This window comes from Cherax quadricarinatus, unplaced genomic scaffold, assembly GCF_038502225.1.
Source record: "Cherax quadricarinatus isolate ZL_2023a unplaced genomic scaffold, ASM3850222v1 Contig732, whole genome shotgun sequence".
In the NCBI taxonomy this organism is placed as follows: Eukaryota; Metazoa; Arthropoda; class Malacostraca; order Decapoda; family Parastacidae; genus Cherax; species Cherax quadricarinatus.
This window is the reverse complement of record NW_027195758.1, coordinates 1-137,649: the sequence shown is the minus strand read 5'-3', so window position 1 is coordinate 137,649 and position 137,649 is coordinate 1. Positions and strand designations below refer to the sequence as shown.

The 137,649-nt window shown below is 43.1% G+C and overlaps 1 protein-coding gene across 1 annotated transcript; it reads right to left on the bottom strand.

Annotated features, from left to right (window-relative positions):
- Positions 1–65,926: 65,926 nt before the first annotated feature.
- On the bottom strand, positions 65,927–133,804 carry LOC138851472 (cytochrome P450 4c3-like). Its single transcript, XM_070080635.1, has 6 exons — positions 133,664–133,804; positions 122,298–122,379; positions 121,915–122,018; positions 66,834–66,924; positions 66,383–66,568; positions 65,927–66,009 (listed from the first exon to the last, which is right to left on the bottom strand). Exons 1-6 carry the CDS (start codon positions 133,802–133,804, stop codon positions 65,927–65,929), a joined length of 687 nt encoding a protein of 228 aa, XP_069936736.1.
- Between the last annotated feature and the right edge of the window lie 3,845 nt (positions 133,805–137,649).

The window sequence follows — 137,649 nt, the reverse complement described above, 5'->3', positions numbered from 1 at the left end:
GAAAGTCAGTGCGTCATCGAGGACTGTCTAACTTATTTCCATTGGGGTCCTTAATCTTGTCCCCCAGGATGCGACCCACACCAGTCGACTAACACCCAGGTACCTATTTGCTGCTAGGTGAACAGGACAACAAGTGTAAGGAAACGTGTCGAAATGTTTCCACCCGCCGGGAATCGAACCCGGGCCCTCCGTGTGTGAAGCGGGAGCTTTAGCCACCAGGCCACCGGGCCACACAATGTTACAGTTAACCAACAATAAGAGAGGAAACTCTATACCATCTGTCTGAATAATACAAACATTACCATGATGTCACTTTCATTTATGAATTAGTAATGAATCCTTTACAAAAGCATTTGTAATTATTTTGGTTAGCTAAAAATTCCACCGCTGTTGAAACTACGACTTTTATTAACAATATTTAATGAAGTTTTGTAGTGACCCGAAAATAATCAAACTCGCACATAATGTCTAAATTGCAATAATAAAACACAATGGAACATTTTTTTAATTTTAAAAATATATTACTGCATCTCAACAGTGTTCACTATATTACTGCATCACTACAGTGTTCACTATATTACTGCATCACAAGAGTGTTCACTATATTACTGCATCACTACAGTGTTCACTATATTACTGCATCACTACAGTGTTCACTATATTACTGCATCACTACAGTGTTCACTATATTACTGCATCACTACAGTGTTCACTATATTACTGCATCACTACAGTGTTCACTATATTACTGCACCACTACAGTGTTCACTATATTACTGCATCACTACAGTGTTCACTATATTACTCCATCACAACAGTGTTCACTATATTACTGCATCACTACAGTGTTCACTATATCACTGCATCACTACAGTGTTCACTATATTACTGCATCACAACAGTGTTCACTATATTACTGCATAACAACAGTGTTCACTATATTACTCCATGACAACAGTGTTCACTATATTACTGCATCACAACAGTGTTCACTATATTACTGCATCACAACAGTGTTCACTATATTACTGCATTACAACAGTGTTCACTATATTACTCCATCACAAGAGTGTTCACTATATTACTCCATCACAACAGTGTTCACTATATTACTGCATCACTACAGTGTTCACTATATTACTGCATCACTACAGTGTTCACTATATTACTCCATCACAACAGTGTTCACTATATTACTGCATCACTACAGTGTTCACTATATTACTCCATCACAACAGTGTTCACTATATTACTGCATCACAACAGTGTTCACTATATTACTCCACAACAGTGTTCACTATATTACTGCACCACTACAGTGTTTACTATATTACTACATCACAACAGTGTTCACTATATTACTGCATCACAATAGTGTTCACTATATTTCTGCATCACTACAGTGTTCACTATATTTCTGCATCACAACAGTGTTCACTATATAGCTGCATCACTACAGTGTTCATTATACTACTGCAACACACCACAATGATCACTATTCTGTCATATAACCAGTGTCCACTGTGCTCATTCATAACTATAGTGTTCAAAATACAAGCACTGTGTTGTAAAGTAAAAGGACGCATGTGCAACTAATGTGATATTTTATTGTGGCAATGTTTCACTCTTCAGGAGCTTTGTCACGCCGTTACAAACAGAGCTTCTGGAGAGCGAAACGTTGTCATATTAAAATGTCACATTAGCTGCACTTGTGTCCTTTACTTTACATATTATCGGTAATTTTACCAACATTTATAAAAGCAATGTGTTCACTATGATTTCACATTACCACAGAGCTCATTATGCGATAATCTTAGTGTTCAATGTGCTATTATATAACAATAGTGTTCACTATACTGTGACGTAACCACAATGTTCAGTATACCATGACATAACCACAATGTTCAGTATACCATGACTGTTGTGGAAACATCTAATACATTCTCAGTGCTACCCGACGAATGTGAGTCGACTACTGGGAACGTCACGACGAACGACACCAAGGAAGGTTGTTGTTGTTGTTGGGGATAGCCAAGTTAAGTATATGGATAGGGCGTTCTGCTTGAAGGACAGGAGTAGGAGACAGAGGGTTTGCTTTCCTGGGGCTGGGATGGAGGATATTGTTAGCCGTCTGGATGCCATCATGAGAGGTAATGGGAGCAATCCTATTATCTGTCTCAGTGCGGGAGGCGACGATGTTGGCAGACGTAGGAGTGAAGACCTGATTAGCAGGTATAGGTCAGCAATAGAAATAATTAGGAGGAAGGGTGGGAACCCTGTCATATGTGGTATTTTGCCAAGGAGAGGAGTTGGAAATGAATGGTTGTCCAGGGCAATTGGTGTCAATTGCTGGCTGGACAAATACTGTAAGGAAAATGCGGTAACATTCATTGACAACTGGGACCTCTTCTATGGCAGAAATACATGTATGCCAGGGATGGGGTTCACTTATCTAGGTCTGGGGTGGTAGCACTGGGAACGGCAGTGGAGGGAGCTGTTAGGACTTTAAACTAGGAATAGTTAGTGGTATGGGTTTTGGTAGAAAAACAGTGAAGTCCCAGTGTAGTAATATTATGAGTTCTAGGGGAACTAGTAATAAGCAGAACGAGGTAGATATTGAAAAGCCAGTGACACTGGGTGATAAGGACAGTAATAGGTTTAGTAGAAAAACAGAAATGAGCAGGAAGGGTAAAGAGAAAGGAGAGTCTTTCAATGTTTATTATGCTAATAGCCGTAGTGCTAGGAATAAGATGGACGAGTTGAGATTAGTTGCTAGTGCAGGTAACATTGATGTATTTGCCTTAACTGAGACGTGATTTAATTAAAAAAGTCGGGACATGCCTGCGGAATGTCACATTCATGGTTTTAAATTGTTCCAAGTAGATAGAAGTATCGGGAAGGGGGGTGGGGTGGCATTGCATGTCCGAGACCGCTTAAACTGTTGCATAAAAACGGGTATTAAGTCTGAAGTAACATATACAGAGTCTGTTTGGATAGAATTTTCAGAGGGGCATGAAAAATTAATTTTAGGTGTGATATACCGTCCCCCAAATTTAGATAGGGACCAGGGGAGATTACTATGGGAGGAAATTGTTAGGGCCACAAGGCACGATAATGTAGTAATTCTAGGAGACTTTAACTTTAGTAATATTGATTGGAATTTCTTGACTGAGAATTTAGAATCATACGACTTCTTAGAAGTAGTTCAGGATTGTGTTTTGAAGCAGTTTGTGACAGAACCTATAAGGGGAAATAACCTGCTTGACTTAGTTCTGGCAAACAATGAATCCCTTGTTAATAATTTAGAAATTTCAGAGGAACTTGGTGCTAGCGACCACAAATCAATTACATTTAGCATTGAATGGAAGTACGATAGTAGCAATAACTCAGTAACAGTCCCAGATTTTCGCTTAGCAGATTACGATGGGCTTAGAGAACACTTATCATCTGTTGACTGGGGTAACGAAGTGAGCAATCAATATGACAGTTTTCTGAACACTATACATGCTGCTCAAAGAACGTTTATCCCGTATAAAGAAATTAGATCAAATAGAAATGACCCAAAATGGATGAATAATAGGCTGAAATATCTACTAGGGAATAAGAAAGGAATTTATAGGCGTATCAAAAGAGGTGAGGGTCATCTTATGAATCAGTATATTGACATTAAGGGGGACATTAAAAAGGGGATAAGAAAAGCTAAAAGGGACCATGAAATTAAAGTGGCTAGGGATTCTATAACTAACCCAAAAAGTTTTTTCCAGGTCTATACAACAAAAGTTAGAGATAAGATAGGTCCCCTTAAAAATAACTATGGGCATCTTACTGACAAAGAGAATGAAATGTGCTCGATTTTAAATAATTATTTTCTCTCGGTTTTTACACAGGAAGACACTAACAATAATCCAGTAATTAATTTTTATAGCGGGCTAGGAGAAGATAAATTATGTAACATCACAGTCACTAGCGAAATGGTTGTGAAGCAGATAGACTGAAGCAAAATAAGTCGCCGGGTCCTGATGAGGTTTTTTCAAGGGTTCTTAAGGAATGCAAAATGGAACTCTGTGAACCATTAACTAATATTTTTAATTTATCTCTTCAAACAGGTGTAGTGTCTGATATGTGAAAGATGGCTAATGTAATTCCTATTTTTAAAACTGGGGACAAGTCGTTACCGTCAAATTACCGCCCAATAAGCCTGACCTCAATTGTAGGTAAATTACTAGAGTCAATTATAACTGAGATTATAAGAAGCCATCTCGATAAGCATAGCTTGATTAATGATACTCAGCATGGATTCACAAGAGGCCGGTCTTGTCTAACTAATTTATTAACTTTCTTCAGTAAAGCTTTTGAGGCTGTTGACCACGATAAAGAATTTGATGTTATTTACTTAGATTTTAGTAAGGCTTTTGATAGAGTTCCGCACCATAGACTGTTAAAGAAAGTGGTATCTCATGGCATTGGGGGAAAAGTGCTCTCGTGGATCGAGTCATGGCTCAGACAGGAAGCAGAGAGTGTCCATAAATGGGGTTAAATCCGAGTGGGGATCTGTAACAAGTGGCGTTCCACAGGGATCAGTCTTGGGCCCGTTGTTGTTTATAATATATATCAATGATCTTGATGAGGGAATTAGTAGTGATATGAGCAAATTCGCCGATGACACAAAGATAGGTAGGATAAGTGATTCAAACGTAGATGTTATTGAACTTCAGGAGGATTTAAACAAACTCTATTCTTGGTCAGAAAAGTGGCAGATGCAGTTCAATGTAGATAAATGCAAGGTTCTGAAGCTCGGGAGTGTCTATAACCCTAGCGCTTATAAGTTAAATGATGTAGAACTTAGTCATACAGATTGCGAAAAGGACTTGGGGTTATGGTGAGCAGCAACCTTAAACCAAGACAGCAATGCCTAAGCGTACATAATAAGGCAAATAGATTACTGGGATTTATATCAAGAAGTGTAAGCAACAGAAGTCCAGAGGTCATACTGCAGCTTTATACATCATTAGTAAGACCTCACCTAGATTATGCAGCTCAATTCTGGTCTCCATGTTACAGAATGGACATAAATTTGTTAGAAAACATTCAGCGTAGGATGACTAAATTAATACACAGCATTAGAAATCTTCCTTATGAAGAAAGATTGAAGACTCTTAAGTTACATTCACTTGTTAGACGAAGAATGAGTTGAGACCTGATCGAAGTGTATAAGTGGAAGATAAGTATTAATAAAGGGGATATTAATAAGGATATCTCTCCAAGAGAGAACCCGCAGTAATGGATTTAAATTAGATAAGTTTAGATTTAGAAAGGACATAGGAAAGTATTGGTTTGGAAATAGGGTAGTTGATGAGTGGAAGTCTACCTAGTTGGGTTATTGAGGTTAGGACTTTGGGTAGTTTCAAATTTAGGTTGGATAAGTACATGAGTGGCAAGGGTTGGATTTGAGTGGGACTTGCACATCAGAGCTTATTTCTTGGGTGGCATTGAAAATTATGTGTACGAAAGGTATATAATACCGACAAGATGAGAGTAAGACACATGTGCAACATCTGGGTATCTTTATTGTAGACGTTTCGCCATCCAGTGGCTTTATCAATACAAATTCCAGGACATAACTTGAAGACAGTAGAACTATGTACAGAAGATGAGGTAATCAGTCCCTCAACCTAGGAGTAGGTGCGAACAGCACCATAGTCGTGGAGATTCTGAAGCAGAAGAAAGAATCCTGGCGCTTATATAGTAACGTCAGGTGAAGCAGACGAGGGCAAATTCACTGGTGGGCGGGATTCCCCAGTGGAAGTAGGTCCTTCCCAAAGAGATGGGTTAGTTGTAGTAGTAGTAGTTGTCGTAGTTGTGAAGGTTATGTACATGTCCTCAGAATTAAGATTCCATGATGTTGCAGTGTCTGACAAGTTGTGTACGAAAGGTATATAATACCGACAAGATGAGAGTAAGACACATGTGCAACATCTGGGTATCTTTATTGTAGACGTTTCGCCATCCAGTGGCTTTATTCACACCTACGACTACTACTACAACTAACCCATCTCTTTGGGAAGGACCTACTTCCACTGGGGAATCCCGCCCACCAGTGAATTTGCCCTCGTCTGCTTCACCTGACGTTACTATATAAGCGCCAGGATTCTTTCTTCTGCTTCAGAATCTCCACGACTATGGTGCTGTTCGCACCTACTCCTAGGTTGAGGGACTGATTACCACATCTTCTGTACATAGTTCTACTGTCTTCAAGTTATGTCCTGGAATTTGTATTGATAAAGCCACTGGATGGCGAAACGTCTACAATAAAGATACCCAGATGTTGCACATGTGTCTTACTCTCAACATTGAAAATTATGTTGGGCAAATGTTTTGTTAGTGGGATGAATTGTAAAGGAGCTGTGTAAGAATGGTATATAATACCGACAAGATGAAATTAAGGCACATGTGCAACACCTGGGTATCTTTATTGTAGACGTTTCGCCAACCAGTGGCTTTATCAATACAAATTCTAGGACATAACTTGAAGACAGTAGGACTATATACAGAAGATGAGGTAATCAGTCCCTCAACCTAGGAGTAGGTGCGAAGAGCACCGCAGTCGTGGAGATTCTGAAGCAGAAGCAAGGAGCCTGGCGTTTATATAGTAACGTCAGGTGTAGCAGACGAGGGCATAGTCACTGGTAAGCGGGATTCCCCAGTGGAAGTAGGTCCTTCCCAAAGAGATGGGTTAGTTGTAGAGGTAGTTGACGTAGCCGAGAAGGTTATGTACATGTCCTCAGAATCAAGATTCCATGATGTTGCAGTGTCTGACAAGTTGTGTAAGAATGGTATATGATTACCTCATCTTCTGTATATAGTCCTACTGTCTTCAAGTTATGTCCTAGAATTTGTATTGATAAAGCCACTGCTTGGCGAAACGTCTACAATAAAGATACCCAGGTGTTGCACATGTGTCTTAATTTCATGTAAAGGAGCTGCCTAGTATGGGCCAACAGGCCTGCTGCAGTGTTCCTCCTTTCTTATGTTCTTATGTTCTATAACCACAATGTTCAGTATTCCATGATATAACCACAATGTTCAGTATACCATGACATAACCACAGTGTTTAGTATACCTTGACATATGTAAAGCAAAAGGACACAAGCGCAAATAATGTGACATTATTGTAGCAACGTTTCACTCTCCAGGAGCTTTGTCAAGTCGTTACAAACAGTACATGGACACAGAGGGTATATATAGGCTCAGAGTGAGGTGCAATACTAGTGGTAGTAGTAGTAGTAGTAGTAGTGATATAAGTTGTAGTAGTAGTAGTGGTAGTAATACATTATGGTAGAACAATTAACTCGCACATGAGTAAAAGGATATAAAAGCTATTACTTGGGTAACATAAAAATAGGTTAGACAGATATAGACTGAATAGAGAAGGCCTGTTTCAGTGTTCATTCTCTGTAATGTGCTTTGTGTAGTATTAACAGGAGAGACTATGTGATGGCAGGGTTTACTGTTTTCAGGAGGATTCTTGCTAAGACTTCAGAGATGGTGAAGCTGCCTTTATGTTGTTTAATTGTATTCGAAACAGCGATTAGTGCTGATTCAAGGCACTTGCGTCTGCGGAAATTAGTTTCTTTGATCACTAATTGGTCGTCCATGAATTTCATGAGATGATTGGTAGAATTTCGGTGTTGTACACAGGCGTTGTTCAAGTTATCGTTCCTAGATGCGTAAATGTGTTCATTGAGGCGGGTGTCGAGGCTTCTTGCTGTTTCAACTACATAAATCTTGTCGCAGCCTCCACAGGGTATAGTGTAAACCCCTTCATTGACTGGTTCGTGGTGCCTTGATTTTGTCCTGGTTAGAGCCTTTATTGAAGTGCTGGAAGCGATGGCGACTCTGGTGTTAGCTTGTGAAAGTACTTCAGAAACGTTCAGTGCAACCTGGCTATTGGGAAGAATTATAACTTTGTTGTGAGTGGTTTTGGTGCGTGGAGAATTAATGATCTGAACAGCTTTTTTCTTGCAGTCTTTGATGAAAAAGAATGGAAAATGTAACTCTTTGAATGTTTTGTGAATGTATGTACATTCCTCATCAAGAAACTCAGGACTACAAATTCGGTATGCTCTTAGGAAAAACCCGATGATGATGCCTCTTTTGGTCTTAGTATCTTGACTGGAATAGAAGTGTGTGAAATCATTTTTATTGGTAGGTTTCCGATAAACTTGAAATCTTAGGGATCACCTTCTCGGCCAGGCAATCTTAAGATTGACCAACACACTGCTGAGCATATTCTCAACACAGTCACCACAGCCAACCTTCAACAGAAGATCAAACTAAATCGCAAACTTCACTACCTCTGCACTAACAGTCGATGGAAGGAAATGGGACGGGAATCCCTGATAAACAACCTATCGTCACACACCTTAACTGACTACGAGAAACAAGCACTGAGGCTGGGACTCAAATTTACCACCAACATACGCAAACCTAACTATCAACTCAACCTAGTTACCAGGAACCATAGACACAGTGACAGCAACTTCCAGAACGGTTATATACAGGGTATTCTCACTGCAGCTTCATGTGAACCTTCCTCTTCTAATCTTCCTAGACGATATATCACTGCCCTTAAGGACCTCGCCAATGACTCCAACATTATCGTCGCCACCGCCGACAAAAGAGGTGGAGTCGTCATACTCAACACCAGTGACTACAACACTAAAATGATGGACCTCTTGAGTGATCAGTCTACATGCGAACCCATCAGCACTCAACAGTGGGAGACACTCAACAAAGATTTTCTATACAAAACCAGACATATACTCAAACGCACTAGAGAAGGGAAGAAACTTCTGTACTTGTTACCCAGCAACCCTAAACCAGCACACATGTATGGTTTACCCAAGACCCATAAACATAATATTCCTCTCAGACCAATCACGTCATGTATAGGCAGCGCACCACACAAACTAGCCGGAATTATTGCCAAACATCTTTCATGCCTTCTGGGGACCATCAGCCCCTCTCATCTTAAACATTCAGGCGACCTTCTCAACCGCATCCGAAACCTCTCCATCCGTAACAAGAAACTAAACAGTTTGGACGTGACTTCCCTCTTCACAAAAGTACCTACCACAAAAGCCATCGAGGTTCAACCAGGACCTTAATCTTCCTCTACCTCCCGGAGATTTTGTTGACTTGATTGAACTCTGTGTTAATTTCAACTGTTTTTTCATTCAATAACAGGCTCTACAAACAAACCTACGGCATGGGAATGGGGGTCCCCCATCAGTGCCGTCCTAGCCAACTTGTACATGGAACACCTAGAGTCCGAACTCATCGCAAACATCATCTCTTCAAGCGTCACTTGGTTACGTTACGTGGACGACGTCCTCATATTAACTTCCAAATGTTTTGATGTACGGAATCTTCAGGCAAGGCTCAACGCAGTTGAACCGGCGATCCAGTTTACACTAGAAGAAGAGTCCAATGACAAGCTACCTTTCCTCGACGTCCTCATTTACAAAATAGACAACAACCTAAGATTTCAAGTTTATCAGAAACCTACCAATAAAAATGATGTCACACACTTCTATTCCAATCAACATACTAAGACCAAAAGAGGCATTATCGTCGGGTTTTTCCTAAGAGCATACCGAATTTGTAGTCCTGAGTTTCTTGAGGAGGAATGTACATACATTCACCAAACCTTCACTGAGTTACATTTTCCTTCCTTTTTCATCAAAGACTGCAAGAAAAAAGCTCTTCAGATCATTAATTCTCCACGCACCAACACCACTCCCAACAATGTTATAATTCTTCCCAATAGCCAGGTTGCACTGAACGTTTCTAAAGTACTTTCACAAGCTAACACCAGAGTCGCCATCGCTTCCAGCACTTCAATAAAGGCTCTAACCAGGACAAAATCAAAGCACCACGAACCAGTCAATGAAGGGGTTTACAGTATACCCTGTGGAGGCTGCGACAAGATTTATGTAGGTGTAACAGTAAGAAACCTCGACACTCGTCTCAATTAACATATTTACGCATGTACGAACGATAACTTGAACAACGCCTGTGTACAACACCGAAATTCCACCAATCATCTCATGAAATTAAGAGACGCCCAATTAGTGATCAAAGAAACTAATTTCCGCAGACGCAAGTGCCTTGAATCAGCACTGATCTCTGTTTCGAATACAATTAAACAAAACAAAGGCAGCTTCACCATCTCTGAAGTCTTAGCAAGAATCCTCCTGAAAACAGTAAACCCTGCCATCACATAGTCTCTCCTGTTAATACTACATAAAGCGCAATACAGAGAATGAACACTGAAACAGGCCTTCTCTATTCAGTCTATATTTGTCTAACCTATTTTTATGTTACCCAAGTAATAGCTTTTATATCCTTTTACTCATGTGCGAGTTAATTGTTCTACCATATTGTATTACTGCTACTATTACAACTTATATCACTACTACTACTACTACTACTACTACCACTAGTATTGCACCTCACTCTGAGCCTATATATACCCTCTGTGTCCATGTACTGTTTGTAACGGCTTGACAAAGCTCCTGGAGAGCGAAACATTGCCCCAATGAAATGTCACATTACATCACATGACATAACCACAATGTTCAGTATACTTTGACATAACCACAATGGTCAGTATACAATGACATAACCACAATGTTCAGTATACCATAACATAACCACAATGTTCAGTATACCATAACATAACCACAATGTTCAGTATACCATGACGCATCATCCCCTCAGTATACCATGACATAGCCACAATGTTCGGTACACCATGACGCATCATCCCCCCATTCCCTCCTACAGGGAGGGAAGAAAAACACAGGTGGGGTGTGCTGAACATCGTGTTTACCATATACCCCTCATTCCCTCCTACAGGGAGGGAAGAAAAACACAGGTGGGGTGGGCAGAACATCGTGTATACCATAACATAACCACAATGGGTGTGCTGAACATCGTGTATACCATAACATAACCACAATGTTCAGTATACCATGACATAGCCACAATGTTCAGTATACCATGATGCGTCATCCCGACATGACAATACTGGTGGTAAAAAATACTCGGTCTCTCTCTTGCAGGAACAAGGCACAGAACACAGAATAAAAACATATATATATACATATGGACATGGAAAAAAAAACTTCCTACAGGGAGGGAAGAAAAATACAGGTGGGGTGTGCTGAACTTCGTGGCCATAGGCAGAGTCGAGGGGCATCACTGCAAACCTTCCTGCGTCTGGACAGATACTGCAACATAGGAGACATTGCTGTGGCTGGTTACGTAATGGGGTACGGTCTCCTCTAGAACGGTGAAGCAATCATCGTAGAAGTCACTGCAGGTTTAACTCAACCTGGGGCATGGCATGCTGGTGCCCTCAAGTGAGACTTAGTCAAAACTCGGCAACTGGGCAGGACTTCTGGCAAGCGACTCAGGAGGACACTTCTCGACTGATACTGTCACTGGGCTCTCACTGCCGGCGAGCGTGGAGTGAGTCGTGGATCGAGTCATGGCAGAGACGACTGGGCAAAATATCTGGGAGTCGTAACGTCATGCACCAGACTGCAGCGAGCGAGCTAACACTCAAAGTGACATCATCTTCGTGCAGGAGCTAACTGAAGCTATGACAGGAGGCTGACACAGCACCTGCTGACAGGGCTTAAACTGCGGCTTGATGAGTGTCATTCTCTCAGCAGTTGGAGTTATAGCAGAGGTTAGTCTAAGTGTCCCCAGACTTGTTTCTCTACATATAACTGCACTCTGAAGGTCTGGAGGTGAAGTGAAACAAATCTCGATGGGAATCGTAGCAGGTACGATTCTGCAGAACATCTATGAGCGACGAGCATAAGAGCTTTCTGTACAAGGGGCTCATACACTCAGGGCTGACTAATACCAGCTGTCAAACGAGCTGGTCACACCGGGTGACAATAACACAGTGGTGCTACACATTGGTCTGGGCTCAAGACCACACTGGACATACGGAAAACTTTACACACACCCATGGAACACGCTGTACAACATGGCTTAAACTAGCAAATGATGCTTTTCTGTGCACAAAATTAACACTAAGCCATACACTAACATGTTAGAACACTGACTGAGAGGAATTAATTAACACACGACATATCTTCTCTCAATCTTCTCGACAATACTGACATAATTACTGAAACACTCGATGTGACATCATGTGATGTCAGGCGTGATGTCACAAGGGGACGTCAGCAGCACTGTGACGTCAGTAGACGTCTCGAGGTGACGTCTGGCAGACATCGTGACATCTTGAAGTTGGGCAGCAGCAGACCACAGCATGTGGCCTTGGACGTCTGGCTCTGTAACTCACGTGGCTCATAGGTCCATGTGGCTTCGTCCACACCCCACGTGGCGTCTGGATCCACATGGTGTCACTGATCCACATAGCTTCGAGTGGCCTCGGGCACTCGGGTACACAGCTTTTGCAATGAATTCACATGGAAAACAGCAGAAAACACAGCAGAAGGAGTTAGCATATACTGGTGGAATGTGGTGGTAGGCGGGTGAGGCAGGAACACGGCCACTTCCTCTTCTCCCACCCACAAACACGTGGAGAAATTCTCACTGGACGCAGAAATCACCATAAAACTCACCTCTGGCTTGCTGAAATAGCTGTGCTGAGCTGAACAACAACAGAACATACAAGTGACGCTGAACACGTGACTTGAGAAACAGCATGGGATGCCACTTACAATTCTCGAAGAAATTCAGCAAATTTCGGCTAGATCCTGCTAGTACCTGTGTCCGGATGCTGAAACGTGCAGACACGAAATCAGGATAACTCGTTGAGAGATGGATGTTTCTTGTGTAGGGTGAAGTGAAGATGACTTTATACCTCTTCCTTCCTCTCTCCGGGCAAACACAATTGCTGCAACCACCGTTTCCTCCAATGTGAAACAAAATTATTTGGTGATGCTGCAGCGGAGCAGGGTTCAATGAAAAGTGGTTCCAGGACACTTCTTTTAACTGTATGTTAAGTCCCCATGGCCTGGGAAGGCCATGGCCGTGAGAAGATAGGAGTCAAATAAAGTAAAAAGCCTCCAAAGATGTTTATCATTGAACCCCACTCCGCTGCAGCATCACCAAATAAACTGGTTATAAATGGTGTAAGCGGTGGTCGCAGCGGTTGTGCTTGCCGGGGAAAGGAAGTCATCTTCACTTCATCACCCTACACAAGATATATTCGTCTCTCAACGAGTTATCCTGATGTCGTGTCTGCACATTTCAGCATCCAGACACAGGTACAAGCAGGATCTAGCCGAAATTTGCCGAATTTTTTCGAGAATTGTCCCAGTGACCCCACTCTACAGCGTCCCATGCTGTTTCTCAAGTCACGTGTTCAGCGTCACTTTTATGTTCTGCTGTTGTTGTTCAGCTCAGCACAGCTATTTTAGCAAGCCAGAGGTGAGTTTTGTGGTGATTTCTGCATCCAGTGTGCGTATCTCCATATTTGTGGGAGAAGAGGAGGAAGTGGCCGGGTTCCTGCCTCACTCACACCTAACCAGCCTACCACCATATTCCACCACTATGTGCTCACTCCCTCTGCTGTGTTGTCTGCTGTTTTCCATGTGAATTCATTGCCAGAGCTGTATATCCAAGTGCCCGAGGCCACTCAAAGCTATGTGGATCAGCATGCCATGTAGATCACGATGCCACGCGGATTCTGACCCCATGTGGGGTGTGGTCGAAGCCACATGGACCTATGAGCCACTCGAGTTACAAAGCCAGACATCCCAGGCCACATGCTGTGATCTGCTGCTGCTCGACTTCATGACATCACGATGTCTGCCTGACGTCATCTCGAGACGTCTGCTGACGTCACAGTGCTGCTGACGTCACCTCGCGACGCCACGCCTGACATCACATAATGTCACATCGAGTGTTTCAGTAATTATATCAGTATTGTCGAGAAGATTGAAAGAAGATATGTCATATGTAAATTAATTCCTATTGGTCAGTGTTCTGACATGTTAATGTATGGCTTAGTGTCAATTTTGTGCACGGAAAAGCATCATTTGTTAGTTTAAGCCATGTTGTACAGCATGTACAGTGGGTGTGTGTAAAGTTTTCTGTGTGTCCAGTGTGGTCTTCAGCCCAGACCAGTGTGTAGCACCACTGTAGCTCAAATGTCTTCGGAGTCTTGTTAAGTCGTTGTGGGTACACAGGCTTGTGTGTTGTGCACATGGCCCAGGAGGCCATCCTACGAGAGAGGACACTTCTTGACTGAGTGATGGGTGTCACAAGAGTGAGAGCGTGTCAAGGGCAGGCAGGCTGGCATGCCCACGGAGAGGCCTGGCTGCAGAGGGCAGCATCTTAGTGCCACGAAATATGAACTAAGCTGGCAGACAGCATGGGCTGTCTGTGCAGACAGTACAGGCTGTCTACATAAGCTCGGCCACCTACTGCGCATCGTCCCGACGTGACAATACTGGTGGTAAAAGAAACTCGGTCTCTCTCTCGTAGGAACAGGGCACAGAACACAAAATAAAAGCATATATATACATATGGACATGAAAAGAAAACTTCCTACAGGGAGAGAAGAAAAAAACATGTGGGGTGTGCTAAACATCGTGGTCACAGGCAGTGAATGTCGAAGGGCATCACTGCACACCTTCCTGCGTCTGGAGAGATACTGCAACACGGGAGACGTTGCTGCGGCTGAGCTGTGACGTAACAGGTTATGGTCTCCTCTGGAACGGTGAAGCAGTCATCGCAGGAGTCGCTGCAGGTTTTCACTCAACATGTGGCACGACATGCTGGTGCCCTCGAGTGAGGCGTCGACAAAACTCGGCAACTGGGCAGGACTTCTGGCAAGCAACTCAGGAGGACACTTCTCGACTGGTACTGTCGCTGGGCTGTCACTGCCGGCGAGCGTGGAGCGAGTTGTGGAGCGAGTCGTGGCAGAGACGACTGGGCGATACATCTGGGAGTTGTAACATCATTCACCAGACTGCAGTGAGCGAGCTAGCAGTCAAAGTGACATCATCTTTGTGCAGGTTGCTCACTGAAGCTTGTGACAAGAGGCTGACAGCGCCTGCCGACTGGGCTTAAACTGCGGCTTGACAAGTGTCATTCTCTCGGCAGTTGGAGTTATAGCAGAGGTTAGTCTAAGCATCCCCAGACTTGTTTCTCTACATATAACTGCACTCTGAAGGTCTGGAGGTGAAGTGAAACAAATCTCGATGGGAATCGTAGCAGGTACGATTCTGCAGAACATCTATGAGCAACGAGCATAAGAGCTTTCTGTACAAAGGCTCGGGGCTCAGAGCTGACTGATGATAACTGTCAAACGTACTGGTCACACGGGTGACTTATCACAGTAGTGCTACTCAGGTCTGGCTCAGACCTCACTGGACACACGGAACACACACCCGCAGTACATGCGGTACACTAACTTGTGAGAACACTGATTGAGAGGAATTAACACACGACATATAACTTCTCTCAATCTTCTCGACAATACTGAAGTAATTACTAGAAACACTCGATGTCACATCATGTGATGTCGGCATAATGTCGCGAGGTGACGTCAGCAGCACTGTGACGTCAGCAGACATCGTGACGTCATGAAGTCGGGCAGCATCGTCGGTGACGTCAATGTCATGCAGGCAGCAGACCACAGCATGAGGCCTGGGACATCTGGCTCGGTAACTCACGTGGTTTGTAGATCCACGTGACATCTCCCACATCCAACGTGGCGTCGTGATCCATGTGATGTCGTGATCTATGTGGCATGCTGATCCACGTAGCTTCGAGTGGCCTTGGGCACTCGGATACACAGCTCTGGCAATGAATCACACGAAAAACAGCAGAAAACACAGCAGAGGGAGTGGGCAGTGGTGAATGGTGTATGGTAGCCTGGTGAGGTGTGAGAGTACAGCAGGGCGAGGCAAGGAACGGCCACTTCCTCCTCTCCCACAAACATGTGGAGAAACTCACACTGGATGCAGAAATCACCACAAAACTCACCTCTGCTGAAACAGCTGTCCTGAGCTGAACAACAACAGCAACATACAAGTGATGTAGGAACACGTGACTTGAGAAATAGCATGGGACGCTGTAGCGTGGGGTCGCTGGAAAGCCACTTACAATTCTCAAAGAAATTCGGCAAATTTCGGCTGGGTCCTGCTTGTACCTGTGTCTGGATGCTCAAACGTGCAGACATGGCATCAGGATAACTCGTTGAGAGACTGATGCTTCTTGCTTGGGGTGATGAAGTGAAGATGACTTCATACCTTCCTTCCTCTCTCCGGGCAAACAACTGCTGCCCCCACCGCTGCCACCATTTATAATGAGTTTAATTGGTAGAGCTGAAAGCGGGTGGTTCAATGATAAATGTCTTCGGAGGCTTCTTACTTTATTGTTAAGTCGTGGTGGATACACAGGCTTGTGTGTTGTGCCCATGACCCTGGAGGCCATCCCACGAGAGAGGACACTTCTTGACTGAGTGATGGGTGTCGCCAGAGTGAGAGCGTGGCAAGGGCAGGCAGGCTGGTGTGCACCACCGAGAGGCCTGGCTACAGAGGGCAGCATCTTAGTGCCGCGAAATGTGAACTAAGCTGGCAGACAGCATGGACTGTCTGTGCAGACAGTACAGACTGTCTACATAGTCAGCCCTGAGTGTATGAGCCCCTTGTACAGAAATCTCTTATGTTCATTGCTCATAGATGTTTTGCAGAATCGTACCTTCTACAATTCGCATTGAGGTTTGTTTCGCTTCACCTCCAGACCTTCAGAGTGCAGTTATATGTAGAGAAACAAGTCTGGGGATGCTTAGACTAACCTCTGCTATGACTCCAACTGTCGAGAGAATGACACTCGTCAAGCCGCAGTTAGCCCTGTCGGCAGGCGCTGTGTCAGCCTTGTGTCACAAGCTTCAGTGAATTCCTGCACAAAGATGATGTCACTTTGACTGCTAGCTCGCTCACTGCGGTCTGGTGTACGGTGTTACGACTCCCAGATGTTTCGCCGAGTCGTCTCTGCCATGACTCACTTCATGCTCGCCAGCAGTGACAGCCCAGCGACAGTACCAGCCGAGAAGTGTCCTCCTGAGTCGCTTGCCAGAAGTGCTGCCCAGTTGCTGAGTTTTGACGACGCCTCACTCGACGGCACCAGCATGTCGTGCCCCAGGTTGAGTGAAACCTGCAGTGACTCCTACGATGTCTGCTTCACCGTTCTAGAGGAGACCGTACCCCATTACGTAACAGCTCAGCCGCAGCGATATCTCCTGTGTTGCAGTATCTGTCCAGACGCAGGAAGGCGTGCAGTGATGCCCATCGATGCTCACTGCCTTTGACCACAATGTTCAGCACACCCCACATGTTTTTTCTTCCCTCCCTGTAGGAAGCTTTTTTTTCCATGTCCATATGTATATACATGTTTTTATTTTGTGTTCTGTGCTCTGTTCCTGCGAGAGAGAGACCGATTTTCTTTTACCACAAGTATCGTCGCGTCGGGACGACGCGAGGTAGGTGGCCGAGCAAATGTAGACAGCCTGTACTGTCTGCACAGACAGCCTATGCTGTTTGCCAGCTTAGTTCATATTTTGCGGCACTCAGGTGCTGCCCTCTCTAGGCCTACCCAGGTCAGTGGGACGCTGGTCCCACTCACACTCTCTCAGCGGCCTAGACTCAGAAAACAAGCTTACTCCTCTCTCCCTCGTGGGCATGGCCCTCCCGGGCCATGGGCACAAATACACAAGCCTGTGTACCCATCACAACTTTGCAAATAAAGCAAGAAGCCTCTGAAGACGTATCATTTACTCACCGCTACCAGAAACACCAAATAATTTTGTTTCACAAAAGTTATAGAAAGTGATAGAAAGAGAAAGTGATAGAATGGGAGTGTAAAAGGGACAGTGAGAAGGGGAAAGAGAGGGAGGGAAGAGAGAGCGAGAAAGGTGGAAGATAGGGAGGAAGAGAGAGAAAGCAATAGAAAGAGAAAGTGGTAGAATGGGAGGTGCGAGTGTAAAAGGGAGAGGGATAGGGAGAGGGAGAGAGAGAGAGAGAGAGAGAGAGAGAGAGAGACAGACAGAGAGAGAGAGAGGAAGTGATAGGATGGGAGTTGGGAGTGTAAGAGAGAGGGGGAGAGGGAAGGAGGGGAATAGAGTGACCCCTTAAACACTAAGGACCTAAAATGGGTGTGTGCGTGTGTTGGTTGTAGTAGTTAAGTGTTGAGCGCCCAGAAATAGACCCCTTCACTTCTATGTATTAAAAATACATAGTGTTTGTGTGTGTGTATGTGTGTGTGTAGAAGCCATCGCTTCTAGCACTTCAATAAAGGATATAACCAGGACAAAATCCAAGCACCACGAACCAGTCAATGCAGGAGTTTACACTATACCCTGTGGAGGCTGTGACAAGATTTACGTAGGTGAAACAGCCAGAAACTTCGACACCCGCCTCAATGAACACCTTTACGCATGTAGGAACGATAACCTGAACAACGCCTGTGTACAACACCGAAATTCCACCAATCATCTCATGAAATTCAGAGACACCCAATTAGTGATCAAAGAAACTAATTTCCGCAGACGCAAGTGCCTCGAATCAGCACTGATCGCTGTTTCGAATACAATTAAACAAAACAACGGCAGCTTCACCATCTCCGAAGTCTTAGCAAGAATCCTCCTGAAAACAGTAAACCCTGCCATCACATAGTCTCTCCTGTTATACTACACAAAGCACAGAGAGTGAACACTGAAACAAGCTGCCTCATTCCAGTTTATATTTGTCCAACCTATTTTTATGTTACCCAAGTGTTGCAACCCCTGAATGGGTTACAATGATTATTATGTATATATGTAATGTATATTATCTTTTCATTTAATTTTATATTGCTTATATTTGCGATAATAGCTAAATCGTAAATGTATGACTTTATATTATTATTTGACTGTTATATTGTTATTTAGCTTATGTTGTTAGGATGTATATAAAATGTGCTCAGTTAGTCTTGATTGTCAAACTACTGTAATTATCGCTTGTCGCTCGTTATACTGCCGGCTTCTGAGCTGCAGTTGTCCACGTAGCTATCACGTGATCGAGGGGGGGGTGTCCTCACCTCTAGTGAAGTAGTCAGTCTGCTGGAGACTCGCTTGCTGGTTGGACAGATTGTCTGTCTCATTATTCTTGTTAGTTCTGTAGAACTTTGTTCACAGAACATTGTAAAGACTTTGTGATTTTCGACGTTGTACTGAGGTTGTGTGTCACATAGACACTCTGAACATCTCAGGTCCCGAGCTATAGCTTCTGACCTAATTTTGTACTGGTTCCTGTGTATTGTCACAGTCACAGTTTTACCTATGCTGAATTTAGATTCAGTATTATGGGAGTTTTGTGGAGGATCTGCTGATGGTCCCTACTTAGTGTCGTTATATTATTTCCCAGTTCCTGATTCTGTGTCGCTGTCGCTTGATATTGCATTGCTATTGGGCTTAACATTCTTTGTTGTTCAAGCAGACTGTTCGGGTTGCCAGTCGGTCAAGAAGTTAGTTTATTTGAGGACTTTGTCAGTCACTTGTTTAAGTCTTATTCGAGTCTTGAGACATGGCTAACTACTTAAGAGCACTTACACGCATACACACACTTGTACATATTTGTAATATCTTATTAAATGTTAAGGTACCTGACGGTACTTAAGAATTATAAATGTGATATGTGCTTTTAGCACAATAATATTGAACTCGAGAGATTGATTTTATTTTGATTGCTGTAATTAATTTAATTTTATAATATACCTCTAGACAACTTATAGACTTAATAAATTTATTAAATTTTAATTTTCTCTAGTTAGTAGCCTACCAGTTGTAATCCTAAAGCACTGTTGAACCATACTGAATTTTAATGGATAATTGGACAAGGATACTGACTACTTGTTACGAAAACCCAGTAACAGGCTGGATGCTAGAAGGGCAGTCCTTTCTAGTATTCACTGGAGATCTCTAAGCTTTTAGAAACGCGTTTTTTGTAACACCAAGTAATAGCTTTTATATCCTTTTACTCATGTACGAATTAATTGCTTTACCATATTGTATTACTTTTGTCACTACTACTACTACTACTACTACTACTACCACTAGTGAACATCGAAATTGTACCTCACTAGTATTCACCTCACTCTGAGCCTTTATATACCCTCTGTGTCCATGTATTGTTTGTAATGGCTTGATAAAGCTCCTGGAGAGCGAAACGTTGCACAATAAATGTCACATTAGTTGCACTTGTGTCCTTTTACTTTACAAATTGGCGGTTCCGACGACCGAAACATGATTAGTGGTCTCAATTCATAAGAGGAAGTGTTCTAACTGTTCCCGGCACATATTCTGGGACATAATTGGGTGGAAACAACGGAAATTAGGAAATTAGTGAACGACGCGACGAAGCCATGACGAACGAGTTCATTGGGAAGAATACCCGACTATTCAATCGACACTCATCGGACTCAGATCTTAATGGATCAACCGCTAATGTGTGTAAATTATTGGAACACTAAGTTTTGTGAATTATAGTGAAATCAGTGATAATAACACTAAGTTAAGGGAATGTGTGAAGTGAACGAGTCACCATTCTCCGAGTGAGCACATGTAAAACGTCCAGCCCTATTCCTAGGAACACGGAGTTTTACGGAGTCTCGTCTCCTAAATCAGAACAACCCAAGTGATAACATTTTCCTGTCGGAAGAAGAATCACATCAATTTGGCAGGACGTCTAAATCAGAATAGGGAATAAAGGAAGTCAAGGAATGTTGCCTCCTCGCGCACAGTTAAGTAAACCTTATTATATAAGAATAACTGGCTAGTTAGGTGTTATAATAGGACAGGTACTGTGTGCATTACAAAGATCTCCAGTGCCACCGATAATCGGGTAAGTGGTGGTCTTATTATGTTGACACGTGCAACCCCATCCCCCCTTTTCTAATCGGTCCATTTGATACATACAGTCCACAACTAATTTTTAACGCCATGCCTACTGATGTTATCCAACCTTAATCTATAATGCTGGTCTAGGAGAGATGTATTTAAGATGTGTGAGGTCGAAGGGGCTGCTTGCAGCGACCAGGAGTGGTTTAAGTTTTCTCACAAGTCTACACGGGGTAAGTACTGTAAACAATATACGGTTGTCACCTCCCAATGAGATTATTTGTATGAATGTAAGGACGAAGTTCATACAGGTAATCCTTAAAATTTTCCCATAAGACTATGACACCTTAAAAATTATTTCATATGCCTAAAAAAGATAATATTAGGAGGATTATTTGGGCAATACTAACGTAAAGAAACCGTCAGTCACCATTTACTCACAAAAAAAATTAAAATCAAATTATATAAGGTTCATTTAGAACCAGTGAGGAATAAGGCCCTATTATCAAATATCAGTTTAAAAAACAAGCCAGAGAGTATTGTACGTAGATACAGGGGATAGTAAGTCTAGGAGTTCTTGTTCCAGTGGTAATTTTGCATAACTGGGGAATATAACCTCTGAGAAAATATGGTGTAAGATTGCTTGTAGAGCAGTGCGGAATATGACTCTTAGTAAATATTTCTTAAATAAACAAATCAGGTAAAAAAGGAACTAGAAATCATTAAAGTTTTGCGTAATGTGGTGAGGGAGGAATATATAGTGAAGGGTAGGTGGAGGTGGGAGGGTTGTTGAGTGGTGAGGGAGGAATATATAGTGAAGGGTAGGTGGAGGTGGGAGGGTTGTTGAGTGGTGAGGGAGGAATATATAGTGAAGGGTAGGTGGAGGTGGGAGGGTTGTTGAGTGGTGAGGGAGGAATATATAGTGAAGGGTAGGTGGAGGTGGGAGGGTTGTTGAGTGGTGAGGGAGGAATATATAGTGAAGGGTAGGTGGAGGTGGGAGGGTTGTTGAGTGGTGAGGGAGGAATATATAGTGAAGGGAAGGTGGAGGTGGGAGGGTTGTTGAGTGGTGAGGGAGGAATATATAGTGAAGGGAAGGTGGAGGTGGGAGGGTTGTTGAGTGGTGAGGGAGGAATATATAGTGAAGGGTAGGTGGAGGTGGGAGGGTTGTTGAGTGGAGAGGGAGGAATATATAGTGAAGGGTAGGTGGAGGTGGGAGTGTTGTTGAGTGGTGAGGGAGGAATATATAGTGAAGGGTAGGTGGAGGTGGGAGGGTTGTTGAGTGGTGAGGGAGGAATATATAGTGAAGGGTAGGTGGAGGTGGGAGGGTTGTTGAGTGGTGAGGGAGGAATATATAGTGAAGGGAAGGTGGAGGTGGGAGGGTTGTTGAGTGGTGAGGGAGGAATATATAGTGAAGGGAAGGTGGAGGTGGGAGGGTTGTTGAGTGGTGAGGGAGGAATATATAGTGAAGGGAAGGTGGAGGTGGGAGGGTTGTTGAGTGGTGAGGGAGGAATATATAGTGAAGGGTAGGTGGGGGTGGGAGGGTTGTTGAGTGGAGAGGGAGGAATATATAGTGAAGGGTAGGTGGAGGTGGGAGTGTTGTTGAGTGGTGAGGGAGGAATATATAGTGAAGGGTAGGTGGAGGTGGGAGGGTTGTTGAGTGGTGAGGGAGGAATATATAGTGAAGGGTAGGTGGAGGTGAGAGTGTTGTTGAGTGGTGAGGGAGGAATACATAGTGAAGGGTAGGTGGAGGTGGGAGTGTTGTTGAGTGGTGAGGGAAGAATACATAGTGAAGGGTGGGTGGAGGTGGGAGTGTTGTTGAGTGGTGAGGGAAGAATATATAGTGAAGGGTAGGTGGAGGTGGGAGTGTTGTTGAGTGGTGAGGGAAGAATACATAGTGAAGGGTGGGTGGAGGTGGGAGTGTTGTTGAGTGGTGAGGGAAGAATATATAGTGAAGGGTAGGTGGAGGTGGGAGTGTTGTTGAGTGGTGAGGGAAGAATACATAGTGAAGGGTGGGTGGAGGTGGGAGTGTTGTTGAGTGGTGAGGGAGGAATACATAGTGAAGGGTAGGTGGAGGTGGGAGTGTTGTTGAGTGGTGAGGGAAGAATATATAGTGAAGGGTAGGTGGAGGTGGGAGTGTTGTTGAGTGGTGAGGGAGGAATATATAGTGAAGGGTAGGTGGAGGTGGGAGTGTTGTTGAGTGGTGAGGGAGGAATACATAGTGAAGGGTAGGTGGAGGTGGGAGTGTTGTTGAGTGGTGAGGGAAGAATATATAGTGAAGGGTAGGTGGAGGTGGGAGTGTTGTTGAGTGGTGAGGGGGGAATATATAGTTAAGGGTAGATGGAGATGGGAGTGTTGTTGAGTGGTGACGGAGGAATATATAGTGAAGGGTAGGTGGAGATGGGAGTGTTGTTGATTGGTGAGGGGGGAATATATAGTGAAGGGTAGATGGAGGTGGGAGTGTTGAGTGGTGAGGGAGGAATATATAGCGAAGGGTAGGTGGAGGTGGGAGTGTTGTTGAGTGGTGAGGGGGGAATATATAGTGAAGGGTAGATGGAGGTGGGAGTGTTGTTGAGTGGTGAGGGAGGAATATATAGTGAAGGGTAGGTGTGGAGGTGGGAGTGTTGTTGAGTGGTGAGGGAGGAATATATAGTGAAGGGTAGGTGGAGGTGGGAGTGTTGTTGAGTGGTGAGGGAGGAATATATAGTGAAGGGTAGGTGGAGGTGAGAGTGTTGTTGAGTGGTGAGGGAGGAATATACAGTGAAGGGTAGGTGGAGGTGGGAGGGTTGATTGGTGAGAGAGGAATATAGAGTGAAGGGTAGGTGGAGGTGGGAGTGTTGTTGAGTGGTGAGGGAGGAATATACAGTGAAGGGTAGGTAGAGGTGGAAGTGTTTTTGAGTGGTGAGGGAGGAATATACAGTGAAGGGTAGGTGGAGGTGGGAGTGTTGTTGAGTGGTAAGGGAGGAATATAGAGTGAAGGGTAGGTGGAGGTGGGAGTGTTGTTGAGTGGTGAGGGAGGAATATATAGTGAAGAGTAGGTGGAGGTGGGAGTGTTGTTGAGTGGTGAGGGAGGAATATACAGTGAAGGGTAGGTGGAGGTGGGAGTGTTGTTGAGTGGTGAGGGAGGAATATAGAGTGAAGGGTAGGTGGAGGTGGGAGTGTTGTTGAGTGGTGAGGGAAGAATATATAGTGAAGGGTAGGTGAAGGTGGGAGTGTTGTTGAGTGGTGAGGGAGGAATATATAGTGAAGGGTTGGTGGATGTGGGAGGGTTGTTGAGTGGTGAGGGAAGAATATACAGTGAAGGGTAGGTGGAGGTGGGAGTGTTGTTGAGTGGTGAGGGAGGAATATATAGTGAAGGGTGGGTGGAGGTGGGAGTGTTTTTGAGTGGTGAGGGAGGAATATATAGTGAAGGGAAGATGGAGGTGGGAGTGTTGTTGAGTGGTGAGGGAGGAATATATAGTGAAGGGTAGGTGTGGAGGTGGGAGTGTTGTTGAGTGGTGAGGGAGGAATATATAGTGAAGGGTAGGTGGAGGTGGGAGTGTTGTTGAGTGGTGAGGGAGGAATACATAGTGAAGGGTAGGTGGAGGTGGGAGTGTTGTTGAGTGGTGAGGGAGGAATATATAGTGAAGGGTAGGTGGAGGTGGGAGTGTTGTTGAGTGGTGAGGGAGGAATATACAGTGAAGGGTAGGTGGAGGTGGGAGGGTTGAGTGGTGAGAGAGGAATATAGAGTGAAGGGTAGGTGGAGGAGGGAGTGTTGTTGAGTGGTGAGGGAGGAATATACAGTGAATGGTAGGTGGAGGTGGGAGTGTTTTTGAGTGGTGAGGGAGGAATATACAGTGAAGGGTAGGTGGAGGTGGGAGTGTTGTTGAGTGGTGAGGGAGGAATATACAGTGAAGGGTAGGTGGAGGTGGGAGTGTTTTTGAGTGGTGAGGGAGGAATATAGAGTGAAGGGTAGGTGGAGGTGGGAGTGTTGTTGAGTGGTGAGGGAAGAATATATAGTGAAGGGTAGGTGGAGGTGGGAGTGTTCCTGAGTGGTGAGGGAGGAATATATAGTGAAGGGTTGGTGGAGGTGGGAGTGTTGTTGAGTGGTGAGGGAGGAATATATAGTGAAGGGTTGGTGGAGGTGGGAGGGTTGTTGAGTGGTGAGGGAGGAATATACAGTGAAGGGTAGGTGGAGGTGGGAGTGTTGTTGGGTGGTGAGGGAGGAATATATAGTGTAGGGTTGGTGGAGGTGGGAGGGTTGTTGAGTGGTGAGGGAGGAATATACAGTGAAGGGTAGGTGGAGGTGGGAGTGTTGTTGAGTGGTGAGGGAGGAATATATAGTGAAGGGTGGGTGGAGGTGGGAGTGTTTTTGCGTGGTGAGGGAGGAATATATAGTGAAGGGAAGATGGAGGTGGGAGTGTTGAGTGGTGAGGGAGGAATATACAGTGAAGGGTAGATGGAGGTGGGAATGTTGTTGAGTGATGAGGGAGGAATATATAGTGAAGGGTGGGTGGAGGTGGGAGTGTTGTTGAGTGGTGAGGGAGGAATATACAGTGAAGGGTAGGTGGAGGTGGGAGTGTTGTTGAGTGGTGAGGGAGGAATATACAGTGAAGGGTAGGTGGAGGTGGGAGTGTTGTTGAGTGGTGAGGGAGGAATATATAGTGAAGGGTAGGTGGAGGTGGGAGTGTTGTTGAGTGGTGAGGGAGGAATATACAGTGAAGGGTAGGTGGAGGTGGGAGGGTTGAGTGGTGAGGGAGGAATATACAGTGAAGGGTAGGTGGAGGTGGAAGTGTTGTTGAGTGGTGAGGGAGGAATATACAGTGAAGGGTAAATATAGGTGGGAGTGTTGTTGAGTGGTGAGGGAGGAATATACAGTGAAGGGTAGGTGGAGGTGGAAGTGTTGTTGAGTGGTGAGGGAGGAATATACAGTGAAGGGTAAATATAGGTGGGAGTGTTGTTGAGTGGTGAGGGAGGAATATACAGTGAAGGGTAGGTGGAGGTGGAAGTGTTGTTGAGTGGTGAGGGAGGAATATACAGTGAAGGGTAAATATAGGTGGGAGTGTTGTTGAGTGGTGAGGTAGGAATATACAGTGAAGGGTAGGTGGAGGTGGGAGTGTTGAGTGGTGAGGGAGGAATATATAGTGAAGGGTAGGTGGAGGTGGGAGTGTTGTTGAGTGGTGAGGGAGGAATATATAGTGAAGGGTGGGTGTAGGTGGGAGTGTTGTTGAGTGGTGAGGGAGGAATATATAGTGAAGGGTAGGTGGAGGTGGGAGTGTTGTTGAGTGGTGAGGGAGGAATATATAGTGAAGGGTGGGTGGAGGTGGGAGTGTTGTTGAGTGGTGAGGGAGGAATATATAGTGAATTGTAGGTGGAGGTGTGAGTGTTGTTGAGTGGTGAGGGAGGAATATATAGTGAAGGGTAGGTGGAGGTGGGAGTGTTGTTGAGTGGTGAGGGAGGAATATATAGTGAAGGGTAGGTGGAGGTGGGAGTGTTGTTGAGTGGTGAGGGAGGAATATATAGTGAAGGGTAGGTGGAGGTGGGAGGGTTGTTGAGTGGTGAGGGAGGAATATATAGTGAAGGGTAGGTGGAGGTGGGAGTGTTGTTGAGTGGTGAGGGAGGAATATATAGTGAAGGGTAGGTGGAGGTGGGAGTGTTGTTGAGTGGTGAGGGAGGAATATATAGTGAATATATAGCAAGAACCCCAACCATCTAGATACATATCAGTTACACAATCCAGGGCAACACGGGTTTAGAGCAGGTCGCTCCTGCCTGTCCCAGTTACTAGACCACTATGGATGTTGTAGAGGATCAAATAAATGCATATATTGTATACACAGACTTTGCAAAAGCTTTCGACAGGTGTGGCCATGGTGTTATAGAGCACAAAATGCGTGTTAAAGGAATAACAGGAAAAGTTGGTAGATGGATCTATAACTTTCTGAAAAATAGAACACAAAGAGTAACAGTAAACAGAGTAAAATCTGAGACAACTACAGTGAAAAGCTCTGTTCCACAAATCACAGAACTCTCTCCCACTCTGTTTCTCATTCTCATATTTGACATAAAGATGTAAGCTATAGCTCCGTGTCTTCATTTGCGGATGACACCAGGACTGCCATGAGAGTACTCTAACTACCCCCTCCAAGGCAGGCGAAATTGCTGACCTTATGAGTGTACAAAGAACTTTCACAGCAATCATATGTACGATAAGGCACCTAAATTACTGCGAAAGCTTGAAGTCCAATGATCTGTATTCCCTGGAGCGCAAGCGAGAAAGATTAATGATAATATACACTCAGAAAAATCCTAGAGGGATTAGTACCATACACACGAAAATCACTTAATATGAAAGCAAAAGACTCGGCAGGAGATGCAACATTTCCACAATGAAAAGCAGGGGTGCCACGAGAGCACTGAGAGACAATACAATAAGTGTTAGGGGCCCAAAACTGTTCAGCTGCCTCCTAGCATACATAAGGGGGATTACCAAGAGACCCAAGGCTGTCTTCAAGAAGACACTGGACAGGCACCTAAAGTCAGTACCTGACCAACCGGGCTGTGGTTCGGACGTAAGTTTCCGTGCAACGAGCAATAACAGCCTGGTCGATCAGACACTGATTCACCACGAGGCCTGGTCTCAGACCGATTCGCGGGGGCGATGACCCCCGAAACCCTCTCCAGGTAAACCCCAGGTAAGGGTAGGTGGAGGTGGGAGTGCTGTTGAGTGGTGAGGAATATATAGTGAAGGGTAGGTGGAGGTGGGCAGGTTGTTGAGTGGTGAGGGAGGAATATATAGTGAAGGGTGGGTGGAGGTGGAAGGGTTGTTGAGTGGTGAGGGAGGAATATATAGTGAAGGGTAGGTGGAGGTGGGAGAGTTGTTGAGTGGTGAGAGAGGAATATATAGTGAAGGGTAGGTGGAGGTGGGAGGGTTGTTGAGTGGTGAGAGAGGAATATATAGTGAAGGGTAGGTGGAGGTGGGAGGGTTGTTGAGTGGTGAGGGAGGAATATACAGTGAAGGGTAGGTTGAGGTGGGAGTGTTGTTGAGTTGTGAGGGAGGAATATATAGTGAAGGGTAGGTGGAGGTGTTAGTGTTGTTGAGTGGTGAGGGAGGAATATATAGTGAAGGGTAGGTGGAGGTGGATGGGTTGTTGAGTGGTGAGGGAGGAATATATAGTGAAGGGTGGGTGGAGGTGGGAGGGTTGTTGAGTGGTGAGGGAGGAATATATAGTGAAGGGTAGGTGGAGGTGGGAGGGTTGTTGAGTGGTAAAAGAGGAGTATATAGTGAAGGGTAGGTGGAGGTTGGAGTGTTGTCGAGTGGTGAGGGAGGAATATATAGTGAAAAGTAGGTGGAGGTGGGAGGGTTGTTGAGTGGTGACATGAAGACTGGTCATGAGTGTTGGGAGTGGAGGCTGTGTGGATGTTCGCAGAGGAGACTGGATGGATGTTGGGAGTGGAGGAAGGGTGGGTGTTTGTTGTTTAGGCTGGGTGGATGTTAGGGGTGGATGCTGGGTGGAGTGAAGGCTGGCTGGATGTTGGAAGCGAAGACTGGGTGGATGTTGGAAGTGGAGGTTGGGTGGATGATGGGGGTAGATGATGAGACTCTAGGCTGGGTGGATATTGGCAGTGGAGGCTGGGTGGGTGTTGGAAGTTGAGGCTGGGTGGATGTTGACGATGGAGGCTGGGTGGATGTTGGTGGTGGAGGCTAGGTGGACGCTGGGCGTGGAGGTTGGGTGGATGTTGGGAGTGGAGACTGGGTGGATGTTGGGAGTGGAGGCTGGGTGGATGTTGGGAGTGGAGGCTGGGTGGATGTTGGGAGTGGAGGGTGGGTGGATGTTGGCAGTGGAGGCCGGGTGGATGTTGGCAGTGGAGGCTGGGTGGATGTTGGGAATGGATTCTGAGTGGATGTTACTGGTGGATGCTTGGTGGATGTTGGGAGTGGAGGCCGTTTGAATGTTGGGGGTGGAGGCTGGGTGGATGTTGTGAGTGGAGGCTGGTTGGAGGTTGGGGGTGGAAGCTGGGTGGATGTTGGGAGTAGAGGCTGGGTGGGTGTTGGGGGTGTAGGGTGGGTGGATGTTGGGAGTGGAGGCTGGGTGGATGTTGGGAGTGGAGGCTGGGCGGATGTTGGAAGTGGAGGCTGGGTGGATGTTGTGGGTGGAAGCTGGGTGGATTTTGAGAGTACAGGCTGGGTGGGTGTTGGGGGTGTAGTGTGAGTGGGTATTGGGAGTGGAGTCTAGGTGGATGTTGGGAGTGAAGGCTGGGTGGATGTTGGGGTGGAGGCTGGGTGGATGTTGGGGTGGAGGCTGGGTGGAAGAGGACAGGTGGTTAGGTTAGGGACACTGGGTTAGTGCCGGAATACTGGGATTTTGCCAGGACACTGGGTTAGTGGCGGGATACTGGGTTAGTGCCAGGACACTGGGTTAGTGCCAGGACACTGGGTTAGAGCAGTTACACTGGGTTTGTACCTGGACACTGGGTTAGTGCCGGGACACTGGGTTAGCGCCGGGACACTGGGTTAGACCACGAAGGGACGCACTAGTTAATGAAATTGCAAATATCGAACTTCAGCTGAAGGAATCTTACAGGAGACAAAAATCATAGAACTAAAAGCCATAAAGGAAACTGAAAAAAAAAAAATCTAAGGGAAAATCAACACTCAGTATTGGGCCCCTGCTTCGGCGGGATGGGATATACACAGATGACAGCCAAGAAATGAGTGAGGTACTAATGTCCCAATATAACTCAATGTTCAGCAAGCCGCTGCCCAGACTAAGGGTCGACAATCCAAATGAATTCTTTATGAACGAAACCCAAAATTTAGTCATCTCAAAAATCTCGGATATTATCCTAACTCCACAAGACTTTAAAAAGGCAATAAATGATATGCCTATGCACTCTGCCCTAGGCCCAGACTCATGGAACTCCGTGCTCATCAAGAACTGCAAGAAGCCCTTATCGCGTGCCTTCGGCATTTTATGGAGAGGGAACATGGACACGGGTCATCCAACACACACTAAAAAGAACAGACATAGCCCCACTCCCAAAGGTGACAGTAAAGCAATTGCAAAGAACTACAGACCGATAGTACTAACATCCAGTATCATAAAAATCTTTGAGAGGGTTCTAAGAAGCAAGATCCCCAACCACTTAGATACCCATCAGTTACACAACCCAAGGCAACACGATTTTAGAGCAAATCACTCCTGCCTGTCCAAGCTACTGGACCACTATAACAAGGTCCTGAATGCTGTTGAGGATAAACAAAATACAGATGTATACACAGACTTTGCAGAAGCTTTCGACAAGTGTGACCATGGTGTTATAACACACAAAATGCGTGGTAAAAGATGGCATATGGATCAATATCTTCCAGCCACGGTGAAAAATTCTCTTCCACAAAGCACAGTACTCGCTCCCATTCTATTCCTTATCCTCATTTCTGACATAGACAGAGATGTAAGACATAGCTCCATGTTTTCCTTTGCAGATGACACCCGAATTGCCATGACAGCGTCCTGCATCGAAGACAACGAAAGACTCCAAGCAGACGTCAACCAAATCTTCGAATGAGCCTCACAAAACAATATGAAGTACAACGAGGAGAAATTTCAACTACTCAGATATGGGAAACTGGATGAATTCAAAAATGTATCAGGGTATACGACGAATTCTAACCATACAGTAGAGAGAGAAAGTAATATGAAGGATCTGGGAGTGATAATGTCAGAGGATCTCGCCTTCAAAGACCGCAACAATGTATCTACCTCATTTGCTAGGAAAATGATAGAATGGATAATGAGAACCTTCAAAACTAGGGACGTCAAGCCCATGATGATTCTCTTCAAATCGCTTGTACTCTTGGCTGGAATACTGCTGTACATTAACTGCCCCCTTCAAGGCTGGCCACATTGCAGACCTGGAGAGTGTACAAAGAAGTTTCATGGCACACATAAGTACGATAAGGCATCTAAATTACTGGGAACGGCTGAAGGTCCTTGACCTGTATTCCCTGGAACGCAGGCGAGAGAGATACATGATAATATGCACTTGGAAGGTTCTGGAGTGAGTGGTACCAAACCTGCACACGAAAATCACTCCCTATGAAAGCAAAAGACTCGGCAGGAGATACAACATTTCCCCGATGAAAAGCAGGAGCTCCACTAGTACATTGAGAGGCAACAGAATAAGTGTTCGGGGCCCAAGACTGTTCAACTGCCTCCCAGCATACATAAGGGGGATTACCAATAGACCCCTGGCTGTCTTTAAGAAGGCACTGGACAGGCACCTAAAGTCAGTACCTGATCAGCCGGGTTGTGGTTGTCGTACGTCAGCTTGCGTGCGGCCAGCAGTAACAGCCTAGTTGATCAGACCCAAATTCACCATGAGGCCTGGTCTTAGACCGAGCCGCGGGGGTGTTAACCCCTGAAACCTTTTCCAGGTAAACTCCAGGTAGTGCTGGGACACTGGGTTAGTGCCTGGACACTGGGTTAATGCCTGGACACTGGGTTAGTGCCGGTGCACTGGGTTAGTGCCGGTGCACTGGGTTAGTATTTGGACACGGGATTAGCGCTGGGACACTGGGTGGGAGGGAAAGAATGCAGGTCTTTATCCATGAAATTGATGCAGGGGTGGCGTGTATTGATCCATGGAATTTGATCAGGGGTAACAGTGTTGAGGGTTTGGTTGTAGATGTTAACCTTACCATTCATCACATTCTCCCGAGCACAGTCCTATCACTCTGGCACCCGATTACACTGGTAACCGACTAATCTGGTACCCGATCACTATGGTGCTCGATCACAATGGTACCGATCGATCACCATAGTACCGGATTAGTATATTACCCGATCACTCTGCCACCGATCACTCTGGTTCTCGGTCAATATGCTACCCGATCATTATAGTACCCGATCACTCTGGCACCCGATCACCCTGGCACCCGATCACTCTGGTACCCGATCACTCTGGTACCCGATCACTCTGGTACCTGATCACTATGGAACCCGAACTCTCTGGCACACGACCACTCTGGTACCCGTCATTCTAGCATCTCATCACCCTGGTATGCCATCACTCTGGCATCTGATCACTCTGGCATCCGATCACTCTGGTACCCAGTCACCCTTGCACCTGATCTCTCTGGCACCCAGTCATTTTGGTTCCCGATTACTCTGTCACCCGATCACTCTGGTACCCAATCACTCTGGCACCCGATCATTCTGGCATTCAATGACTACGGCACCCGATAACTTTGGAACCTGATCGCTCTGGTACCCAATCACTCTGGCACCCGATCATTCTGGCATTCGATGACTTTGGTTCCCAATAACTCTGGCACCTGATCACTTTGGTACTCGATCACTTTAGCACCCGACAACTCTGGTAACCGATCGCTCTTCGGCCCAGTCATTCCAACATATGATCACTCTGGCACCTGATCACTGTGGCATGTGATCACTCTGACATATGTGATCACTCTGATATATGTGATTACTGACTTATATGATCACTTTGATACATGTGATCTCTCTGACATATGTGATCACCCTGACATATGTGGTCACCCTGACATATGTGATCACTATGACTAATGTGATCACTTTGACATATGTGATCACTCTGGCATATGTGATCACTATGATTTATGTGATCACTCTGACATATGTGATCACCCCGACATATGTGATCACTATGACTAATGTGATCACTCTGACATATGTGATCACTCTGGCATATGTGATCACTATGACTTATGTGATCACTCTGACATATGTGATCACCCCGACATATGTGATCACTCTGACATATGTGATCACCCCAACATATGTGATCACCCCGACATATGCGATCACTCTGACATATGTGATCACTATGACTCATGTGATCACTCTGACATATGTGATCACTATGACTTATGTGATCACTCTGACATATGTGATCACTCTGACATATGTGATCACTCTGACATATGTGATCACTCTGACATATGTGATCACTCTGACATATGTGATCACTCTGACATATGTGATCACTATGACTTATGTGATCACTCTGACATATGTGATCACTCTGACATATGTGATCACTCTGACATATGTGATCACTCTGACATATGTGATCACTATGACTTATGTGATCACTCTGACATATGTGATCACTCTGACATATGTGATCACTCTGACATATGTGATCACTATGACTTATGTGATCACTCTGACATATGTGATCACTCTGACATATGTGATCACTCTGACATATGTGATCACTCTGACATATGTGATCACACTGACATATGTGATCACTCTGACATATGTGATCACTACGACTTATGTGATCACTCTGACATATGTGATCACTCTGACATATGTGATCACTATGACTTATGTGATCACTCTGACATATGTGATCACTCTGACATATGTGATCACTCTGAGATATGTGATCACTCTGACATATGTGATCACTCTGACATATGTGATCACACTGACATATGTGATCACTCTGACATATGTGATCACTCTGACATATGTGATCACTCTGACATATGTGATCACTCTGACATATGTGATCACTCTGACATATGTGATCACTATGACTTATGTGATCACTCTGACATATGTGATCACTCTGACATATGTGATCACTCTGACATATGTGATCACTCTGACATATGTGATCACTCTGACATATGTGATCACTCTGACATATGTGATCACTCTGACATATGTGATCACTCTGACATATGTGATCACTCTGACATATGTGATCACTCTGACATATGTGATCACTCTGACATATGTGATCACTCTGGGACAATATACAGAGTGCTGATGAAGTAATACATTAAACTGATGTTTTGCAATAGTTTTAGTGGATACTGCATTGATGTAGATGTATACTGAACATTGTGGTTATATCAAGGTATACTGAACATTGTGGTTATGTCATGGTATACTGAACATTGTTGTTATGTCATGGTATACAGAACATTGTTGTTATGTCATGGTATAGTGAACATTGTGGTTATGTCATGGTATACTGAACATTGTGGTTATGTCATGGTATTCTGAACATTGTGGTTATGTTATGGTATACTGAACATTGTTGTTATGTCATGGTATACTGAACATTGTGGTTATGTCATGGTATGTAATAATGTTGGTAGAATTACCGACGATATGTAAAGTAAAAGGACACAAGTGAGAAAGTTAGGATAGTGGTCAGTTGTCTTATCTGTGATTATGCCTGATTTTAATTGGGATATTGTGTTTGTCCAGATGTGGTCTAGTAAGGAGATACTAGTCTCCCAGATTCTTGTAGCTGCTCAGTGTTTGTGAATTCAGTTACTTGTGGGTCATGGTCATGTTGGAACTTTATATTGAAGTCGCCTGTGATAATCAGATGGTGTTTGCTCATATGTTTCTCATTTATCATGCTTCTTAATTTTTCATTAAATATATAAATATTGGACTGAGGTACTCTGTAGGTTGTTCCAACTGTTAGAGGTTTTGTAAGGTCTTTGGATTTAAATTGAGCTATAACATATTCTCCATGTTCATCCCTTGTGTAAGCTTTGTTTATACATTCAAGTTTATCATTGTAATATATAGCTGTTCCACCTCCTTGTTGGTCTGGCCTACAGTTGTGTATGGCTGTGTAGCCAGGGATGGCATAGATATCTGTACCACCAGGCTTTAACCAGGCTTCAGTGAGAGTAATGATAGACATACATTTACTAAGAGGTTGATATCAGGATCAATGTTTGTAATCATAAATTTAAAGTTTGATTCTGGATGTTTAACTTAAGAATAATGTAAGATGCTTAACTTATGAATAAAGTAAGATTAAGAATGTCTAATTGGCAGAGTGAAGTTGATTGTTGGGGTAGTTGACTTGCATACTCTGACAAGTATTACGTTATTATTATACTGCAGTTTGTGATATCTGAAATTACAATTGGCAGTTAAATGTGCTTGAAGGCAATGACTATAGTAATTGATTTTACAAAAAAAACAGACTAGTGGTACATATATATGGGGACTGATATATTTTAAACGAGTTATGGTAAATTAAAAAAAAAAGTAGAAATAAAAGGGAGCTAGTTAAATTTTTTTATGGTACAATTATGAGGATATAATATTGCACTGGTCAAACCATACCACGGGCGGGATAGAACCCGCGGTCAGAGAGTCTCAAAACTCCAGACCTTCGCGTTAGCCACTGGACCAGCTAGCCACAATAAGAGTCGTCCAACTAGGTATATTTCTACACCATGGGAAGGTTAGCACAGGCACCACTGTGGCTAGCTGGTCCAGTGGCTAACGCGACGGTCTGGAGTTTTGAGACTCTCTGACCGCGGGTTCAATCCCGCCGGTGGTATGGTTTGTTTGCAATCGTGTCATTACGATTTCGTGAGTCACACTGCACTGGTGGTTGGTTAGTTTAATTTATAATGGTACAATTATTAGGGTGTGAATTATTATTATTATTATTAAAGATTAGTCGGTATTCTCCCGGCCCGGGCCTTTTCCAAGTGGTGGCCCGGCCTTGGCTCCCTCTTTAGGGAGTGTCTGAGACCTAAGTCTCCCATGGGAGGAGGCACAAGTACCTCCTCATCTTTGGGACCAACTGTTCCCAGGCCTAGCCACAAGCTAGGCCTCTCTGGTCTGCCATCCCCGCCCCAAGGGAACAAATGGGAATGACAGTCTTATGAGCTAAAGGCTCGGACTCAGGCACCTACCCTACCCTAGAAGGGTTAGGCATGGTGTCGATCTAGGGTGTGAAGTTGCTATGATTGTCGTGTTAGAATTATAAAAAGTAATATTAAGATTTGTAAGTAATTATTGGAAGTTATTAGTTTATAATGTTATTAATAAAAATTATATGAGTATTATTATTTATTATTTTATGGTTATTATTTTATTTTCTTCAGAAACATCTTACGAATATGAGACATACAACAAAATGTTGCCAGATTGAACTATTTCTGGTACCCGCCCATCCAAGCATGGTGGTGGTGGTGGCAGTGGGTGGTGGTGGTGGCTCACCTGCCACTGCCACCACCACCACCCACTGCCACCACCACCACCCACTGCCACCACCACCCCCACCCACTGCCACCACCACCACCCACTGCCACCACCACCACCCACTGCCACCACCACCACCCACTGCCACCATCACCCACTGCCACCACTACCACCCACTGCCACCACCACCACCCACTGCCACCGCCATCACCACCACCCACTGCCACCACCACCTCCCACTGCGACCACCACCACCCACTGCCACCACTACCACCCACTGCCACCACTACCACCCACTGCCACCACCATCACCACCACCCACTGCCACCACTACCACCCACTGCCACCACCACCACCCACTGCCACCACCACCTCCCACTGCCACCACAATCACCACCACCCACTGCCACCACCATCACCACCACCCACTGCCACCACCACCTCCCACTGCCACCATACCACCCACTGCCACCACAATCACCACCACCCACTGCCACCACTACCACCCACTGCCACCACCATCACCACCACCCACTGCCACCACTACCACCCACTGCCACCACCACCACCCACTGCCACCACCACCTCCCACTGCCACCACAATCACCACCACCCACTGCCACCACCATCACCACCATCCACTGCCACCACCACCTCCCACTGCCACCACCACCACCTACTGCCACCACAATCACCACCACCCACTGCCACCACCATCACCACCACCCACTGCCACCACCACCACCCACTGCCACCACAATCACCACCACCCACTGCCGCCACCATCACCACCACCCACTGCTACCACCACCCACTGCCACCACCACCCATTGCCACCACCACCACCCACTGCCACCACCACCACCCACTGCCACCACCACCACCCACTGCCACCACCACCCACAACCACCACCACCCACTGCCACCACCATCACCACCACCCACTGCCACCACCATCACCACCACCCACTGCCACCACCATCACCACCACCCACTGCCACCACTACCACCCACTGCCACCACCATCACCACCACCCACTGCCACCACTACCACCCACTGCCACCACCACCACCCACTGCCACCACCACCTCCCACTGCCACCACAATCACCACCACCCACTGCCACCACCATCACCACCACCCACTGCCAGCACCACCTCCCACTGCCACCACCACCACCTACTGCCACCACAATCACCACCACCCACTGCCATCACCATCACCACCACCCACTGCCACCACCACCACCCACTGCCACCACAATCACCACCACCCACTGCCGCCACCATCACCACCACCCACTGCTACCACCACCCACTGCCACCACCACCCATTGCCACCACCACCACCCACTGCCACCTCCACCACCCACTGCCACCACCACCACCCACTGCCACCACCACCCACCACCACCACCACCCACTGCCACCACCATCACCACCACCCACTGCCACCACCATCACCACCACCCACTGCCACCACCATCCACTGCCACCACCATCACCACCACCCACTGCCACCACCATCTCCACCACCCACTGCCGCCACCATCACCACCACCCACTGCCACCACCACCACCCACTGCCACCACCACCCACTGCCATCACCACCACCCACTGCCACCACCACCCCCACCACCCACTGCCACCACCTCCCACCACCACTACTACTACTACTACTACTACTACTACTACTACTACTACTGCTGCTGCTGCTGCTGCTGCTGCTGCTGCTGCTGCTGCTGCTGAGAAGAAGACTTCTGGCAGTGCCAGTCAGTTCTTGTTTTCTGCCAGATTTTACCGAAGCTTTATGGGACCATATTTTATGAACTCTTATTCAAATAATAAAAGAAATTAATAAATCTGGAAGATATATGAAGTAAAATGAAACCACAAATTATAACCTCCTTAATATTTTCTGGCTGAGGCAAACCGAGGATAACTGGATCAGCGGATACTGGATCAGTGGATACTGGATCAGCAGATACCGGATCAACGGATACCGGATCAACACATACGGGGGTCTTACTGTACTTCCAAATTTGACACTTTTCTCTGACAGCTCTTTTTGGCATTGGTAAACTCACCTCCCTTCCATTTGACTGCAGTACAATAATTCACTTACAGAACATGTGATACATTATCATCACTATATTTCTTAGCAACATTTCAATTAATTATTTTAATACACGTTTCGTTCCTTTTTCCATAATTTTCATTGTTACCACATTTGAATGTTGAGCTTGTGAGACCATCGAAAGAGATGAGAGTTGAGCACAAGGTCTACGAGACAGTCCCGGCTGAATCACTGAGAGGTCTTGGTAAAGGTCGAGACCTTTACCTGCTTGAAGGTTAAGATAAGATAAGATAAGATTTCGTTCGGATTTTTAACCCCGGAGGGTTAGCCACCCAGGATAACCCAAGAAAGTCAGTGCGTCATCGAGGACTGTCTAACTTATTTCCATTGGGGTCCTTGATCTTGTCCCCCAGGATGCGACCCACACCAGTCGACTAACACCCAGGTACCTATTTGCTGCTAGGTGAACAGGACAACAGGTGTAAGGAAACGTGTCGAAATGTTTCCACCCGCCGGGAATCGAACCCGGGCCCTCCGTGTGTGAAGCGGGAGCTTTAGCCACCAGGCCACCGGGCGGGTTTGATGTAGTGAGCAGTTTTATCGGATAATAACTCCTCACACTCTACAAGTACCCGTGTTAATGTTTCCAACAAACAAAACCTAGTTTATTCTTTAAACAAATTTTGTTAAGTTTCCTCACTCAATTTTCATCAAAGTTGCATTAAAAATATGACTTAAACAAACCTTTGTTAAGTTTCATTATAAATAAGGCATCGAAATAAATGATGCTTCAACGAACACTGTTATATCACTAAAAAAGTCAGTGAAAAAAAACAATGATACAATAAACTTTGTTTAGTTTTCAAAATAAAATGTCTCACATTCAAAATCCTTCGTTGTTTATATATTTTTTTTAATTGCACTCCTTTAGACATAGCAACAAACATTATATACAGCATTAGCAGTTACCCACCCAATATACTGTCAATTTTGGGGTTTTCCAGACAACACACCCCTCAAGGGAGGTTCCTTGATGCTGGTGAGGGGCTCTTGATCTAGGGAATTGGATCTGTGCCCCAGTTCCCTGAACTGAACCTGAATACCTTCCATCTCCCCCCCCCAATGCATTCTATAATCCTATGGGTTTAGTGCTCCCCCATGATAATAACCCAGACAACATACTCTACATCTGAAGATCCCTAAACAGTGTACTGTAAACTTTGTGAATCTTCAGATATGATACTGCAATTTTGTGAATCTCCAAACAGCACACTGCAAATTTTGGTAATCTCCAAACAATATACTGAACATTATAGGGATCTCCAGACAATATATTTTTGGGGGATCTCGAGACAACGTGCTGTAAATTTTGTGTATCTCTAAATAACATACTGTCAATTTTTGGGATCTCCAAACAACATTCTCTGAATTTTGGCGGATCCCCAAAATTTGCAGTGTGTTGTTTGGAGAAACTCCAAATGTTATATAAGATTTAATGTCCAGATCAATATACTGAATATGAACTTATAATTTACATAAGTTACTAATCGGTCTCCTTAAGTGCTAACACTTTAAAAACGTCGAAACACAGAAGCCAAGTCTATTGTTAGGACATCCACAGTGAAGAAACATGTAAAGTAATAGAGGATTTTGAACATGAGTCATTTTAATGTCTTATTTATTAATAATTTGACAATTATTGTTTCAGCCTAACAAAACTGTGTAAACGTTTTATTTTTAAATGAAACTTTGATCAAAATTGTGTGAGAAACCCAACGTTTGTTTAAAAATGAAAACAGATTTCATTTGTAGGAAACGTTACCAAGGGAACTTGTAGAGTGTGATGAGGTGACATGTAAGGTGACAGACATGCGACTAGTGAAGAACTTGTAGAGTGTGATGAGGTGACATGTAAGGCGACAGACATGTGACTAGTGAAGAACTTGTAGAGTGTGATGAGGTGACATGTAAGGTGACAGACATGCGACTAGTGAAGAACTTGTAGAGTGTGATGAGGTGACATGTAAGGTGACAGACATGCGACTATTGAAGAACTTGTAGAGTGTGATGAGGTGACATGTAAGGTGACAGACATGTGACTAGTGAAGAACTTGTAGAGTGTGATGAGGTGACATGTAAGGCGACAGACATGGGACTAGTGAAGAACTTGTAGAGTGTGATGAGGTGACATGTAAGGTGACAGACATGCGACTAGTGAAGAACTTGTAGAGTGTGATGAGGTGACATGTAAGGTGACAGACATGCGACTAGTGAAGAACTTGTAGAGTGTGATGAGGTGACATGTAAGGTGACAGACATGCGACTAGTGAAGAACTTGTAGAGTGTGATGAGGTGACATGTAAGGTGACGGACATGCGACTAGTGAAGAACTTGTAGAGTGTGATGAGGTGACATGTAAGGTGACAGACATGCGACTAGTGAAGAACTTGTAGAGTGTGATGAGGTGACATGTAAGGTGACAGACATGCGACTAGTGAAGAACTTGTAGAGTGTGATGAGGTGACATGTAAGGTGACAGACATGCGACTAGTGAAGAACTTGTAGAGTGTGATGAGGTGACATGTAAGGTGACAGACATGCGACTAGTGAAGAACTTGTAGAGTGTGATGAGGTGACATGTAAGGTGACAGACATGCGACTAGTGAAGAACTTGTAGAGTGTGATGAGGTGACATGTAAGGTGACAGACATGCGACTAGTGAAGAGCTTGTAGAGTGTGATGAGGTGACATGTAAGGTGACAGACATGCGACTAGTGAAGAACTTGTAGAGTGTGATGAGGTGACATGTAAGGTGACAGACATGCGACTAGTGAAGAACTTGTAGAGTGTGATGAGGTGACATGTAAGGTGACAGACATGCGACTAGTGAAGAACTTGTAGAGTGTGATGAGGTGACATGTAAGGTGACAGACATGCGACTAGTGAAGAACTTGTAGAGTGTGATGAGTTGACATGTAAGGTGACAGACATGCGACTAGTGAAGAACTTGTAGAGTGTGATGAGGTGACATGTAAGGTGACAGACATGCGACTAGTGAAGAACTTGTAGAGTGTGATGAGGTGACATGTAAGGTGACAGACATGCGACTAGTGAAGAACTTGTAGAGTGTGATGAGGTGACATGTAAGGTGACAGACATGCGACTAGTGAAGAACTTGTAGAGTGTGATGAGGTGACATGTAAGGTGACAGACATGCGACTAGTGAAGAACTTGTAGAGTGTGATGAGGTGACATGTAAGGTGACAGACATGCGACTAGTGAAGAACTTGTAGAGTGTGATGAGGTGACATGTAAGGTGACAGACATGCGACTAGTGAAGAACTTGTAGAGTGTGATGAGGTGACATGTAAGGTGACAGACATGCGACTAGTGAAGAACTTGTAGAGTGTGATGAGGTGACATGTAAGGTGACAGACATGCGACTAGTGAAGAACTTGTAGAGTGTGATGAGGTGACATGTAAGGTGACAGACATGCGACTAGTGAAGAACTTGTAGAGTGTGATGAGGTGACATGTAAGGTGACAGACATGCGACTAGTGAAGAACTTGTAGAGTGTGATGAGGTGACATGTAAGGTGACAGACATGCGACTAGTGAAGAACTTGTAGAGTGTGATGAGGTGACATGTAAGGTGACAGACATGCGACTAGTGAAGAACTTGTAGAGTGTGATGAGGTGACATGTAAGGTGACAGACATGCGACTAGTGAAGAGCTTGTAGAGTGTGATGAGGTGACATGTAAGGTGACAGACATGCGACTAGTGAAGAACTTGTAGAGTGTGATGAGGTGACATGTAAGGTGACAGACATGCGACTAGTGAAGAACTTGTAGAGTGTGATGAGGTGACATGTAAGGTGACAGACATGCGACTAGTGAAGAACTTGTAGAGTGTGATGAGGTGACATGTAAGGTGACAGACATGCGACTAGTGAAGAGCTTGTAGAGTGTGATGAGGTGACATGTAAGGTGACAGACATGCGACTAGTGAAGAACTTGTAGAGTGTGATGAGTTGACATGTAAGGTGACAGACATGCGACTAGTGAAGAACTTGTAGAGTGTGATGAGGTGACATGTAAGGTGACAGACATGCGACTAGTGAAGAGCTTGTAGAGTGTGATGAGGTGACATGTAAGGTGACAGACATGCGACTAGTGAAGAACTTGTAGAGTGTGATGAGGTGACATGTAAGGTGACAGACATGCGACTAGTGAAGAACTTGTAGAGTGTGATGAGGTGACATGTAAGGTGACAGACATGCGACTAGTGAAGAACTTGTAGAGTGTGATGAGGTGACATGTAAGGTGACAGACATGCGACTAGTGAAGAGCTTGTAGAGTGTGATGAGGTGACATGTAAGGTGACAGACATGCGACTAGTGAAGAACTTGTAGAGTGTGATGAGTTGACATGTAAGGTGACAGACATGCGACTAGTGAAGAACTTGTAGAGTGTGATGAGGTGACATGTAAGGTGACAGACATGCGACTAGTGAAGAGCTTGTAGAGTGTGATGAGGTGACATGTAAGGTGACAGACATGCGACTAGTGAAGAGCTTGTAGAGTGTGATGAGGTGACATGTAAGGTGACAGACATGCGACTAGTGAAGAACTTGTAGAGTGTGATGAGGTGACATGTAAGGTGACAGACATGCGACTAGTGAAGAACTTGTAGAGTGTGATGAGGTGACATGTAAGGTGACAGACATGCGACTAGTGAAGAGCTTGTAGAGTGTGATGAGGTGACATGTAAGGTGACAGACATGCGACTAGTGAAGAGCTTGTAGAGTGTGATGAGGTGACATGTAAGGTGACAGACATGCGACTAGTGAAGAACTTGTAGAGTGTGATGAGGTGACATGTAAGGTGACAGACATGCGACTAGTGAAGAACTTGTAGAGTGTGATGAGGTGACATGTAAGGTGACAGACATGCGACTAGTGAAGAACTTGTAGAGTGTGATGAGGTGACATGTAAGGTGACAGACATGCGACTAGTGAAGAACTTGTAGAGTGTGATGAGGTGACATGTAAGGTGACAGACATGCGACTAGTGAAGAGCTTGTAGAGTGTGATGAGGTGACATGTAAGGTGACAGACATGCGACTAGTGAAGAACTTGTAGAGTGTGATGAGGTGACATGTAAGGTGACAGACATGCGACTAGTGAAGAACTTGTAGAGTGTGATGAGGTGACATGTAAGGTGACAGACATGCGACTAGTGAAGAGCTTGTAGAGTGTGATGAGGTGACATGTAAGGTGACAGACATGCGACTAGTGAAGAGGTGCAGCATCCAGGGATGAGATCTGCTCACCGAAAGAAACTTTTAATTAGGAAGCTGTCTCAACCTGGACCATATTGTTCACCCGCTCAACCTGGACCATATTGTTCACCCGCTCAACCTGGACCATATTGTTCACCTGCTCAACCTGGACCATATTGTTCACCAGCTCAACCTGGACCATATTGTTCACCCGCTCAACCTGGACCATATTGTTCACCTGCTCAACCTGGACCATATTGTTCACCTGCTCAACCTGGACCATATTGTTCACCCGCTCAACCTGGACCATATTGTTCACCTGCTCAACCTGGACCATATTGTTCACCCGCTCAACCTGGACCATATTGTTCACCCGCTCAACCTGGACCATATTGTTCACCTGCTCAACCTGGACCATATTGTTCACCTGCTCAACCTGGACCATATTGTTCACCTGCTCAACCTGGACCATATTGTTCACCTGCTCAACCTGGACCATATTGTTCACCCGCTCCCCCTGGACCATATTGTTCACCTGCTCAACCTGGACCATATTGTTCACCTGCTCAACCTGGACCATATTGTTCACCCGCTCAACCTGGACCATATTGTTCACCTGCTCAACCTGGACCATATTGTTCACCTGCTCAACCTGGACCATATTGTTCACCTGCTCAACCTGGACCATATTGTTCACCTGCTCAACCTGGACCATATTGTTCACCCGCTCAACCTGGACAATATTGTTCACCTGCTCAACCTGGACCATATTGTTCACCTGCTCAACCTGGACCATATTGTTCACCCGCTCAACCTGGACCATATTGTTCACCCGCTCAACCTGGACCATATTGTTCACCTGCTCAACCTGGATCATATTGTTCACCTGCTCAACCTGGACCATATTGTTCACCTGCTCAACCTGGACCATATTGTTCACCCGCTCAACCTGGACCATATTGTTCACCTGCTCAACCTGGACCATATTGTTCACCCGCTCAACCTGGACCATATTGTTCACCTGCTCAACCTGGACCATATTGTTCACCTGCTCAACCTGGAACATATTGTTCACCTGCTCAACCTGGACCATATTGTTCACCTGCTCAACCTGGACCATATTGTTCACCCGCTCAACCTGGACCATATTGTTCACCTGCTCAACCTGGACCATATTGTTCACCTGCTCAACCTGGACCATATTGTTCACCTGCTCAACCTGGACCATATTGTTCACCTGCTCAACCTGGACCATATTGTTCACCTGCTCAACCTGGACCATATTGTTCACCTGCTCAACCTGGACCTTATTGTTCACCTGCTCAACCTGGACCATATTGTTCACCTGCTCAACCTGGAACATATTGTTCACCTGCTCAACCTGGACCATATTGTTCACCTGCTCAACCTGGACCATATTGTTCACCTGCTCAACCTGGACCATATTGTTCACCTGCTCAACCTGGACCATATTGTTCACCTGCTCAACCTGGACCATATTGTTCACCTGCTCAACCTGGACCATATTGTTCACCTGCTCAACCTGGACCATATTGTTCACCTGCTCAACCTGGAACATATTGTTCACCTGCTCAACCTGGACCATATTGTTCACCTGCTCAACCTGGACCATATTGTTCACCTGCTCAACCTGGACCATATTGTTCACCTGCTCAACCTGTACCATATTGTTCACCTGCTCAACCTGGAACATATTGTTCACCTGCTCAACCTGGACCATATTGTTCACCTGCTCAACCTGGAACATATTGTTCACCTGCTCAACCTGGACCATATTGTTCACCTGCTCAACCTGGACCATATTGTTCACCTGCTCAACCTGGACCATATTGTTCACCTGCTCAACCTGGACCATATTGTTCACCTGCTCAACCTGGACCATATTGTTCACCTGCTCAACCTGGACCATATTGTTCACCTGCTCAACCTGGACCATATTGTTCACCTGCTCAACCTGGAACATATTGTTCACCCGCTCAACCTGGACCATATTGTTCACCTGCTCAACCTGGACCATATTGTTCACCTGCTCAACCTGGACCATATTGTTCACCTACTCAACCTGGACCATATTGTTCACCTGCTCAACCTGGACCATATTGTTCACCCGCTCAACCTGGACCATATTGTTCACCTGCTCAACCTGGACCATATTGTTCACCTGCTCAACCTGGACCATATTGTTCACCTGCTCAACCTGGAACATATTGTTCACCTGCTCAACCTGGACCATATTGTTCACCCGCTCAACCTGGACCATATTGTTCACCTGCTCAACCTGGACCATATTGTTCACCTGCTCAACCTGGACCATATTGTTCACCTGCTCAACCTGGAACATATTGTTCACCTGCTCAACCTGGAACATATTGTTCACCTGCTCAACCTGGACCATATTGTTCACCTGCTCAACCTGGACCATATTGTTCACCTGCTCAACCTGGACCATATTGTTCACCTGCTCAACCTGGACCATATTGTTCACCTGCTCAACCTGGACCATATTGTTCACCTGCTCAACCTGGACCATATTGTTCACCTGCTCAACCTGGACCATATTGTTCACCTGCTCAACCTGGAACATATTGTTCACCTGCTCAACCTGGACCATATTGTTCACCTGCTCAACCTGGACCATATTGTTCACCTGCTCAACCTGGACCATATTGTTCACCTGCTCAACCTGGAACATATTGTTCACCTGCTCAACCTGGACCATATTGTTCACCTGCTCAACCTGGACCATATTGTTCACCTGCTCAACCTGGACCATATTGTTCACCCGCTCAACCTGGACCATATTGTTCACCTGCTCAACCTGGAACATATTGTTCACCTGCTCAACCTGGACCATATTGTTCACCTGCTCAACCTGGACCATATTGTTCACCCGCTCAACCTGGACCATATTGTTCACCTGCTCAACCTGCTCAACCTGGACCATATTGTTCACCTGCTCAACCTGGAACATATTGTTCACCTGCTCAACCTGGAACATATTGTTCACCTGCTCAACCTGGACCATATTGTTCACCTGCTCAACCTGGACCATATTGTTCACCTGCTCAACCTGGACCATATTGTTCACCTGCTCAACCTGGACCATATTGTTCACCTGCTCAACCTGGAACATATTGTTCACCTGCTCAACCTGGACCATATTGTTCACCTGCTCAACCTGGACCATATTGTTCACCTGCTCAACCTGGACCATATTGTTCACCTGCTCAACCTGGACCATATTGTTCACCTGCTCAACCTGGACCATATTGTTCACCTGCTCAACCTGGACCATATTGTTCACCTGCTCAACCTGGAACATATTGTTCACCTGCTCAACCTGGACCATATTGTTCACCTGCTCAACCTGGACCATATTGTTCACCTGCTCAACCTGGACCATATTGTTCACCTGCTCAACCTGGACCATATTGTTCACCTGCTCAACCTGGACCATATTGTTCACCTGCTCAACCTGGAACATATTGTTCACCTGCTCAACCTGGACCATATTGTTCACCTGCTCAACCTGGACCATATTGTTCACCTGCTCAACCTGGAACATATTGTTCACCTGCTCAACCTGGACCATATTGTTCACCTGCTCAACCAGGACCATATTGTTCACCTGCTCAACCTGGAACATATTGTTCACCTGCTCAACCTGGACCATATTGTTCACCTGCTCAACCTGGACCATATTGTTCACCTGCTCAACCTGGACCATATTGTTCACTTGCTCAACCTGGACCATATTGTTCACCTGCTCAACCTGGAACATATTGTTCACCTGCTCAACCTGGACCATATTGTTCACCTGCTCAACCTGGACCATATTGTTCACCTGCTCAACCTGGACCATATTGTTCACCTGCTCAACCTGGACCATATTGTTCACCTGCTCAACCTGGACCATATTGTTCACCTGCTCAACCTGGACCATATTGTTCACCTGCTCAACCTGGACCATATTGTTCACCTGCTCAACCTGGACCATATTGTTCACCTGCTCAACCTGGACCATATTGTTCACCTGCTCAACCTGGACCATATTGTTCACCTGCTCAACCTGGACCATATTGTTCACCTGCTCAACCTGGACCATATTGTTCACCTGCTCAACCTGGACCATATTGTTCACCTGCTCAACATGGACCAAATTCGTCACCTGCTCAACCTGGACATATTGTTCACCTGCTCAACCTGGAACATATTGTTCACCTGCTCAACCTGGACCATATTGTTCACCTGCTCAACCTGGAACATATTGTTCACCTGCTCAACCTGGACCATATTGTTCACCTGCTCAACCTGGAACATATTGTTCACCTGCTCAACCTGGACCATATTGTTCACCTGCTCAACCTGGACCATATTGTTCACCTGCTCAACCTGGACCATATTGTTCACCTGCTCAACCTGGACCATATTGTTCACCTGCTCAACCTGGACCATATTGTTCACCTGCTCAACCTGGACCATATTGTTCACCTGCTCAACCTGGACCATATTGTTCACCTGCTCAACCTGGACCATATTGTTCACCTGCTCAACCTGGACCATATTGTTCACCTGCTCAACCTGGACCATATTGTTCACCTGCTCAACCTGGACCATATTGTTCACCTGCTCAACCTGGACCATATTGTTCACCTGCTCAACCTGGACCATATTGTTCACCTGCTCAACCTGGACCATATTGTTCACCTGCTCAACCTGGACCATATTGTTCACCTGCTCAACCTGGACCATATTGTTCACCCGCTCAACCTGGACCATATTGTTCACCTGCTCAACCTGGACCATATTGTTCACCTGCTCAACCTGGACCATATTGTTCACCTGCTCAACCTGGACCATATTGTTCACCTGCTCAACCTGGACCATATTGTTCACCTGCTCAACCTGGACCATATTGTTCACCTGCTCAACCTGGACCATATTGTTCACCTGCTCAACCTGGACCATATTGTTCACCTGCTCAACCTGGACCATATTGTTCACCTGCTCAACCTGGACCATATTGTTCACCTGCTCAACCTGGACCATATTGTTCACCTGCTCAACCTGGACCATATTGTTCACCTGCTCAACCTGGACCATATTGTTCACCTGCTCAACCTGGACCATATTGTTCACCTGCTCAACCTGGACCATATTGTTCACCTGCTCAACCTGGACCATATTGTTCACCTCAACCTGCTATTGTTCAAACCTGGACCATATTGTTCACCTGCTCAACCTGGACCATATTGTTCACCTGCTCAACCTGGACCATATTGTTCACCTGCTCAACCTGGACCATATTGTTCACCTGCTCAACCTGGACCATATTGTTCACCTGCTCAACCTGGACCATCAACCTGGACCATATTGTTCACCTGCTCAACCTGGACCATATTGTTCACCTGCTCAACCTGGACCATATTGTTCACCTGCTCAACCTGGACCATATTGTTCACCTGCTCAACCTGGACCATATTGTTCACCTGCTCAACCTGGACCATATTGTTCACCTGCTCAACCTGGACCATATTGTTCACCTGCTATTGTTCACCTGGACCACCTGCTCAACCTGGACCATATTGTTCACCTGCTCAACCTATTGTTCACCTGAACCTGGATATTGTTCACCTGCTCAACCTGGACCATATTGTTCACCTGCTCAACCTGGACCATATTGTTCACCTGCTCAACCTGGACCATATTGTTCACCTATTGTTCACCCCGCTCAACCTGGACCATATTGTTCACCTGCTCAACCTGGACCATATTGTTCACCTGCTCAACCTGGACCATATTGTTCACCTGCTCAACCTGGACCATATTGTTCACCTGCTCAACCTGGACCATATTGTTCACCTGCTCAACCTGGACCATATTGTTCACCTGCTCAACCTGGACCATATTGTTCACCTGCTCAACCTGGACCATATTGTTCACCTGCTCAACCTGGACCATATTGTTCACCTGCTCAACCTGGACCATATTGTTCACCTGCTCAACCTGGACCATATTGTTCACCTGCTCAACCTGGACCATATTGTTCACCTGCTCAACCTGGACCATATTGTTCACCTGCTCAACCTGGACCATATTGTTCACCTGCTCAACCTGGACCATATTGTTCACCTGCTCAACCTGGACCATATTGTTCACCTGCTCAACCTGGACCATATTGTTCACCTGCTCAACCTGGACCATATTGTTCACCTGCTCAACCTGGACCATATTGTTCACCTGCTCAACCTGGACCATATTGTTCACCTGCTCAACCTGGACCATATTGTTCACCTGCTCAACCTGGACCATATTGTTCACCTGCTCAACCTGGACCATATTGTTCACCTGCTCAACCTGGACCATATTGTTCACCGGCTCAACCTGGACCATATTGTTCACCTGCTCAACCTGGACCATATTGTTCACCTGCTCAACCTGGACCATATTGTTCACCTGCTCAACCTGGACCATATTGTTCACCTGCTCAACCTGGACCATATTGTTCACCTGCTCAACCTGGACCATATTGTTCACCTGCTCAACCTGGACCATATTGTTCACCTGCTCAACCTGGACCATATTGTTCACCTGCTCAACCTGGACCATATTGTTCACCAGCTCAACCTGGACCATATTGTTCACCTGCTCAACCTGGACCATATTGTTCACCTGCTCAACCTGGACCATATTGTTCACCTGCTCAACCTGGACCATATTGTTCACCTGCTCAACCTGGACCATATTGTTCACCTGCTCAACCTGGACCATATTGTTCACCTGCTCAACCTGGACCATATTGTTCACCTGCTCAACCTGGACCAAATTGTTCACCTGCTCAACCTGGACCATATTGTTCACCTGCTCAACCTGGACCATATTGTTCACCTGCTCAACCTGGACCATATTGTTCACCTGCTCAACCTGGACCATATTGTTCACCTGCTCAACCTGGACCATATTGTTCACCTGCTCAACCTGGACCATATTGTTCACCTGCTCAACCTGGACCATATTGTTCACCTGCTCAACCTGGACCATATTGTTCACCTGCTCAACCTGGACCATATTGTTCACCTGCTCAACCTGGACCATATTGTTCACCTGCTCAACCTGGACCATATTGTTCACCTGCTCAACCTGGACCATATTGTTCACCTGCTCAACCTGGACCATATTGTTCACCTGCTCAACCTGGACCATATTGTTCACCTGCTCAACCTGGACCATATTGTTCACCTAACCTGGACCATATTGTTCACCTGCTCAACCTGGACCATATTGTTCACCTGCTCAACCTGGACCATATTGTTCACCTGCTCAACCTGGACCATATTGTTCACCTGCTCAACCTGGACCATATTGTTCACCTGCTCAACCTGGACCATATTGTTCACCTGCTCAACCTGGACCATATTGTTCACCTGCTCAACCTGGACCATATTGTTCACCTGCTCAACCTGGACCATATTGTTCACCTGCTCAACCTATTGTTCACCTGCTCAACCTGGATATTGTTCACCTGCTCAACCTGGACCATATTGTTCACCTGCTCAACCTGGACCATATTGTTCACCTGCTCAACCTGGAACATATTGTTCACCTGCTCAACCTGGACCATATTGTTCACCTAACCTTATTGTTCACCTGCTCAACCTGGACCATATTGTTCACCTGCTCAACCTGGACCATATTGTTCACCTGCTCAACCTGGACCATATTGTTCACCTGCTCAACCTGGACCATATTGTTCACCTGCTCAACCTGGACCATATTGTTCACCTCAACCTGGACTATTGTTCACCTGCTCAACCTGGACCATATTGTTCACCTGCTCAACCTGGACCATATTGTTCACCTGCTCAACCTGGACCATATTGTTCACCTGCTCAACCTGGACCATATTGTTCACCTGCTCAACCTGGACCATATTGTTCACCTGCTCAACCTGGACCATATTGTTCACCTGCTCAACCTGGACCATATTGTTCACCTGCTCAACCTGGACCATATTGTTCACCAGCTCAACCTGGACCATAAAGTTCACCTCAACCTGGACCATATTGTTCACCTGCTCAACCTGGACCATATTGTTCACCCGCTCAACCTGGACCATATTGTCCACCTGCTCAACCTGGACCATATTGTTCACCTGCTCAACCTGGACCATATTGTTCACCTGCTCAACCTGGACCATATTGTTCACCTGCTCAACCTGGACCATATTGTTCACCTGCTCATGGAACATATTGTTCACCTGCTCAACCTGGACCATATTGTTCACCTGCTCAACCTGGACCATATTGTTCACCTGCTCAACCTGGACCATATTGTTCACCTGCTCAACCTGGACCATATTGTTCACCTGCTCAACCTGGACCATATTGTTCACCTGCTCAACCTGGACCATATTGTTCACCTGCTCAACCTGGACCATATTGTTCACCTGCTCAACCTGGACCATATTGTTCACCTGCTCAACCTGGACCATATTGTTCACCTGCTCAACCTGGACCATATTGTTCACCTGCTCAACCTGGACCATATTGTTCACCTGCTCAACCTGCCATATTGTTCACCTGCTCAACCTGGACCATATTGTTCACCTGCTCAACCTGGACCATATTGTTCACCTGCTCAACCTGGACCATATTGTTCACCTGCTCAACCTGGACCATATTGTTCACCTGCTCAACCTGGACCATATTGTTCACACCTGCTCAACCTGGACCATGCTCAACCTGGACCATATTGTTCACCTGCTCAACCTGGACCATATTGTTCACCTGCTCAACCTGGACCATATTGTTCACCTGCTCAACCTGGACCATATTGTTCACCTGCTCAACCTGGACCATATTGTTCACCTGCTCAACCTGGACCATATTGTTCACCTGCTCAACCTGGACCATATTGTTCACCTGCTCAACCTGGACCATATTGTTCACCTGCTCAACCTGGACCATATTGTTCACCTGCTCAACCTGGACCATATTGTTCACCTGCTCAACCTGGACCATATTGTTCACCTGCTCAACCTGGACCATATTGTTCACCTGCTCAACCTGGACCATATTGTTCACCTGCTCAACCTGCTCAACCTGGACCATATTGTTCACCTGCTCAACCTGGACCATATTGTTCACCTGCTCAACCTGGACCATATTGTTCACCTGCTCAACCTGGACCATATTGTTCACCTGCTCAACCTGGACCATATTGTTCACCTGCTCAACCTGGACCATATTGTTCACCTGCTCAACCTGGACCATATTGTTCACCTGCTCAACCTGGACCATATTGTTCACCTGCTCAACCTGGACCATATGGACCATGTTCACCTGCTCAACCTGGACCATATTGTTCACCTGCTCAACCTGGACCATATTGTTCACCTGCTCAACCTGGACCATATTGTTCACCTGCTCAACCTGGACCATATTGTTCACCTGCTCAACCTGGACCATATTGTTCACCTGCTCAACCTGGACCATATTGTTCACCTGCTCAACCTGGACCATATTGTTCACCTGCTCAACCTGGACCATATTGTTCACCTGCTCAACCTGGACCATATTGTTCACCTGCTCAACCTGGACCATATTGTTCACCTGCTCAACCTGGACCATATTGTTCACCTGCTCAACCTGGACCATATTGTTCACCTGCTCAACCTGGACCATATTGTTCACCTGCTCAACCTGGACCATATTGTTCACCTGCTCAACCTGGACCATATTGTTCACCTGCTCAACCTGGACCATATTGTTCACCTGTTCTCAACCTGGACCATATTGTTCACCTGCTCAACCTGGACCATATTGTTCACCTGCTCAACCTGGACCATATTGTTCACCTGCTCAACCTGGACCATATTGTTCACCTGCTCAACCTGGACCATATTGTTCACCTGCTCAACCTGGACCATATTGTTCACCTGCTCAACCTGGACCATATTGTTCACCTGCTCAACCTGGACCATATTATTCACCTGCTCAACCTGGACCATATTGTTCACCTGCTCAACCTGGACCATATTGTTCACCTGCTCAACCTGGACCATATTGTTCACCTGCTCAACCTGGACCATATTGTTCACCTCAACCTGGACCATATTGTTCACCTGCTCAACCTGGACCATATTGTTCACCTGCTCAACCTGGACCATATTGTTCACCTGCTCAACCTGGACCATATTGTTCACCTGCTCAACCTGGACCATATTGTTCACCTGCTCAACCTGGACCATATTGTTCACCTGCTCAACCTGGACCATATTGTTCACCTGCTCAACCTGGACCATATTGTTCACCTGCTCAACCTGGACCATATTGTTCACCCGCTCAACCTGTTCACCTGCTCAACCTGGACCATATTGTTCACCTGCTCAACCTGGACCATATTGTTCACCTGCTCAACCTGGACCATATTGTTCACCTGCTCAACCTGGACCATATTGTTCACCTGCTCAACCTGGACCATATTGTTCACCTGCTCAACCTGGACCATATTGTTCACCTGCTCAACCTGGACCATATTGTTCACCTGCTCAACCTGGACCATATTGTTCACCTGCTCAACCTGGACCATATTGTTCACCTGCTCAACAAGGACCATATTGTTCACCTGCTCAACCTGGACCATATTGTTCACCTGCTCAACCTGGACCATATTGTTCTCCTGCTCAACCTTGACCATATTGTTCACCTGCTCAACCTGGACCATATTGTTCACCTGCTCAACCTGGACCATATTGTTCACCTGCTCAACCTGGACCATATTGTTCACCTGCTCAACCTGGACCATATTGTTCACCTGCTCAACCTGGACCATATTGTTCACCTGCTCAACATGGACCATGTTGTTCACGTGCTCAACCTGGACCATATTGTTCACCTGCTCAACCTGGACCATAGTGTTCACCTGCTCAACCTGGACCATCTTGTTCACCTGCTCAACCTGGACCATATTGTTCACCTGCTCAACCTGGACCATATTGTTCACCTGCTCAACCTGGACCATATTGTTCACCTGCTCAACCTGGACCATATTGTTCACCTGCTCAACCTGGACCATGCTCAACCTTATTGTTCACCTGCTCAACCTGGACCATATTGTTCACCTGCTCAACCTGGACCATATTGTTCACCTGCTCAACCTGGACCATATTGTTCACCTGCTCAACCTGGACCATATTGTTCACCTGCTCAACCTGGACCATATTGTTCACCTGCTCAACCTGGACCATATTGTTCACCTGCTCAACCTGGACCATATTGTTCACCCGCTCAACCTGGACCATATTGTTCACCCGCTCAACCTGGACCATATTGTTCACCTGCTCAACCTGGACCATATTGTTCACCTGCTCAACCTGGACCATATTGTTCACCTGCTCAACCTGGACCATATTGTTCACCTGCTCAACCTGGACCATATTGTTCACCTGCTCAACCTGGACCATATTGTTCACCTGCTCAACCTGGACCATATTGTTCACCTGGACCATATTGTTCACCTGCTCAACCTGGACCATATTGTTCACCCGCTCAACCTGGACCATATTGTTCACCTGCTCAACCTGGACCATATTGTTCACCCGCTCAACCTGGACCATATTGTTCACCCGCTCAACCTGGACCATATTGTTCACCCGCTCAACCTGGACCATATTGTTCACCTGCTCAACCTGGACCATATTGTTCACCTGCTCAACCTGGACCATATTGTTCACCTGCTCAACCTGGACCATATTGTTCACCTGCTCAACCTGGACCATATTGTTCACCTGCTCAACCTGGACCATATTGTTCACCCGCTCAACCTGGACCATATTGTTCACCTGCTCAACCTGGACCATATTGTTCACCCGCTCAACCTGGACCATATTGTTCACCTGCTCAACCTGGACCATATTGTTCACCTGCTCAACCTGGACCATATTGTTCACCTGCTCAACCTGGACCATATTGTTCACCTCAACCTGCTCAACCTGGACCATATTGTTCACCTGCTCAACCTGGACCATATTGTTCACCTGCTCAACCTGGACCATATTGTTCACCTGCTCAACCTGGACCATATTGTTCACCTGCTCAACCTGGACCATATTGTTCACCTGCTCAACCTGGACCATATTGTTCACCTGCTCAACCTGGACCATATTGTTCACCTGCTCAACCTGGACCATATTGTTCACCTGCTCAACCTGGACCATATTGTTCACCTGCTCAACCTGGACCATATTGTTCACCTGCTCAACCTGGACCATATTGTTCACCTGCTCAACCTGGACCATATTGTTCACCTGCTCAACCTGGACCATATTGTTCACCTGCTCAACCTGGACCATATTGTTCACCTGCTCAACCTGGACCATATTGTTCACCTGCTCAACCTGGACCATATTGTTCACCTGCTCAACCTGGACCATATTGTTCACCTGCTCAACCTGGACCATATTGTTCACCTGCTCAACCTGGACCATATTGTTCACCTGCTCAACCTGGACCATATTGTTCACCTGCTCAACCTGGACCATATTGTTCACCTGCTCAACCTGGACCATATTGTTCACCTGCTCAACCTGGACCATATTGTTCACCTGCTCAACCTGGACCATATTGTTCACCTGCTCAACCTGGACCATATTGTTCACCTGCTCAACCTGGACCATATTGTTCACCTGCTCAACCTGGACCATATTGTTCACCTGCTCAACCTGGACCATATTGTTCACCTGCTCAACCTGGACCATATTGTTCACCTGCTCAACCTGGACCATATTGTTCACCTGCTCAACCTGGACCATATTGTTCACCTGCTCAACCTGGACCATATTGTTCACCTGCTCAACCTGGACCATATTGTTCACCTGCTCAACCTGGACCATATTGTTCACCTGCTCAACCTGGAACCATATTGTTCACCTGCTCAACCTGGACCATATTGTTCACCTGCTCAACCTGGACCATATTGTTCACCTGCTCAACCTGGACCATATTGTTCACCTGCTCAACCTGGACCATATTGTTCATATTGTTCACCTGCTCAACCTGGACCATATTGTTCACCTGCTCAACCTGGACCATATTGTTCACCTGCTCAACCTGGACCATATTGTTCACCTGCTCAACCTGGACCATATTGTTCACCTGCTCAACCTGGACCATATTGTTCACCTGCTCAACCTGGACCATATTGTTCACCTGCTCAACCTGGACCATATTGTTCACCTGCTCAACCTGGACCATATTGTTCACCTGCTCAACCTGGACCATATTGTTCACCTGCTCAACCTGGACCATATTGTTCACCTGCTCAACCTGGACCATATTGTTCACCTGCTCAACCTGGACCATATTGTTCACCTGCTCAACCTGGACCATATTGTTCACCTGCTCAACCTGGACCATATTGTTCACCTGCTCAACCTGGACCATATTGTTCACCTGCTCAACCTGGACCATATTGTTCACCTGCTCAACCTGGACCATATTGTTCACCTGCTCAACCTGGACCATATTGTTCACCTGCTCAACCTGGACCATATTGTTCACCTGCTCAACCTGGACCATATTGTTCACCTGCTCAACCTGGACCATATTGTTCACCTGCTCAACCTGGACCATATTGTTCACCTGCTCAACCTGGACCATATTGTTCACCCGCTCAACCTGGACCATATTGTTCACCTGCTCAACCTGGACCATATTGTTCACCCGCTCAACCTGGACCATATTGTTCACCTGCTCAACCTGGACCATATTGTTCACCCGCTCAACCTGGACCATATTGTTCACCTGCTCAACCTGGACCATATTGTTCACCTGCTCAACCTGGAACATATTGTTCACCTGCTCAACCTGGACCATATTGTTCACCTGCTCAACCTGGACCATATTGTTCACCTGCTCAACCTGGACCATATTGTTCACCTGCTCAACCTGGACCATATTGTTCACCTGCTCAACCTGGACCATATTGTTCACCTGCTCAACCTGGACCATATTGTTCACCTGCTCAACCTGGACCATATTGTTCACCCGCTCAACCTGGACCATATTGTTCACCTGCTCAACCTGGACCATATTGTTCACCCGCTCAACCTGGACCATATTGTTCACCTGCTCAACCTGGACCATATTGTTCACCCGCTCAACCTGGACCATATTGTTCACCTGCTCAACCTGGACCATATTGTTCACCTGCTCAACCTGGACCATATTGTTCACCTGCTCAACCTGGACCATTTTGTTCACCTGCTCAACCTGGACCATATTGTTCACCTGCTCAACCTGGACCATATTGTTCACCTGCTCAACCTGGACCATATTGTTCACCTGCTCAACCTGGACCATTTTGTTCACCTGCTCAACCTGGACCATATTGTTCACCTGCTCAACCTGGACCATATTGTTCACCTGCTCAACCTGGACCATATTGTTCACCTGCTCAACCTGGACCATATTGTTCACCTGCTCAACCTGGACCATATTGTTCACCTGCTCAACCTGGACCATATTGTTCACCTGCTCAACCTGGACCATATTGTTCACCTGCTCAACCTGGACCATTTTGTTCACCTGCTCAACCTGGACCATATTGTTCACCTGCTCAACCTGGACCATATTGTTCACCTGCTCAATCTGGACCATATTGTTCACCTGCTCAACCTGGACCATATTGTTCACCTGCTCAACCTGGACCATATTGTTCACCTGCTCAACCTGGACCATATTGTTCACCCGCTCAACCTGGACCATATTGTTCACCTGCTCAACCTGGACCATATTGTTCACCCGCTCAACCTGGACCATATTGTTCACCTGCTCAACCTGGACGATATTGTTCACCCGCTCAACCTGGACCATATTGTTCACCTGCTCAACCTGGACCATATTGTTCACCTGCTCAACCTGGACCATATTGTTCACCTGCTCAACCTGGACCATTTTGTTCACCTGCTCAACCTGGACCATATTGTTCACCTGCTCAACCTGGACCATATTGTTCACCTGCTCAACCTGGACCATATTGTTCACCTGCTCAACCTGGACCATTTTGTTCACCTGCTCAACCTGGACCATATTGTTCACCTGCTCAACCTGGACCATATTGTTCACCTGCTCAACCTGGACCATATTGTTCACCTGCTCAACCTGGACCATTTTGTTCACCTGCTCAACCTGGACCATATTGTTCACCTGCTCAACCTGGACCATATTGTTCACCTGCTCAACCTGGACCATATTGTTCACCTGCTCAACCTGGACCATATTGTTCACCCGCTCAACCTGGACCATATTGTTCACCTGCTCAACCTGGACCATATTGTTCACCTGCTCAACCTGGACCATTTTGTTCACCTGCTCAACCTGGACCATATTGTTCACCTGCTCAACCTGGACCATATTGTTCACCTGCTCAACCTGGACCATTTTGTTCACCTGCTCAACCTGGACCATATTGTTCACCCGCTCAACCTGGACCATATTGTTCACCCGCTCAACCTGGACCATATTGTTCACCCGCTCAACCTGGACCATATTGTTCACCCGCTCAACCTGGACCATATTGTTCACCCGCTCAACCTGGACCATATTGTTCACCCGCTCAACCTGGACCATATTGTTCACCTGCTCAACCTGGACCATATTGTTCACCCGCTCAACCTGGACCATATTGTTCACCTGCTCAACCTGGACCATATTGTTCACCTGCTCAACCTGGACCATATTGTTCACTTGCTCAACCTGGACCATATTGTTCACCCGCTCAACCTGGACCATATTGTTCACCTGCTCAACCTGGACCATTTTGTTCACCCGCTCAACCTGGACCATATTGTTCACCTGCTCAACCTGGACCATATTGTTCACCTGCTCAACCTGGACCATTTTGTTCACCCGCTCAACCTGGACCATATTGTTCACCTGCTCAACCTGGACCATATTGTTCACTTGCTCAACCTGGACCATATTGTTCACCCGCTCAACCTGGACCATATTGTTCACCTGCTCAACCTGGACCATTTTGTTCACCCGCTCAACCTGGACCATATTGTTCACCTGCTAAACCTGGACCATATTGTTCACCTGCTCAACCTGGACCATATTGTTCACCTGCTCAACCTTCCTTAAAGATTCCAACCTCATCTAATTCGATGGTCTCACAAGCTCAACCATCAAGTGTAGTAACAATGGAAAATAGGAAAAAAGAGGAAAATACATATATTAAAATAACGAACGGAAATATTGCTAAGGATTTTAATGGGGATTATGTACTACAAGTTTACCAAGTGAACTGTACAACAGTCAAGTTAAACAAAGGTGAGCATGTTGGTGCCTTCAGTTAGGTCTTACCACTCAATCATCCAAAATTTATATGAAGTGGATGTCATACCAAATTTAACTAGTAAATATACCCGTGTTAAATTTGGAAGAAGTGGAAAAACAAAACCAATGGTAACTTAACATTTTTGGTCAGTACATTGTGAGTCATTTTTATAAACATTATATGAAGTCCAAAGTTGATAACACTTACAAAGATAATTCATATATTTAGATACAAAGAGAGAAAGAGAGATTGTATTCTACTTTTGAGTTAATGACTTTACTAAATGTTCTTAATAGCTTGACAGAAAATAAAGTGAAAAAAGTTGTTTTCAGAATGATTTACATGACCTTCAGCTGGTGGTGACTCGTCTGTATTCATTAAAATAATTCATAATTTTCCAAAGGTCTTGAATAAACATAATAAAAACATTAATGTCATTATTTTAATGTATGTAAAACAACGATTGTCAAATATCAGTTTTTATTTTTTTGCCCATTTTAAGATTTTACCCAAATGAAAGGACTTAGATTATTTTGCATCAGACTCTTATACCACTTAACAAATTTTTATTAAAATTTAAGAAAAATGAAACGAAACAGGTAGGAATATAATTACCCGACATCGACTCGCCTACACATGAGTCTGACTCACCTTCGTAATTAACTTCAGTCCGTATTTATTTTGTATTAAACTTTAATTCGTATTTAATTTTGCATTTGACTTTAATTCGTATTTAATCAGTAGTTTGTACCTCTCAGTTTAGGTGTTGGGAGATTCCTTCTAATGAGCGGAAACTTAATAAAGTTTGAACAGGTTTCACAGACAAGTGTGAGTAACTGTGAAAAATATTGGGAAATTTGGTGATTTGCCATTGAATGTACGAAGTATTTTCTCGGAAAAGAGGGAGACATATTTTGTAAGAAACATTATCTAAATAAAGACTTTGCTGCAAAGCGAAGTTTGATCTTAATGGTAAATCATGTGCAAAATAATTAAATATTTGTGAATTAGAGTGATTGTATTAATGGTAGAACCATTTTGAGACACTAATAAAATTGTGGAAAAAAATGATAATCCAACAATAAACACGAGTTCTTTATTAATAAATCATATAATCATCTGTGTATTTTGCACAGATGGTTCATCACTTGTTGATGGAAATTAATTTCTACCACATTTTTCCACAAACATTGACTAGTTAAATTAGCATTTTGAACCTAATGTTTTGGATGGAGTAATCTGAGGCAGAATGGATCATGATTGAGTAACAAAAAAAGGCACAATACCGTGAGTGGAACGATACACAGATAGCCCGCACATAAAAGAGAGAAGCTTACGACGACGTTTCGGTCAGGCTTGGACCATTTACAAAGTCACACTAACCAGAAGAGGAGCAGGACGGCTATATATAGGCAGGAAGAGGTGGTGGTGGTAGTAGTAGTAGTAGTAGTACAAGAATGGTATATAATACCGACAAGATGAAATTAAGACACATGCGCAACACCCGGGCATCCCTATCGTAGACGTTTCGCCATCCAGCCAGCCACTGGATGGCGATACGTCCACAACAAAAACACCCAGACGCCGCACATGTGTCTTAATTTCATCAGTAGTAGTAGTAGAAGAGGTAGTAGTAGTGGTAGAGGTAGAAATGGGGAATAAGGAGGACGAGCCAGTCAAATACAAAGGAAGGGGAGCACTGCAAGAGAGCTAGGTGCCCACAAAGGGAGAGCAAGCGCACAGAGGTGCGAGAAAGGGGAAGTGGTGAAATAAATGAAGAAGGAACAGAAACACGAGACAGAAGAGAGAAAGGCAACCCAGAGGAGAAAAAGAAAAAAGGAAAGGGGAAGAGGGAGAAGAAGAAAAAGAAAAAGAAAAAAAATGAGGAGTCAGGTTAAGTCACGGGTGTTCTGAAGTTTGGAGCATTTTACAATGTAGTGGGAGAGGAAGGCATCTACAGAGACGAAGCCAGGGCTAAGATTCATACAAGGTATTATATACCATTCTTGTACTACTACTACTACTACCAACACCTCTTCCTGCCTATATATAGCCGTCCTGCTCCTCTTCTGGTTAGTGTGACTTTGTAAATGGTCCAAGTCGGACCGAAACGTCGTCGTAAGCTTCTCTCTTTTATGTGCGAGTCATTTGTGTATGATTGAGTATGCAATAAGGTCTCTAATGGGTGATAATAGGTGATAGGCCTGGTGCACTGAAACCTGTAAATGGGTGAGAATGAGTGATATGTTTGAATCAGTATTTTCGGGGTAAAGAAGTATCATTAGTGGCGGAATATTAGTCTTAGTGTCTCTCTTAATAAGAGGTGTGAAGATCTTTATGTATTGTGCAAACTAGTGAATTCCCTTTAAATGTCACCGGTAAAGTTCGTATTCTTAAAGTTTGTCTTAATATAAGTTTGACTTTTATACCACAAAGAATTTTTTCTTTTAGCAGGTAAAAACATTTGCAGATTAGGTAAATATCAATTGATCTGCGCATCGAAGAATGTCCGAAAGAGATTACTAGAATCAGTGTGGTAGCAGCATACATGTCTTCATGTGATAGTTATCTGAGGACTCAAAGGGATACCAATGAACTATTCTGACAGACACATTAACATCTTGGGATCTAGATGCAGGGAATTTTTCAAAGCTTATCTGACCTCATGGTATGACCTACTTCCACTAGTGGGATTTCCACTGATGACTCCGCCTCCCACAGCTTCACCTCATCTGTCTGCAGTTTATGTGCAGTACTTTCATCAAGACTGATGGACTGAAGACATCGACTTAAGGCAAAGGGATTGATTACCTCAAACTCTTTCTCATCATCCACCCTTCTTTTCTGTTTTGGAATGAAGAATCCGCTGGCTGGTGAAACGTTTCAAGAATAAAAAATCCCAAATGTTCCCCAAGTGTCTCAGTTATTAACTCAGTTTTCTAAATTATTTATACAAACTTAAGAAACATAAGAAAGGAGGAATACTGCAGAAGACCTGTTGACCCATACTGGGCAGGTCCTTCACAACCCAACCCACCTCACAAGATGTCTGGGTCTTACCAGTAAAGGTGTAAACTTTGACTTCAGAGGCCTGTGATGATTAATTGAATAAAGAATATTTAAAAAGCTGTAAGCCTGGTCACAGACCGGGCAGCGGGAGCGTTGACCCCCGGAACTCTCTCCAGGTAAACTCCAGGTAAGCCTATTTTTTCATTCCATTTTTGTAGACTGGAAAATACAGTTGTGATGTAGACGCATATTGTGTTCCATCAAGGAGTGAAAGTATTTTGTTTTTCAAGAAACTTATTTGTGATAAGTTTTAAACTAAAATTCTCCCAAGGTTGGAGTAACTTTGTTTACCATGAAACTTATCTATAATACATTTTAAACTAAAAATCCTCGTCGTGGGACTTGTACTGTCCAAAAGCTGACTGCAGAAAACACTAGGCATTTTTTCCATGGGTATATCTTGTAAAAGAATTGAGGGGTGTGGAGGTGGGGAGGGTGGAGAGACAACCTGGTGCAGGAGACACTGAAGGAGACAGGTAACTGAGCTGGGGACAGAATTTTGTGCTGACAGGAATTTTACGGTTGACTCGTTAGTGAGGTTGTCAGTGAAGAAGGTCGGGACACTCAGGCACGGAAAGATAAGTTTTGTAGTTAACTCAGTAAAGGGGCAGAGAGAGAGGTGGAGTGAGGCATGTACAGATTTTTGGGGATGTTTATGTACTCACCTAATTGTGGTTGTAGGGGTCGATTCAAACCTCCTGGCCCCGCCACTTTATTAGTCGCTACTGGGTCACTCACTCCCTGCTCTGTGAGCTTTATCATACCTCTTCTTAAAGCTATGTATGGATCCTGCCTCCACCACCTCACTTTCCAGACTATTCCATTGCCTGACAACTCTGTGACTGAATAAATACTTCCTAACATTTCTGTGGCTCTTCTGAGTCTTCAATTTCCAATTGTGGCCTCTTGTCGCTGTCTCCCATCTCTGGAACATCTTATCTCTGTCCACCTTGTCGATTCCTCTCAGTTTTTTATATGTTATCATGTCCGCCTCTGTCCTTAACCTCTTCTCGTAGGACATGCCCCTTAGCTCTGGGATAAGTCTCGTTGCAAACCTTTGAACCTTCTCTAATTTCCAGGCGTGCTTGCAGAGGTGTGGGTTCCAAACTGATGCTGCATACTCTAATATGGGTCTGACATACACGGTGTGCAGAGTTCTGAACGATTCCTTACTGAGATGTAGAAAAACTATTCTTAGGTCCACTAGTCGCCCATATGCTTCAGCACTTATTTAGTTGATGTGCGCCTCAGGAGATATGTTCGGTATTATACTCACCCCAAGATCTTTTTCCTTGATCAAGGTTTGTAGTCTTTGGGCACCTAGGCTATATTATTTCTGCGGTCTTCTTTGACCTTCCCCGATCTTCATGACGTTGCACTTAGCGGGGTTGAACTTCAGGAGTCAGTTGTTAGACCAGGCTTGTAGCCTGTCAAGGTCCCTTTGTAGTCCTGCCTGGTCCTCCAACGACTAAATTCTCCTCATTCACTTTACATCGTCTGCAAACAGAGACACTTCTGAGTCTATTCCTTCCGTCATGTCGTTCACATAAACCAGAAACGGTACCGGTCCTAGAACTGACCCCTGTGGAACCCCGCTCGTCACAGGCGCCCACTCCGACACCTCGTCACGTAAGGTGACTCCCTGTTGCCTTCCTGTCAGGTATTCTCTGATCCATTTCAGTGCCTTCCCTCTTATACCTTCCTGGTCATTCAGCTTTTGCACTAATTTTTTTGAGAGGAAACTGTGTCAAAAGCCTTTTTACAGTCCAAGAAAATGCAATCTAACCACCCCTCTCTCTCTTTTGTCTTACTGATGTCAGCTTGTCATAGAACTTCAGGAGGTTTGTGACATAGGATTTCATTTCCCTGAATTCATGCTGGTTGAATTCAGGGAATCCACCACTCTTCTCCTGATAATCTTCTCCATGACTTTACATACTATGCATGTCAGTGATGCTGGCCTGTAGTTTAATGCTGCATGTCTGTCTCCTTTTTTTAAAAATTGGGACTACATTTGCTATTTTCCATACCTCAGGCAGTCGCCCTGTTTCGATAGATGTGTCAGAGATTGTTGTCAGTGGTACACAGAGAGCCTCTGCTCCCTCTCTCAGGACCCACAGAGAGACGTTATCTGGCCCCATCGCCTTTGAGGTATCTAGTTCGCTTAGCTACTTCTTTACCTCCTCTTCAGTTGTGTGTATTGTGTCCAGCACATGATGGAGTACCCTACCACTCCGTGTTCCTGGAGTCTTTTCTGTCTCCACTGTGAATACTTCCTTAAATCTCTTGTTGAGCTCCTCACATACTTCTCGGTCATTTCTTGTGAGCTCTTCTTCTTCCTTCTTCAGCCTGATTACCAGGTCTTTTACTGTTGTTTTTCTCCTTATGTGGCTGTACAACAGCTTTGGGTTAGACTTGGCTTTAGCCGCTATGTCATTTTCGTATTGTCGCTGGGCCTCCCTCTTTACCTGTGCTCATTCAGTTCTGGTATTTCAACTACTCTCCTTATTCTCCTGGGTCCTATGACTCCTATACTTCTTCCATTCTCTATTGCATTTGGTTTTTGCCTCTCTACACCTCCAGGTGAACCAAGGGCTAGTCCTGGCCTTGTAGTTATGTCTGTTGCTTTTGGGTAAAAACCTCTCCTCTGCTGTCTTGCAGATTGTCACGCACACGCACACACACACACACACACATACACACACACACACACACACACACACACACACACACACACGTGTGTGTGTATGTTTGTGTGTGTGTGTGTGTGTTTGTGTGTGTGTTTGTGTGTGTGCGTGTGTGTGTGTGCGTGTGTGTGTGTGTGTGTGTGTGTGTGTGTGTGTTTGTGTGTGTGTGTATTCAAATGTGTATGAGTGTTAATGCAGGATTGTTAACCAAGGATAATCTACGACAAACAATTTCTGTTAAGTATATACTTGTGTTAATACGTATATTACGATGATTATTTTTTTTATTATGAATATTGCTAGTAAGTCTCTACTAATTCTTTCTTGAATCATTAGATTACTTCACTTTCTTATTTTTTGGGCATAAGTCTTTGTAGAACTTAAGACATTCACCTCTGAGATTATCCATCTTGATTTTGTTTTATAATCTCAGTCACTTCTAAGTTTAACATCTAATCATTAAGTTAGGAAGCAAAAAGATTTCCTACTTTTCATTGACTTTATGATTGCCTCTAATCATTAAATGGAGAAAATTTAATTTTCATGGGAATAACGTGATTGTGTACATAAAACTGAACCTGAGGTTGACAAAATTCTGAAAAAGTCAAGATTAATACAAGAAAGGTATGCTTACTTTTGTACTACTTGAAAAAAATATATATATGATATTATATATGTGAAGGGGGGTAGAGAGAGGCATGAATCTTCCCTTTTCTTCGCAGGAATGGAGAGTTAATGTAGGCTTATAAAAAGGGGATAATGGATGTCAAATAAAATTCAACTTATTCTAGCATGACACAACTGAAATGCTGTGTCATAACAATATCCCTAATTTTCTGAATCTCCTATGTCCACTGTACATTTGCTTTGTCCACTACCACCTGTATAATAATACATCTGTACGTGCGTCATCACAGTATCCTCGCGTCATGACAGTGTCCATTAAGAAAACAAAATCATCAACTTACCACAAATAATGTCCAGAGCACAGAGGGTAAGGTCATCATATATGTCAAAGGTATTTCCATCAGCTTTCTTCTCCAGTTTTTGGATCAGCTTGTTGCTTTGTTTGTTAAAGACCGACATAAACTCTTCTAAGATCTTGAAGTGGAATGCTGGAGTGAGTAGCTTCCTGCGAGTCTGCCAGTGACTGCCTGTGAAGAAGACTTTATGGTAGGTATTCACCATATAGAAAAGATTGAGCCTCAAAGACTGCATTGTTGTTATAACATTGCTCTCTCTCTCTCTCTCTCTCTCTCTCTCTCTCTCTCTCTCTGTCTCTCTCCCTCTCTCTCCTTAAATTAGCTGAGATATATTCATTTTTATATCTGGTCATAAAGGTAAATATCAAAAGCTTGAATTGTCTTGCTAGAAAACAGCATGGTCATTATTTACACTAGTCATTAATATGGTACCTACCAGTGGAAGTCAGAAGACTTATGCCCACCCAGGGATGAGCGAAATCGTAGTTGAAACTCTTGTTCAGGTATTTCTGGCTACTTAATATGACCTATAATTTAAAAATGTAGATTATCTTAGGTTCTCCCTCTAAACAAAGAGTTTTGGAAATTGGTTTCATAAGAACATAAGAAAGGAGGAACACTGCAACAGGCCTATTGGTCCATATTTGATAGGTCTATGTCAAATCCAACCCACTAACAAAAACATTTGCCCAACCCACTTTCAGTGCTACCCAAGCAATAACATAAGGACATAAGAAAGAAGGAACACTGCAGCAAACTTACTGCCCTTAGTGGGTAGTCCCTATCAAATCCCAACCCACCTACATAAATATTTGCCCAACTCACCTTCAGTGCTACCCAAACAATAATCCCCGACAATCCCCTTAACTAATGTGTAAGTCCCGCTTAAATCGAACCCCTCTCACTCGTTACAACACTGGGAGAGAGAAGTGTAGATATTTGTTTCTTTATTAGGTTTCCCCTCAGAATTACCTTTGAATGGTTACCTGGATACTACTTTCTATTCCAGTTCAGGACTGTTTTCTGAAGCAGTGTGTAACAGAGCCTACCAGGGGTAATAGTCTTGTCAAATAAGGAAACACTCGTAAATAATCTGGAGATCACTGAAGAGCTTGGCGCAAGTGATCACAAATCCATCATTTTTAACATTAACTGAGAATACAAGAATAATGATAATACGGTAAAAATCCTTGATTTTCGCTCTGCCGATTATAATGGACTTAGGGAACACCTGTCAAATCTCGATTGGGGTTATCTAGCTAATGATTTTATTGACGATGATCATACTTATGATTATGAAGGGATCTGTATTTATGATTTTTTTCTTAATAATGTACACCGTGCTCAGAGTATATACATTCCCCAGAGAGAAATTAGGTCTAATAACAACGATCCCAAATGGATTAACAGGAGGCTAAACCATCTGTTAGGGGAGAAAAGGGGAATATATAGGCGCATCAGAAGAGGAGAGGTTAACCTTACTGACCAATATGTTCAGCTTAAAAGAAAAGTAAAAAAAGGGATTAGAAAGGCTAAACGTGACAATGAAATTAGAGTTGCTAATGAATCAAAGCCTAATCCAAAGGGGTTCTTTCAAGTGTATAGGACGAAGGTGAAGGGAAAAGTAGAACCTCTGAAAATTGGGAATGGACAGCTGACGGATAACGAACTGGAAATGTGTTCCTTATTTAATGACTATTTTTTGTCAGTTTTTACACAGGAAGATGTAAATGAGATTCCTGTAATTAACAATTATTTAGCTCCTGATGAATTTAAATTAACTAATATTACTGTCACGAGGGACATGGTTATTAAACAAATAGACAAACTGAAAAAAATAAGTCCCCAGGACCCGATGAGCTGTTTTCCAGGGTACTTAAGGAATGCAAGATGGAGCTTAGTCAGCCATTAACGAGTGTGTTTAATTCGTCCATCTTTACCGGTGTTGTGGAAGATGGCTAATGTGGTTCCTATATTCAAATTACCGTCCAATAAATCTGACATCTATAGCGGGCAAGTTATTAGAATCAATTAGAGCTGACATTATTAGAAGTCACCTTGAAGAGCATAACTTGATAAATGATTCTCAGCATGCATTCACGAGAGGTCGTTCCTGCCTGACAAATTTACTGACGTTCTTCAATAGAACATTTGAGGCAGTTGACAGTGATAAAGAATATGATATTGTTTATTTGGATTTTAGTAAAGCCTTCGATAGAGTAGCTCACAAGAGACTCTTAAGAAAAGTGGCAGCTCATGGTAGAGTAGGTAAAGCTCTAGCATGGATAGAGGCATGGCTTACACATAGAAAGCAGAAAGTTACCATTAATGTGGTGATATCTGAATGGGGATTAGTCACTAGTGGCGTTCCACAAGGATCAGTTTTAGGCCCTATCTTGTTCATAATTTACATTAATGACCTTGTTGGAGGGATTACGAGTGACATGAGTAAATTTGCTGATGATACAAAGATAGGACACATAATTCATTTTGAGGAGGATAGCAATAAACTCCAGGAGGATTTGGACAAATTAATGTCTTGGTCTGAAAATGGCAGATGAAGTTCAATGTAGACAAGTGTAAGGTACTAGTCCTTGGTAATGAAAATAACCCTCGAAGCTATAATCTAGGTGATGTAGAGCTTGATCATACAGAATGTGAAAAAGATTTGGGAGTCATGGTGAGCAGAAATCTAAAGCCAAGACAGCAGTGCCTTAGTGTGCGCAACAAGGCCAACAGATTACTTGGATTTATCTCAAGAAGTATAAGTAACAGAAGTCCAAAAGTTATTTTACAGCTCTATACATCACTAGTGAGGCCTCATTTAGATTACACTGCTCAGTTTTGGTCCCCTTACTACAGGATGGATATAGACTCATAAGAGAACATACAGAGAAGAATGACTAAAATAATTTACCGTGTAAGGAATCTCTCGTATGAAGATAGACTTAAAGCCTTAAATCTCCACTCTCTGGAGTGAAAGAAATCGGACCATAAATAACGGAGTTCACTTCTCAGCCATTAGCCTCCCCTTAGCGGTATATTTTTGTATGGTTTTTATGGTTGTATTCTCGTTTTATTTGGTCTCATGTGATAGAATAGAAGATATACTACAAAAATAAACATGATTTTAATTGGTTTCACGATGAAAAGTACCTTGAAATTGAGCTGAAAATAACAGAAATGTTCGATTCTTTGGAGAAATCAGTGATAGACATAATGAGGTAGCAGTGGCAGACAACATGAAGAAGTAGTGGCAGACAACATGAAGCAGAAGTAGCAGACAACATGAAGCAGCAGTGGCAGACATCATGAAGCAGCAGTGGCAGACATCATGAAGCAGCAGTAGCAGACAACATGAAGCAGCAGTGGCAGACATCATGAAGCAGCAGTGGCAGACATCATGAAGCAGCAGTGGCAGACAACATGAAGCAGCAGTGGCAGACAACATGAAGAAGTAGTGGCAGACAACATGAAGCAGCAGTGGCAGACATCATGAAGCAGCAGTGACAGACAACATGAAGCAGCAGTGGCAGACATCATGAAGCAGCAGTGGCAGACATCATGAAGCAGCAGTGGCAGACAACATGAAGCAGCAGTGGCAGACAACATGAAGAAGTAGTGGCAGACAACATGAAGCAGCAGTGGCAGACATCATGAAGCAGCAGTGACAGACAACATGAAGCAGCAGTGGCAGACATCATGAAGCAGCAGTGGCAGACATCATGAAGCAGCAGTGGCAGACAACATGAAGCAGCAGTGGCAGACAACATGAAGAAGTAGTGGCAGACAACATGAAGCAGCAGTGGCAGACATCATGAAGCAGCAGTGACAGACAACATGAAGCAGCAGTGGCAGACATCATGAAGCAGCAGTGGCAGACATCATGAAGCAGCAGTGGCAGACATCATGAAGCAGCAGTGGCAGACAACATGAAGCAGCAGTGGCAGACAACATGAAGAAGTAGTGGCAGACAACATGAAGCAGCAGTGGCAGACATCATGAAGCAGCAGTGACAGACAACATGAAGCAGCAGTGGCAGACATCATGAAGCAGCAGTGACAGACAACATGAAGCAGCAGTGACAGACATCATGAAGCAGCAGTGACAGACAACATGAAGCAGCAGTGGCAGACAACATGAAGCAGCAGTGGCAGACATCATGAAGCAGCAGTGACAGACAACATGAAGCAGCAGTGACAGACATCATGAAGCAGCAGTGACAGACAACATGAAGCAGCAGTGACAGACAACATGAAGCAGCAGTGGCAGACATCATGAAGCAGCAGTGACAGACAACATGAAGCAGCAGTGACAGACAACATGAAGCAGCAGTGGCAGACATCATGAAGCAGCAGTGACAGACAACATGAAGCAGCAGTGACAGACAACATGAAGCAGCAGTGGCAGACAACATGAGGTAGCAGTGGCAGACAACATGAAGCAGCAGTAGCAGACATCATGAAGCAGCAGTGGCAGACATCATGAGGTAGCAGTGGCAGACATCATGAGGTAGCAATGGCAGACATCATGAGGTAGCAGTGACAGACAACATGAAGCAGCAGTGGTAGACATCATGAAGCAGCAGTGACAGACATCATGAAGCAGCAGTGACAGACAACATGAAGCAGCAGTGGCAGACAACATGAAGCAGCAGTGGCAGACATCATGAAGCAGCAGTGACAGACAACATGAAGCAGCAGTGACAGACATCATGAAGCAGCAGTGACAGACAACATGAAGCAGCAGTGACAGACAACATGAAGCAGCAGTGGCAGACATCATGAAGCAGCAGTGACAGACAACATGAAGCAGCAGTGACAGACAACATGAAGCAGCAGTGGCAGACATCATGAAGCAGCAGTGACAGAGAACATGAAGCAGCAGTGACAGACAACATGAAGCAGCAGTGGCAGACAACATGAGGTAGCAGTGGCAGACAACATGAAGCAGCAGTAGCAGACATCATGAAGCAGCAGTGGCAGACATCATGAGGTAGCAGTGGCAGACATCATGAGGTAGCAATGGCAGACATCATGAGGTAGCAGTGACAGACAACATGAAGCAGCAGTGGCAGACATCATGAGGTAGCAGTGACAGACATCATGAAGCAGCAGTGGCAGACATCATGAGGTAGCAGTGACAGACAACATGAAGCAGCAGTGACAGACAACATGAGGTAGCAGTGACAGACAACATGAAGCAGCAGTGACAGACATCATGAGGTAGCAGTGACAGACAACATGAAGCAGCAGTGACAGACAACATGAAGCAGCAGTGGCAGACAACATGAAGCAGCAGTGGCAGACAACATGAGGTAGCAGTGACAGACAACATGAAGCAGCAGTGACAGACAACATGAAGCAGCAGTGGCAGACAACATGAAGCAGCAGTGGCAGACAACATGAAGCAGCAGTGGCAGACAACATGAAGCAGCAGTGGCAGACAACATGAAGCAGCAGTGGCAGACAACATGAAGCAGCAGTGACAGACAACATGAAGCAGCAGTGGCAGACAACATGAAGCAGCAGTGGCAGACAACATGAGGTAGCAGTGACAGACAACATGAAGCAGCAGTGACAGACAACATGAAGCAGCAGTGACAGACAACATGAAGCAGCAGTGGCAGACAACATGAGGTAGCAGTGGCAGACAACATGAATCAACAGTGGCAGGCATCATGAGGTAGCAGCGGCAGACAACATGAAGCAGCAGTGGCAGACAACATGAAGCAGCAGTGACAGACAACATGAAGCAGCAGTGGCCGACAACATGAGGTAGCAGTGACAGACAACATGAAGCAGCAGTGACAGACAACATGAAGCAGCAGTGGCAGACAACATGAAGCAGCAGTGACAGACAACATGAAGCAGCAGTGACAGACAACATGAAGCAGCAGTGGCAGACAACATGAAGCAGCAGTGGCAGACAACATGAGGTAGCAGTGACAGACAACATGAAGCAGCAGTGACAGACAACATGAAGCAGCAGTGACAGACAACATGAAGCAGCAGTGGCAGACAACATGAGGTAGCAGTGACAGACAACATGAAGCAGCAGTGACAGACAACATGAAGCAGCAGTGACAGACAACATGAAGCAGCAGTGGCAGACAACATGAATCAACAGTGGCAGGCATCATGAGGTAGCAGCGGCAGACAACATGAAGCAGCAGTGGCAGACAACATGAAGCAGCAGTGACAGACAACATGAAGCAGCAGTGGCAGACAACATGAGGTAGCAGTGACAGACAACATGAAGCAGCAGTGACAGACAACATGAAGCAGCAGTGGCAGACAACATGAAGCAGCAGTGACAGACAACATGAAGCAGCAGTGACAAACAACATGAAGCAGCAGTGGCAGACAACATGAGGTAGCAGTGACAGACAACATGAAGCAGCAGTGACAGACAACATGAAGCAGCAGTGGCAGACAACATGAAGCAGCAGTGACAGACAACATGAAGCAGCAGTGACAGACAACATGAAGCAGCAGTGGCAGACAACATGAAGCAGCAGTGACAGACAACATGAAGCAGCAGTGACAGACAACATGAAGCAGCAGTGACAGACAACATGAGGTAGCAGTGACAGACAACATGAGGTAGCAGTGACAGACAACATGAAGCAGCAGTGACAGACAACATGAAGCAGCAGTGGCAGACAACATGAGGTAGCAGTGACAGACAACATGAAGCAGCAGTGACAGACAACATGAAGCAGCAGTGACAGACAACATGAAGCAGCAGTGACAGACAACATGAAGCAGCATTGGCAGACAACATGAGGTAGCAGTGACAGACAACATGAGGTAGCAGTGACAGACAACATGAAGCAGCAGTGGCAGACAATATGAGGTAGCAGTGACAGACAACATGAAGCAGCAGTGGCAGACAACATGAAGCAGCAGTGGCAGACATCATGAAGCAGCAGTGGCAGACAACATGAAGCAGCAGTGGCAGACAACATGAAGCAGCAGTGGCAGACAACATGAAGCAGCAGTGGCAGACATCATGAAGCAGCAGTGGCAGACAACATGAAGTAGCAGTGGCAGACAACATGAAGCAGCAGTGGCAGACAACATGAAGCAGCAGTGACAGACAACATGAAGCAGCAGTGGCAGACAACATGAAGCAGCAGTGGCAGACAACATGAAGCAGCAGTGGCAGACAACATGAAGCAGCAGTGGCAGACAACATGAAGCAGCAGTGACAGACAACATGAAGCAGCAGTGGCAGACAACATGAAGCAGCAGTGGCAGACAACATGAAGCAGCAGTGACAGACAACATGAAGCAGCAGTGGCAGACAACATGAAGCAGCAGTGGCAGACAACATGAAGCAGCAGTGGCAGACATCATGAAGCAGCAGTGGCAGACAACATGAAGTAGCAGTGGCAGACAACATGAAGCAGCAGTGGCAGACAACATGAAGCAGCAGTGACAGACAACATGAAGCAGCAGTGGCAGACATCATGAAGCAGCAGTGACAGACAACATGAAGCAGCAGTGACAGACAACATGAAGCAGCAGTGACAGACAACATGAAGCAGCAGTGGCAGACATCATGAAGCAGCAGTGGCAGACAACATGAAGTAGCAGTGGCAGACAACATGAAGCAGCAGTGGCAGACAACATGAAGCAGCAGTGACAGACAACATGAAGCAGCAGTGGCAGACATCATGAAGCAGCAGTGACAGACAACATGAAGCAGCAGTGACAGACAACATGAAGCAGCAGTGACAGACAACATGAAGCAGCAGTGGCAGACAACATGAAGCAGCAGTGGCAGACAACATGAAGCAGCAGTGGCAGACATCATGAAGCAGCAGTGGCAGACAACATGAAGTAGCAGTGGCAGACAACATGAAGCAGCAGTGACAGACAACATGAAGCAGCAGTGACAGACAACATGAAGCAGCAGTGACAGACAACATGAAGCAGCAGTGACAGACAACATGAAGCAGCAGTGACAGACAACATGAAGCAGAAGTGGCAGACAACATGAAGCAGAAGTGGCAGACAACATGAGACAGCAGTGGCAGACATGAAGCAGCAGTGGCAGACAACATGAAGCAGCAGTGACAGACAACATGAAGCAGCAGTGGCAGACAACATGAAGCAGCAGTGACAGACAACATGAAGCAGCAGTGACAAACAACATGAAGCAGCAGTGGCAGACAACATGAGGTAGCAGTGACAGACAACATGAAGCAGCAGTGACAGACAACATGAAGCAGCAGTGGCAGACAACATGAAGCAGCAGTGACAGACAACATGAAGCAGCAGTGACAGACAACATGAAGCAGCAGTGGCAGACAACATGAAGCAGCAGTGACAGACAACATGAAGCAGCAGTGACAGACAACATGAAGCAGCAGTGACAGACAACATGAGGTAGCAGTGACAGACAACATGAGGTAGCAGTGACAGACAACATGAAGCAGCAGTGACAGACAACATGAAGCAGCAGTGGCAGACAACATGAGGTAGCAGTGACAGACAACATGAAGCAGCAGTGACAGACAACATGAAGCAGCAGTGACAGACAACATGAAGCAGCAGTGACAGACAACATGAAGCAGCAGTGGCAGACAACATGAGGTAGCAGTGACAGACAACATGAGGTAGCAGTGACAGACAACATGAAGCAGCAGTGGCAGACAACATGAGGTAGCAGTGACAGACAACATGAAGCAGCAGTGGCAGACAACATGAAGCAGCAGTGGCAGACAACATGAAGCAGCAGTGGCAGACAACATGAAGCAGCAGTGGCAGACAACATGAAGCAGCAGTGGCAGACAACATGAAGCAGCAGTGGCAGACATCATGAAGCAGCAGTGGCAGACAACATGAAGTAGCAGTGGCAGACAACATGAAGCAGCAGTGGCAGACAACATGAAGCAGCAGTGACAGACAACATGAAGCAGCAGTGGCAGACAACATGAAGCAGCAGTGGCAGACAACATGAAGCAGCAGTGGCAGACAACATGAAGCAGCAGTGGCAGACAACATGAAGCAGCAGTGACAGACAACATGAAGCAGCAGTGGCAGACAACATGAAGCAGCAGTGGCAGACAACATGAAGCAGCAGTGACAGACAACATGAAGCAGCAGTGGCAGACAACATGAAGCAGCAGTGGCAGACAACATGAAGCAGCAGTGGCAGACATCATGAAGCAGCAGTGGCAGACAACATGAAGTAGCAGTGGCAGACAACATGAAGCAGCAGTGGCAGACAACATGAAGCAGCAGTGACAGACAACATGAAGCAGCAGTGGCAGACATCATGAAGCAGCAGTGACAGACAACATGAAGCAGCAGTGACAGACAACATGAAGCAGCAGTGGCAGACATCATGAAGCAGCAGTGGCAGACAACATGAAGTAGCAGTGGCAGACAACATGAAGCAGCAGTGGCAGACAACATGAAGCAGCAGTGACAGACAACATGAAGCAGCAGTGGCAGACATCATGAAGCAGCAGTGACAGACAACATGAAGCAGCAGTGACAGACAACATGAAGCAGCAGTGACAGACAACATGAAGCAGCAGTGGCAGACAACATGAAGCAGCAGTGGCAGACAACATGAAGCAGCAGTGGCAGACATCATGAAGCAGCAGTGGCAGACAACATGAAGTAGCAGTGGCAGACAACATGAAGCAGCAGTGACAGACAACATGTAGCAGCAGTGACAGACAACATGAAGCAGCAGTGACAGACAACATGAAGCAGCAGTGACAGACAACATGAAGCAGCAATGACAGACAACATGAAGCAGAAGTGGCAGACAACATGAAGCAGAAGTGGCAGACAACATGAGACAGCAGTGGCAGACATGAAGCAGCAGTGGCAGACAACATGAAGCAGCAGTGACAGACAACATGAAGTAGCAGTGGCAGACAACATGAAGTAGCAGTGACAGACAACATGAAGCAGCAGTGACAGACAACATGAAGCAGCAGTGACAGACAACATGAAGTAGAAGTGGCAGACAACATGAGACAGCAGTGGCAGACATGAAGCAGAAGTGGCAGACAACATGAAGCAGCAGTGGTAGACAACATGAGGCAGCAGTGGTAGACATGAAGCAGAAGTGGCAGACAACATGAAACAGCAGTGACATACAACATGAGGTAGCAGTGACAGACAACATGAGGTAGTAGTGGCAGACAACATGAAGCAGAAGTGGCAGACAACATGAGACAGCAGTGGCAGACATGAAGCAGCAGTGGCAGACAACATGAAGCAGCAGTGACAGACAACATGAAGTAGCAGTGGCAGACAACATGAAGTAGCAGTGACAGACAACATGAAGCAGCAGTGACAGACAACATGAAGCAGCAGTGGCAGACAACATGAAGCAGCAGTGACAGACAACATGAAGCAGCAGTGACAGACAACATGAAGTAGAAGTGGCAGACAACATGAGACAGCAGTGGCAGACATGAAGCAGAAGTGGCAGACAACATGAAGCAGCAGTGGTAGACAACATGAGGCAGCAGTGGTAGACATGAAGCAGAAGTGGCAGACAACATGAAACAGCAGTGACATACAACATGAGGTAGCAGTGACAGACAACATGAGGTAGTAGTGGCAGACAACATGAAGCAGAAGTGGCAGACAACATGAGACAGCAGTGGCAGACATGAAGCAGCAGTGGCAGACAACATGAAGCAGAAGTGGCAGACAACATGAAGCAGCAGTGGCAGACAACATGAAGTAGCAGTGGCAGACATCATGAGGTAGCAGTGGCAGACAACATGAAGCAGCAGTGGCAGACATCATGAGGTAGCAGTGGCAGACGACATGAAGCAGCAGTGGCAGACATCATGAGGTAGCAGTGGCAGACAACATGAAGCAGCAGTGGCAGACATCATGAGGTAGCAGTGGCAGACAACATGAAGCAGCAGTGGCAGACATCATGATTTAGCAGTGGCAGACAACATGAAGCAGCAGTGGCAGACATCATGAGGTAGCAGTGGCAGACGACATGAAGCAGCAGTGGCAGACATCATGAGGTAGCAGTGGCAGACAACATGAAGCAGCAGTGGCAGACATCATGAGGTAGCAGTGGCAGACAACATGAAGCAGCAGTGGCAGACAACATGAAGCAGCAGTGGCAGACATCATGAGGTAGCAGTGGCAGACAACATGAAGCAGCAGTGGCAGACATCATGAGGTAGCAGTGGAAGACAACATGAAGCAGCAGTGGCAGACATCATGAGGTAGCAGTGGCAGACGACATGAAGCAGCAGTGGCAGACATCTTGAGGTAACAGTGGCAGACAACATGAAGCAGCAGTGGCAGACATCATGAGGTAGCAGTGGCAGACGACATGAAGCAGCAGTGGCAGTGTAGCATTAAGAGTGTAGCAATTAAGTGTAGCAATAAGAGTGTAGCAATTAAGTGCAGAATTAAGAGTTTAGCAATAAAGTGAAGCATTAAGAGTGTTGCACTTATAAGCCACTCTGTCTGACTTTTTTGGGATATCCTAGGTTCTCTACATATGTAGCCAGGAGCAGGAATGGCCCTATAAACCCCAACAACAACAATGGCCGCTGTTACCACCACTAGCCACATACCTAATGGTATGTATTTTATTCATTCTAGTGTATATATCATGTTTCTATGTTATTAGTATTATTTATTATGTCATATTACATGAATTGTCATAGATAAATAAGCTGTAGAGACGATATTAGGGAAATTATTAAAGTATTTTCTCGTGCCTGGAATTCCACTGGAACGAGTTAATTCCATTTCAATTAATTTAAATGAGGAAAATTGACTCTGCAAACGAGCAAATCCATTTGCGAGCAAGGTCATGGAATGGATTAAACTCGTAAGTAGAGGTTCCACTGTACTGGTTTTCTAACAGAGTTGTAGATGCATGGAACAATCTTCCCAGTTGGGTGATAGAGGCTAGGACCTTGGATAGTTTTAAGAAGAGATTGGACAAATATATGAGTGGGAGAGGCTGGGTTTGATTGGTGTCATTGGGTACGGGAGTTATTTCTTGGGTAGTTTTAGGTAGAGGTCGTTTTGATAACGACTTGTCTTACATGGGCCAGTAGGCCTTCTGCAGTGTTCCTCAATTCTTATGTACTTACGTTCTTATGAAAGGAAGACACTGCAGCAAACCAACTGACCCACACTAGGCAAGTCGCCCTCATACCCACAAAAAAACACCCACCCAACCCACAGCTAAACCTTATTTTGCAACATTCATTTCTTTGAAAGAAACACTGGGAGAGAGAAGTGTAGATATTTCTTTCTTTATTAGGTTTCCCCTCAGAATTACCTTTGAATGGTTACCTGGATATTACTTTATACTCCACCTTATATTTTAATTTTCTTTTTCCAGGCTTTGAATTATAACTTCAGAATGCCTTGTCCGATTGGCTTCAACTTTTCAGAACTGGTTGACTGTATAAGGAAGAGGTTTATGTAATTATTAATGTGTGCAGGTAATACATGGTCATTCCTCTGGAACCCATTAAAAGTTTCCCAGAATGAATCGAAACACTTTGAAAAACACTTCTGTATAACTTTAAATGCAGGGTGTATCCTTATCTGACGAGGATGGAGAGTGGAAATGATGTGAAAAGTTGAATATCTGCAGTTTTATATTTAAGATAGAGTAAAAAATATACCTTTTAAAGGATTTTATTTATATAATATGGTATACATACCTCTTTTGAAGGATTTCGATCTTTAATGGTTAGAGTATCTTATGGACAGGATACTGCTCAATAAGGTCACTCTGTGTAGGCTGCAAATTTAAATTTATCAATACATTGGATCCTTGGATATCAGCCATTCCGGATATCGGCCAAATCGGATTTCGGCCACTTTTTTGGCCGAAATTCTATCATGGATTTCGGTTGTCAACTCGAAAATCATCCGTATTGGATGTGTCCGCCTGCCACTTTGCCGCATTCATGAGTCAGTCTGGCTGTGTCTCTGGGTGAGTGAGCAAGACTGCATATTCATCCAAACATCTCGCTATAATCCATTGTTTTTTGTGGCTGTTTATTGAGCCCAACTGCAAAATAAGCCACCATGGGTCCGAAGAAAGTTCTTAGTGCAAGCTCTTTGGTAAAGAAAGTGAGAAACATGATAGAATTCAAGAAAGAATTCTTAGTAAAGTACGAAAGTTAAGGAGGAAGAGAGAGGGGAGAATGTGCCTTCTTCAGTGATTTTACGATATGTACGATACTAAAGCAGCAGGATTCGATAAAGGCTGTAGTGTCAGCCAGTGATAAAGTGTAGCATTAATGTGAGGGAAAAGTTCAATAGATAGGAGTAGCAAGGGAGTGTATAGTAACAATAGTTTCATTGCCGGCTACTTGTTAAGGTAGGGTAAGTCCAGCTCCCGCTACCCCCCCCCCTTTTTTCCCCTCCCCGAAAGTGATAGTTTGATTGCCGGCTGCTTGTTAAGGTAGGGTCAGTCTAGCTCCCACTATCCCTTCCCCTCCCTCTTCCCCCTCCCCCGAAAGGTGACGTGTGGGGCTCCGGTCAAACAGTAAATCACTCGACTCACAGCTCCCAACACTACTGAAAGTACACGCCTGATTATATTTTAGTGGACTTATTTTTTGAAAGCTTCACTTTTGACCAATAATTAACTTAATCCTTTCAGTGTTTAGCTGTTAAATGTTTTAATAATCACCACATCTTTTAGGTATTGTACTTATCATGGAGAGTGATTTCTTAAGCAGTGGGTAATCTGTCTCTCTTTACAGCTTGGAATGACAGAGAGGGTCACCTGCCAACCAACGAGAAGAATTGAAGGAGACAGACTAACGTCCTGAGACGTCCCATGTTTAATCTATTTACCTGTTATGTAAGCCAACACAGGACCTAACCCCTCATCATAGCAGTGGTAACGAACCTGAGTTCCTGTCATCTGAAATAATTATTCACGGCTACACTCTGTGAAGAACGAGCCGGTGGAGGTCACCAACACCTGCTAACCCCCCCCTCCAACATCAGCAACGGCTACGATTTCAACAAGACAGTGTCACCAACACCTGACACCCCATTACCACGATATACCTATATTAGCGTTGAGTTCAAATGTAATTTTTTTTTCATTTCATTTTTCATTTTTCTTTCAATTAGGATACCCATTCATGTTTTCTTATTTTACATTTTCCGTTTCTAAATAATAAAGTGTTTATCATTGTCTGTTATTTCTTTTTCTATTCATTAATTTTCCTGAGGAGGAGCCAGCCTTGGTAATACTGACTGAAGTTGTTACAGGGCTGAGTAAGCCTTCACAAGTGGCGACCTTGCCAGGATCAACTCTACTGAATCAAGATTCAATTCCATCTTGAATCTACCTTTGGAACTTCCATGCCGCATGCCACAGACGGTTACCACCAGCCATGAGTAATCATTCTCTATGGTAGGACTACGGTACAGGTATTTAAAAGATTTGGTGATTGTTATTGTCTCAATTTATTGTAAGTCAAGTCAGGCAGGATATATTATTTAATTCTGCCACCTTTTCGAGCTTGAAACACTTTGGAGGATTAGACTCTAGGGACCCGAGACTTTCCAGTGACAATTTGTTTCATTGAGCTCTTTATTATATCAAGGGAACTGTCGTAGGACACTCTTGATTTGTGGGTGAGAAGATTGGATGGTCAAGTGACCCCATTCTACTTACTGTTTGCTTTGAGCCGGCATAGAACCCTTCGTTTTAATTAATACATATTGTTTAATTGAAGTAGGGATCGAGCCCTCTGGTTTATTTACAGTTTGAGCGGAGCAGGAATTGAACCATCCGTTTTCTTTAATACCCGTTTCATTTCCCCTGATAGTTTAAGTTATTCTTGCAAGTATGGAGGAATACCAGTTTTGGATGAACGCTGGAAGTAAGTTAGGAATAACAGGGAAAAATTTAGAATCTTTCATTAGTGCTAAGATCCAGGAAAGACTTGAAAGAGAGAGAATTGAGAGAGAAGAGAGACAGTTAGAAAGGGAAAGAGAAGAGAATAAGGAGAGAGAAAGAATAGAGAGATAGAATCAAGAAAGACAGAAAGAGAAAGAGAGGATAAAAATTAAAGAGATCGAATTGAAAGAGAAAACCAAGATAGACAGTTAGAAAGGGAGAGAGAAGACAAAAAGGAGCGTGATAGACTTGATCGTGAGGAGAGAGCTAGAGTACGTGAGGAACAAGCTAAAGTATGTGAGGAACAAGTTAAATTAAGAGAACTTGAGGAAAGAGCAAAGGAAAGAGAAGTTGAGGAAAAAGCTAGAGAACGTGAGGAAAAAGCTAGAGAACTTGAGTTAATAGAGAGAGAAAAGGATCGTGAGTTCGAAAAAGCTCGCCTTGAATTAGAGAATAAAAAGTTAACTCTTACACAACAACAATTAGAGGAAGGAGTAATTAAACATCATGCAGTCAGTACACATATTCCAACACCTAATTTACCTCCCTTCACAGAGGGTGAAGACATTACTTCATACATCATCAGGTTTAAAAATACCGCTACCCTCTGTGAATGGCCTGCTGACACCTGGGCTACCAGGTTAGGAATGTCATTTTCTGGTACAGCCTTGAATATCTATGCAACTCTGTCGCAGGATATCACATGTAATTATAACCTACTGAAGAAGGCAATCCTTAAAGCATATCAAAAAACCACTAATTCTTACAGGAAAGATTTCAGGTATGCCACCTTACAGCATGGCCAAAACTTTCAGCAGTTACAAGTAATACTCTTTCGTTTGTTCGACTTTTGGATAGAGACTTCAGGAATTGATCACAGTTATGAATCTCTTAGAGACTTCATTGTTACTGACCAGTTCCTGACAGCTCTTCCTCACCAGATAAGAACAGTCATCAGAGAACGTAACCTGATTAAAGCTGAGGAAGTTGCTGAGGCCGCTGACCTGTATGCTGAGGCTCACAATTCCTATAAAGACCTAAAGGGATCGAACCCTAAGGGCAAAGGTTCATCAGACCTTAAGAAATCAAAGCCTCTAGTGGAAAGTAAATTGACTTCTTTTATTCCTGTTTGTCATTTGTGTGGTGTTAAGGGACATAAAAGTTCAGATTGTCCTTCTAAGAAGGTCCAAAAAGTTGGAAGATGTTTTAAAGATTGTAATGACCAAGCACCCTTCTGTTCAGGAACAGTTAATGATGCACATGTATAGTCATTTCTGATAAGCTGTTCCCTAATCTTAAAGAAACTCATTCCTCTGCTATACTTTCAGACTACTTGGGCCGTACAGACACTTTTCCTACCATCCGTTGTTACATTAGGCCTAAATGGTTCACAGGTTGGTCTGAAGCCGTACTAGCTCCCATCACTTCTTGCTCCGTACTAATAGGTAATGTAAAAGGTGCCATTCTTCCTTCTGAGGTTGACCTTTCATCACCAAAGATGGACATAAGTGTTTCAGATCCTCTTCCTGTAGAGTCAGAGAAGCCCCTCATAAGTTAAGATGAGACAATGTCTCGCGAGATACATATGGGATTAAAAACCAGTGATGCTACTCTCGAAAGCGAGGTAGTAGGATCACCGGTTCACTTGTTAGATGAAAGTGAAGATATCACCTCCGATACTATAAATGTCTAGACTAGGGCTCAGACCAAAGCCCAGGTTTCTCCTACTGTCCATCCTTTGATTTTCCCTGACTTCAAGCCTTTAGATATATCGAAGGACTCTATTGTCAATTTACAACGTAGACAAAAATTTACAGCTAGACAAAATCAAGTTATCCAAAGGAAAAACTTTTCATATAAATTTGAGTATATAAAGGATATCTTGCTTAAGTCAGTATTCAAATTAAATTCAGATGAGATAGACTATTCCATCTTAGTTGTTCCAAGTCAATGCAGAGAGACTGTTCTTAAAATGGCTCATGACCTGCCAGTGGCCGGACATTTCTCGCATTGTAAAACCTTAAATAAAATTAGGGAAACCTATTTTTGGCCAAAAATGTCCTCAGATGTCACTACCTATTGTAGATCGTGTAAAGTTTGCCAACTGTCATCCTCCCGAGGTACCAGGCGACTACCTATGGTCAAAATGCCAGTCTTTACGGTACCCTTTGAAAGAGTAGCTATTGACATCGTTGGTCCTTTATCTCCACTTTCATCTGGGGGACATAGATATATATTAACAGTAGTTGATTATGCTTCGAGTTTCCCTGAAGCCGTACCCTTTATGACCATAACTACTACAGAGGTGGCTCAAACCCTTTTGTCCATCTTCTCCAGAGTGGGCATCCCTAGAGAAATTTTGTCTGACCGTGGGACACAATTCACATCTGACTTAATGCAACATCTATACCAACTTCTGGGAGTGAAGCCTCTCTTCACCACACCCTATCATCCCAGCTGTAATGGGAGGATTGAGCGCCAGCATTCGATTCTCAAGTCCATTTTAAGGAAACTTTGCTCCCTTGAACCTAAGGAGTGGCATCGTTACCTACCCTGTGCTTTGTTTGCCATGAGGGAAGTTCCCAGTGACTCTTTGGGGTTTTCACCTTTTGAGCTTCTCTCTGGTAGACAGGCCAGAGGTCCACTGTCTATCCTTCATGACTTATGGACTAATGAGGAGGTAAATGCTGAGGTTCAGTCTTCTTACCAGTTTCTCCTTGACCTTAGATCCAAACTTGAGGAGACCTCTGATATAGTTTCGAAAAACTTAAGCTTGTCAATGGACCAGTAAAAACCCTATTTTGATTCCAAAAGTCAGAGGAGAAGTTTTAACGTAAGGGATGAAGTTCTGGTACTTTTGCCTATCAAGTCAAATAAATTATTATTAGCATGGAAAGGTCCATATAAAGTATTACAAATTTGTGGGAAAGTTGACTACCTCATAGAAGTCAAGGGGAAACCTAAGCTTTATCATATCAACATCCTTAAGAAATATTACCGAAGAAATTCGGTTAACTGCCTTAATAACTTTGACTTAGTTTTTCATCACGAACTTGATAAGACAACTGAAGAATGTAAGGTGTGTGTAATTGACACCTCTAACTTATACTATGATGAAGAACTACATGACTTGGTGACTCTTGACCACTCGGGCACAACCAACATTAATATTAATGAATCTTTGGATGACCATAAGAGACATGAACTACTTCAATGTGTGAGTAACTTTTCAGACGTCTTTACTGATATTCCAGGTGTTACCTCCACGGTAGTCCATAAGGTTGACTTATTGACGGACAATCCGATCAAACGGAAATTACACCCAGTTCCAGTTCACCTTAGGGATGCATTTGACCGAGAGGTAGACAAATTATTAAAACTAAAGATCACTGAACCTTCAGTATCTGCATATTGCTCACCAGTAGTCATGGTTAAGAAGGAGGATAATTCATATAGACTTGCTATTGACTTCAGAGGCCTTAATGCTATAACTCGGTGGGATGCTGAACCTATGCCCTTAATAGATAGCGATCTACACAAATTTTATGACGCTTCCTTCTTTTCAGAGATTGATATTGCGCAGGCACATCAAGTAATGTTAGATCCTTCTTCTAAGCAGTACACCGCTTTTCCTACCCACCAAGGACTGATGCAGTATAAAACTATGCCCTTCGGTTTGGTAACTGCCTGTGCTACCTACGTGAGACTGATGAGAAAGGTTTTGGGTAATATGCCAAATGTGTCAGTTTATCTAGATAACATTTGCATAATGACATCCACGTGAGGCAAGCATGTCCAAATATTAACATCAGTTTTGCGTAGGTTACGCTCACATGGCCTCACTGCCAAGCCGAAGAAATGCTTCCTTTGGTATAACAAGATTAGATATCTTGGACTGATACTTTCTAATAACTCTCTGCAGCCTCTCCTCAGTAAGATCAAAGCTTTATTAGAATTTAAATTCCCCAAAACCAAGAAGCTCATGCGTAGTTTTCTTGGTTCTGTAAATTTTTATGCACGGTTTATCCCGAACCTTACTGATCTTACAGGCATCTTATCCGACTTCCTTAAAAAGTCTGTGAAGGAACCTCTTGAACTTTCCGACGCAGCTCGGGAAAAGTTTAATGAGATTAAAAGTATCTTTTCGAAAGACCCTATACTTAAGATTCCAGATATTAATAAAGCATTTTGTTTAAGAACTGATGTCTCCAATACTGGCTTAGGTGCGGTGCTACTACAATACCATGATGGTACTCCCTTCCCTGTATGCTTCCTAAGCCGGAAACTCCTTCCCACAGAAAAGAGATACTCCACCATGGAAAAGGAATGTTTGGCTCTTGTGTGGGATATCTCCAAGCATAAATTTTATTTGCTGGGAAAAGAATTCATTTTAGAAATGGACCACAACCCTTTGATATACCTAGAAACTTTTAAGGGAACCAACAGTCGCCTCTTGAGGTGGACATTGGCACTCCAGGCTTTTAAGTTCCATATTGTGTATATCAATGGTTCATCCAATTATTTCTCTGACTGGTTAAGTCATGACAGTCAGTAGAAGATTTGTTGCCTTACGCGGCTTCCACATGTTAGAACTTTTTCCTCACCTATTTTTCTTATACACCTTGACTATAAGTCTTTGTATGGGGGAGTGTGAGGGAAAAGTTCAATAGATAGGAGTAGCAAGGGAGTGTATAGTAACAATAGTTTCATTGCCGGCTACTTGTTAAGGTAGGGTAAGTCCAGCTCCTGCTATTCCCCTCCTTTCCCCTCCCCCCGAAAGTGATATTTTTATTGCCGGCTGCTTGTTAAGGTATGGTCAGTCTAGCTCCCGCTATCCCTTCCCCTCCCACTTCCCCCCCCCCCCCGAAAGGTGACGTGTGGGGCTCCGGTCAAACAGTAAATCACTCGACTCACAGCTCCCAACACTACTGTAAGTACACGCCTGATTATATTTTAGTGAATTTATTGGTTGAAAGCTTCACTTTTGACCAATAATTAACTTAGTCCTTTCAGTCTTTATCTGTTAAATGTTTTAATAATCACCACATCTTTTAGGTATTGTATTTATCATGGAGAGTGATTTCTTAAGCAGTGGGTAATCTGTCTCTCTTTACAGCTTGGAATGACAGAGAGGGTCACCTGCCAACCAACGAGAAGAATAGAAGGAGACAGACTAACGTCCTGAGACGTCCCATGTTTAACCTATTTACCTCTTATGTAAGCCAACACAGGACCTAACCCCTCATCATAGCAGTGGTAACGAACCTGTGTTCCTCTCATCTGAAGTAATTATTCATGGCTACACTCTGTGAAGAACGAGCCGGTGGAGGTCACCAACACCTGCTACCCCCCCCCCCCCCACATCAGCAACAGCTACGATTTCAACAAGACAGTGTCACCAACACCTGACACCCCATTACCACGATATACCTATATTAGCGTTGAGTTCAAATGTAATTTTTTTTCATTTCATTTTTCATTTTTCTTTCAGTTAGGATACCCATTCATGTTTTATTATTTTACATTTTCCGTTTCTAAATAATAAAGTGTTTATCATTGTCTGTTATTATTTCTTTTTCTATTCATTAATTTTCCTGAGGAGGAGCCAGCCTTGGTAATACTGACTGAAGTTGTTACAGGGCTGAGTAAGCCTTCACAATTAAGAATGTAGCAAGTAAGTTAAGCCATTAAGTGATAGAAAAAGGGCGACACGAAGCTGACTCCTCCAATGTTATTTGAGGTTTATAGGGCCACTTACAACACACGCCACCCTGCCTATCTTCCACCACCCTAAACCTCTGCCAGCATCTCCTCCATCGTAAGTGTGTACTATAGTATACATACAGAAACCACTTTATTACTTTACATTCTCTATTATGTTTTTATACAATACTTTTTATTTATAAATTATGTACATTGTCATATTGAAGTATTTTGTCCTGTCTCCAAACAATAAACTCTCCTACCTCTCCCCTCCTCGCCATCTTCCATACGTCAAAAAGACTCTTCAATAAAGGTAACAGTGATTTAAATGTTCACTTATCCATTTCATTATTCATTTTATTTAGTTCACATTGTTTTGTGTATGTAAAACTATCGTTAATCTTTATATATGTATGTTTTGTTAATATTTTTTGGGTGTCTGGAACGGATTAATTTGTATTTGCATTAATTCTTAAGAGAAATATTACTTCGATTTTCGGCCTTTTCGGATTTAGGCCGACCTTCTGGAACAGATAATGGCCAGTAACCATGGGTCCACTGTATACTAATATAGTTTAAAATATTATAATATATGGAATCTCTGAGATAATTGAAGAATGTCTCTGGCTGGCCTGGTGGCTAAAGCTCCCGCTTCACACACGGAGGGCCCGGGTTCGATTCCCGGCGGGTGGAAACATTTCGACACGTTTCCTTACACTTGTTGTCCTGTTCACCTAGCAGCAAATAAGTACCTGGGTGTTAGTCGACTGGTGTGGGTCGCATCCTGGGGGACAAGATTAAGGACCCCAATGGAAATAAGTTAGACAGTCCTCGATGACGCACTGACTTTCTTGGGTTATCCTGGGTGGCTAACCCTCCGGGGTTAAAAATCCGAACGAAATCTTATCTCTTATCTTATCTTATCATGAACTTATTAGTGTTGATGTATTTATTAAGATAAATGACACAACACAAGTTTAGACTCTGCAGATGGAAATTTGAAATCTTATAGAAAAGTCTATGAAATTCACTTTTCTTAAAAGACACAAAACAAAATATTTTTTTTCTTTGAATATTATAGAGAATTTTTAATGGAATAAAAATGCAAAAACGAAATTCTGACAATGTTGTAAATTCTCATTTTTATGCAATTTATTTTTGTGCTACATTTGTGACAGAACTGGTCATGTTGACGGGTCATATTGACGGGTCATATTGACGGGTCATGTTGACGGGTCATGTTGACGGGTACTGTTATTTGGTCTTCCACTTCCATTAATTCGTTTATAGTGGATTGTAGATGGGAGAATGAGGTAATCAGTCCCTCAACCTTGAGTCGATGTGGTCCATCAATCAAGATTGATGGACTGACCACATCGACTCAAGGTTGAGGGAATGATTACCTCATTCTTCTCCTGTTCAAGTTTCTCTTTTGTATGGACTGTTGAAGCCACTTTGTGGGGAAACGTTTCCTCAGTAAAGATACCCAAGAGTTGCACAAGTGTCTAATTTATCAATTCGTTTATAACTTGAAAATGCTTTATAAGATCAGCTTCAAATATCGAACTATAGTTGAGCTAAACCTTGTTGACGGCTCGTGCAACAGTTGGCATGAGTAGATGCCCTCCGCTCAATTTTATATAGACGTTTCACAAGAAAATAGGTGTGAAATAGTCCTTCTTTGATAGTCTTGTCCAGTTTGTCAGTTTGTAACTGCAGAGAATCTCTCTCCTGGATAATAAGCTAGAAGAGCTAATTTAATTCGATCCATAATGTCACCAACATATTATTCATCTCCCTGTCGCTGATGTTGACAGAGTGTAGCAGCTAACGGTCGTTCAACATCCTTAACAATGTTGAAGATTGAGACACTTATGCAGCATATGGGAATCTATATTCAGGAAACGTTTCGCCACACAGTGGCTTCATCAGTCCAATACAAAGAGGAAGGCGTAAGGAGAGGAGGAGAATGAGGTAATCAGTCCCTCAACCTGGAGTCGATGTGTTCAGTCCATCAATCTTGTAGAAAGTACAGCATAGGGCCGTAGACGTGGCTTATATACTGTTGTGAGGTGACGTGAAGCAGATGGAGGCGGGGTCATAGTAGTACCATCCACTAGTCGAAGTAGGTCTTCGTCCAAAGGTTGGGATCTTGTTACAAAGAATTCTTCAACACTTGTTCAACCTTTAGACGAAGACCAACTTCGACTAGTGGATGGTACCACTATGACCCCGCCTCCATCTGCTTCACGTCACCTCACAACAGTATATAAGCCACGTCTACGGCCCTATGCTGTACTTTCTACAAGATTGATGGACTGAACACATCGACTCCAGGTTGAGGGACTGATTACCTCATTCTCCTCCTCTCCTTACGCCTTCCTCTTTGTATTGGACTGATGAAGCCACTGTGTGGCGAAACGTTTCCTGAATATAGATTCCCATATGCTGCATAAGTGTCTCAATCTTCAACTTGTCGGTTTTTCAAACCATTCGTCACATCCTTAACAATGTCAAAAACTATTTGGGTTCAATCGTGGACCAGCATTGAATGTCAAATCTTTCAATTCTCAGCATTGAGCACGTAATGATAGATTCATTACTAATGAAGGAAATTACATCAGACTTTGTGTCGGTGAAAAGTTGCAAAAGGGTTCTTTTAGCTGTGCTTTATATGTTTTTATAAAAAAAGAATTTCATGAATACAATTCCCATGTAAAGTGAAGATGTTCGCTCCATTAGTAACTACTCTTGTATATTATGTTGAAATGATTGTCTTATATATTTCTTCAGTATGATTCTTAATGAGTGTTTTGGAAAGTTGTTGACTTTTTAGGCGTCAGTTGGATCGTACTTGCATTTCGGTTTATAATTATTTAAGCCGAAATTATAAACCAGGTAATTAATGATGCAAAATCTTATTTCATTAATATGTTATCCGCAATTCTAAATCTAAATAAGTCAGGCAAGAGATTCTTTACTCAACTTCGGACAACCGGAGATCCAAATGTAGCAGTCATGGTGTGACGGGTCAGAAAATATTCTTTGTCTCAGGCCCTGACAAGACTAAATCCAGCAATTGGTTGACAGTATTTAATATACTGAAAAGTCTATAAGATGGACCGTATTAAGAGTGTAAGTGTTGCAACTCTTCTTTAATAACCCTCGTGTAGTGACTTTAAACTCGATTAACAACCCAACCACAAAACATAACAAGGGTATTTTCACATCATCAAAACATCCAGGGACTGATATTTACACTTTATACATAATATAGAAATTATGAAATGTCTGCTCAAAACAGTCACTGAAGCAATTAATTTTAAACACTGTCATGGAATATACTGATTTCGGCAACACAGTATATCACAGTATCATGGTACATTTCGTATTAGGTGTGCACTTCAACTGTTCCATAACACTTAACACTTGATTTTCAAAAGGCATCAAAAAGTTAGACTAATGGTTGACATCCACACAACTATACACTTCCTTGTTTGGTATATGGGATATATTTAGGACAGGCATTCACACTACGGTGAGTCGACTGTTAAATAACGAATACACACAACGTGAATTATTCGTCCATGGCAAAAAAAAAAAAAAACTGGTTTAACACTGAATCGCGACACCGTACGGTACTTGTCTCACCTACAATCTTCAGGATGCCTATTAATGTGCTGATTATATTCCCTGACATGACTGGTTCTCTCATCCCTCCCGGGGCTTTTATATCAGTGAACTACTGATTTGCCTGAATTATTAATGAATAACCATCTGGCATGGATTTAGGTATTTATTGTTAATAGAATATAGTATTTCATACCAATATGATTTAACTTCCATAACAAAACTTTAAAAATTAAATATTTCATTACGACGTAGACTTCTCGGCTGTCATTGGTTAACTTGATGTGAAATCAAGGACTCTTGTATAGTTTTATCCTCTCAGTGGCAAGTTTTATTTACTGATCCTAAACTTTTCTTATCTGCAAATTTTTTCTGGGAGCTACTCTCCTTCACTTAAAATTATAAATACATTTTGGGTTTCAATGTTGCCTTGATTTGGGAGAATATAAATAGTCTCCTATTCAGAAATATGCTAATTATGTTAATTATGAAGTTTAAAATAAACAATTTTTTTTTATTTTATTTAAAACATTATAAATTACAGGTTTTATAAAATATTAAATAACACCACGATACAGGATCTGAACAAGATTACTAAGAATAGTATCACAAGTGCAGAAGAAAAATTTTGAAAACCCAATATAAAATAGGAATGTGTAACAAACACACAAAATACATACATACCATACACTGACACATATTATACCAAATGATAAAATATCTGACACATACACACAAAACTGTTGGGGGGGAGGAGCCCCCCATTAAAACCCATCTATAAATACATCCACATCATTCACACACTTAATGATCACAGCAGTGATCAAACATTAGTTTATGTAACTTTTATATAGACATGCAACTGTTTATGAGATTTTACCTAAGAATAAACTCTAGCATTTATTCTAAAACATGACTCCATAACAAAAATAAACATTATACAAAATACATGATCATATAAATCAACAGCTGCAAAATTTATACAGCATATGTATAATCTTGGAACCTTTTGATCACAGACGAATTACTCACAGCAGATTCCACAGAATGGTAAAGTATATTTATTATGAGAAATCCAAATATTTAAAATAATGAATTTGTATTGTATCTCCTCAAGGACTTTATGCAGTAAAGGAGAAATATTACAACATACTCATATTGAAATATTCATTACTACAAAATAACTGGACTCTTACTAAAGCATGACTGAATTGATACATTTCAGTGAATTTTGTTGGAAGTAATCTCTGAACATTCTCAAATGCATAACTAATTATTATATCATTACAGCATTATATCTTATTAACCTTAACTAAGCAGTCATCTGAAACTAACCAAGCTTACCGAACAACTATTACACCGTACACCACACCTTTACTTATCAAAAGCATCACTCACGCCCACGCATACCTCAAGAAGCCAGCCTCATTTTACCCCTTAAGATTGCAACGCCCATAAGTCCCTTACGCGGAAGCTACGATATCCCTCCGAAAAGGTTAAATGCCACCTACTCCCTGTGATGTCTTTATTCCTCCGTTGCGTGCCATAAAACATCGCTGCCAGTGTCCTGATTCTCTCCCTTACTGACACATGTCTGTAAACCCATGACGTATACACAAAGTCCGTGACTAGATAACCCATTGCGTTCTGCACCGTCACCCTCCCCCCCCCACATCTAAGCTTAACGCCCTTAAAACGCTAATTCCACCTCCACCCACCATACGTAAAACCCTACTAAACTACTCCCTCACTGGTTCCAACCTCGCACAAAAAAATACCGCATGAAAGACAGTATCAGTGTCCCCACACACAACACTCCCCACCCTCCTGCACACGCCTATTTGCCAACACTTCTCCAGACGGCAATATATTGTGGAGAAATTTAAACATAATCTCCCTTACCACTGCCTTCAATCGTAACCCTTTTAAACGGCCCCACATATCACTCCACGCAGGATATATACCTTCCACCCTAGCAACCACCTCTCTACCACCCACCTGAGCCAGTCTTCCTATCTTGACCCTGCGTGGGTCCCGTGCATAAATTAATAACCTCAATATTCCCTCATACATCTGGACATCTCTACCCCTCATCCAACGCTCCAAATCCCTGCGAACCCATGCCAAACCTGTGCCTGTAACCCTACCCTCCCTCAAATAACTGTGTTTAACATACATGCCCAACATCCTTTGATGCAACGCCATTAACCCCAGCCCTCCCCGGCATGCCGGAAGACACACAACATCTCTCGATAACCAGTCACATCCCGAACCCCAAATATATCGATATACACGCTTCAACAGACGCTTCTCATCGCACGTATGCAAGGGATATATACCTACCACATGCCACATCTTACCATACAAAAGCACATTCACCACAATAGCACGCTGGTGTAACGTCAGTCCTCCTGTACGCAATCCCGCCAATCTACCCAGAACCCTATCCACAGTTTCTCTCGAGTTCAACTCCCTCGTCTCCTGAAGGTTTCCCATATGAACAACCCCACACACCTTAATTTGACACACCAGGGGCCAGCCTTCTTCCTGTCCTAGAGCACCACCCACGCCATCCCCCACCCTCATAAGCATAGACTTTTCCCTATTAAGAGTCATCCCTCCACCAATTCACCCACCTTTCGTAAATCCTTTGACCTTCTAAATAGAACAGTGGTATCATCCACAATCCCTGGTTCCACAGCCACATCTCTCTTCACTCCCTCCCTTACACTCCCTCTCACAGCCCTATAGAACGGATCCTGGATCAACGCAAAGAGAAGCTGCGACACAGGGCACCCTTGCCTCAAGCCCCTTTCCATCCTAACTAGTTTTCCTAGCCTACCATTTACCTGCACCCATACCATAGCCTGCTCATACAACACCTTTGCCCAACTGACGATTTCCCTCCCAAACCCTTGCCACTGCATTAACTTCCACAGTGCCTCACGCTCCACACAGTCATATGCCGCATGCCAATCCAATGCTAATACCCCCCCTTTAGAGCCCCCCCCCCCCCTGCGTCTATACCCCTACGTATAAGCCCTTGCCCCACCCACAGTGATCGCCCAGGCACACCATATTGACCCTCATCCAAAACTTTCTCAAGAACTCTTTTCATCCTATTCCCTAACATTTTAGCAAAGATCTTGTAATCACCACACATTAAAAATATCCATCGATAATCATGTACGTAATCACAAGACTTCGTTTTCGGGACCATGACCACCACACCCGTACGTTTCTGTTCCCCCAATCTACCTTTGGCTTTCATAGCATTAAATAAAACCACTAAAAATTCACGCAAACATTCCCAGTTTTCCTTATCAAAATCACAAGGAATACCATCAATCCCCGGTGATTTTCCCACACTCATACTCTCCACTGCCAATCTAATCTCCTCCTCGCTTATAGGTCCACTCAGATTCAACCGATCCTTATGCTCTAGATTACAACATACCCATTCACCCATTTCCCCTAGCACCTCATTATTGACCCCCACTCTTTTCCATGCATTTCATACCATGCATCCACGTAGCAATCCATACCCTCTGTTGACATGAGCACCTGCCCCTGACGATACCCCTCCAATTGCTCCTGGACGCTCAAACTCATTATTTCCGTCGCCCTGCGACGTTTTCCCTGCTCTCTCAAGACATATGCTGATGGACAGTCGCCCCATAAAACCTCATCGATTCCTCCCTCGATTCGTGCCGCATTAAATTCACGATTTTGAATGTCCCTAATCAGTTGTTTTAAACCCTCAATCTCAACCACCCGATACTCACCCCCCTCCATATAGCATTCCTGCAGTTGACCTTCAAGATAATGTAAAACACCATTTTGATATCTCCGCTCTTCCCTTCCCTGCTTCTGATAAAAATCCCTCACCTTCCCCTTACCGACCGTGTCCCACCACTCAAGGATGTCTACCCCCACCAACCGTCTGCCCACCATCTCCCCCAAGCACTCTCAAAAGATTCCCTCCCATCCCATTTGCGCAATAACCCAATATTTAACTTCCAATAACCTCTGAAACGCTTTGGCAATCCCTCCCAATCCAAGTCTACCAGAACCCCTCTATGATCAGAGAAGCTCACATTCAATGCACAAACACTGCTTACCCTCACTCCCCGAGAAACAGATTCGATCCAGCCTCGCCGCATAATCACGCCTAATGAACGTATGCATGACCCCACCCACCTCCTCCCCTCCCACGTCCACTACATTCACACCTCGCAACAGATACCCTAAAGACCCCTAAAAAAACCTTCCTCTAGGTTCTACGTCCTTACGGCGAACAATACAGTTCCAATCACCTCCTAGAATCGTTACGACTGGCAGCGATCTTAAATGGTAAACAAGGACGTCCCTAAAGAACCTATTTTTGACGCCCATGTCTCCCTCCGCAGGCCCGTACACCCCTATGAAACCCACTTGTACCCCACCCCATGCGCCATCCACCCGAACCACCCGCCCCTCCTCCCCCACCTCGCATCTTTGCAGAGGAAACGGGCTAGCTTCTTTAATTAACAATGCCACACCACCTTTCAATCGTGCAGAGCATTCCATGTACACATCATATCCATCAATCATTAACACTCCCAATGATTTATAATTGTGTTCTTGCCGGAACACAATGTCAGGTACATATCTCTTTAAAAATACCTCGAGACTCTTACATTTATCTACTGACTTCAACCCGTTAATATTTAAAGTAATACACTTGAAGAATTAAATGGAGGCTTGCCTTTAGACACCTTAACACTCTTAGAACCTAGACGAGCACCCCCACCTCTCCCCCCACACCCCCTGTGCCTTCCCCTTTCACATGCTCAACACACTTTGTTCCACCCGTACCTCGACGAGTCACATCGCACTATGCTTTTTTCCCGGTCCTTTGCCCAGGAGTCAAAACATCATCACTATCGGTTATTACAGCAGCTCTCTTGCGAGAGCTACGATCTGCTACCATAGCCTCCTCTAGACTACTATCCCTCTGGACGTCCACTACTACAACCTGCTCTGCTTCCACACCACACGCGGCCTGCTCGTTGGGGCCTCCTGCCCTTGCCTCTACATCCTCGTTTTCCAGCCCAGCATGGGTCATTGCCGACGCCGAAACGTCCAGCAATTCATGCAGAGCCTCCTGAATGGATGCCTCCATTACATCCTGAGCAATTTTGTAGATGAATGGTTCAGAGAACCGACATGTTGATAAATTAGACACATGTGCAACTCTTGGGTATCTTTATTGAGGAAACGTTTTGCCACACAGTGGCTTCATCAGTCCATACAAGGGAGAATCTTGAAGAACAGGAGGAGAATGAGGTAATCAGTCCCTCAACCTTGAGTCGATGTGGTCAGTCCATCAATCTTGAATAGAATACGGCATACGTGCTGAGAAGGAGCTTATAAACCGTTGGCAGGAGAGGTGCAGCAGTCATAGGTCGTGTAACATTTGTTCAATGTTGAAGTAGGTCGTGCCCAAGAATTAGGCAAGCGAAGAATTCCCAAGTATTAAGATCCCAAGAAGTTGCAGTGTCTGACAGGTTTGTAGATGAATGGTTCAGAGAACCGACATGTTGATAAATTAGACACATGTGCAACTCTTGGGTATCTTTATTGAGGAAACGTTTCGCCACACAGTGGCTTCATCAGTCCATACAAAGGAGAATCTTGAAGAACAGGAGGAGAATGAGGTAATCAGTCCCTCAACCTTGAGTCGATGTGGTCAGTCCATCAATCTTGAATAGAATACGGCATACGTGCTGAGAAGGAGCTTATAAACCGTTGGCAGGAGAGGTGCAGCAGTCATAGGTCGTGTAACATTTGTTCAATGTTGAAGTAGGTCGTGCCCAAGAATTAGGCAAGCGAAGAATTCCCAAGTATTAAGATCCCAAGAAGTTGCAGTGTCTCACAGGTTTGTAGATGAATGGTTCAGAGAACCGACATCATCCTGAGCAATTACAGAATCCTCCTCAAGGTAGGGCAACATGCAGAAGACAACTCTGTCTCCCTCTTTACCTCCTCACTCCACGTCTCCCGTGCCAGAGACTCACGCTGTGTTGCCGAAGCGTATGTTTGCTGCTTCGTTGCATCATCAGTCCGTGTATCATCCGTTTATCTTCCTCGTCGCGTAGGACATTGCGCCGCGATGTGGTCATATGTCCCACATAGTCGATGCGTACGCCTCTGACCCGTGTACGTAACGAAGACTTGAGTATGGAAGTCCTCAATCACCACGTACGATGGTATAGGGTGTTTTAGGGACATTTTAAGGGAAAAAGACCCTTCCAGCATACCAACAAGCGGTCCATCACGCCAACATCCCAATGTCGCCAAATGTATCGTACCATAACGCCCAAAAACGTTCCTTAAATCACTCTCATCAGCTTCAAAAGGAACATTACGCACCTTGATCCAAGTTTAAAACCGTGATACATCATGGAGGCGGACAGTAACACCAGGGTTGACCGGCTTAACCACATCCTGGTACCTGGCCACCATATTTTCATAGGTGCTGCTCTGCCTTGAACTACCATTCAACGACACGCAATAGAGCTTCTCATTTGCGATGCCATACGTGTCTTTTAATATCGCCGTCAGCAAAAGATGGGTGTTCCGACTATTGAGCGATCCCTTCACAAGTTCAAGACAAACAGTGTTGACACGTCTATGTTCACCTTCCGTCATTATGAAAGTACTAAGGAAAACTGCGCAGAAAACCAGTTGATTCAGGAGCTACTGTGCAGCCTGTCCACACGGCCCGAGAGCGATGGGTACAATGTAAAATGAACAATTAGATGAAAAGGCTTACGACATGGAGACATTCACGTGTGGTGGGTCCCATAAATTATCATCGCCTTCATTACTAAATTAACTCATTTCTTAGATGTTTTGGTGTCATGTCCGAGATTATCTATAAAAAATATATTACTTGCTTATTATCACACCTATTCTTTAAGTAATATTTACTGCAAGCTTATTATAATTGTGAACAAAATTTATTATAACATACAGAGCAAAATGTATTTCGTTTGCTGGGAGATACGAGAATGATGAAGATCTGAAGTGAATCGTAAGTGGAATTCACATGACACCTTTTGAAAATTAAAATCCAAATTTCCTAAAAAAAAAAAAATAACTAAAGTTGGACAAACACAGCCTAAATCTTTTTCAAACTTCTCAAAGAGACCAGATAGACCAATATCCTAAAATATACAAGCACATTAAGCATGAAGCAGCTCTTATGTTATATTATTTAGTTATAATCATGGAATGACTGAAGGTAATCGGATGAGACTCAGAAATTATAGCATGAAAAGCAGCATTTAATTTATCTAAATTATTTCTATAAGAAAAACAATATTGAGACCTACCCCGGCTAAAATAACTCCAGCCTTTAATCAAAGTAAGATTAATCACAGTTTAAGCAAGTAAGTTCATTACAAAATAATTAAATTTTACTTAAAATCTTCGGATATATAACCAATTTTTTTTAAATGGTCTCTGAAGTTCGCAGTATTTAATAAAAGGCCCACAAAAATACTTTATGTAGATTTAAACTAGAATAACAAAATAAAGTCAAATATTGTGATTTATTTCTGATCAGAAGAGACATTTTACAATAAAATTTTCTAAACCTGAAATAAAGATGAAATTCACTTTAAGGAAAACATCAGCAGTAATAACTGGAAGCTGACTGGAAGATGTATTCTCAAGTTACTACAGTAATAACTGGAAGCTGACTGGAAGACGTATTCTCAAGTTACTACAGTAATAACTGGAAGCTGACTGGAAGATGTATTCTCAAGTTACTACAGTAATAACTGGAAGCTGACTGGAAGATGTATTCTCAAGTTACTACAGTAATAACTGGAAGCTGACTGGAAGATGTATTCTCAAGTTACTACAGTAATAACTGGAAGCTGACTGGAAGATGTATTCTCAAGTTACTACAGTAATAACTGGAAGCTGACTGGAAGATGTATTCTCAAGTTACTACAGTAATAACTGGAAGCTGACTGGAAGATGTATTCTCAAGTTACTACAGTAATAACTGGAAGCTGACTGGAAGATGTATTCTCAAGTTACTACAGTAATAACTGGAAGCTGACTGGAAGATGTATTCTCAAGTTACTACAGTAATAACTGGAAGCTGACTGGAAGATGTATTCTCAAGTTACTACAGTAATAACTGGAAGCTGACTGGAAGATGTATTCTCAAGTTACTACAGTAATAACTGGAAGCTGACTGGAAGATGTATTCTCAAGTTACTACAGTAATAACTGGAAGCTGACTGGAAGATGTATTCTCAAGTTACTACAGTAATAACTGGAAGCTGACTGGAAGATGTATTCTCAAGTTACTACAGTAATAACTGGAAGCTGACTGGAAGATGTATTCTCAAGTTACTACAGTAATAACTGGAAGCTGACTGGAAGATGTATTCTCAAGTTACTACAGTAATAACTGGAAGCTGACTGGAAGACGTATTCTCAAGTTACTACAGTAATAACTGGAAGCTGACTGGAAGATGTATTCTCAAGTTACTACAGTAATAACTGGAAGCTGACTGGAAGACGTATTCTCAAGTTACTACAGTAATAACTGGAAGCTGACTGGAAGATGTATTCTCAAGTTACTACAGTAATAACTGGAAGCTGACTGGAAGATGTATTCTCAAGTTACAACAGTAATAACTGGAAGCTGACTGGAAGATGTATTCTCAAGTTACTACAGTAATAACTGGAAGCTGACTGGAAGATGTATTCTCAAGTTACTACAGTAATAACTGGAAGATGACTGGAAGATGTATTCTCAAGTTACTACAGTAATAACTGGAAGCTGACTGGAAGATGTATTCTCAAGTTACTACAATAATAACTGGAAGCTGACTGGAAGACGTATTCTCAAGGTACTACAGTAATAACTGGAAGCTGACTGGAAGATGTATTCTCAAGTTACTACAGTAATAACTGGAAGCTGACTGGAAGATGTATTCTCAAGTTACTACAGTAATAACTGGAAGCTGACTGGAAGATGTATTCTCAAGTTACTACAGTAATAACTGGAAGCTGACTGGAAGATGTATTCTCAAGTTACTACAGTAATAACTGGAAGCTGACTGGAAGATGTATTCTCAAGTTACTACAGTAATAACTGGAAGCTGACTGGAAGATGTATTCTCAAGTTACTACAGTAATAACTGGAAGCTGACTGGAAGATGTATTCTCAAGTTACTACAGTAATAACTGGAAGCTGACTGGAAGACGTATTCTCAAGTTACTACAGTAATAACTGGAAGCTGACTGGAAGATGTATTCTCAAGTTACTACAGTAATAACTGGAAGCTGACTGGAAGATGTATTCTCAAGTTACTACAGTAATAACTGGAAGCTGACTGGAAGATGTATTCTCAAGTTACTACAGTAATAACTGGAAGCTGACTGGAAGATGTATTCTCAAGTTACTACAGTAATAACTGGAAGCTGACTGGAAGATGTATTCTCAAGTTACTACAGTAATAACTGGAAGCTGACTGGAAGATGTATTCTCAAGTTACTACAGTAATAACTGGAAGCTGACTGGAAGATGTATTCTCAAGTTACTACAGTAATAACTGGAAGCTGACTGGAAGATGTATTCTCAAGTTACTACAGTAATAACTGGAAGCTGACTGGAAGATGTATTCTCAAGTTACTACAGTAATAACTGGAAGCTGACTGGAAGATGTATTCTCAAGTTACTACAGTAATAACTGGAAGCTGACTGGAAGATGTATTCTCAAGTTACTACAGTAATAACTGGAAGCTGACTGGAAGATGTATTCTCAAGTTACTACAGTAATAACTGGAAGCTGACTGGAAGATGTATTCTCAAGTTACTACAGTAATAACTGGAAGCTGACTGGAAGAAGTATTCTCAAGTTACTACAAACAATACAATAAATTTACATCTACGCAGCTTAAAGTCAAGAAATGTTTCAACCATTTCTTATGATCAATTAGCCATTATATATTGATGTCATTAACATTTCTTGTATTTTAATATTTGGAAAGTTGGAAAACACTAAACTAGTATGAGTCACATAACACCTGTGGAATGGTAAACACTGAGACTTGATCATCTAGAGAGAGTTCCGGGGGTCAACGCCCCCGCGGCCCGGTCTGTGACCAGGAATCCTTAGGTCAGTGTCCCAGGATGCGACCCACACCAGTCGACTAACACCCAGGTACCCATTTTACTGATGGGGAACATAGACAACAGGTGGAAAGAAACACGTCCAATGTTTCTACTCTGGCTGGGAATCGAACCCAGGCCCTCACCGTGTGAAGCGAGAGCGTTAACCACCAGGCCACCAGAGCCCCAAGGAAGGAAGGATAAGTACAGTTACTTGTATACAAAGTTACTCACTACAGTCAAGGCAAAATAATACAGTAATGAACTGTAAAATATTATACCATTTCGAGACGGAAAGTACCTACACACACCATGGAAAGTACCTACACACACCATGGAAAGTACCTACACACACCATGGAAAGTACCTACACACACCATGGAAAGTACCTACACACACCATGGAAAGTACCTACACACTCCATGGAAAGTACCTACACACACCATGGAAAGTACCTACACACACCATGAAAAGTACCTACACACACCATGGAAAGTACCTACACACACCATGGAAAGTACCTACACACACCATGGAAAGTACCTACACACTCCATGGAAAGTACCTACACACTCCATGGAAAGTACCTACACACTCCATGAAAGTACCTACGCACACCATGGAAAGTACCTACACACACCATGGAAAGTACCTACACACACCATGGAAAGTACCTACACACTCCATGGAAAGTACCTACACACTCCATGGAAAGTACCTACACACACCATGGTAAGTGCCTACACACTCCATGAAAGTACCTACGCACACCATGGAAAGTACCTACACACACCATGGAAAGTACCTACACACACCATGGAAAGTACCTACACACACCATGGAAAGTACCTACACACACCATGGAAAGTACCTACACACACCATGGTAAGTGCCTACACACTCCATGAAAGTACCTACGCACACCATGGAAAGTACCTACACACACCATGGAAAGTGCCTACACACTCCATGAAAGTACCTACGCACACCATGGAAAGTACCTACACACACCATGGAAAGTACCTACACACACCATGGAAAGTACCTACACACACCATGGAAAGTACCTATACACACCATGGAAAGTACCTACACACACCATGGAAAGTACCTACACACATCATGAAAAGTACCTACACACACCATGGAAAGTACCTACACTCCATGGAAAGTACCTACACGCTCCACGGAAAGTACCTACACACCCAATGGAAAGTACCTACACACACCATGGAAAGTACCTACACACTCCATGGAAAGTACCTACACACTCCATGGAAAGTACCTACACACACCATGGAAAGTATCTACACACTCCATGGAGAGTACCTACACACACCATGGAGAGTACCTACACACACCATGGAAAGTACCTACACACTCCACGGAAAGTACCTACACACTTCATGGAAAGTGCCTACACACACCATAGAAAGTACCTACATACTCCATGGAAAGTACCTACACACTCCATGGAAAGTGCCTACACACTCCATGAAAGTGCCTACGCACACCATGGAAAGTACCTGCATACTCCATGGGAAGTACCTACACACACCATGGAAAGTGCCTACACACACGATGGAAAGTACCTACACACACCATGGGAAGTACCTACACACTCCATAAAAAGTACCTACACCCTCCATGGAAAGTACCTACACATACCATGAAAAGTACCTACACACTCCATGGAAAGTACCATTACACACCATGGAAAGTACCAACACACACCATGGAAAGTACCTACACACTCCATGGAAAGTACCTACACATACCATGGAAAGTGCCTACACACTCCATGGAAAGTACCTAAACACTCCATGGAAAGTACCTACACACACCATGGAAAGTACCTACACACACACCATGGAAAGTACCTACACACACACCATGGAAAGTACCTACACACACCATGGAACGTAGCTACACACACATACCATGGAAGGTACCTACACACACCATGGAAAGTACCTGCATACTTCATGGAAAGTACCTACACACACCATGGAAAGTGCCTACACACACCATGGAAAGTACCTACACACACCATTGGAAGTACCTACACACTCCATAAAAAGTACCTACACCCTCCATGGAAAGTACCTACACATACCATGAAAAGTACCTACACACTCCATGGAAAGTACCATTACACACCATGGAAAGTACCAACACACACCATGGAAAGTACCTACACACTCCATGGAAAGTACCTACAAATACCATGGAAAGTGCCTACACACTCCATGGAAAGTACCTAAACACTCCATGGAAAGTACCTACACACACACCATGGAAAGTACCTACACACACACCATGGAAAGTACCTACACACACCATGGAAAGTACCTACACACACCATGGAACGTAGCTACACACACATACCATGGATGGTACCTACACACACCATGGAAAGTACCTACACACACCATGGAATGTACCTACACACACACCATGGAAAGTACCTACATACACCATGGGAAGTACCTATACACACCATGGAAAGCAGCTACACACAATGGAAAGTACCTACACACACCATGGAAAGTACCGACACACACCATGGAAAGTACCTACAGACACCATGAGAAGTACCTACACACACCATGGAAGGTACCTACACACACCATGGAAAGTACCTACACACACCATGGAAAGTTCATTCACATACCATGGGAAGTACCTACACACACCATTGAAAGTATCTACACACCCATGGAAAGTACCTACACACACCATGGAAAGTACCTACACACTCCATGAGAAGTACCAACACACCATGGAAAGTACCTGCACACACCATGGAAAGTACCTACACACACCATGGAAAGTACCTACACACACCATGGGAAGTACCAACACACACCATGGAAAGTACCTGCACACACCATGGAAAGTACCTACACACACCATGGGAAGTACCTACACACTCCATGGAAAGTACCTATACACACCATGGGAAGTACCTACACACACCATGGGAAGTACCTACACACTCCGTGGAAAGTACCTTCACACTCCATGGAAAGTATCTACACACTCCAAGGAAAGTACCTACACACACCATGGAAAGTACCTACACACACCATGGAAAGTACCTATACACTCCATGGAATGTACTTACACACACCATGGAAAGAACCTACACACAACATGGAAAGTACCTACACACACCATGGAATGTACCTACACACACCATGGAAAGTACCTACACACAACATGGAAAGTGCCTACACACACCATCAAAAGTACCTACACACACCATGGAAAGTACCTATACACTCCAAGGAAAGTAGCTACACACACCATGGAAAGTACCTACACACACCATGGAAATTACCTACACACACCATGGAAAGTACCTACACACACCATGGAAAGTGCCTACACACACCATCAAAAGTACCTACACACACCATGGAAAGTACCTACACACACACTGGAAAATACCTACACACACACCATGGAAAGTACCTACACACACACCATGGAAAGTACCTACACAACATGGAAAGTACCTACACACACCATCAAAAGTATCATGTGGGAGTTCGACACGTGGATTAGGTAAAGAAATACTCACGTAGGCTGGTAGTACGTATAATTACAGATAATGTGGAGTGCGCCCTTACAGCCGTACCTATCTCTCTGCTCTCTTAACACTGACTGACTGGCCGCCCACAGTACCCATATGTGAGAGGGTCTTTGAATAATGCCAGGTCAGCACAATATGAATATACAGTGACTCAGGCAGAGACGGTTGGTCGTGAGTCAACTGGCACAGTGGTTACTGGTAACTGGTTACTACTACTGAGAGCTCGGCGACGCTAACGTATGTCGTCCCGACATACAACTAATACAAACTAGAGATGGCAGGTGTACGGCTTGGGCTGATTCTATACAATGTCAAAGTACACAACAATTAAACATTATAACATACATAAGTAGAACATTGGAATGGAAGCTTACGTAACTGAAACTGTAATCCAATACAAGGTATAATATAGCACAACTTAAAACTCAACAAATGAACATCGAACTCAACGTTGAGATTACAAGTGATAAAAAAAAATTTTGATCGATCGATCTGTATTCATGTGATCTACGGATTCTGAGGAAGGAATATATACAAAGAAAGAGTGTTTAACAGAAAGGCAGATTCGGTGCACTCAAATCTACACTGTTAACTCTCAGAATGCGGAGAGAACATGAACACAAAAAAAAAATTCTTGAATACTGATAAGTTGATACTGTAATTATTCATCTATACAGGTTATTTACATTTAACCCCAACTCTGCTAGGGTGAGATTGACATATGCAGAATGGGTGTCATCTCTGGGAGGATCAAACTCTGTAGCATTGGCTAACTCATGCTGTATTTGAGGCAAATCTGAATTGGAAGTTACAAATGATACTTGAGGATTTCTCAATACCTGTCGTGTACGTAGGGAATAACAACATTCAGGTTGATCGTCTGACTGAGTATCAGAGGAAGAGAGTACAGGATCAGGAGGATTGTCAGAGTCTGTCACATTAGTCTGGGTTGGAACATCATTATCATCACATACTACTTCATATGATCTAAATGCGATTCTTTATACTGACCAGTACTAATCTCTCTAATCTTATACTTGTTACCAGTGATATGTTCAACTACTCGATAAGGACCAATAAACTTTTGATCAAGCTTTGGCATTGCAGACGTTTTGTTAAAGTTAATCAGCATAACTCTCGAACCTACTTTGATTTTGGATGGCTTTGCTCGAGTGTTTGCGACTCTTGTAAATTCTGCTGTTGATTTATGAAGTGTTTCACGGATTCTTATAAAAACACTTTGAGCTAAGCTGGTACGAGTTGCTATGAAATCATCAGGGTTGTAATTTGGTTTCGGATTAGAATATAACAACTCATAAGGCAAACGTTTATCTACACCATACAATGCATAATGTGGAGTGTCACCTATAGAAACATTGTAAGCAGAATTTATAGCACACTGCACATCAGGTATAACTTCATCCCAAGTTTCACTGTTGGGATTGATAGTGGCTCTCAAGACATCAAGTACTTTCTTATTGGTTCGTTCCGCTAACCCATTGCTGGCAGGATGATGAGGAACAATGGTGGATTTAGAGATCTTGTACAAGGTGCACAAATTTTCAAGAATTTCATTACAAAATTCACCTCCATTATCTGTTACTAGGGACTTAGGAGTGGTATGCCTGCAGATAATGCGTTCTTTAAACGCTTTAGCTACTGTCTCGGCAGTCTTATCTGCAATAGGAACTAACTCACAATATCTAGTGAAATGGTCTACCATAACACACAGATGTTTGTTACCTTGGAGGGAACATTGGAAATTAGTTAACAAATCTAGCGCAACTCTTTCCCACGGTTCGCTAGTAGTTGGATATACTTGGATTGGATTAGGACCATTAGCATTGCCTTTATGTTGCATGCAGACACTACATTTCTTAACATACTCAGAAATATCAGTTGCCATACGAGGCCAAAAGTATTTCAATCTGGCTTGTTTTACTGAACGATCCATACCAGGGTGTGCAACACCTGGTACATCGTGAACTAGCTGTAAGGCTACATTCACTAGTGACTGTGGAATTACTAACTGGTATACTCTTCTGCTAGGAGTACCCAACTCGGCTGTTCGATACAGTAATTCTTGGTTCATGACAAAGTCACTGATGGGTGCTGGTGGCTTCACAGTCAGAATAAGATCTTCCTGGAGCAGGAATCGAATCACACCAGACCACATGGGATCTGTTCGTTGAGCATTCTTTACATCTTCAGCACTAAATGGAGGATCTGCAGTTACCATACTAACATGTCGCGATAAGGCATCTGCGACTACATTTGACTTGCCAGGTAAATGCTCAAAGGTGGGATTGAACTCTTGGATAGTCAAGGTCCATCTAGCTAACCTTCCAGTAGGTTGTTTGTTCTGGAATAAAGGTATCAGTGGAGCATGGTCTGTCAAGACATGAACAGAGTACTGATAAATAATGTCTCGGAAGTGCTTTAAAGACCATACTATTGCTAAAGCTTCTTGCTCAGTTACTGTATAATTACGTTCAGCCTTCGTAAGGACTCGGCTAGCAAATGCAACTGCGTTGTACTTGCCATCGGTCTTCTGAGCTAGTACGGCACCTATGCCAATTGAACTAGCATCGGTTGTCAGATAGAAGGGCTTAGAAAAATCTAGAAATTTCAAAATTGGAGCAGATGTTAGCTTTTCTTTCAGAGTTTGGAATGCTCTTTCTTGACGGAAGGTCCAAACAAAAGGAGCATCTTTCTTAAGCAACTCAGTTAGAGGAGCAGCTATGGAAGAAAAATTGGCAATGAAAGATCTATAAAAACCTGCTAAGCCCACAAAGGATCTTACGGCATCAGCAGTTTTGGGAGTTGGAAAATTTAGTACTGCAGTTACTTTACTTTGGTCAGTCGTAACCCCTCTAGGAGTGACTACGTGACCAAGAAACTTAATTTCTGATCTGAAAAATTGACATTTAGACAGTTTGAACTTTAAATTGGCTTCTTCAAGCTTACCAAGTACTACATCAAGTCTTTTCAAGTGTGTATCCACGTCTTTAGACATGACGATTACGTCATCTAAGTACACCGTAAGTGCATTACCTATGAGACCTCTAAAGATATTAGTCATGAGCCTTGAGAACGTGATAGGGGAAGATCGTAATCCAAACGCCATACGGAGGAAGTGATAATGACCTGTAGGAGTGGAGAATGCAGTTAGCTCTTGGCTGTCCTCGTGAAGAGGGACTTGCCAAAACCCTTGTAACAAATCCAGGGTTGAAAAGACTTTGTTATCTCCGATATTACGTAAAAGATCACCCAGTACAGGGAGTGGAAAGCGATCTGGAATGGTTTTCGCGTTTAACTTCCTAAAGTCAATCACTGGGCGCCAAGTACCATCCTTCTTAGGTACTAGTATCAAGGGTGCATTCCAAGGTGAATTGCTAGGTGCAATAACTCCATCATCAAGCATTTGATTGATTAGTTCTTCTGCGACAGCAACTTGTGAATGAGGCATTCTGTACGCAGGTATGTAGATAGGTCTAGTACCAGGTTCAAGTGGAATACGATGGGACAATAAGTTCGTTATACCCATCTTCTCACCTGGTAAAGCAATGGCTTTACGACGTTTGTTCAACAGAGTCAACAAACGCTTGACTTCATCTGGGAAGTCAGTGGGAGCTAAGTCTTTCTCCTCAACTGGTGGAACAGATTGATCCAGTGAAGTGGATGAGGTCTCCCCGGCAGAAATAGCACCGACCCACTGGTCAGGTGACAACTCATCCTCTACCTGAACAGGGTAAGGATAGTGAACAAGGTCAACAAGATTGGTATTTGCTCTGAGGCGAACACTGTGACCAGAAGTGTTGGCCAGGAAGAAATGGATCTTACTATCTCTTACAACATGTAAGGATGGTTCAACAAATAGACCTTTTACTTTGCAGGAATCACTGTCAACTAGGACGTTATCACCATCTGGAACACTAGGAACAACTACAGACACTCTAGTGAGAGCACTAGCCGCAACAGAGACGTCTTTCTGCAGACGGCATGTGACATCAACAAGAGATGGCATTACTAGTTTCAAGTAATCGTTTTCTGACAAGGCATCCCCTGTGGAGAAACTACTACTCGAACTAGCAGTCATTGCAGGGATAGGTTGTGTACTCAAGGCAATCTGAGTGTCCTCGGACACTTGAGACATCGGACTTTCCTGCAAGTCTGAAGGTATAGGTGGAACACTGATGGGAGTGACAGAATTACCAGTGCCTGACCGCTTGGGTACGCTACTGGAGAATGCATTAGCTTGTAAGGACTTAATCCGTACATCATACTCTGCAGCAGTATAACAGATTTCTGATCCAAGCTGGTAACCCCAGAATGGAACGATCAAGTCGTCAATTTGGGCATGCCATCGATAAGGGTCGAGCACAATGCGTAAGTCTCGCATGGAAGCAAATCCCAGTAGAAGGTCACCAGGGAAAGTAATCTGGTCGACAACAAGGAAGGAAGCAGTGAAGTCTCTACCTTGGATAGAAAAGGTTAGGGAAGTCCGACCTCGGACACGCAGGTGAGAACCAGCTACTCCACTAAGGGAGGACACATGAGTCGGTTCTACGAGAAGGACATGTCGTAACTGCTTATCCTTAAACAAACTAGACCTAATAATATTGACTTGCGCACCAGAGTCCATGAACAAATGAACGGGCGCATTATAAACAGATGCTTGAACTATAGGGCCTATGGTTGCATTGGAAGTTATGTGCAAACAAAAAGGTGGAGTGTCATCAGAAAAGACTTGTTCCACTTCATCCCCAAAATCATCTATGTCAGAGACATGTGAAGCAACATCATCAGCAGGATTGTCATTCTCGAGACTGCTTAAGGCTTCAAAGGAATTGTGAACGGGGATGGTGTACCCATTATCACCTACTGTCACCATGGGACGGTTTGACTGGGGCGCTCGAATTCCCCCGAATTGGAAGAACGAGCCTGGTTCTGGTTAGTTTGAGAATTGGAAGAATGAGCCTGGTTCTGGTTATTTTGAGAACCACGATATCTGTTTCCTCTACGGGTTCTGCGGTTGGAACGGCCACGGAAAGACCTAGAGTACTGAAGGTTATAGAGAGCATTGCACTCAGATGTGTCATGTCCATGTATTCTATGATAAGTACAGTAGGGAAGAGGGTACTCATCATCAGTACGACGTCTCTTAGGGTAACTATCAGGACAATTAATTGCAATATAGCCACGGAAACCACAGTTGTAACAATTCCGCCGACTATGGTTACTGAATGTACTATGAATACTACGAGGTGTATAACGACTCTGTACACTGGTTCTTGGTGATCTCTGAGATGGTTGACGACCACGATTTGTCTCTGTGGCGCAAACAAGAGGTGGTGCAGACTGAGGTATATGTGTGACATTACTTTTGATACAAGGGAAAGTACCCTGGGGGCACAAGGAACGTACATGATTTAAGGCTGTAAGTGGTTCCATCGTCACAGTTGGAGGATGAGCCTCATAAGCACACACGGAAGCAGGTGGCATTAGTTCTTTAATTGTTCCAAAAGCTGCCAATTTAGCAAACGATGCTGTGGATGGTTTATCCTCGTCAGGGACAAAAGATGATGATTGGACGGCATTGATAAATGATGATAAAAGTTTGTCTAATCTAACAGCAAATGCACTCAACGATTCATTACTCATGGGTGTAGCATTCACTAGTTCCCTAAGAACGACATATGGATCAGCTGTTTTTACTGGGACAAGGAAAGAACGAATCAGTTCCTCATATTGTGACCACTTAGTAAGATTCCTGAAGTCTCGCATATCAAGGAGATCAACAACGTGAACAGCAGCAGGGGATCGATAAAGAGCTTCTTTAGCAAGTCTGATAAGACTTTCCTCTTAAGGAGGACCTTCAACTAAAGCACTAGCACGAGAACGAATGGCCGCAAACCATGCTTCAAGACTATGTACATGGTCATTGAATAAAGGTAACGCATCAAGGGAATCACGAGTATAACTATAGTATCTCGGTGTCTGGGTCGGTCTGTCAGTCGGTAAGGAACTGTGAGGACTGATGACAGGGGCAACAGTAGCCTGAGAGGTCTGAGTGTCGACATTCACTAAAGTATCACTTGACGGTATGTGAGACATAATGGCAAAGTAACACGAGAACAAATAAGGCAAAAATAATGAAGAATAAAAATGATATAAAATTCTAGAATTGAAATAAAAGATATGCAACTAATTCTGCAGAAGTAAAAAAAAATGTCTAAGATACACTGCAAGAGGAAGGACAGCTCAATTTAAAGGACTATTGGCCAAGAAAAAAATTACATTGAAATATACAAGTAAAAATATTACTGGAGACTGAATTAAATGCAAAATGAGCTGTCTTTACTCTTGCTAATAAAGAAATTAATTAATTAAATTTTAAATCAATGTAAAAGTATAAAATAAAATTATTAAATTGTTAACTGGGAAATTTAAGTATTTTCTAAGAATGCATAAACGAGATTAAAATATAATTCATAAAAATATTAATAAAAGAAAATAATTCACTGCAGAACAAGTGCAACAAAATAATTCACTGCAGAACAAGTGCAACAAAATAAGGTGTAGAAATAATCACTGCAGTAATAAAGTGTCACTGGGAAAACTCAGGTAAAATAATGAAATAAAATTATGAAGAAAAAAAACTGATTGAACACTTTAACTCTTAATTGTAAATTAGACAAAACAATTTACTCAAACAGAGTAAGGAAAACACTTTACGTTAAAAGTAATTGAAATTTCATCAAGAGTGAATTTGTTCAAAGAAATATAAAAAATATGAATAAAAATAAAACAAAGGAACAAAACGGGTAGTGTTACACTTACAGTGGCGGGGCACACAACATTATTAGTATATTCTTACAACAAAATCTTGCTGTGACTGATACGACAAAAATTTGCTGGCAAAAATAATGGTACACAGTCTGCGAAAAAAAATTAGAGGAATGAGACACTGCTGGCATACGAAAAAAGACACACATAGAAATAAATGGATAATTTGGTATACTAGGGTGAATATCACTGCATGAAATACAATGACAATTACTGGAGAATACAACGCTGAAAGAATACAATAAAAAAATGAATCACTTCACACAGAGTGACTGACTGGTACACTACACAATAATACTTACTACAGACAGGAGTAGCATAAAAAAAACACAGAATCAAAAATATAAGATGAGTGAAAACACTGAAAAATATTGTAAAAATAACGAGTCAAAGAAAAACTGAGTCTACACTGAAAACACAAGGTTTAGAGTACACAAGAAATTTACTATAAATGTCTCACACACGCAAATGTCTTTAAATGCAAGAAAAATGTCTCTAAATTATCACTGAAATCTGTAGTAGTCGGGTGATTACTGGTGATGAGGGTAGGTTGTAGGTTGTCCTGCGCGGTGATGACTGACACCTCCTACACTCACTGTTGGCGGAAGAAATGCGCTCACTCGGTGGACTCCCATAATTGGGTTTTATCGTTGGCGCTCACTACATCTCTTGACCAATTATGTGAGCCAAAACAGTATTAGGACCCGGTACAAGGGTACAAACAACCACAGGTAGATGAGGTGGGTGGCTGGTGGTGGGAGTGGTGGAGGGTGTGAGGCGCGCAGAACGCACTCCACTACTACCCACGAAGGTGGCTTGATAAGCCACTCTATGCTACAGGAATGGTGAAAACCACTCTTAGCATCCAACAGGGAGCACAAAGCGATATAGACAATACTTCAGAGGAACTTGGCTTACTTCTTACTGCATGGCATACTTCTCTCTCTCAGCTGGCTTAGAAGCTGGGTTGACTGACTGGCTTACCCCACGAGAATGGCTGATTGGAAGACGTGTAACGATGCACAAAGCACGGAGGAGCAGGTGGATGACAGGAGACAGGCTGGATGATAGGCTGACTGGCGTTCACTTCCACAGTCTGGCTTACTGACTGGCTTAATTGCAAAATCCGGGTCAACCCCTCGGAGATTGAAGCAATTAGCACACGAACTAAGCCAGGAAGCTTGAAACGGCTGCAACAGGCTTGCAGGCTGAAGGTGGTGAGTGAGGGTAAGCGGCTGGCTGTAGGTTCACCTTTGACCCGCCGGCTACTCACAAACAGTCTGCTAACGTCTTGAATTACCCTTAAAACTTAAATCCACGCTCCACACCGCTGCCACCATTTATCATGTGGGAGTTCGACACGTGGATTAGGTAAAGAAATACTCACGTAGGCTGGTAGTACGTATAATTACAGATAATGTGGAGTGCGCCCTTACAGCCGTACCTATCTCTCTGCTCTCTTAACACTGACTGACTGGCCGCCCACAGTACCCATATGTGAGAGGGTCTTTGAATAATGCCAGGTCAGCACAATATGAATATACAGTGACTCAGGCAGAGACGGTTGGTCGTGAGTCAACTGGCACAGTGGTTACTGGTAACTGGTTACTACTACTGAGAAAAGTACCTACATACACCATGGAAAGTACCTACACACACCATGGAAAGTACCTACACACACAATGGAAAGTACCTACACTATCCATGGAATATACCTACACACACCATGGAAAGTACCTACACACAACATATAAAGTACCTACACACACCATGGAAAGTACCTACACACCATGGGAAATACCTACTCACACCATGGAAAGTACCTACACACACCATGGGAAGTACCTACTCACACCAGGGAAAGTACCTACACATACCATGGAAAGTACCTACACACACCATGGGAAGTACCTACTCACACCATGGAAAGTACCTACTCACACAATTGGAAAGTACCTACACACACCATGGAAAGTAACTACACACACCATGGGAAGTACCTACACACACCATGGAAAGTACCTACACACAACATGGAAAGTACCTACACGCACCATGGGAAGTACCTACTCACACCATGGAAAGTACCTACTCACACCATAGAAAGTACCTACACACAACATGGAAAGTACCTACACACACCATGGGAAGTACCTACACACACCATGGGAAGTACCTACACACACAATGGGAAGTACCTACACACACCATGGGAAGTACCTACTCACACCATGGAAAGTAGCTACACATACCACGGAAAATACCTACACACACCATGGGAAGTACCTACTCACACCATGGAAAGTACCTACTCACACCATGGAAAGTACCTACACACAACATGGAAAGTACCTACACACACCATGGGACGTACCTACACACAACATGGGAAGTACCTACACACACCATGGGAAGTACCTACTCACACCAGGGAAAGTACCTACACATACCATGGAAAGTACCTACACACACCATGGGAAGTACCTACTCACACCATGGAAAGTACCTACTCACACCATGGAAAGTACCTACACACACCATGGAAAGTAAATACACACACCATGGGAAGTACCTACACACACCATGGAAAGTACCTACACACAACATGGAAAGTACCTACACGCACCATGGGAAGTACCTAGTCACACCATGGAAAGTACCTACTCACACCATGGAAAGTACCTACACACAACATGGAAAGTACCTACACACACCATGGGAAGTACCTACACACACCATGGGAAGTACCTACACACACAATGGGAAGTACCTACACACACCATGGGAAGTACCTACTCACACCATGGAAAGTAGCTACACATACCACGGAAAATACCTACACACACCATGGGAAGTACCTACTCACACCATGGAAAGTACCTACTCACACCATGGAAAGTACCTACACACAACATGGAAAGTACCTACACACACCATGGGACGTACCTACACACAACATGGGAAGTACCTACACACACCATGGTAAGTACCTACACACACCATGGGAAGTACCTACACACTCCATGGGAATTACCTACTCACACCATGGAAAGTACCTACACATACCATGGAAAGTACCTAACACACACCATGGGAAGTACCTACTCACACCATGGAAAGTACCTACTCACACCATGTAAAGTACCTACACACAACATGGAAAGTACCTACACACAACATGGAAAGTACCTACACACACCATGGAAAGTACCTACTCACTCCATGGAAAGTACCTACACACAACATGGAAAGTACCTACACACACCATGGGAAGTACCTACAAAATTAACAATACCAACACTTGTAAGTAGGATACATGACTGATGAAGTTTTGTATGCGATCAGAAGACTCTTCCTGCAGTTATAACTCAGAAACAAACATTACAATATAACATTGTGTGTAGTACACCAACAAGTGTAAATAGTCCCATCAATCTTGCTCTACATATACAATAATAAGTCAGTGTTAAATATGTGAAGACAAGTCACTAAGATGCTCTCAAGTGTTAAACAAATATTTTGGAGGTAAGAAAAATGTGCTGCTGAGAATGTTCCGAAAATATGAAAGTCGAGGAAGTCATTAAATTAACTGTTGGAGTTTGAATCCATGGTAAGTGAGACTTAAAACTCACAGGCCAGAGCGCTAACCACTGGGCCACCTGGCTTTTATAAGATTCATCCAACAAGGGGTATTTTCATTCACAATAGGGAAGTTAGCCTGGGCCACCACTGTGACCACAAATACAGGTTTTTACAGATGAATCCCACACCAGCGTGGCTGTGGAAAACTCTAAACCTCAATCATGACTCACCAAATCGTAATAACACAATTGAAAACAAATAACGGAACTAGTGGACTGTGAACCCATGGCAAATGAATCCTAAAACTCAGAGTCCAGTGAGCTAGAGTTCAACACAGCCACAATGGTGTGGGATCCATCTTTAAAAACCTACATTTATGGTGTTAGTTTCAGGGGTCACTTGGGCAGGATTCAAGTTCCACCTGTTACCTTATCTGTTTTAATTCATCTTATTACGATTTAGTGAATCTTAAAGTTATTTTAATTCATAAACCATAATAAATGACTATTAAACTTCATCATATTCTCTCTTAAATGTCATACAATTGTATAAAATAATTTTATATTAATATTTTTAAAGAAAATTCAATTAAATAAAGGTATTTAATTTTGGGAGGTAACATCGACACCATGCCTAACCCTTCTAGGGTAGGGTAGGTGCCTGAGCCCGAGCCTTTAGCTAATAAAACTGCCATTCCCATTTGCCCCCTTGGGGCGGGGATGGCAGACCAGAGAGGCCTAGCTTGTGGCTAGGCCTGGGGACAGTTGGTTCCAAAGATGAGGGGGTACTTGTGCCTCCTCCCATGGGAGACTTAGGTCTCAGACACTCCCTAAAGAGGGAGCCAAGGCCGGGCCACCACTTGGAAAAGGCCCGGGCCGGGAGAATACCGGCTAATCTTTAATAATAATTGGGAGGTAAATTGGCGCATACAAAAGCCAATATCTTTACCAAAATTATCTGGAATTACAATACATCAACATTTAGGGGTTGAAGCTGATCAGAAGAGGCATTATTTAGGTATCACAGGGAAAACAATTTATTTAATAAAACTGACAAATTAAAATTTACTCAGCTCAAAATTATCTTATAATAAATATCACCAAAGTTAAAAGTTTCAACCTTATCAGAGAAAACATTCTCCAGTAATTTTTCTGATTCCAGCGATTATAAATTTTTTAGCAGTTTATGTCAAATTTCAAACTTGTACCAACTCAGAATAAACTTATGGGTTTTCATCCTCTTAACATAGTGCAGCATCTGAATTGGTAAATTTTAACTTATGCTACCTAAAAACAGCGCGAATCTTGTGTTCAGAAGAGCACATCAATGTTGAACATTTGAAGCCAGTTATAAGAGGCGTTCACCAGTCATGATATGGAGTTCAACGATTCCAGGATTTTTCACTATTTTACAACACTGACAAGTTTACCCGTAAACAAAATATAACGAGTATTATCCAGGCCATAATGAACGTCTGTGATTAATATTGAATTTGTTCTGAAGTTAACGACTATTTATTTAACAAGATTTAAGTGAAAATTTTACAATTTTACAAATCAAATAGTCAAATTTGCACCTTGAAATTCTGTCACGTCTGTTATCAACACTTTTTTCTGAACTTCAGTATTTATCCCACTGAAAGTTGTTGAAGTTATGTGATCCATTGCAGAATCATGGGAAAGAGCTCATCAACTTTGGTCACAGGTCACCTGAACTTGCTAAGTGTTTCAATAATTTGGCCCAAATTACCGTCCATAAGCAATGCATTATTCTTAAGCCGATCGCATAAGACTTTATTGAATTATGAGCGAAAGAAAAGAAAAAAGTTTGAAGAAATTATGCCAATAAGTATCACCTTCGGGGATACTTAAAATTATTTAATATTGCAGTTTGAAGTTGATTTTTATCTATTATCTAAATATTTAAAGATAAACTAATTATTTACATACTATATATACATCCCACCTTGTAAATAATTTCTATATGGTTCCTTTTTTATGGAAAATGGTGTAAAATACCCACAAGTTGATGATTGAGACACATGTGCAACTGTTGGATAACTTTATTGTTGAAACGTTTCGCCTACCTATATATACCCCGTGTGTTCCTGTATTGTTTGTAATTGTTTATCAAAGCTCCTGGAGAGCGAAACGTTGCTACAACAAAATGTGGAATTAGTTGCACATGTGTCCTTTTAAGTAAGAGAACAATAAAGGTATAACGCGGTATTAGAGACCATCTTGTAAAAGTAATCTGATGTATTTCAGGGATAGAAAAAACAACAATGAGTAGTGGCCAAGTAGAGAACACTAGTATTCTGGAGAGACTGCTGCTATGTGACAGTTAGTACCTGCACATCCTATAGTAAAATTATCGACATCAAGTGACGACCAAATGTCAGACTGGAGAACAGAAGCAGTCATTGATATCAAGTAGATAAATATGGTACTAAGAAGACAACCCTGAGGGACACCTTCAGTTTGGACAAAGTCAGGAGTAAATCATATTATTAACCCGGACACAGAAATGTCTCTCAGCCAAGAAATTCTTAAGGTAAAACGGCACGTAGTCTCGACGAACTAATGTGCTTGGGCCAAGATGTTATAAGACTAAGTAGTATTTTACGTTTTTGCGAGATCAAAAAAAACAAAGGCAGGAATAACCAAGTGTTTACTTGCGAAGGCATTACGACCATGGGAATCTCAACGGAATAACGGCTCGATAGTAGATTGGCACCTACAAATGACAAATTGATGAAAAGAAAGACAATCAACCCTCTCCAAATACAACAAATGTTTATTTACCAGACGTTATGACAACTTCCAAACTGCACTAGTGTTACAAAAAACGCGATTCTAAAAGCTTAGAGATCTCCAGTGAATACTAGAAAGGACTGCCCTTATAGCATGCAGCCTCTTACTGGGTTTTCGTAACAATTAGTCAGTATCCTTGTCCAATTATCCATTAGAATTCAGTATGATTCAATAGTGCTTCAGGATTACAACTGGTAGGCTACTAACTAGAGAAAATAAAATTTAATAAATTTATTAGTCATTAAGTTGTCTAGGCGTATATCAAATTAAATTAAATTAATCACAGTAATTAAAATAATATCACTTCTCTCGTATACAGTAGTATTGTGCTGAAAGCACATATCACATTTATAATTCTTAAGTACCGTCTGGTACATTAACATTTAATAAGATATTACAAATATGTACAAGTAAGTTTGTGTATGTGAGTAAGTGCTCTAAGTAGTTCGCTATGTCTCAAGACTCGACTAGACTTAAACAAGTGACTGACAAAGTCCTCAAATAAACTAACTTCTTGACCAACTGGCAATCAGAACAGTCTGCTTGAACAATAAAAAGAATGTTAAGCCCAATAGCAATATAACAAGCAACAGCGACACAGAATCAGGAACAAGGAGATAATATAACGACACTAAGTAGGGACCATCAGCAGATCCTCCACAAAAGTCACAAAACTCCCATACTACTGAATCTTAGTTCAGCATAAGAAAATCCCCGACTGTGATAATACACAGATACCAGTACAAGTTAGGTCAGAAGCTACAGCTCAGGACCTGAGTTGTTTAGAGTGTTTATGCGACACACAACCTCAGTACAACGTCGAAAATCACTAAGTCTATACAATGTTCTGTGAACAGAGTTATACAGAGCTAACAAGAATAATGAGACAGACAATCTGTGCAACCACCAAGAGAGTCTAGACCAGACTGAATACTTCAGGCGAGGTGAGGACCTCCCCCCCCCGCTCGATCACGTGATAGCTCCGTGGACAGCTGTCGCACAACAGAAGCCGGCAGTCTAACGAACAAAGAGCGATAATTACAGTAGTTAGACAATCAAGACTTGAACTGAGCACATACCTAACAACATAACTAAGTCAAATAATAATATAAAGTCATATATTTACGATTTAGCTATTATCGCAAATATAAGCAATATAAAATTATATGAAAAGGTAATATACATTATATTCATAATCATAATATACATTATATATATTGCAACCCATTCAGGGGTTGCAACAACTGGTAAAAGCAATGGGTTGATAGGCAGATGCATCATGACCCGAAATACCTGGCTTATGAAAGCGCAGAACATTGACAGTTTTCAAGGGACGAGGAAGAACCCCTTGCGACCAAATAATAATAAAGAAACCACTGAACGGATGGGGGTTTCAACCCATGGCGAGTGAATCCTAAAACTCTAGGCCAGTGTGTAAGGTACTCGGCCAGCAGATTCATCCATCTAGGTCGTAGCCAGCTGGCCAAGTGACTAGCGCACTGGCCTGGTTTATTAAGAGTCGGTCACCCGTTCTGTGGATTCTTTGCAATCGTGTTATTATGGTTCCGAGATTATAGAGACGTAAGAGAATGACGTGGGCCATTCGATGTAAATGTTGAAACATACAAATAGGAATGTCATCAGTCCCAGCTGCCGACGGTCAGCAAGTGGTAAACGTTGACTCAAGTTCACAAAGCAAAAAAAAAGTTTCATTAAATAATTCTCTATGCTAGAGGTAAAATCGAAAGGTACAAACTCTCTGGAAGTTTTGGAGGAAAGAAACTAGGGGCACAGACGGAGCTCTTGAGATATATGGACAAGTTATATATATGCAAGTTAAGCAAGTTCTGCAGTGCTGACGCCGACAACCGTAAGAACAGGATCTAGGTCTGGAGAGTACTTGCAACTCAATTTCCGCACTTAAATCAAGGAGCCGCTCTATGGTTCTAGTGTAAGGGTAGCGGCTAGACACAGCACGAGCACAAGAAAAAAGTACAAATATACACGGAACCTAAATATTTGTAACAGCTAATCTGGGGAACACCAAGGAATGTGACTCCCTCCAAGAAGAGGTTTGATGAGAGTATAGGGCCCAATCAATTCGTTTTAAATGTCAACGTGAGCTAAGAAATCAGAAATTAGAATGGGAAGTAAGAAGCATGGGAAATTGATCGCTGACATGTAGATCTGGTGTACTCCAGACCAAGTAAAGTCAAGCGAAGTTGAAGAACAGCTATGCATAAAAGAATCTGAGAATGAGGGTCAAAATGAGTGAGGGAAATGATATTTAAAACGTGGAGAGGAAAAGAAGTGAGAAAAGCTTCCAACTGACCCTCCCCCGAGGAAATGATGAGGATAAAAATCACTTAATAAAAGGAGAGGTGGATCTGGGAAGAAACCAGAAGAGCAACATCAAAAATAGATAATGGTCGAGAAAAAAGAAAGATACGAAGAGCCGACTGTAAACCACTTGTAATGCAAAAAAGTATGAATAAAAATCTGAAACTATGGTATATCGGAGATCAGAAGAAGTACACTTTCATTATATATCCTATCGGGACAAGGATCTGGTGATCACAATATAACAGCCTAAGATGGGGAGGACAACAGCGGAGCTCTATTTTAGTTCATGTAAACAGACACATAACGAAAAAAACTTGGAGAGCAACTCCTTAACCTCTCCTCATTTACCTCTAAGTTTTCTAATATTCCACTGTAAGAAAATCATGATATGTGGTTAGAAGTATAACAGTAACAGTAAGATGGAATTGTTTACGGACTAGGAAGGTCTGTAAAGTCGACGTGTAGGAGAAGCGGGAAATTACGGGAACTCTGAGAAGAAAGATGTTATGTAGAATTAAATGTAGAAGGTGTGAATGTAAAGTTCTAGTAAGTGGGTCAGTGTCCATCACCGGTTTTGTCTCCTCAAAAAACACAGAGACGACTTGCTTCGTTTCAGCTGACAAGGAAAATGGAGGAAGCATGGTGTCAGAGCCAAATGGTGAAGACTTTGTAAAGAATGGAGAGACTTCGGTAGTTGTCAAAGAAAGGGAAGACAAAAAGAGATTAGCAGTATACTGATGGGAAGAAAGTTGAGTGGAAACAGGAGAGGGAGTGACTGTACGTGGGGACAGATGGACATCCACAATGGTAACTGATGTGGTATGAGGTAAAGGACTAGAGTAAGAAGCGGGAAAAGTAAAGTGTGGGGCAGAAGGAGTTTTGATCTTCGAAGATGTTTTAGAATTTGGAGATGTGGGAAGACCCTATCTATCACCCCTGTATGGGCATCAGTGCTTCTACCAGGTTTTACTGGTAATGAGTAGACATTATTATCTGAGGCATCATCCCCTTTTGTTCCATCTCCAGCACTATCACTGTTTTGTACCTCTGTGAATTGAATAGCGTTGTCTTTACTTGTTTCATCACTACGGCCAATGTCTGCTTTTTTATTTCACTGTCCTCCAGGACAACACTAGCACCCTCAGGAGCACTGTCCTCTCGGACAGCACTGGCTCCCTCAGGAGCACTGTCCTCCAGGACAACACGAGCACCCTCAGGAGCACTGTTCTCCAAGACAACACTACCCTCAGGAGCACTGTCGTCCAAGACAACACTACCCTCAGGAGCACTGTCCTCCAAGACAACACTACCCTCAGGAGCACTGTCGTCCAAGACAACACTACCCTCAGGAGCACTGTCGTCCAAGACAACACTACCCTCAGGAGCACTGTCGTCCAAGACAGCCCTGTCCAAACCACCCATCTTATTTTCCTAGCTGTCATACCATGCTCACAGAAGGATATCCTTGGGAGAAGGATATTTTATAGGTGTTCTTGTCTTTTAATACAGATGTAATTTCCTCATACAGGTGTACCTAGTTTGGGCAGACCCAAAAGCATCTCTCTGAGTTTATATCAAGTGTGGTTATTGGTTTAAAATCCCTGCATATACCATGGGACCAATGACCATAGAAATTGAAGCAAACCAGGCCTGTTTTCGCCCCTTACCCTTTCTGCAGAGTGAGCGAGTGTATGGAGTCTTCCTCCACTACTTTGTCATCCACGTCATTCTGCTTCATGACTACCCAGAGGATGAAAATGCATAAAAATATATACCCCCAGATCCCTGCGAATTATTTGTATTTTTAACATAAGGAAATAAACCATGGTCCTTATCCAGATCTTCTACGATTTTAGTAGCATTTTCATTCTTTACAGTAACTACCACATTCAAACTTTGGCTAAATTAAAATTACCTCTGCTGCCTTGGCGCTGCTTAGTAAGCAGTAAGGATTATGGGCCATCCACAACCTGGCAACTTCACCGTACTCGGTCACCTTCAAGGTTCTCCGGAAGAACTCTGAGATAAACAAAGGTAAAAAAAAAAATCATAATTTTTGACTGAAAAGCATTTTTATTGTTTTAAATAATATGGACATGGAAGCAAAGATTCTAGCTATGAGAATATCATATAGAAAGAAATAAGATGCACATTATCATAAGTGGCAACAACTCATTATTAAATACCTAAACTCAGCCAAAAAAACGCCACTGAACAAAATCAAAATGGGGAAAACTCAGTATTTATATTCTATTATTCTTTTACTTTGGTATTTATGTATGAGAGAAGGTATCTTACCTGGTGGATCCACATAGAGGTAGAGTGCATTACCCAGTATTGGAAGACCTTTGGGACCCGGGATCTGGTTCAGCAGCCACACCTGACAACCAACAACAAAAATCACAAACTCCGCTGATATTTATAATTTTCTTTTAATGAAGTAAACAGTTAATACATTTTATAGGCTGCAGATTCTCTCACATTTTAAATTACATAAATTTATTTATTTTAATATTTTTTTAGTTGAATCTCAGGCCTAATTAGGAACCAGCAGGAACCACCACGTCAGAATTTACATACTAGTTATATAAGAACAAAAGAAGAGAGGAGCACTGCAGTAGGATTACTGGAACATGTCCGGCAAGTTCGGTTTGAGAACTTTCTCTTCACTCATTATACCCAAAAATGCCGAAATTTTATGTATAACTTTATTCAGTAAGACAGAGAATCAGCATATCACATGACCACGTCACTTGGTATGAAGGAGTGAGTTAACCTCATCAGGAGGTATTAACTAACCTTCAATAATCTCGCTACTAGACTGACGTCGACTGTCTTGACTACTACTAAGAATTCTACAACCAAACGTTTTATAGAAATTTCCATTGACTTAAGCGCGAATTATCGTGCTGAAACAGATGTATCATTCAGACATGTTATAGTCTGGAAACAATTCACCAAAGTTTCATTCAACACTTCACGTTCTTACATAATTAGTTACACTTACACATTAGTTTGAAATTGTCTAAATATGTTTTGCAGTCACAATCGAGTACATAACAAAACACAGCACTGCCATTGTGGGGTACACAGTTGTGGCAACTCACTCCAACCTACAGTAAGTTTCTACCCAACACCAGCATCTAGACATTTTATGTACTTGTTCCTTCTTGGCATGAAGGAGAAAGAACAGGTTTAATAATGCTTTTATTCACAGACATAACTGTGTAATTATAAGTTGAATAAGGTAATGATTAAACACTTAACTTATAACCAGTTATTAGTACCTTAATGTTAAATTCTGTGACATAAATTAATAAAATGACTGGCTAAGCATCATTCTTCTAAATCACATATAGTTGTCAATCAGAGTTTTATTGAAAGATTGAATAATATAAACGTACCCATTGAGAAATTGTTTAGCTTTTATTTTAATGCAGTCTTTACCAAGGCTCCGTTGAAGAAGTATTTTTAAATTAGAATTATGATCTGCTAACACAATTAAGCAAATATATTAAATAAATGATATGTTGGGTGTCCTTTCCATTAGCAATGCCATCTACAGAAAAATATTCAGGTTTGCAATGCATAATTAATTCAACCCTAACTTAACCAATTTGTACACAACACCCATATATAGGACACATGGAACCTATTACGACATATCAATCCTACTAGGACCATTAACCAGTTTCAGTATCCTATGAGCGGGTTACTTGTGGTCTCTGTCCCAGATTTCCACTTGGCCGACTTCATGGGACTGAGAAATTACCTGGGTGGGCTGAACTGGAATGATCTGACTATGGGTCAGGTAGGTTTTGATGGTTGCTGTTATGACGTTTTTCAGAGCATAGTTCTAGCTTTGGGGATTAATGTGGATGATTACAAAGCCATTGCTTGCTTCTGCAGTGTTTTGAAATCTGAGGTTAGAGTGTTGGAGGAGAAGGTCCTACTTCAAGAGGAAATTAGGAGGCTGAAGGTTCACCTCGATTGGAGTATGAGGTGGCTGGATTGGGTGAAGGAAATGAGGCTACCAGCAGTGAGGAGCAGTCCAGCACATGCTACAAGTGGCGAGTGGTTCCCAGTAATGATAGGAGCGTCAAAATAAGGAAAGTTTGGAGATAAAGTTTGAAGGAAGAAAATCGCTTCTCTGTTCCTCAGGATGAGTGTACTTCAGTGGTAAGTGAAGGTAAAGGCACTACCTCCCCTGCAAATAGAGGTAAGCGCATTTTTGTGGATGTCGACTCACAGGTAAGCTATATGGACCGTGGTTTCTGTAATAGGGATAAGAAGGTGAAACAGAGAGTGTGCTTCCCTGGAGTTGGTGTTGGTAACATAGTCAACTGGTTGGATAATATCATGTCAGGTAATGGGAACAAGTCCATTATCTGTCTCAGTGCTGGTGGAAATGATATCAGGAAGGGTAGGAGAGATGAGCTACTGGATAAGTATAGGTGAGCTATGGATTTAATTAGGTCTAAGGGAGGGGTCGCAATTATATGTAGCCTCTTGCCTAGAAGGGGAGCGGGGAGTGAATGGATGTCTAGGGCAATTGGTGTAAATTGCTGGCTAGACAGATACTGCAAGGAACTTTCAATCCCATTCATTGACAATTGGGTCAACTTTTATGGCAAACATGATATGTATGCAAGGGATGGGGTACATCTCCCTGGGGCAGGGGTGGTAGCATTTACCAGCTCGATCGAGAAAGCCATTGCTTACTTGTCTAGGATTTTAAACTGATAGAAGGTAGACGTATGGGTGTGTGTAGGAAGCAGTCAGGTTGCAGCATTAGGGCTGAAAACAGTAAATGTTTAAAGGATATTATTCATCATATAGTTACAAGTAAAGACAATGGAGCTGGTCAGCAAACAAAGGGAGTGTAAGAAATAAGATAGATGAGCTAAGATTTATTGCAAGTGCAAGAAACAGAAAATATTGCCATAACAGAGACCTGGTTCAATCTGAATGATACAGAATGATACTGAATGATACTGAATGCCACCTTCAAGGCTATAAATTATTCCACACTGATAGGGTCAACAAGAAAGGTGGAGGAGCGATGTATGTCACAGATAATTCGTAGGTTCGAGTCTCCTTCGGCCAGAGATCAGTGTTTGTGTATATTTCGCATGCTCTTGCGAATTCCTAGCATTGTTAAAATCTCTAGTTGATCGATGCATGCAGGGGATGAGATGAAAAGCTGTAAGCCTTCCCCCTGAAAGCTGGCTGCCTTGGATCAACGTCTAGCGTGAGCTGGGCGCCAAGGTATTGGTCCAGTGTGGTGAGAATGGTAAAGCACTGCGTACCTTGTTCCAAGGTTCGTAGGTTCGAGTCTCCTTCGGCCAGAGATCAGTGTTTGTGTGTGTGTGTGTGTGTGTGTGTAATATATATATATATATATATATATATATATATATATATATATATATATATATATATATATATATATATATATATATATATATATTAATGTAAATATATATAATATATATATATATAAATAGATAATATAGGGAAGTACCACCTCTATGGCTGGAATGGGGACCCTCATCCTCAGAGAAGACAATAAACGTACCTCAGAGAAAACTCAAGGTTCTCCCCGGAGCTGTTTGAATATTTTCTTCTCCTACCACCCCCTATATATTTTTTATTCTATGTGAACATTTATTAATAAACAAAATACATTTACAGAAAAATATATATATATATATATATATATATATATATATATATATATATATATATATATATATATATATATATATATATATATATATATATATATTGTAGGTAGCAGGTTGGTAGACAGCAACCGCCCAGGGAGGTACTACCGTCCTGCCAAGTGAGTGTAAAACGAAAGCCTGTAATTGTTTTACATGATGGTAGGATTGCTGGTGTCTTTTGTCTGTCTCATAAATATGCAAAATTACAGGTATGTCTTGCCACTTCTACTAACACTTAGGTCACACTACACATACGTGTACAAGCATACATATACACACTCCTCTGGGTTTTCTTCTATTTTCTTTCTAATTCTTGTTCTTGTTTATTTCCTCTTATCTCCATGGGGAAGTGGAACAGAATTCTTCCTCTGTAAGCCATGCGTGTCGTAAGAGGCGACTAAAATGCCGGGAGCAAGGGGCTAGTAACCCCTTCTCCTGTATATATTAATAAATATAAAAGGAGAAACTTTAGTTTTTTCTTTTGGGCCACCCTGCCTCGGTGGGATATGGCTGGTATGTTGAAAGAAGAAGATATTTATATATATATATATATATATATATATATATATATATATATATATATGTAAAACTGGTTAATTAGCAAGAACTCATTTAAAATTAAGTCCTTTCTGAAATTTTCTCTTATACGTTTAAAGATATATTTTTTTCATTAATGTTAATATAAAAGTTTTTGATTTTGCACCAAAAGAATCTTAGAAAACTTACCCAACCTTATTATAAGAAGAACAATTTATTTTAACCTAACCCAACTAAATATGTTTTAAATACGTTTACAATAATTTAGTACTAAACAAACACAATCAATATATTTTTTTCGTTAGGTTCAGAATGATTTTGGCGAAATTATTGCATACACAAATTTTCACTTGTCCTATATGGCAAGATGAGCGTTGCTATTTAAGCCAAGATCGCAAGTTCTGCCTATTCGGCACGACATATATATATATATATATATATATATATATATATATATATATATATATATATATATATATATATATATATATATATATATATATATATATATATATATATATATATACGTATATACTATATATACTATATAGTTTGGACGAATTGCTATTCCATTCCCTCGTGAGGATAAGTGCCTCCGCACATATCCTCATTATTTTCTCTTCAGTTGAAGTCACACCTAGGAAATTGTCCACATAAAACTGTTAACTCATTGATTCACTCACTGGACTTCTGAAAGTTTGAGACGAGCATTTAGAGTCCCCTGAAGTAGACACGGATCAGATGAAGAGCCAAATAGTATACTCCTAACGTGGAAAGTTTTTGTAAGGTAAAGTGGATCACTAGGATTATCAGGCTACAAGAAACGGGTATAGTCCCGGTCTGCCTCCTGCAAATTCTCTCTTAGGAAAGCATAATTCTTTACCATGAAGTTTAGTCGGTTGTCTCCTAATTTTTCTCTGAACGACGGTTCTGTCATTAAACATTCATTCAGGCTTGATATATCCTTACTACCTTAGCACTGTAATTGAAAACTACTTTCAAGGGAGTCGTTTTAGGTCTTTTTTTTTTTGTTAACTTTGTGGTGCGGTAAGTAGTGACCATTAATTTTAGCCTGATCAGGAGGTACCTCTTCAATGAACTTATTCCTTACTTGTTCACAAATTATTTTATTGTAATCGGTCAATAAATCTTAACTCGTGGAGCTGTGTCTTAATTGTCCAGAAGCCATCCTATAATTTGTAGGCAGTTCCTGATGACTCAGCTTCCACGATACCAATATTGTTGATGTTCATGTTTAACAGACTTCAAGTATTCCTTGGTAAAAGAATCATTTGGACTTCCATCATCCACATTAATTCCCATGGTATCCGTCTCTCATAATTAATATACTGGTTCATCATCATCCTCTTTCATTAGAAAGAGAGACACAGTGACCACATTTACTGACTCGCCTAGTGATTCATTACTAGAGCCGGGAAGCCTACCTTACACACAATGGCTTCCTGCTGTTTTTAAGAGTCACGCCACATTTTCTACCAATACCCTTGACGAATGAGGCATAATAATCACTCCGTATTAAAATATTTATTGGCCCTACTGAGTCATTATTCACAGAAGAGGTTGCCAATTCTAACCCATTCTGTCAATTTATTGGGCATACCATCAGGTAAATTCACTAAGCCCAATTGTAGATATTTTCTTTAGCACCTATCCACGATGACTAAATTAATACGTTTCCTCTCACTGCCGAGGCCGACATGAATATACACTGTGTCATACAGCTGGAATTTTTTCTCTGATGAAAATCCAGACAGTTTCAAATTTTCGGTATTTCCATTTTGCACAGTCATGCCTTTAAGGCAATTACTTTTTATAAATGTGCGCTGAGATCCTTCGTCAAACAAAGCACTTACATTTTTTGATTGATTCCTTTTGTCCAATACAGACAAGGCTACTTCAGCAATTCTATGATCATTGCCATTTGGTGCTAATTTTACATTAATAACAGCTGTGCCAGAGTTATCATCATTATCATTATACAATCCCTGGCATATTACAATATGGAGTCTTCCCTTCTGACACCTAATAACAATTATTTAATTTAGCATAGCTATCCTTCACATTATGATTGCCCAAACACCTGATATACCTGTTATGTTCCTCCAATTTATCCACCCTAGCATTCCAGCAAACATATGCATTCCAGTTTCTTGAGGAATGAGTTCCTTAGGAAAAAAGATAATCACGTTTTTTGCCTCATTAACCTATTATTAAGAAGGCTACCCTCATTTAAGTACTTATTCCTCTTAATTTTCTGTGGTGAACCTTTATTCCTGGTTCCTGCCATTTAAGAACATATGAAAGAAGGGACAGTGCAGCAGACCTATTGGCCCATGCAAGGCAGGTCCAAGTCACCTCCCGGCTTAAACCAATGATCCACATAGTCAGTTCAGGTCACATCCACTTAAGAAAGGAGCACGGCTAGTCAGATCCAACTCACATCCACTCATGTATTTATCCGTCCTATTTTTAAAACTTCACAAGGTCTTAGATTATATGACTACTTGCGAGTTTGTTCCACTCATCCAAAACTCTATTACCAAACCAGTACTTTCAAATAGCATTCATGAATATGAATTTTTCCTACTTAAAATTATTGCTTAGAGTCCTGTCTTGGATAAATATTTTTTATCACGCAATATACATTCTCTTTAATTATCTCTGTTTTCCATTTATACACCTCAGTCATATCGCCCCTAATTCTACGCCTTTCTAGAGAGTGCAGATTCAGGGCCCTCAGTCTATCCTCATAGGGAAGATTTCTAATACATGGGATCAATTTTGTCATCCTTCATGCCACATATCAACTAAATAATGTAGATCTTAAGATTACTGATTGCAAAAAGGATTTAGGAGCTCTGGTTAGCAGTAATCTAAAACCAAGACAACAGTGCATAAGTGCTCTCAATAAAGTAAACAGAATCCTTGGCTTTATATGAAGGAGGATAAATAACAGGATTTCTCAGGTTGTTCTTCAACTCTCTATATCCTTAGTTAGGCCTCAGTCTGTCTTCAGAGGGAAGATTTCTAATACATGGGATCAATTTTGTCATCCGCCTTTATACGTTTTCCAATTCATTTATATCCATTCTGTAATTCGGTGACCAGAACAGTGCAGCATAATCTAGATGAGACCTAATTATGCATATAGAGAGCTGAAGAGCAACCTGAGAAGTCCTGTTATTTATGCTCCTTCATATAAAGCCAAGGATTCTGTTCGCTTTATTGAGAACATTTATACACTGTTGTCTTGGTTTCAGATTACTGCTAACTAGAACTCCTAAATCCTTTTAGCAAACACTAATCTTAAGATCTACATTATTTAGTTGATATATGGCATGGTTATTTTCTTGTCCAATGTTTAGAACTTTTCATTCATCTATACTAAACTGCGTCTGCCACTTCTCCGACCACTGCATCAGTCTATTCAAATCTTCCTGAAGTGCTCTAATGTCTTCATTAGAATGAATTAGGTGATCTATTTTGGTATCATCAACAAACTTGTTTATATCTCTATTTATTCCCACATCAATGCTTTTATATAAATTGTGAACAACAAAGGGCCCAACACTTACCTCAGTGGAGCACCACTCGTGACGCACCCCCACTCTGATTTCTCCCCATTGCCGCAAACATTCTGCTGCCTATCTGTCAACCATGCCTCTACCCAGGAAAAACATTCTTCTTTTATTCTGTGTGCCTTAATTTTCCTCAATAGCCTCTGATGTGGAACTCTGTCAAAAGCCTTACTGAAGTCCATATACACAATATCATATTCATTACCATGATCAACCTCCTCAAATACCTTGCTGAAAATTGTTAGTAAATTCATAAGACAGCACCACCCCTTTGTAAAACCGTGCTGAAATTCATTAATCAATTTATGCCTTTCAAGATGGCTACTAATTGCCTCGGCAGTTATTGAATCCATAATTTTTTTTCACTATGGAGGTAAAACTTATTGGTCTATCTTTCAAAGCAAAGGACCTGTCACCTGCTTTGTATGTAGGTGTTGCATTTGCCATTTTCCATTTGTCTGGCACTATGCCACTATACGACCTTTCCTTGCTTTCAAAGACACTTCTATTGTTTTAATATCCAAGGGTTTACCATTTACATTAATGTTGTTAGTTCTCTGTGGTTCTTATTTGGATTTGAACTTGAACATAAATTAATACTATTTTACACACAAATTATACAGTGATGCACTTTATGAAAGTCATTATTACAAATTCCTTGAAAAATCCTAGCCAAATTTTCTGGCATAGCAAATTAATATATATGGCAATTACAGTTCTATTCCCATCTGGGCTAAGCAACTTTAAGGCAATAATGATCGTACCTATATTTGGGCAATGCAATTCCACAATTATATTATTAATATTATTAATTACATAATAATTACACAATTATTTAAACAATTAACATTAAATAATGATTTTATTGTGGACCATTCTCTTTTCAGTCACACAATGTACATTATTATGTTGTAATTAATTTTTGCAGACACAAATAAATAACATCTTTCCAGTCAAGTCACATTTATATATTTAATTTATTTGATCTTTACTGATCACCTCCGGTTCAGAAGGACCAACGACTTTTATGAGAAAATTATGAGGATAAATTTTTACAAGTACAATTTTGAGTTAACACTTCACCCACATAACTCTGGAGAATTCTAAACACATCTAAAATGATTATTCACTTATTTTTATTTTTGAAACATGTGGGACTTTAAAAACAATAGGGAGCTTATAATGTCTCTTCTTCGGGAGGGACAATATCACACATATTGCAGGGAAATTATCATAATTATCACGCTATTATTGCTTTCCATATGTTGACACTATTTCAGATTCTGCTCCAAAATATAAGTTATATGACAGGTTTTAACAAATAATTCAAAGGCAAACTCTAATGTTATGGCATTATCAACACAAAATATTCCTGCTTAGAGAGCAGTTGACTCTTTCCCAGTAACCTTTGTACATTAAAATTTATTTTCTTTAAAAAGATGTTGTACTTGTTAGATTAGATTAGATTAGATTTCGTTCGGATTTTTAACCCCGGAGGGTTAGCCACCCAGGATAACCCAAGAAAGTCAGTGCGTCATCGAGGACTGTCTAACTTATTTCCATTGGGGTCCTTAATCTTGTCCCCCAGGATGCGACCCACACCAGTCGACTAACACCCAGGTACCTATTTGCTGCTAGGTGAACAGGACAACAGGTGTAAGGAAACGTGTCGAAATGTTTCCACCCTCCGGGAATCGAACCCGGGCCCTGCTTGTGTGAAGCGGGAGCTTTAGCCACCAGGCCACCGGGCCACAATACTCTGCTGTCTACACATTTAATTATCATAGCTACAATACGTGTCCGCATTTATGAGAGCTTGCGAAGTTCCAGTAGGACAAATAGGCTATTGGGAAAACTACCGTTCAACAACACATGCCAACACTGATGCCCAGAACTTCACCATGAATCACGAAATCGTAATGACACGATTGCAAACAAACCATACTACGGGCGGGGATAGAACCCGCGATCAGAGTCTCAAAACTCCAGACCGTCGGGTTAGCCAGTGGCTAAGGCGACGGTCTGGAGTTTTGAGACTCTCTGATCGCGGGTTCTATCCCCACCCGTGGTATGGTTTCACCATGAATCATTCACTGTGTTTGCCAGTCAGTCAAAACCTGTGGTTCTGGCCACTGTGGAGTTTTTGTACATTATTAGAGACAAACCTTCATTGTGTAATATTGAACGGCTAGTTGAGTACTTTGATTTTAGCTTCTTAGGTTTTTATGTATATTTTATCATGAGTGGATATTGCATTTATATATATGACTTTTAGATATTCTTGGAACTTATGGCTTTTTGATGGCACAGGCAACAACTTGGATAAGTGGATGACCCTAAGAATACTGGACATGACAATAGGCCTACTAGCCTATGCTAGACAGGTGCAACTTACACCCAACAACAACCACAAATGTAGGTGTCCAACTTATTTAATACTACTCAAAGTTTTTGCTACTTTTTACCTCAGCTATGTCGATTTTTACAGATTTTGACCAAAATTTGGGCAAATATTCACCCCAGTGGCATTCCACTTGTAACGATTCCCCCATTCCAAATTCTTCAAATTTATGACGACTCTTGTGGACCATGCCTCGGCCCCGGAGACAATTTCTCCTATACCGTATACGACTGCTTTCTTCATTAGCTATTTGTGTGAAACTCTTATCATAGGCAATACTGAAATCTATATACTCAGTATCACATTCTTTATCATGGTCTGCTTTTTCAAATGTCATGGTGAAAAATGCTAATAAATTCGTAAGACAAGAATGCCTCACTGATTCCTTTCCAGTCTTTAGTGAGTTTGATTGAGAGTCATTCATTACGACTTTTCTGAATACAGTGACAATGACATTAAAGAAACAAGAAGTAGATCTCCAATCCTATTATTGCCAATGAGGGAATTCTGCTGTGAAAGAAGTGCAATTGACATCTCTGAATTCACCTGAAGAAATCAGGTTATAACATTCATATTAAGACAAACACAGCTTATTAACTGAGCACTGTTTTCACTCATACACGAATCTACAGGTTCGATAGTTCTTTTTCCTCCAGCCTCCATGAACATTTTTTCAGCTTGGAAGGTGAACCTTGTTATTGTCGCCTGGTGTCTTAATCATATAATAGCTCTATTGTTCTTTGTCTTTCCTTAATAACGGTTCCTTGTATTGAAAGTCTTATTTTCCCAGTATATACACGAAGTTACTTTAATTATGAAAGAGATATGTTTTTATTTTATCATGAAGATTTTGCTCTATAATGGTAACCATTTTAAAGCATCAGTAGCATAACAGGTAGCAAAACAAAGGTGTGCGCCAATATATTTATTATAATTACTCCTTTATGGCGCACATCATGTTGACATACTGTCTATGGCTACCTGTCTAATCGGGCATTTGACAGCCGATAAGTGGGATTACAAGTGCTCTTCATCTTGGGACACTAACCATTATTAAATGATGGTAATCAAGCCAAACCTAATCTAACCTAAATAAAGTAAATAGAAAAAATTGCTGAATAAGTTAGGAGAAACTTGAATGTGATGAATATACTGATGAATATGTCACCAACAGTGATATATTGACTATAAACAGTCGTGATTCATATTTCTTAAAATTCTCAAGGGTATATTTAGGCACATAATTATTGACTTACAAAGAATTTGCATAACTGTTTTTCTCGAAATAAGATGATCTTCAGGTGTTCTGAAACATCAAAAATAGTTGGTGGTTTGTTTCGAGGCAGGTGATTCCTGTCACCTACCAACTATGTAACAACACCTACAACCTCCTGTACTCACCGTCTTTTGTCTCTTGAAGTACCACACCATTGTGATGGTAACCAAGACAGTGATGACCAAGTAGGTGATTATTCCCGTATCCCAAGCCAGCCACTCGCTCCTCACCCACAACATTGTACAATCTCCTGTAAATGAAATCATAGTTGTAGAGTGAATCAAAGTACAACATATACACAAGTTCACTCATACTACGGGTACTAGTTAATTCACTAGATAAAAAAAGTCATGGATCTGGTCATAAAATGACCCATTCAGTAATGCGTACTGAAGAAAACACTTCAACACTTAACGTTTAAAACTGAGAAGATGCCTAAGCTGCATTAACCCATTAAACGTTCCATCTATATCGTACGATGCATTAACTATCGAAGGTTAATGCCATTCAGAATTGTTACGTTTTAATCAGAAGACAGCGCTACACTCTTATAATTCATGTATCACTTGTCAAATGAGAGGTTTTAAAATTTTATATAGACAAGGGCAAGATAATAATCGTTATTTCTACAAGTACAAGTTACAACTATAACAGATCCAACTGACATCATTGGTATACTATAAAGAAAGTCCCAGGTTATGCAAGGCATTTCTGGCAACTTAGGTTAAGCTTTTACCTCAGGATGCGACCCACAACAGGCGACTTACACTCAGGTACCTACTTACTGCTTAGTGAACTGAAACAGCAGAAGTAAGGAAACATACCCAACGTTTCACCCGTGCTGAGTATTGATCCCGGACTCTCAGTGTGTGAACTGAGGACACTATCAACCAAGCGACGAGTAGTTCCTCACTAGCATCAAGGGAAAAATAAAGCAGTAAGGTAAAATATTACCATACAATTTCGAAGTTAAATGTGGCAAAATGTCTGATCACAAAAGATTTTCTCGAGTAATCACATGGAATAAAAAAAATAAAAATGGCTTATGTAGCACTATGCACAGGGTACCATGCAGAGGGCACCATGCAGAGGGCACCATGTACTGGGCACCATGCACAGGGCACCATGCACAGGGCACCATGCACGGAAATAGTCCCATGAATCTTATCCAAAATTCATTAAACACGCATTCAAATCTTGAAGCCAATAGAATAAGGCGTTCTGGAGCAATATATGAAAATTCGTGACAAAATAAAGGAAAATATTGGTACAGGATGTGCCGAAAAGTAGGAAAACCTCTCCTCTTTAAATATCAAAACGCCTTCAATCCCCGGATTCCTCTTCAAGGGGGGCTCCTTGGCGTGGTGAAGAGGCTCTTGGTCTGAGGAATTAGACCTGTCGGTCCACTTTCTCAGACCGAATCTAATTACCCCCCAATCCCCCGTCCCCTATCCCATCCTTCCCTTTTTCCTTTCCTCCTCCTCCTCCCCACCCCTCCCTTTTGCCCTTCCTTTTTGGCCTTTTTTTTTTCACAGGCACGCTAGTTCCTAGGTAGGAGAAAGGGTACCGGGGTCCATCCCATTCCGTTGAGGTTCTTGGCGGTGGCGTAGTTTGCCGTGGAATCTGGATTGCCTGGGGATGTCCTGATCCCTCTCCGGTATCCCGGAGGGTGGCTTTGGGTGTCTCTCGGGCGACGGGTGTATCTCTGGAAGCCACCTTTCGGATTCCGGGGGTGGTGGCCGAAGGAGGTATGCTTTGTGGCGGATTTCCGGCCGCCCTCTCTTTTGTCCACTGAGGTAGCTCGGCAGATGTGAGGTTGCTATCCCGGATTGCCGGTTTACTGGCATGATGGGTAGGGTATGACATGGGTTCCATGCTGCATCTGCGCTACTTGCGGTGCTGAGGTCCTCTTGGGCGCGGAGGGAGATTTCTGGCCCTTTCATTCCTCCTAGGAACTATCCCTCCCCGGTCCCCCCTTTTTTTATTCTTTTTTTTATTTTTATTTTCTTTTCTTCTTTCTTTTTTTTTTCTTAAAAACAAAAAGAAAGAAGTAACCTAACCATGGCAGCCCTAGTCCATGAACCTGCTACCCCCGGGCCCCTTCTTGATACCGCACCCCGTTCTGACCCTGCCTCATCTTTGGACCACTCTTCGGACACTCCTCATGCCTCTGTACCTCTTGCCGGTGCTGTTTCCTCACCCACTTCAGGTACTGAGGCCTCGACTGACTCCTTCGATTTATCTGACCTTCGCTCTCCTCTGACTATGCTTCCGGCCTCTCCCTCTACATTGCGGCAATTTTCGAATCGCCGGCCCATTCCACGTCGGACCAACTCTGTTCCCACGCCTAAACGACAACGACAATTACCTGCTGATGATACTTCTCCACCTTCTCGTTCTTCTCAGAAAAGATCGACACGTCCTTCACTACCTTTCCACGCTCAGTTTCAGACTGCACAATGGACTATATTCTTCACTTTACGACCGACTTCCTCTACTGCCTATCTTTCTGACCACAGTATTGGCAAGGCACTCCTACGGCATGTTGGTAAAGATATTTCTTTTCATGCTCTTAAGAGCGGTATGCGCATCATCACCGTACAGAATGCTACCCAGGCTCATGAGCTTTCTCGTCTTTCCCATATCGATACTGTTCCTGTAACTATTGAAAAGCATCATTCCCTCAATTCTTGTAGTGGTACCGTCATTCTGCCCCATACCATAGTTCAACAAAATTTCCAGACATGTGGCACTGACATTCTTGAACAGCTGGAACTCCAAGATCTCCCAATCCTCAAAGTAGACACTTACGTTCTTCCTGCCCGCGGGCGGAGACGATACCCTAGCAATGTGGCTCGTTTAACTTTTGACAGCCTTGAACTCCCATCCTCAGTTTATGTAGCAGGACATCGGTTACAAGTTCAAAAGGTGATCCCTACACCACAACAGTGTAGAAATTGCTGGCGATTTAGCCATCCAGCGAAATATTGCAGATCTATCGCCGAATGCCCAGGCTGTGGTGCCGATGACCATTCTAATACATCTTGCAATCGACCTCCCTCTTGCCTTAATTGTCATGAGGCTCACCCTTCGTACTCTCGCCGTTGTCTAGTCTACTTAAACGAGCGGGAAATCCGTTACCTCAAAGAGGAAGAAGGTCTCCCTTATGCCATGGCAGTTTCTCATCTCCGCCTCCAAGGGTGACTACCTCGTGTTTCTTATTCCCGTGTTTCAAAACGTCCCCCCACTTCTGGTATCCCATCTTCTGCACCCACCTCTGTGGTTACCTCTCCCATAGTCACTCCTGTAGCTAATTCTTTTGCTGTTCTCGGCTCAGACGTCCCTACTTCAACGTCTCAGTCTGATCTTGCTTCTTCGTGTTCTCTGTCACAAGCCTCAGTAGCGACGAGATCTCGTATGACACCTCCTCCCAATCGTCCCTCTACTTCTCAAAAGTCAAAAAAAGGTCCGTTAACACCTCCTACCCATCTTCCACCTCCTCATTTTCCCTTCCCTGTCTCTGTACCTGGTTCTCCCCCTCTCACTGGCTCTGTTACAAGTGTAGAGGTTCACCCTCCTCCTCGTAATGTACCTTCCTCCCCTGTTCCCTCCCAAGTTTCTTCCTCTTCTGCCACCTCCCAGGTTTCTGCCTCTTCTGTCCCCTTCCACGCTTCTCCAGTTCCCTCCACCCTTTCGCCCTCCCCTACCTTGGTACAGTCCATTACAGTTCTAATCTTTACTCATCCTCCCCCTACCATTTCCAATATTGTCTCCCATACGACGTCTCTAAATTCTGAAACACTTGAAGCAATCTCTGAATATATTGCAGAGACCAAACCATCAATGGACATTGATCCACCCTCCGCTCCTTCTCTCTCCTCTACTCCATCTGCACAACTCCTTTCTTCACAGCGCACTGTTCCTTCACTGCTTGAACGTTTTCCACTGCCTCCGCATGTGAACTTTTCTAACCCCTCTAGTCCGTAGGAACCCTTACCTGCGGATTTCAGGTATCTTTATCATTGCCAATCATGGCCTATTTACAGTGGAATATACGCGGCCTCAGGGGTAATCGGGGTGAGCTTCAGATGTTACTCTCCCAGTTTTCCCC

Coding starts and splice junctions, on each gene's coding strand:
- LOC138851472 (XM_070080635.1), bottom strand. CDS start 133,804: ATGATTTCATTTACAGGAGATTGTACAATGTTGTGGGTGAGGAGCGAG. Junction 122,019..122,297: donor CCTCTATGTGGATCCACCAG/GTAAGATACCTT, acceptor TGTTTATCTCAG/AGTTCTTCCGGAGAACCTTG. Junction 66,925..121,914: donor GCAGCGCCAAGGCAGCAGAG/GTAATTTTAATT, acceptor TTTAAATTATAG/GTCATATTAAGTAGCCAGAA.